This window comes from Scardinius erythrophthalmus (assembly GCF_964197995.2).
Source record: "Scardinius erythrophthalmus genome assembly, chromosome: 17".
Lineage (NCBI taxonomy): Eukaryota > Metazoa > Chordata > Actinopteri > Cypriniformes > Leuciscidae > Scardinius > Scardinius erythrophthalmus.
The window spans coordinates 35480635-35624813 of record NC_138237.1 but is presented as its reverse complement, the minus strand read 5'-3'; the positions used below and the strand labels follow the sequence as shown (position 1 = coordinate 35624813).

At 39.5% G+C, this 144179-nt stretch overlaps 5 protein-coding genes across 6 annotated transcripts in view; 3 read left to right on the top strand and 2 right to left on the bottom strand.

The window, feature by feature from the left end:
• Positions 1–17590, bottom strand: part of cct6a (chaperonin containing TCP1, subunit 6A (zeta 1)) — a 19212-nt gene extending 1622 nt beyond the window's left edge. The window contains exons 1-13 of the mRNA XM_081391867.1: positions 17258–17590; positions 11754–11817; positions 8870–9004; positions 8617–8790; positions 6877–6980; positions 5787–5897; positions 5525–5684; positions 4972–5054; positions 3818–3914; positions 3597–3744; positions 2374–2507; positions 2166–2268; positions 1144–1216 (exon numbers count right to left, since the gene is read on the bottom strand). Coding sequence (XP_081247993.1) covers positions 1144–1216; positions 2166–2268; positions 2374–2507; positions 3597–3744; positions 3818–3914; positions 4972–5054; positions 5525–5684; positions 5787–5897; positions 6877–6980; positions 8617–8790; positions 8870–9004; positions 11754–11817; positions 17258–17394 — 1523 coding nt within the window. The 5' untranslated portion in view covers positions 17395–17590. The remainder of the gene's footprint in view (positions 1–1143; positions 1217–2165; positions 2269–2373; positions 2508–3596; positions 3745–3817; positions 3915–4971; positions 5055–5524; positions 5685–5786; positions 5898–6876; positions 6981–8616; positions 8791–8869; positions 9005–11753; positions 11818–17257) is intronic.
• A 20718-nt stretch (positions 17591–38308) lies between these two features.
• On the top strand, positions 38309–50482 carry pcyox1l (prenylcysteine oxidase 1 like). Its single transcript, XM_081391901.1, has 6 exons — positions 38309–38840; positions 38938–39144; positions 40314–40488; positions 42462–42673; positions 44162–44302; positions 47739–50482. Exons 1-6 carry the CDS (start codon positions 38747–38749, stop codon positions 48398–48400), a joined length of 1491 nt encoding a protein of 496 aa, XP_081248027.1. The 5' UTR covers positions 38309–38746; the 3' UTR covers positions 48401–50482.
• A 13445-nt stretch (positions 50483–63927) lies between these two features.
• Positions 63928–97686, top strand: crebrf (creb3 regulatory factor). Of its 2 annotated transcripts, XR_014031913.1 has the most exons (10): positions 63934–64069; positions 78259–78467; positions 78570–78695; positions 79837–81037; positions 82986–83180; positions 83377–83566; positions 83831–83904; positions 84700–84822; positions 85790–86013; positions 97669–97686. XR_014031913.1 is itself a non-coding variant. In XM_081390396.1 (9 exons), the coding sequence occupies exons 2-9, from the start codon at positions 78459–78461 to the stop codon at positions 85906–85908; spliced, it is 2037 nt and encodes a 678-aa protein (XP_081246522.1). In that variant the 5' UTR covers positions 63928–64069; positions 78259–78458; the 3' UTR covers positions 85909–88016. The 2 variants fall into 2 exon arrangements, 1 of the variants encoding a protein (XP_081246522.1); XM_081390396.1 differs by lacking the exon at positions 97669–97686 and having other exon boundaries at positions 63928–64069; positions 85790–88016.
• Positions 97669–103161, top strand: bnip1b (BCL2 interacting protein 1b). The gene is made up of 6 exons (XM_081390397.1): positions 97669–97839; positions 97985–98077; positions 99421–99512; positions 99630–99731; positions 99863–99981; positions 101437–103161. The coding sequence occupies exons 1-6, from the start codon at positions 97756–97758 to the stop codon at positions 101631–101633; spliced, it is 687 nt and encodes a 228-aa protein (XP_081246523.1). The 5' UTR covers positions 97669–97755; the 3' UTR covers positions 101634–103161.
• A 7854-nt stretch (positions 103162–111015) lies between these two features.
• Positions 111016–126812, bottom strand: stc2b (stanniocalcin 2b; the record flags this gene model as incomplete). Its single annotated transcript, XM_081391496.1, has 5 exons — positions 111016–111481; positions 113318–113529; positions 113691–113833; positions 123560–123731; positions 126726–126812. The coding sequence occupies 5 exons, from the start codon at positions 126810–126812 to the stop codon at positions 111106–111108; spliced, it is 990 nt and encodes a 329-aa protein (XP_081247622.1). The 3' UTR covers positions 111016–111105.
• Positions 126813–144179: the final 17367 nt, after the last annotated feature.

Sequence of the window (144179 nt, the reverse complement as noted above, 5' to 3'; positions counted from 1 at the left end):
TGGGGTGACGTCACATAGGCGACAAGTAGTCTTTCTCGTTATGTCTTTTCCAAAACTGCTAGCCAAAGAATCATACAATATACTGTCAAACTCGTAACATGAAAAATTATATAAAACATTCACAGACAACATATGTTCACATTCATGGCACAATTCAAACGGGACCAGAAAATTATTAATTTCTCACATTCACTTGCATTGACGATTTTTCAACCTAGAGGTCCAGCGGGGTTTTACGGATGGGCGGGACTTACCAGCTCTATAGAGACCGAGCGCATATAGGCCACGCCCACACCCGGGGGGAAAACAATCAAAACGTCTCCATTGACTTTGCATTGCGAGAGGCTGCCTCCTTGTCATTTCTTGCTTCTAACAAAAGACAGAAAAATGGCTAAAAGCTGCTATGTGACAAGGTGTACAGCAAACAAGCTAACCAACCCAGAAATACGTTTTTATTAGCTATCGACCCCAAAAAACGAGTGTTTAGGACATAAAAGTGGATACAGGCAGTTGAGACAGAGCGTCACGTGTCTCATTACTCTGAGAACTAACGTACGTCCGCTGGAGGAGACCGTAATCGGCTACACAGGATAGTTTATCTTACAGAAATATAATATATAAAGCTGACATTTGGATATTTGACTCACCAGTGACCAAATGTTTAACTTACTGCACACGTAGTGTATTTTTAGTGCATACCGAGTGTCAGGATCCCACAATTTACCCATTTGTTCCAGCCTGTATCCACTTTTATGTCCTCAAACGCTCGTTTTTTGGGGTCGACAGCTTATGAAAACTTATTTCTGGGTTGTTTAGCTTGTTTGCTGTACACCTTGTCACATAGCAGCTTTTAGGCATTATTCTGTCTTTTGTTAGAAGCAAGAAATGACAAGGAGGCAGTCTCTCGCAATGCAAAGTCAATGGAGACCGCTGGACTGTTTTCCCCCCGGTGGGCGTGGTCTTCAGATTATGACACGTTGCGCTCTGTCTCTATATTTAAGGTGGGAGGAGTTGGATCTGGATCCAACTCCTCCCCCTGGATTTCGTGTTCTGCATCTTGCCAGCACAGGTCACAAATGTCTAGTGAAGTAAAAGAGTGCAGATGGGATCTGACAGCATTAACTATAGAGTAACGGGTCTCACCAGGAGTGGAGCAGTTGCTTCTTCACACAGTAGTTGTCCCACACACCGGCCTCTCCTGCAACCATAGGTTCACCTGCAACAAAGCAGCACACACACCACTGATATTAAACCAGACACACAAGGATGCAGATGTTCTCTTCCAAAATACATCCGAAATGAGCTCACAGGTGGAGAGAGTAGTTCACATTTAACACACACACACACATAGGAATGTGCACAAAAGCCAAATGTCTTATTTGGAAAGGAATGGATAATGGCTTTAAAAGCAATAACTAACTCTACTGGATAATAGGAAAAACGCTGGGCAGACACTTCAACTCGTGTTTGCTGGATAACAGGTCAGCCGGGGGTAGAGCTGGGCGATGAGGCCAAAAAAATGTATCACGATAAAAAAGTTCATATCAGTCGATTTTGATAATCAGAAAAAGAAAATTTGATTTTAATCATAAGTTTAAAGGCAAAAAGTTTGAAAGTTGTCGAACCAAACCATTAATTGTGGTGTTAAACTGCTCTTTATTGTCAGAACATGACAAACACTTCACGTTTCTGATTTACTCGTTCTTAGTAATTTTTCCTTAAAATAAATATCTAAATAGAAAAATGTATGTCTTAGTTGCTGCATGTGCTAACGGGTGATAGTGTTTCGTGTCATGAAACATGTTTGTGTTGCCTGACTCAGGCTGCACTATTAATAATATTACATGTTTCATCTCTTAGAAATGCTCGCTTGACAGTAGTAGCAGCAGCTTGAGTTTGGATGAAGAAAGACGTACATTTATGTTCATTAACAAAAACGGTTACATCTGTAAAAATGGTAACAACTCAAAAGTCAGAATTTTGTAATTTTAACATAAATTAGGTTATTAAAATTAACCATTGGTCTTCCGTAGCAGCGTACATTTAGATCATGATAAACAGTTAAAACCATCATATTGTGATAATTATCTTTATCGGCAGCCCTAGCCAGGGGAAAGTGTGATATAGCTGATATAGCTGAGAGAGAGAGATAGAGAGAGACATGCCTGTGTTCAGGTTCACTCCCACCAGTTGTCCGGTCTCTTTGAATTCACTCTGGAGCTTCACAAGAGTCTCTTGAGGGTCGTAGCCTGAGTTCTGAGCCAGAACCTTTGAAAAGGAGATAAGCTTCAGTCAAAGGCTCCTTTACACAAAAAGCTTGTTGATTCAAGTGCTTTACACAGCGCACACATTGTCCTGCAGTTTGTCCAGTACCTTGGGGATGACGAGGAGGGCATCAGCAAACGCCTGCACCCCCAGCTGGGCACGGCCCTTTACTTTGGGCTTATGATTGACCAAAGCGTTCGCTACAGCCACCTCAAACGCACCGGCCCCGGCCACAACAGATCCTGCAAACACACACACACCCCAGATGAGGAAAACACCACTATAGTCCACACAGGTCCTCTAGCTAGCATTACAATTAGCCGTTTTAGTGAGGTGATCGTGAAAAACACTTTCATTGCCACTCATTTAAGGAGTTTTAAAGGCATTTGGAATTGTTTTACATTTACGTGATTATGTTGTAATCAAACGGAGGGTAATTGAACAAGTGTATGCTAAAACTAGTCTATCTTATGACGTATTCCTCTACACAGGAAGTGATTAAAATAGGGATGCTCAGAAATAATGTGTTTAACCAAATCGACTGAAGAAAACGCCACCTGACTCAGACTGGACTGTCAACTTTACTAGGATTACTAAAACGGTTCTTCAATATGAAATGGGATATTATCTTTAATTTTCGGTAATAACCATAATGTTCTTTAAAGGGTCGGTTGATTATGATTTCACTTTTCTAACTTTAGTTAGTGTGTAATGTTGCTGTTTGAGCATAAACAACATCTGCAAAGTAACAACGCTCAAAGTTCTAAGCAAAGGGAGATATTTTCTTTTAAAGAAATCGCTTTTTAAGGACTACAACAAACGGCTGGTAGAGACTACACCACATTCCTCCCGGGTTAGTGACATCACCAACCCTAGAATTTACATAAACCCCGCCCCCGGAACACGATTTATAGATTATCAAGGCAGAATATGCTAATCAATGACTAGAAGATAACTACACATAAGCTACATAAACTCATCAACTAACCATTCAAAAATGTTGTCACTTCTTTAGTCTCTCCATCTTTGTCTGACTCCGGTTTGAACATAAGACTAAACGTTTTTGAAAGTTTCAGGACACGAGCTCTTGAAGCTCCGCCCTCTGCGCCGGGAGCATCAGCTCATTTGCATTTAATGGGACAGACACAAAAACGGTGCGTTTTTGCACACCCTCAAAAAGTGGCAACTTTAACATGCTATATAAAAATATCTGTGGGATATTTTGAGCTAAAACTTCACATTCACACTCTGGGGACATCAGAGACTTATTTTACATCTTGTGAAAAGGGCATCATACCACCCCTTTAAAGTTTGAAGGATTGTTTCCTTACCATCTTCAATGGCGTTTTTGACGGCCCGGAGCCCGTCTCGGACCGCATCTTTGATCTGTGTGAGCGTGTGCTTGTTGGGCCCTTTCACCAGCAGGGTCACGGAGCGAGGGTTTCCACACTTCTCAATGAACGTGTACTTCTCCTCTCCCTGATACAGAGAGCCAAACATAAGCGACTGTGAGCTGACATTCAGACTGTTGTTCAGAGTTTAGTTCACTCACCAGTGTGTGCTCATACACAAGCCCAGCATGTCCCAAACACTCCGGCGTGAGATCGTCCACCGAGTTCATAGCTATGCCGCCGCATGCCAGAGACAGCCTTATGGGAAGAGAACATGTTTGGAATAGTAAGATGGATTTTGGTTTTAAATTGACAAAAATGTTTAAACTTTACAATTTTTACATTGTTTTAATAAATAAAACAGTTACACTTGACATAAACCTATAAAATTGTATTGTGCTGGTTGTTTTTTGATAGTGTAAGTCATGGGCGCCTTATTGGGTGGAACATTTCCCCAAGAACCCTCTCATAATCATAACAGTGATTAAACCATGCATTATATAAGTCACTTTGGAATAAGTCACAGCACGTTTCAGATGTTGAAAAAAATGTGACGGATATTCTGTGAAATAATGTGCTAAACCTTATTTCACAGACTTTCGCACTGGGTAGTTACAGGAACTAGCCACTAGGGTGGTTCCCCGAGAACTAATGTTCCTCACATTTTCCACCAGTATATGAAAATTAAACTGTATATGAAAGAATATTAGCGTTTGCTGTGTGGTTGATGCCCAATGTCGCTAGCCGAGCTGAAATACGCCATCATGTTTCGATTGGTCCCCTCAAAGTTGCGTTGAATTTTCTCCTCAGCGTAAAGGTTAAGAGGTCCTTCTATCACTGTTGTCCGTGTTTATAGAGTTAGTCTGTAGAGTAAATAGATAGGCTGTACACAACTTTTTTTTTAAATGGCGAGTGCTGGTGTTTTGCGTGCGTTCGGCGATCAGCGCTTCACTTACATCACTGGCAGTTCCTATTGTGCTGGTTTTGACCCTGCTCTGAAGTAGGAGCTAATTAAGTTCCCCCTAAAGGCGTTCCTAGAACTAACATCGTTCCCATTTCCTACGGTGCGAACATGCCAAAAAACAGGTACTTCCTCCAATAGTTCTAGGAACTATGAAAAGGTTCCTCCGGTGCGAAAGCCCCTATTGTTTAACCTGAAAATATTATTCAAAGGTATGTGTTCTATATATATTCAAGTTGCATATTTAATGTTTATTTATACATGAGAAATACCAGTCAGTTAAGCAGAAAAGAAACTTTTGCATGAGAATTAAAAGGGGTATCGGTACACCCCTGCCTAACATCATTCTCATACCTTTCCATGTTCCTCCTCTTTGCTCGGCGCAGAGCCACAATCCCCTCTTTAGCCAAAGCATCCAGAGAAAATGGATCAATACCCTGTACAAAATACATTTATGTTAAAACTAAGTGATTAGCAAGCTGGAAAAGTTAAAGAACAGACACTCCACTTGTCTGATTAAAACATGTAATGTAATGAAGTGTAATTTTGCAATTCTGTTTTCAAAAATAAAAACTTTCTACATGTCATGAAAATGTGAGTAGTGCTTGTCTCAGCTTATCAGGTGGTCAAACAACCGTCTCAGTATTTTTTATACACTGTCAAAAGCAAATTACTCAAGCCAATTTAATTTCAATAATGACTCGTAATAATGACTGATAATAATGACTATGATTATGTGGCTGAACTTCACCTGTACAAAAGCCCTGCCTTTAATTCGGAGAGGCGGTTTACTAACCCCAAGTATGGCCAATACTAATAGTGATGCTTGCCTTAGAGAATATAATTAAGAAGGGTATATAAATCGATTCAAAATCATTTCTTCTACAAACTAAAATAATTACATTACCTTCTGATTGAGGACCACAAAGCCTTTCTTAGTGTCTCCACACACTTTATTCTTTAGATCAATTATTTTCTTCACACGATCTTCAATGAACTTCCTTTCAGCCTTGACCAGCTTGTCTCTCTCATCTGCACTCTTGTAGAAGAACCCAGAGTTCACTTCTCTGTGAAAACAGGCAATCGTTTCATTACAGATCTCCTAATTCATAGATAATTAGCAACACCCAGTATAACCTACTGTAAAAATGAACATTTGTAAAGCCTACGTTTTCTCATATTCCAAAGAAACGTTGCAAGTGAGAATAAAAGCGTCCTCCACCCTCTTCTTCATGTCAGGGTGTCTGGATCCATGGTCCAACACCAGTCCTCTGATCAGCCTGAGAATAAACAAACACAGACACAGTTGTAAATGTAAGTGCTGCAACCCCTGTTGATTCCACACCCGAGTTACTTTTATTACAGGGAAATCAAGGGGACTTTATAGATAAATATAAACCAGCAGAGGCCAGAAATTCAAGCTCAAGCAAAGACATTTCTTCTTTTTCCGTGAACCATGAAACTGGCATAGCACCAGGGGCGGCGTTTGCGTATGGCAGTCAGAGTTCAGATAAAACATCAGCTAATGATGATGCTCGTTAAAGATTTTAGGAGGGCTTTAACCCCCCTAAATATTTACTATTAACTGTACACTATACGTGATCGCCTCAGTCACCTTTAAAACATATGAAACCGGCTCCTCCCAGTGTTATCTCCGCAGCGTCAGAACAAAAGCAGAGGACAACGTGTGTATTCATTGATAGATCGTTATGATATATATGCATCCGTGTAGTTCTTTGTTTGTCATATATGCAGTTTACAGGAGCAATTCAACACGAATTATTGATTTATGAAATTCCTTTCTTCCCTGGATGTTTTTTTTTTTTTACGAAGAAATTAAATAGCAATCAGGAGAATGGAAGAAGCAATAAAGAAAAGAAAAAACCTTATCTGAGGACAACAATGGGAGATGAGAGACTAAGCCACTTAATGCTCATGTCTGTGGAGAAAGAGTTGGTGAAACGTTTTGATCTGGATGAGCTTGTCAATAAAAACTGCACTGCAACAAAAATGCAAGGCATGTTTTTCACATAGACTTGGAATATAGCCCACAAGCCAATCCCCCAATCATCATTCTCTTCTGTTATATGGAAAAAACTGCCCAGGATATTCATCTCAAATATTCTGTGCTACACACTACAGAAGTCCTTCTGTCATGTTCAAAACAATTTACCACTTTACACAATTTCATTTTTGAGAACGTTTTCTTTAAGGAAGCCTACAATCCACACAAGAGAGTAAAACGATTCTGAGTCTTACTGTGTATCGCTGTCGGTTTTGTGCCTCATCTCCATGATCTCCACCATGTAGAGGTCGATGGGCTCGTTGGGTTTCCTGATGGCCAGCACAGCGTCCACCACAGCCTGAAGTAAAAGCACATGTAAGTGTACAGGGGAAAGATGTCCTATCCAATTCATTTTTATCATATTAAAGGGGTCATGAAATGCATTTTCAGATCTTTATGTATCTTATGAAGTCAGTAAAGTTTTTGCACCAATCAAATTTGTGAAAATCATTATCCATACTCTGTTTCAGAGGCTGTTAGGTCTTTCAGAAAAGCAAATAAATGCCCAGTGCGGTGACTGATAAACTGCGTCGCACTATATTCACACCCTCCCCACAGTATGCATGATGTTTTGATGCTCGAGAGAGCCAGAGCTGTGATAGGACCGGATTTGGTATCAAACATATGCGAGACTTGAGGCGTGGAATGGTAAAACATGGTAAAAAATGTATCTGTATATAGTTCTAAAACTATTATTAAATCTGCAAGCAGTGGAAAAACATGTTTCTAGCATGTTTAACACTTGCTGGAATATTTTAAAATTATAATAGGAGTGCATGACAATATTAAACATGTAACTTCCTGTTGCCAGCAGGTGGCGCTACAACAATAACTGAATATTGGCATGTAGATGTCTTCAGGCCAGGACTCAAACATCCAATCATCTCCAAACTTCACGTTTGAGTAACAGCAGCCCAAACGTTCATGGAATTAATAGCATTCTTTAACACTTAGCTAAATGTAGCTAGCATGTTGCTACTATGTTTAGCACTTGATGACATTTTAAAGGAGAACTCCGGTCAATTTTAACATTGAGCTCATTTTTTTGTACATTTGGAGTGCTGTCAATACAGAGAAGTGAAGTCCAAAGTAGTCGATTGCAGAGTTCACGCGCGTGATCATAGGTAACTAAACCTATGCGCGTGAACTCGGCAATCGACTACTTTGGACTTCAACCGAAAAACAGGATGTAAACACAGGTATTTGAGCTGGCTTAAATAATTTTTATACATTTCTTTCACATCTACTGCAGTCAGATTCACTCGTGTTCACTCTGAAGGAATCACTCACATTTTCTGTGCACTTGTAATGCACAGAATGCAAAGCGCATGTGAACGCCATCAGCGTTTCTCACAGGTTCGCGTTTAAAGTCTGTGTAGAGAGAATTGTGTCGTCTTAGCGGCCCCAAATTTAATAACAAATGATTGTTGCGACGGAAGCGAATCAATCACAACTAACCTTAGCTGGAAAATAACTTTACTAAAGAACCACTGTAAAGCCAAAACAATCTCTGTTACCTTAAATGATACGTTTATCTCTGTAAAGCTGCTTTGAAACAATCTACATTGTTAAAAGCGCTATATAAATGAAGATGACTTGACTTAAAAATGCAGGGAATAATTCCTATTTACAAATTATTTAAATTTAAGAATGCATGTTTTAAGTGCACATGATAATATCTGGATATATTGTTTTACTGTCTCTCAGCACACGTCTAGTGGCAAAAAAAAAAAAAAAAATCATATTCTAAACTTAATCTAAGGACATTTAGATTTTATCATTTCATGTCCCCTTTGAAGACGATGCCATGGGCACAACTTGTGATCCAGTGACAAGCAACAAATCCTTTTTTTTTCCTCCCCATGTTAAAATGATTTTCTGTTCTATCATCATAACTGGTTGAAAACGTTAGATATTCAAACAATGTTTCTCACCTCTGTTAGTAAATCGGCCAACTCCACGTGGACCTTGGTTCTGAGTGAGGTCCTGGCTACATGGATGAGAGTCTCTCTGTCCATCTCCTTCACGACCTTTACCTCTTCCAGCACCTCAAGGGCTTTTTCCTTCGCAGCCTCAAACCCCTCGGCGATCACCCTGGGGTGAAGACCCTTCAGACAAGTACAAGACCGGTTTAAATGAGGAACAGGACTCGTCACAAAGACAAAAATATGAGAAGCGCATGTAAACCTCAGAAACATAGAGGTCCGCCTGCTTGAGGAGCTCTCCAATGATGAGCACGTTAGATGTTGTGCCATCTCCCGTGATGTCATCCTGGGCTGTGGCCACCTTGGCAATCAATGAAGCAGTGGGATGCTGGATTTGCTGGAAAAATAATAAAAGAAAAATAAATATCAAGAACATATGCAATTTCAGAGAGTGGCTTGAATAACAGGGAATTAATGATCCTTCACAGACCAAAAAACTAAATATAATGCACAGACAAATAGTGTCAGCAACTGTGACGAACACATCTGATGTGTTGCAGCACCTGAGGTTTCGCCACCCAGAGATTCACGCTCAGACTAATGTAATCATTTTATAAACATGGTATATAATAGGGCTGACTTCTAATAGTCGAGGATTCGATGATTCGATTCGGAGAGGTCTGATTCGACTACATGGGCGTCAGTTTGGTTTGAAATGTGCTGGGGACAGAGACGCATTCGCATTTTCAGAAGGGCTGGGTACCATTTTTATTTTATTTTTTCGCTTTCGCGCAGGTCATGTTTTGAAAGACGATGTCCTGTAGCTTACTAATGTAAATAAATAAAAATGTATTCAAAAATCTGCTTCACATTTTCAGCAGGGCTGCGGAGCGGCTGTGAGTTGACTCCACACGGTTCTCATGTGCGTTAAAAAGCTTTACGTGGTTTAATGTACCTAAACAATGATTACCAAATTTCCCTCTCATATTGCTCCTCATAACCACTGAAAATGGTCAAAAAAATCGAACCCAGAGTCCAATTATTATGGACGTTATCTGATATTAAGCGTTTCTGCTTCACATTTTCAGCAGGGCAGCGGAGCGGCTGTGAGTTGACTCCACACGGTTCTCATGTGCGTTAAAAAGCTTTACGTGGTTTAATGTACCTAAACAACTATCACCAAATTTCTCTCTCATATTGCTCCTCATGTTTATGAAATGTTATGATATATGTGTGATATATATGTGTTTTTTAGCTCTTTTGTTTGAAATGGAAAAAATCTAGCTGCTATCTAAAAAAAAAAAAGAAAAAGGTTAGACTATCAGTCGACTACGGCAAAATCTAACGAATCAGATTCGACTATGAAAATCCTTAGTCGAAAACAGCCCTAGTATATAATAATAATAATAATAATAAACATTAGGGGTGGGAATCTTTTACCATCTCACGATTCGATTCCGATTCTTGAGGCCACGATTCGATTCAAAATCGATTTTCGATTCAAAAAGATTTTCGATTCAAAACAATACGATTTTATTCATAATGATTTCTAATCAGGTTTCTGATCATGATCTACTCTCATCTGCTTTGCTATACAGAATGACAAACATAATGACAGACATTAAAGTGTCTTTTTCACATTTATTAAGTTCAATTCTCAGAGAAGTGCCTTTTATCAAAAACATTGAAAAAATGTTTTTACTTGGTACTTTTAAAGCAAAGTATTTATGATGACCCATAACGAACTTACTTCTAATACTTCCTATATTAATTTTATTAATAAAACAAATGGAAGTGATTTGGCAAGTCAACTGTATGGTTACATTTGCCAGCATATGTCCCAACATTGCTGAGAACCAACAGGAAAATAAATGTGTGCTTGTACTAGCAGCATACTTGTAGTAAATTAATACAAACTTCAGCATATTCTTTATTCTTCAGATATGTATTCTTCAGAATACATATCTGTATTCTTCAGCATACATTTTGCTGTAGCAAATTCACAAACAGTTTTCGTTCAAAAATATAGAATTATGTACCAGAAGCTATCATAACGTATAATGCTTGTGGACTTATGCATATTCTGAATAATTAGTAACATATAAAGTCGCTCTTGACTTATAGTACACAACTAAATAATAAAGAGTTATGACTTGAAATGTTTGCTGTATACCACAATCAAAAACAGCTTATACAAAGAAAGTGAATGAACATCTGCAGAGAGTAACTTACAGTCAAAATGTAACTTTTTGTGACTGGCATTGCACATTTGGCGCTCAGCCATCATGCGTCCGTTATGTGCGCGTCTCTGTTATGTGCACGCCACAGACTGTCCGCGCACGTGCACGTCCGCTTCAGAGTTCCGCCTTTTGCGTTCCATCAATGTTACGTTATTAGAATTTTTTTTTTTTTTTTCGAAAATCGATTTTTGACATTTGTGAATCGATTCAGAATCGTCCACGTCCCGAATCGCGATTCATCTAAGAATCGATTTTTCCCCCACCCCTAATAAACATGGTATATAATAATAATAATTCAACTAGTTCAAATCATGAAACTCTAGAGGGCTGATCCGTCCTTTACTGTCAATCTGCAAGCTCTCACATCAATACTGCATGGCACAAGCTGATCCTGCAGCCAATGAGATCGCTTAGTCATTATTCATGTAGTCTGGTTCAGCTTGCATCCGAATTCACATACTTCCCTACTATATAGTAGGCGAAAAATAGTATGACACAAAATAAGTCTTCGAATTCACAGTACTCATAAAAGAGTAGGTAAAATGTACCCGTATGACCGAATACTTCAAGTGAGATTGTATGCATACGATGGACACTACTATCCCATGAGGCCACAGGAGAGGATTTATGAATGACAGTGAAGTGATGCAACTGACACTGGTAGATCACACGATATTGACATTGACAACATGGCGAAGTCCAGATTGCAAGCACACACTCTAGAACTATATTATAGTTAAAAAAAATTTGTTAAAATTCTTATTCAGTCCCCAGTTTAAACAATGTTTCTCATGCTTGTTTAATGCGCCGTAAACAATTATTGCACTTGCACCTGTGGAACAATTAATAGACAGTTAATGTCATATGACACTAAAGTTCCTAAATCATTAGTAGTAAAGCTCTTACCATCTCATGCAGCAGAACATTCCCATCTTTGGTGAGCTTGATGTCTCCTGCACCGGACACAAGCCTGCGAAACCAACAGAACGTGTTTAATAGAGAAGAGGATTGAGTCAGTGCTGCAGGGAGCACATGTCCAAGATGCCACGTTTATTGTGTGTTAGGGGTGTAACGATACACGTATTCGTATTGAACCGTTCGGTACGAGGTTTTCGGTTTGGAACGCATTACAAACCAAATGGTTCATTGCACCATTTTTCATGCCGACCAAAATTTTTTTATTTCAAATGTTGGTGCTTGACAAGGGCGCTCATAATGTAAGAGACGCTGGCGCGACCACAACATTGCCCAACATCAAAATGACAAACGTAATGAAAGCGGAACGAAACTGCGCTATTCATTATTTTGTGCTTCACAGTTTGGACCAATGCAGCGCCAATCGATCTTGATCATGCGACACTGTTACTACACAGCGCTAATAAGAGATCCAGTAAAGAAAGCATTTGAATTCACCACAGAAGTAATAACATCGCTGCTAGATCTAGTGAGAAGCATTCACATTTCTCCGTTATTAACGGGTCAAACAGTGCGTGGAAACCAGGAAGAAACATTGTGCCATCAATGAACTATCAGGTGTGCACAGATCAGCAACATTTACCATGGATTTACTGTAGTAACACTAACCGCAACCATGGAAGTTTGGCAGGAATAGTAGGGTACAATGCTTTCAAGTAACGTTACCTCAGTTTTATTTCGAAATTATAAATAAAATTGCTTCCCTCAAATGTAAATCTGAAATAAAATAAACCTGTTTATAACTACTACAATATTACATTTCATTTTTTTCAAGGAGCTGTTTTTGTTTTATATGCTCCTAAGAAAGGTAAAGTATAGCTCCATCATTGCTCAAAGTAAAAATAAGATCATACTTTATGATGTTAGTTCAAAAAAAAAAAAAAAAAGAAAATTTCTCTGGCATTTCTTTCTTTTTGCTGTATCGAAAACATACCGAACCATGACACCAGTGTATCGTATCAAACCGAACCGTGAATTTTGTGAACCGTTACACCCCTATTGTGGGTGCATTCACTTTATATCCATTTACTGAGTTCCAGTCTTTGATTATGATTGGCTGAGCAGTGTTTGAAGCCATTGTAAAATACTCTATAAACGCACAACTTTGGACTCCTTACATCACTATTACCGCGCTTGACAACCATTCTGCTATACGCTGCTGAAGAACTTATCAAATTATTAAGAATTTGGTTGGTGTGTTTATAAAAGCTCGCTGATATATAGTTATAACAGTTCTTCAAAAGCAGTTAACGCATTGAAGCCGTGGTTCACACTGATTTTAGACCATGACACACCAAGCCGACGTCAACCAACTAGCAGCGATGAAAGGCAACCGTGTTAAACCGTGTTACCGCCAGGATCCGTGATAAAAGGATGCACTTGAACAGATTGCAAAGAGAACAGACAAAGGCCAACAAGAAAGTATGTTCTGTGTGAGATGAATAACAGTAGTCTGTGTTCATCATTTAAAGAGGGAAACGGGAACTATGACTGCTGATATAAAACCATTTTTAAAAAGAAGTGTTTCCCCATGTGAGAGTTTCAGCTTGTAAGGGCAGGCAAAGACGGCAATCATGCAATTCTTGACCTAACCTCATGCGAATATAATTACAACTAAATGCCCCTTATTTCACACCATTAAGAACCCTCATGTTAAATGATTTTTAAATGATTTTTTCCCCCCTTTCTTCAATAACTATTTGGATACCAGCCTGCTGAAAATTTCTTCCTTTACTTTAAAACTAACGTCTCATCATAAAACTATTATCCTGCGCACCTCGTGAGAAATGGAAGTAGTAAAACTGAAATGTGTGCATGACAACACAAATTGCTGAGGAGCTTAACAAAAGCAACACATCTAATGATACGTCGTAATCATCTGTCTTTAATAAAGTTGGAAATGCATACACAGATGAAGTTCACAGCGCTGACTGTGCCACTCTGAGATGATAAACACCAGATCATGAGCGACATGCATGTACACTAGGGGTGCGACCAAATCTCGATAAGGCGATGTATCGTTGTCCTTCTCCGTGGGAAACAAGAATAGACATGCTGGTGCCAAATATCGATATTATCATTAATAAAACAAGGCGCTCTAAATAGATTTCCTGCTCCCAGCGTCAGTTCTTCATGGCTCCTCGAGGCGGCGCTCAACACGTGGAAGAGGGAAACATGATCAAGTTAACTAGCCTAAGACAAAGAGGGTTTAAACAGGATTGCGGACAGAAGTGCGAGTAAAATAATAGACGCCGCAGCCACGTTTGAGTCTAAAGTCTGGACCCACTTCTGTTTTTATACCACTGATGGGACAAACATGTTGTAAATAGATGCTCCCATGTGTATCTGAGCAAGCGATCTGTGAAAAGCGTCAAAAATGCATATTGTTTTGGAAGAGTTGATCTTTGTAGCCAATCACAGACATTAGTGTTGAGCGCGTGAACACAATGGCCAATCAGAGGCGTTTAAGAATAAACGCTAGAGGGAAATGCTGGTATCGTCACATTTTTAAAAAGTTAAAATACCCAAGTCGGTACCTTTGACAACACTAATAAATAGGGCTGGGCAAAAAAAAAAAAAAAAAAGATTTTTCGATTAATCGTTTTGTAAAATGTGGTCGATTCAAAATTAATTCTCAAACGCCACAAATCGATTTTTTTCCATATTTATTTATCTATTACCCAAAAGCCAGTATTACTTTCCCTCCACTGTTCACAGGCTTGCAAACTCCATTTTATAGTTAATGCTGTGAGATTTTATGTTTGTTTTATCTTAATCATAAAATAACCTCAACTAGTGCTGCACGATTAATCATATCGCAATCGCGATGTCAAGCCTAGGCAATTATATGACGCAAAATGCTGTGATTTTTTTATGAAATAGGAAGGGCACAGGTAAATATGATTCTGTTTTAATGTACCTAAAAATAAAGAGTTATATACAGGTCTTAATTTCTTAACCACTTGTAAACTTGTTCACTTTTCTTTTTTCTTTTTTTTATAAATATAGGATTTGAATTAAATATAAATTCATTGAGTTGAATTGAAATCGAATTTAGAATCGATATCGAATTGAATTGGGACATCTGAATCGATACCCAGCCCTACTAATAAACCAGGTTTATTTTAAGGAAGCTGGTAAACACTCAGATTTTCCCAGGTTTAGATAAATGAGGTTGGTAAATTTTGAAATATATGCAGGTTTACATAAAACAAGTTGAGATAAGCAGTTAAATGTGTCAGTTTACACACAAAGAAAAGTTTAAGCTTTTAAAAAGAACAAGTATAAAATGTTTAATTTACTTAATGTTTCATTTAATTTACAGACTGAAACTTTTTGTGCTGTTTTCTATCAGTTTGGACTTTAAAGAAGAGAGAAATCCTGCACTTAACCTTTTCATGGGCATTTTGTTTTCATAGTTACACAGATATTGTGATTTATCATTATAGGATTGTCTAGCAATATATTGATTATCGCAGAATTGCTGTCTCGTGATGTTATCGGTATCGTGAGCCATGTATCGTGTATCGTGAGGTACCCTGTGATTCCCACAGTGCCTTGCTTTGAAACACACAGGCTATACACTATTTAAAAATCTGCATAATACATTTTCAATAAACATCTTTAAATATTAGTTTTCTCTTCAAACAGTGTATAAGAATGACAGATTAGCGTCGTGAATTTTGCCTCGGGGTCCTCATCATCCTGTCGGGGGTTATTTTGAGAGAACATTATCCTTTACTTATAATAGGCTTACCATAGGGAATCAGGCCAAGACAAAAACACGTTTTGAAAGAATAATTGATGATGTGTTGACATTTAGAGTGTTAATTTTGAACAAAAGCAAAAAAAAGTTACTTAGTGTACCTTTAACGTCGCAATGAAACACTTTCCTTCCCTAAACGGCTTGCCAAACCAAAACAATAACAAAAAAAAGTAGAGCTTGTCAAAGTGTTTGTTCACCCAACAATGAAAATTCTGTCATTAATTTCTCACCCTCATGTCGTTCCAAACCTGTAAGACTTTCCTTCATCTTCAGAACACAAATGAAGATATTTTTGATCAAATCTGAGAGATTTCTGTCCCTCCATTGACAGTCTACGCAACTACCACTTTGACGCTTCAAAAAGTGCATTTGTAAAACTAATCCATATGAATTTAGCGGCTTTAGTGGAGACACGATCACTTTTGTATGATAAACAGATTTAATTTAGTCTTTTATTCAGATATAAACATTGATCAGCGAACATAAACCGAACCTGCTTGACGTGCGAGAACAAACCTCTGACTGAAGCTCAAACCTGCTGCGTAACGAGAATGAACCTCACTGGTTTTAGCATGTTAAGCAAACACTTTTACTCATGACATGCTAGCTGGCAACAAAGGATTCCATTCATTATGCTAAGCTAAGCTAAGCTAGCGGTGGCGCTTCCAAACTAAAACAATGCATGCACTGAGACAAAAATGCATTTGCCCACCTATCTAAATGTAGGAAAGACGGTGAATAAGCCCTATTTAAAAAAACGGTGGAGTGTTGCTTTAATTCATGAACTTTTTGATGCGTCAAAGTGGTAGTTGCGTAGCTGTCAATGGAGGGACAGAAAGCTCTCAGTATTCATCAAAATGATCTTCATTTGTGTTACGAAGATAAACAAAAGTCTAAGGTGTTTGGAACAAGTAATTATTGACTCAATTTTTATTTTTGGGTGAACTAACCTTTTAATTTTGTCCATCAGTAATTGGCTGAATCATTGTTGTTAGCCATTACAGTGATGAGATGATTGACAGGTTGCCACACCCTCGCGCTAGTAAACATGTCATCAGTCGTTCAAAGGGAGATGGAGTTACTTTGATTAAACATTACAAGGGCACATTAATAAAAACGTACACGAATAATTAATATTAAATACTGCAACATTTCATAAATAAATGCATTTTTAATTTTGATTAACGTCACATGACTTAAATTACCAGGACAATTATTTTTTAAGACAACCATTCATTTTTTTAATTCATTTTATTTGTTTCATGCGTTCTTGAATTAAAATGGCTGGCCGCTGCATGCAATTAAAAACTTGATACCAAAGTACTGCAAACATGTATTAAACAAATAACTCATATCACACAGCATACAGAATCGAGCTCTAAGACCAGATTTGCTAATTATAAATGCAAGTTTACAGTCACGATGAGTGGATAGCACTGATGCTAACTTCTTGACAACCAATGGGTCCAAACTTGCCTCAAAAACACACACTTTCATTGACCAAACAGATTTTCCGAGCATTGCAACACACTGCATTTTGGCATGTCGCAGTGACGGGGGAAAACGTGCGTAAATCCCGGAGCACATGTTGGACTGAGCCGGCTAGCGGATGACTGGGTGACAAACACGTGCTAACACAAAGCGGTGCGCAACACGACACATAACTCACATTTTCATTGTTCCCTTCGGCCCCAGGTTACTCTTCAGCACGTCCTGGAGCCCCCGGGCCGCACTGATGTTCACGGCCAGGGCCGCGTGAGCCCGGGCCACCTCTGCTTTCGGGTTTAGTGCTTTAACCGCGGACATTCTGCTGGAAACCTGAACACAGAGTCACGGGGATAACGGAAGAGACGCGGCCGAGGTTCAGGCGTCTAGAAGCTTCCACTCCCTCTTCTTCTTCTTCTTCTTCGGTGGGGTTTGGCGGAGGTTGGCATCAGGAGTGTTGCGGTATCGCCCCCTACTGTCCTGCACTCCACTTACAAACTCGCTTAATGTCCAGTCCAGACTTTTCGAGAACATTCAGTACATCTTTATGGAAGCTTGTTTCCGCCACTGAATAATAAATAAATAAATAATAATTGCGACTTTTTATCTCACAAATCTGCCTTTTTTCTCACAATTGCGAGATATGAAGTCGCAATTGGGAGATATAAAGTCAGAATTGCATGACATAAAGTGGCAATTGCGTGTTATAAAGTCAGAATTGTGAGATATAAACTATTCTGAGGTAAAAAAAAAAAAAGTCCGTCTTTTTTATATCTCACAATTCTGAGAAAATATGTAAGAATTGCGAGATATAAAATCGCAATTATGTGTTATAAAGTCAGAATTGCGTGATATAAAGTCGCAATTGCGAGAAAAAAAAATCAGAATTCTGACTTTATATCTCGCAGTTCTGAGATGTAAACTCGCAATTGTGAGATAAAAAGTCGCAATTATCTTTTAAAATGTTTTATTCTGTGGCGGAAACAACAGAACAGAAAGAACAGAAGAACATTTAAATATGTCTAAGGGGAAAAATAATAATAATGTGGTGTACATCTGAAACAGAAGACTTTATGCACATATTTGTGCTTTATTTACAGCTGTATAAATACAATATGTATGTATTTACTCAATATAACTAACTAACTCAAGCTAAGACAGTCTTGATCGTTCACACAGAATGAATGTGATTTGTTGAATACTTAAAGAACACTAGATGGCAGTAAAGCCACGTTTAATGTAATAGGGCAGAAGAAGAGCTTTGACTATTTCCAGAGACTATAAAGCGCTGCAGTGATCATGACATTTGTTTAGGCTAACCCAGAAGTTAGCTTCACTTCACAAAAAAAAACATTTTTTCTCAATGTCTTAAAATAACATACTGAGTCCTCTTAGTCCGAGACAGAGACAAGACCGAGTACAAATGCGGTCAAGGCCAAGACCTTCAAAACTGAACTCTCAAGAAGACCAAGACCAGTCTTGAGTACTTCAAAACTACTTCAGCTTCACCATCACTGAGCTTCCGACGACTCACATGTTCAACGATTAACCAAACAATGAGCTTTCACAGACTCTTGAATCAGATTCTTGATTCTGCTAAGATTGCCCCCAATACTACAAAAATATACTGTATATTTCCAATAACAATACACTCTAATATCAGGGCGATGGAACTGGGAGTGCTAAAATGCAAACTAGTTTTGATGTGCTCCATGATGCACTCCATTAAGCAGAGATGGTCCAGTTGCACATATGTAAATAAGAGATCTTGTGGTTGAAAGCAACAAAGTGCCATTTTTGTCGACATTATTTTTTCCAGCTGCAAAAAAAAGCAGAAAAAAATGAGATTTGTTTTTAAAATCAACGACGTAGGGAGGCACATTCAATATTTTAATATATATATATATATATATTTTTTCATATATATATATATATATGGTAAACAGATCCCAGCTGCCGTCTGATTTTTACAGAATATGTGAAATATATGATATATATATATTCCATATATATATATATATATATTTATTTATTTATATATATATTTTTATATATATACAAAATATGAACAAAATATGAAAATATGACATTTATGTATATATATTTATATATATATAATATATTTCTGCCATCTGATTTTTACAGAATATGTGAAAAGTCCTAAATAAGAGCATAACCATTCAGCCTTGTAAGCACCGTGATGACTTGTTAGACCTCCTACATGTAAATATGACATTTATTATGGTTTTGTGTGAGGATTGTTTGAAGTTCACTTAAAAAAAGTTGTTGTATTGTTTGAAGCCTAATAAATGTTTTAAAAAAATGTATAGCTTTCAATTACACTGTAATGTTGAAGGGCTATAATTAATGTTTAAGATTGGGGTAAAAAATAATTGTCATCGAGACATCAGTAGCTGTATTAGTGTCAGTGATACTGGCCTTCATTCAGAAAAAGATGCCATTAAACAAGTATCTTAAATATACTGTCTTTATTTTGTTTCTACATAAATTTAGAGATTAACTGAAATTATTACATTATAAAATATATATAAAAAAAATTAAATGCGATTAATCACAGAAAAAAATGTGTGATTAATCTACAGTAGTTATTGTTTTTAAATCAATTGACAGCACTAGTTTTTTTGTTACAACAGATAATATAGTATGGGAAACAGATGTAGGGAGGCACAGAGCCTATTCAAAGCATTTTAACAAATAAATATGCCATTAGCCTTGTAAGCACAGTGATGACTTGTTACGAACTGCTCCGAGACTTGGGTTGAAGATCCAAATTCGGCTTTATTGGGACAATCCAGAATATATAACAGGCAAAAGGTCAAGCAATCCAAGTGAACAACAGGGCAGAAAACACAGGCAAAAGGGTAATCCAGAAAACCAAGACACAAGAAACCAGGATAATGCTCAGAAATGCAGTGTAACAACAACATACAAGATTACAAGATTTATTTAATAATAATAGATTAATCAGAATATGGTTAACCGTAGGTTTCAGAAGAGCATTTTTGAAGCCCAAAGTGGGCGGAGCCGGCCGTCGCCATCTTGGCCGCGCGTCACTCCCGGATAACCGAAAATGGTCAAAGAGGCGCATTAGCTGAGGTGACGTGACGCTAACAGACAGCAGACAGACGGCTAGTAGTGACATCAGCCGCAATCCACCTGTCACTCAAGTGGCCACGCCCTTAATTATGCAGAACTTTAAGACTTAATATAATTTAAACCGATGAGTTATAAAAAAATTCACCTCCCTCACAGTTGTCATGAAGGGCAAAATTAGCTATATAGACCAAAACCACGTTTTGCACCAGGCTGTAAACATGTTTTTTCTGCTGTAAAGTTGGGCATTTTAACATGGGGGTTTATGGGATTGACTCTCTATTGCAGCCTGTCTCTAGTGGCCAGTGGATGAATTGCAGTTTAAGTCACTTCCGTGTTGGATTCAAGAGAGAGACCGGACGGTCGCCACCATCAGAAAACCACCATCACTAATCAGGTGGAACTGGAACAAAGAGCATAGAGAGGTTATGGTTGGCCTCTAGGGCTGTGTCAAAACAGGCAGAGAGTTCAGATTAACCTCTGTGGCCATAACAGGACAAACTGAGAGTTCACAGGTGACCTCCGTGGTCATGTCGAGGCAAAGCGAGCCACACGAGTCCTGAAAAGTGAAGCCAAGCGTTCCGATCGCCCCCTGGTGGCTGGTCCCAGTATAGGTCATAAACCCCGCCCTGTCCATGTAACGTAATGGACGTGAGACAAACTAAACAATCAAATTACACATCAAATACATTTTTTCCAAAGATGGTTTCTCATTTTAGCCATTTTTTTTTTATCACGCTGATATAAGTTCAAGAGTTCGTTCTTTAAATAAGTTTGGTTTTAGTTAGTACCTTGATACCATTTCACGCTCACTCGACTCAAGACTCAAGATGTCAGCGCCATATTGGCTCACTGGCGGCTTCGCTTACTAAAATGGAAGAGAGGGAAGGTGCGTCGTCCATCTTTGTTTTACAGTCTGTGTTCAGGACAGGAGAAAGTTCACGGACGACCTCCGCGGGCGACTCAGGACAGGTTAGGTATTCAGGAACGACCTCTGCAATCGTGACTGTCACAGATCTGCATACCCATCACCCTCACCACCGCCACTATACATGCACTCGCTTCACCCCAGCTCATCGTCCCATCTCGTTTACTCAAAGTGGATTTCTCTCCCTGTCTCCAGTGTCTCGTCCTTCCACAGTGTCTCCATTCCCACCTATAATAATAATCATAATAATAATTAGTTTCATTTATATAGCACTTTTCTGGGTACTCAAAGCGCTTTAGGGGAATCTCCTCAACCATCTCCAATGTGCAGCTCCACCTGGATGATGATGCGACGGCAGCCATATTGTGGCTGAACGCCCACCACACACCAGCTTACTGGTGTAGAGGAGACAGTGATGAAGCCAATCAGTGTATATTTATGGGGATGATTAGGAGGCCAATGATGGCCAATGGGCAAATGTGTCCAGGATGCCAGGGTTACACCCCTACTTTCTTTCCGAAGGACATCCTGGGATTTTTACTGACCACAGAGAGTCAGGACCTCGGTTTAACATCTCATCCAAAGGACGGTGCTCTTTGACAGTATAGTGTCTCCATCACTGATGTTAGGACCCACACAGACCACAGGGTGAGCGCCCCCTACTGGCCTCAACCTGGTTTTCCCATCTTTGGAGTCTCCCATCCTGGTACTGGCATATTCAACCCTGCTCAGCTTCAGTGGGAAACCAGTTTTTGAGACTCTGGACTGGGAAGCACTGAGAGCACTAGACTAGTGATCACCAGACCTGAAAGTGCTTGAATCCTTATTGGATCACTCCCTTCATGTTTGGGGGGAAAAAAGTTAGTTCAGGCATTCATGACCTCTAGTCTAGATTACTGTAATGCATTACATCCTCAATAAACAAGCTGCAGTTAGTCCATAATGCAGCTATACTAGAGTCCTTATCAGGAAAATTTATCATATAACCCATTTTTATCATCTATATATAATATCTAAGTCCACTAAAGGAAGGAGAGCGTTTCCTAAACTCTGGAATAGCCTTCCTGATAATGTTCGGACTCAGACTCGCTCTCCTAGTTTAAATCTAGATGAAAGACACATCTCTTTAGCCTAGCATTCATATAATACATATCTTAACCTCTTTGTACTCCAGTATGTCAGATGACGTGCACATGATTATCTTTTGAAACAGCACGCCGTCTGGATCCCGCCTCATATGAAGACTTCAGACGCAGACATGATGGAAAACTGCCAACTTTTCTATATAATCATTATGATCCCAACTTGTAATAACTGTTTCAATGAGACCATTGTTTCTGCCTAAATGAGAACATGATTTTAGCTAACTACATGATTTGTATTATCTTAGTTTTCTGGACAAATGGACATTACTTTGACACAGTCGCCTCTGATAACAGATTGTAATGTAGAAACATGTATTTTTCTGTAAAGCTGCTTTATTGTGCAAAGTGCTGTACAAATAAATGTGAATTTAATTTAATTATCGTGCAAAGACCTAATTATCATCAAAAGATCAAGGCAAGTTTGATTTCTCATGTCATGACCCCTTTAAATTGTCTTTAAAACGCAAAAAATCAGCCGAAGCCTTCCGGATAATGTCAGTTTCAAGTGTCTTTTTTTGGCAGATTGGGGCGATGAAGACATTTTACTTTAAAATGTCAAGAACTAAGAGCGATTTAACAACTGGACATCAGATAAAGCATTTGAAAAAAAGTAAATGCTATATGTTGGTTATCATGGTTATCAAGTTTATTTGAAGGTGTCCTTGTGAGAGTGTATTAATACATCTAAAGCTGCAGTCCGTAGATGTATAAGCGAGAACATCATGAATCCATTTTCCAAAACGTGTTTTTGTACACCTATAATAAGTGTTTATATCTGGACTATAAGTTACGGACTGCAGCTTTGACTAAGTAAAATTAATTTCCATTTAGTTTTAGTTTTAGAGTTTTAGTTTAATTTACTGTTGTTATTAACTACATGTCTAACAAGGACACTGTAAAATAAAGTGCCAGATGTACAAAGTACACTTTTGCCGATGACTGGCTATAATACAACTTAAAATTAATTTTAGTAAACCAGTTTCAGCAAAGCAGTTAAAGGTTATATGCACTTTAAAAGGATAATGGCCTGTAATTTTCACTTTGAATTGCATAAAACAAAATATTTTTTTCATATTAAAATGAAAAAAAAATATTATTATCAAAATACTTTAGCAATAAAGTTCATCAAACGTATTGTGCTGCAAAAACAGTAAAGAAATATTGCCTTTCTTTAATAACAGACGTATTTCCCATTATTCACAACATACTATTCATCGTACTAATATTGTTTCATGTCAAAATATAATACAGAGCAAGTAATATATATATATATATATATATATATATATATATACACATATATATACATATATACTTGCTCTATATTATATTTTGACATGAAACAATATTAGTATGTATATTATATATACAGTATAAATTTGACATTATACATACATTATACAGTATAGAAATTAAATAAAAAAAAAACATTGCTGGTAAACAATTAATGACCCTTATCGTGTTTAACCAAGCAAGTCTTCACTTACAAGTGTAGGAAAAAAATAAAAGTGCTAATTAAAATAAAATAAAATCACCATACAAAACTACAGCAATAGTTTTCTAATTTACTTCTACGCAATAGAGAAATGATGACAGAATCCACTGAACTAGTGCATTAAGATCTCTAATCTGAAAGCCAGAAGAGGACTGAGGAGTTGTGCATGATAAACGGCATCAGTACCTTCTGGTCCAGTGTTTGTGCAGGTCGAGGGTCAGAGCCGATGCCGAGAGCATCCAAGCTTAAGAACTGAACTCCGTGGGCTGAACATAAAGAAGACACCCTTGGAATTCAGTTCTCAAAGCCAAGAGCTCAGTTTAACATCCAGAAGAGCTGCCCAGGGGGGGTTATGTGACCTGAGCAAAAAACAAAATGAAAGTCAATAAATATTCATTCAAAAATCATTTATCACCAAAAATAAAAACAGGTCAATTAAAGTATTATTTAGTTAGTAAAAATGCGTCGCACAACTTTGGTTTTTTTTGGTAGCAAATTTTTTTTTGTCTTGGATTTCCTCGTTCCTCTTCATGTTTCCAGCAATTCTGTATTTGTCCAAGAGCATTTTCTCGAAAGCACTTCGAACTAATATTTGTCATGTTCGGTTAACTTCCTTGCAAGAATCAAATAAAAACAAGATATGAATTAAAGTAAGATTCCTGTGATCAAGGATGATTTAAATTAGATTTAAATTTAAATGTTAGAACTTCGCAACAAATTAATTTCACCTACTACAAACAAAAACAAAGTAAATATAACAATAAATATAACATACACCGTGCCTTTCATTATAGTTTGGGGTCGATAAGATTTTGCTTTTGAAAAAAAAAGTTTATTTGATTAAAAAAAGTGGCTGTCTTAAAGTTTTAAGTACAATCAACTTGGATGTTTAAGTCATTTCAACTTATATTATATGACTTAAAAATGAGTTTTGAAATTTTTGTGAGTTAAAGCAATGTAAAAACATATGTTGTCACTTATTGACTTATATTTGTTTCCAGTGCAGTAATATTGTGAAATAAAGTTAAAAAAATGAATTCTATTTGAATACATTTTAAAATGTAAAGATGAAGACCTCCAGTCTTCAGTGTCGTATGATCCTTCAGAATTTTTTTTATCAATGTTGAAAACACTTTTTATTATTTAAAAAATTATTTTGGGGGAAACCGAGGCACTTTTTTTCTTCCAGGATTTTTCAATGAATAGAAATCGTCCGTAAATGTCTTTACCGCCACTTTTGATCAACGAATGCATAAATAAAATGAATAATTTCTTCCACAAAAAGTCTTGCTTACCCTAAACTTTTGAACAGTAGTGCATTTAAACGCACTGAGAGATGCGCATATTGCTTCCAGAATTACGTGCATGTTGTGTTATGATGAATCTGAACTGCCCTCATAAACTCCACATTGATATTAGTGTTTATATTAAGTGTGGGAACGCTCTTAAACATGAAATGCAACGATTGCATTTTGCAACTTTTTTTTTTATCTTCAACTCCACTGACTTCTTCAACCCACGTGTCGTCTATCTGCGTTTTATCACTCACCTCCTCAAACCTACCTTCAGTTTTGGCCTCTTTTCTCCACAGGTCCACATCATGTGTTGTTACTGAGTCATTTCGGTACCAGTACCAATATTGAGGATGCTGAATCACGTCTCTCATGAACCTGCCGTGAGCGATAAGCTCTTCTGCCGCCTACTCGCTCAGTGCAGCATCCCTATATAAACCCATCGATTAGACCTGTCATTTGCATGGGCGTTTGTTCCACACTACACACACACAGTCATGGGAAAGTCCCTCTGCTATCCATTTTGCTCAAAGTGCAAAGATAGCCGTAATTGCACAACACACACGTATGGCCCATGATAATAGACCCACGTCACACCACCAACAGCGCACCGTTGCAATCATGTTTAATGGATAAAGGTTGATCGAATAACATTGTTTTTCCGTCGGTGTAGCCTGTTATTGCAGACGAGGCGACGTGCAAGCGACGCTGGTGTTGAGAAAACCCCAACCGCCAGAGCAGGAGGAAATGTTGGTTAAGTATTTAATGCACCATTTCCGCTCTGTAAAGTCCGTGGGTTGAGACGGGGAAATCCTAACCCTGTTCGGTTTGCCCATCAAGAGTGGTATATCTCGTCCTGTCTAACTGTCACATGGCTTTTATTAGACCAACGTTTTCACGTTCCTGATTCATACGAGAGCTGCTGTTGGTGGTTTTTTCTCGTCCCAGTTTCCAAGAGTACCAAAACAATGCAAAATATCAGACTCCTGTTTTGAATATCACTCTGGTTTTCATGACGAGACACCCTGCGTTCAGCTCTCTACACTGTCAACAGTAGTAACCTGTTCACTTAAAGTGTGATTTCTAGCTGATTTAACCCCAAAAATGTTCATTTGTGGGTAGGCCGTAGCAATGAATGTTTGTAGGTTGGTTCAGATGTGTTAAATAATATCATTTACATGTTACCGTTTTTAGGTCACCGCTTTGTAAACATTTCCACTGACCATTTAACATTACAGCAGCACAAATATGTCTGTAAAGGTCATAAACAATGTGGGAATGTCCTGTTATGACCTTTTATGAGTTGTTTTTATGATATCGGTCATCATGACTTTTGGCCATCTTGCGCCACTGAGTTTTCTCTCTCTCTCTCTCTCTCCTCACATGACAGAGGAAATGAGTCAGAATCTCACAGGCTACAGATGACCTGAAGTCACAGGCCACTCTCATGACGAGAAAACGGCGTATAAATAAACGCCGACCTTTAAAAGTGCAAACGTGTGAAAGACAGCATCAGCACTGGTGAGGAAGATTAATGGCACAGTTTAGAAGATATAAACGCCCTGTCAATGTTTACAGTGTTCTTGATCAAATGAGAATTATTTCCTCATATAACACAAGACAAGTGAAGACACATGGCCTTGGTTTCACAGACAGGGTTTAGATTAAGCCAGGATTTAGACATTTTATAAATGTGCCTTAGAAAAAACATTACATATATGACATATTTAAAGATATATCAGCTTTCAGTTAAAACAACTCAAACATGCATTTTAGTATGGGACTATCTTAAGCCTTGTCTGTGAAACTGGGCACAGATGTTAACTATAACCAAATAAGCATATATATATATATATATATGAAAAGTTCAGATGCAAAAGCCTCTAAGTGCCATCTGAAATTTTCTAGAATGATCATTTTTATCAAGCTCGTTTATTTAAGTTCAATAATTTCACTTAAATGACAATTAATAGGTAATTCTCATTGCCATTTAAGTCAAATTAGTGAATTTAAATATATTCTTGAACAAATGAGAATTATTTGCTCAAGCCTCTAAGCGCCATCTGAAATTTTCTTCTAGAATGATAATTTTTATCAAGCTTGTATATTTAAATTCAGTAATTTCACTTAAATGGCAATGAAAATTACCTATTATTGTCATTAAAGTGAAATTACTGAAATTAAATATACGAGCTTGATAAAAATGATCATTATAGAAAATTTCAGATGGCACTTAGAGGCTTTTGCATCTGAACTCTTCATATATATATATTTTTTTTTTTTGGGGGGGGGGGGGGGGGGGGTGAAAATGTCAGTGACTGGAATGAGTGGTCTATATTTATTTCGACGATATTTCCTCTTTAGTTATTGTAGTATTTTAAGAAATCTTTGAAATGTCACAATAAACAGAGCATTTCATGTATTTTTAATCTATTGTAACCTTTCAGGTCAAGGGACATTTCCTGGACAGGCATCAAGTCAAATCATGTTTCAGGTTCCTGGCACTGGTCATTGTGATTTTGTAAGAAAATCCCTTTTAATCTTGAACATAATATTTGTTTGGGAAATCAGTCTCCAAACAAAACCAGTTGGCTAAAGGGGAATTTCTCCCTGACCATTAACTAATAACTCACATACGATCTGACTTGAACACTCTATTAACCTTAGAAAAAATGTAAAATATTAATATCAAAAGTAAAGTAAAACTACAACTCTAATTTCTCTAACAGATTTAAATGTGTTTAATTGAATCATTTAATGTTTTTAATATTATTTTTTATTTTGTCATTTTATTTATATTAATTGAATCTAATTTTATTTAATTATTTAATACTACTCTGTTTTTCTTGTGCTTTCCATTTTTAAGGAGTTATACATACATATTGCAGGGAAAATGTTCATTATTTTGTGACTATGTTGATATTTTGGAATTGCATAATTTATGTTAGGTCATTTTTTTATTTATTCGATCATGTGGTGCAAGTAGGAGCTCTCAGAAAATTCCCAGCTCACAAGTTGTAATTACGAGCTCTACGAGAACTTGAACACTTTTTCCAAGTTGAAATCCTGTAATTACGATAATTACGACGTGGCGTGAACGGAGCCGTGCCGAAATACTCCTTTAAATAGGACGCTAACGGCCATTTGCAGTGCTGTCCGAAACCATAGTGGACGTTATTGAGTGCACTCATTCAATCCCACAATGCACCGCAATAACGAGTGTGCAACGGCTAGAGAATACCCATAATGCACTGTGAGAGTCGTGTCGAAATGGATTCATCCATCCATCTTCCAAACTGCGTAATATCATGCAGGTATAAATTCCTCCTGAATTGTTTAAATAAGATTTATACATAGTTTCCATGACAGAGTTCAAGATACATTTTTTCATTACTACTGGAGCTGCTAGTTTGCTAAGTTTCAAATTATTATTAAACACCAAACACAAACTATGCACAGCGGTGGAAAATTATAAGTGATAGGAGTTTTAAATAGCGTTTGTTTTACAGTGGATGCCATTGAAAACACTGTAAGTCTATTCTTCACAGCCTCGCTTTCATGCCTGTCATGGCGCTGCTCTGAATAAGGTCTATTGACCCTTTCACAGACTGTGACCTGTTAACGGTCATCATCATCGTAAATCCTGCAAAGTTTTCTATATATATATATATATATATATATATATATATATATATATATATATATATATATATATACATAGGCGTAATTTGCGGGTGGGACGGGTGGGACATGTCCCCACCACTTTTTGCTAAGGTCGATATTTTCCCCACCACTTTTGAAACATCTCGCAGCACGAATGTACCAATACAAATAAATAAAACATCTCCAGTTAACTATCAGAGCATTCATTTAGTTCGTTTGTAAGAGGCGATCTACCGCTGAAATGTGTTGTTTTTGAAATCAAGTGGTCAAAGACAGTGCTCGTTGCCGCTGCGATCAGTGGCGCGGATACTGTGTTCTCTTGTGGCTCGCGCACAGTCTTCACTCGGACGCGCGCTTCAATCCGTTGTGGAGATCTCTATTCGTTCCGGTGAAATTACCAAACAAAATGCATACAAACGTATGCTTGCCTGATATACAACCACTGATAAACATAATCGGTTTTAATGAGAAGAGAAAAAAAAAACCTATACGAGTGTGGATTAGAACCCACAACCTCTGACACGCTTGGCAAAAATTCTACCACTGGACCATTTCAATATACACATTTATATTATGGATTTACTCACACCAACATATCAAACCTCATTAAACGACAAATTAAACCCATGCACTATTTCAATCGATTGCTGGACATCGTAATGTTATTGTACATACATCGATTTATGATTCAGCATTCATAACCCCCCCCCCCCCCCGTTAAAAAAAAAATAAACCGTCCCACCCACTTTTTAAAACAAAGTTACGCCACTGTATATATGTCAAGTTGTGATCTATTTTTTGTGCAATTCCCCACTTGAAAAGGACAGTCCCTCCACATGAAGATTTTAACTGGATTTCACTCAATAAACAGCCATGGAATCAGTTGTTTGTCTTTTATTTACCATGCTTTGGTTGGCACTAAACAGGTGAAAAACCGGCTGTCCTTCACTGTTTTGTGGAGGGCTTGGTTTTGCACAGTCACCTTGATTACAAAGAAAGTTTCCTTGGTCTAATGGTGCTACAAATGCTCCTTTCACTGTGTTTTAAAGAAAGTAACAGAGCCAGGTCCTGGCACACTCAGATTGCCTCAGATTTGTCCCACCTGGTTCTCCACTGATTGAAGGAGGAGGAGTTTCACCACTGAGGAGCTCCCAGGCAGTTTGTCAGCACACCTCCCACTCGATCTTCCCACGGGAACCGATGGAAAGATCGTAAATCAGCACCTGCTTACTGCCGGTCAGTTCCGAGTTTGGTCCTCAACTGGTAGCAAGACAACCAGGCGTCGAACATCTCTGTGCAGGACTGTGGTTTGGGTAGCGTCTTTCAGGACTTTGGCCGATTGCCGGTTTAGTGCGGGTTTTGTGACAGGAAGGCAGGAGCTTTGGACCACTTTGACGTTCACGTCTCGAACAATGCCCTTAGCATCTGGATTGACGCTCACCACCCGTCCTAGCTTAAACTGGCCCCTCACTGCATTTTGGTCGCACAACCAGACAATATCTCCGATAGCAACGTTGCGATGCAAAGTGTGCCATTTACTTCTCAGAAATAAGTTTGGGCCGGCAAGCTGGCTCCAAAACCTCCAGAACTTGTTGACCTGGTTCTGCATCTCTCTGAGTCTCCTGTAAGGGTAGTTCGCAAAGTCAAATGTTCTGATCTCACCGCTTGGAGAGGCTCGGCCCAGGAGAAGTGTGTTGGGTGACAAATACTGCACGCTTTCCTCATGGCTCTGCACCCTGGCATCTATTGGGCATTCGTTGGCAAGGTTTGCAGCAAGTTGTAGTGTTGTCTGAAACTCGCTGTAGCTGAGGCCAGTGTTGTTGCCCAGGCTCTGCAGTGCTTTCTTGAGAATGCGGACAGCGGCTTCAGCAGCCCCATTGCGGTGAGGTGAGTCAGCAGGGTGAATTGTCCACTCCCATTTGGTACCTTTTTGAGCCGACATCTCTTCTATTGAAGTTCTATTCTGAGAATCCAGGAACTGGTACAGCTCTCTTAGGACAGGTTTGGCGCCGATGAAGTTTGTCCCCGGGTCGGACCAGATCTTTCTTGGGTGCCCTCTAATTGCAGTAAAGCGTTGGTAAGCCATCAAGAAGCTCTCTGTCGACATTGTGTTGACCAGGTCTGCATGAATTGCCCTGCTGGCCATACAGCTGAAGACGACACCCCACACTTTCATTGAGACCCGTTTCTTGATGTCATCTTTGACAAGGTACGGTCCGAAGAGGTCGACTGTAGTGAACTCGAACGGGGCTGCAGGTGTGGCTCTTTCAGAAGGTAGGTCAGCCATTACCTGTTTGCACCTTCTTGCTCTGGACTTTTTGCAGAAAAGGCAGTTCTCCACTACTTTTTGGGCAATTTTTCTCCCTTGGATGACCCAGGCTTTCCTCCTCATTTTCAGCAGGGTTGCAGCCACACCTTCATGACCCTCATCGTGCGCCTCCCGTGCCAATAAAGTAGAGACCCATGCATTGAAAGGCAGAAGGGGAACTGCAGCGCCATCCTCCCTGAAGCCATGGATTCTCCCACCGCAGACTAGTAACCCAGATTCTGGCTCTCTGTACACAACCAAGCGGTCCATAGTGGTAACTGGGAACGTCACCCCCTCTTGAGCAGCAAGATAGATGTCTCTTATTGCCTCTTGACGTTCTGTAGCGGTGATAACTCCTTTTGTGGGAATTGCCTCCCACTTTGGGGTCTCGATGGACTTTATTGTAGATGTAAACTTTTTGGCGGCTCTCCAGATAAAAGCAACAGTCTTGATTAGACACTTTAGGCTACTAAAGCGCCTCTCATCCACCAAGTTTAGGACAGCTGCACCAGCAGGAAGTCGTCCCACAAGACTTGGCAGACTTCTTTTCGCTTGGGCTCTGGTGAGTGCTGCCACGAATGACTTCTTTTGCATATTGTTAATGCTTTCTCGAGCTGTCACAGACACATCTTTTGATGACATAATTGGCCACTCGCTCTCTGGAAGATGTAGAAACTCTGGCCCTTGCTGCCACTCTGAATGGGCATCAAGTTCCTTTGGCCCAGCTCCACGAGTGATAATGTCAGCTATGTTGAGTGGTCCAGGGATCCACCACCAGTCCTGTAGCCGTGTGCTCTCTTGGATCTCTCCAATTCTATTAGCGAAGAAAGTTTGAAATCCATAGCTTTCACGCTGGATAGCTCCAAGAACAGTCTGACTGTCTAACAAATGGTACCACCTTTTTATCTGGATCTGGGTATGCTGTTCAAAGTACTTTTTCAGGCGGCTTGCAAAGACTGCACCGCAAAGTTCTGCTTTGACCGCATCCCCCTTCTGGTCTAGAGGTGTCAGCTTTGCTTTTGACTCCACTAGTCGAATTGTTAATTGTTTGTTGCAGTTCCACCGCAGGTAGAGGACAGCACCATAGGAGCTTTCACTGCCATCTGAAAAAGTGACAGCGACTGGTTCAATTGTTGCCGTTGGTGGAGTAAGGGCTCTTGGGAACCTTACTTTGCTTAGCTGGACGTACTCCTCAAAAATTCCAATTGCATCTTTGCGGAGCTCATCCGACAGAGGAAGGTCCCATGTGTCCTTGACCATGCTGCACTTTGGTTTTGCCTCTTGGAATGCCTTTCGGACCAAGATAGCCCCTTTTTGCTTTGATGGTGTTGTCAGGCCAACTGGATCGTATAAACCAGCAACTTGACTCAGCAGTTCACGTCTTGTCAGCGGGTCTGGTGTCTGTGCTCGTACTTCTTCTAGCAGCAAGTCTTGCCCAAGTCTCATCTTTTTCTTCCGCCTGGAGAAGTTGACCCTTACCATGACATGCAACATGTCTTCATCCACAATGTAGCCGAGACCGAGCGCCTTGTTGTCTTCCTCCTTAAGCTGGTTCGGCAGGACAACAATATTTGGTGATGCCTTTTCTCTTTCTCCTTTACCTTGGCCTGAGAAGACCCAAGGCTTCAGTGCAAACCCTCCTGCTTTTAGAATCAGCTCCACATTTTTTGTGATGACTTCAAGTCTTTCACGGCAGTTGTGGGATGTCAAGATGTCATCGACGTAGCTGTGCTCATGTAATACTTGGCATTCATCTGTGAGGTGGCTGAATTGAGGCAGGTTAGCCGTCTCCCTCATGGCAAGTTGTGCTATGCAACCTGCTGGCTTGTCCCCGATATTCACTCTGGTTATGGCGTATTGTTCTAGTTCGTCGCCCTCTGAATCACGCCACAAGAACCGGTGTAGATGGACTTCCCTCTCCTCGAGCCACACAGAATTGTACATTTTTCTAATGTCTCCTAGAGCGGCAAAGGAGCCTTGGCGGAACTTGAGGAGGACAGCTCGAATCGGGTTGAGAACGTCAGGGCCTTTCATCAGAAGGTCATTGAGACTTTGGCCTTTGTACTTCTGACTGCTGTTCCAGACAAGTCTTACTGGAGTTGTAACAGAGTGGGGGTTGGGTGCGATAAGATGACTAATATACCAGACAGGTCCATTCCAGTTGGTTAGATCCTCTTTGGTCAGTTTTTTTGCAGCCCGACGGTCAACCATTTCGTGGACTTGAGCGCTATAGGCTTTTTTCCACTGTGGTTCTTTGGCGAGCTGTTTCTCTGTTCTAAGGAAGGTTGCTTCCACTGCTTTTCTGTTGTTTGGCAATGTAGATGGGTCCATGAACCATGGATATCTTGCATGCCAGTGTGGACTATCACTGTGGTCATCAGCACCAACATAAGTCAGGCCACCCTTTACAACTTCCAGCTCCCTTTCTTCAGCCAGAGTCATTTCTTTGCCACCAGGTTGACAACTGCCGCAGCGACAACCTCCACATTTTGGGGTGCAGGGGGCGCCAATGCTATCCCATCTCCACCACTCAATAAAATCCCGAGTGGTAACAGCAGAACAAGAAGACTTGATGGTAGGTTTGGCGCAGATATGTTCTTCATACATCAATGCTGCTGTTCTCATGGACCTGGCGAAGTGCGCTCTGGACTGGTGTGCTGTAACTGTAGCCTCTTCAAACAGACCAGGGTGTGTCCCTGCAATTGTCTTACCCAATGGCCCATCCCATAGTACAAGGTCCCCAACGGTGCGTATTTTCTGTGGGACCAGTTGCCCTTCCTTATGGCTTATCAAAAGCTGTATCTGTCTTGGTCTCACCAGTTCATTTTGGGGGACATCTGGAAAGAACTTTTGGAGTCTTTTGGCCGTCACATGTTTGTGGATCCTTGCAATGCTGTCCAAACCATAACAGAGGAGTTGGTGGGATCTGAAGTTGCCTTGCTCTGTGCGGACCCGGATCTTTAGGAGGTACCGTTTTGTGGTAACTTGAACTTTCATTCCTCCCACACCGTGGACAACAAGGGTTATGGCTTCACTTCTAAGGTTCAAACGATCAGCTGCATCATGAGTTATATAGTTTGTATCCGATGCCAGGTCGATCAAAGTCCCAACTTTTTGTCCTGCATTGGCCGTGACCTCTAAGAGCATCATGATGACTGGCCACTCCACTATTCCATTCTCTGCTAGAAGGCTGGGTTGGTTGGACACAAGAGAGGTTCTCGCTATAGTGTTGCAAAAGGCATTGCGACACTTCTCTGCAAGTTCAGGTGAAAGACTTTTAATGAACTCTTCTTGGGCTTGGGTGTAACGCTCTCTTGTGTCACCTCCCACTTTGCTGTTATTGTTGGACCTCTGGACGACATTCCCTTTGAACGTATCAGCTCTCGGGCAAAGGTAATAGTGGTGTTCTGCAGCACGCTGTTCTATGCAGTCTGGCCTTCTGCACAGAAACTCTGATTTACAGTAGTCACCTTCATTGTGAATCTCCAGGCATTTTTTGCAGGCCCCCAGCTTCCTGACAGCATCTCTTTTCTCTGACAGCTTAAGCGTGCGAAACTTTTGGCAGAAATATAGCCTTTTCTTATGCTTGCCATCTCCGCAGACCACACATCCTTGAGTCTGGTTGCTTAATTGGGTGGAGGTTCTGGTTCGAGCTTGACGAGGTTCAGATTTTGGTTTTGGTTCCTCTTCTCTCAGTTGGTCCAGCTTCTCATAGATGGCTTCTTGACCTTGAAGAAACTTGAGGAGGTAGTCAAATCGCTTATCTTCTTCAGCTTCATCACCTTTGCCAGCTACATGAAGAAGCCATTCCTTCTTCAGGCCATCAGGAAGTTTACTCTCTATTGTTTTTGTTACAAGAGGGTTCTTTATAGCACCGGTCTTGCCAAGCTCGTTCAGATCAACCAGGGCTTTTTCTACAGATTGAATGAGTTCAACAATCCTCCTGGGCTGGTTACCTTTAACTGCTTGGAGTCTTTGGAGCTCTTCTACTATCTCAAGGGCTATAGTTGTCTTATTTCCAAAGCGGTTCTCCAAGACCCGGAAAACCTCCTCAGCAGTTGTGTAAGTTGTAAGGCGGAGGTCTCGTATTGTCTTCTCATCCACACTGTCGAGAAGTTGGAACTTTTTAACCTCTTTGGATCCAGTAGGTTCTCCCTGCATCTGGAGTGCTTCCCAATCTTTTTTCCACCGGTGAAACTCTCGGCGGATGCCAGAAAACTTTGGGAGGGCAGCTGGCTTTAATTTAATCGTTGGTGTGGCCACACAACTGGTTGAAGTAGTACTCAATCTGCTGGTTCCTTCTCTGACATGTGCCCCTGTAAAGTCTGCTTGTCTTATTGTGAGTTTTGGCAGGATGGTTTCAAGGCCTTTGATACGACTCTGGAACTGTTGTTGCTCTGCTGGGGGGGCCCAGCACTTCCAATGTTTATGCACCTCCTTCGCAGCCTTCACAAGTTTCTCTAGTTGTCCAATCATGAAGAGATATGCATCTGGGTTTTTACTTGGGTCCACAGTTCCCACGTTTTCTGCTTGCGACTCTGCTGTTGTAATTGCTTGTGTCAGTTCATATTCCCCGAAATTGGCCCACAATGTCTTTTGTATGAGGTCCTTTAGCTCTTGCAGTTTTCTCTCACACTCATTGGCTGTTTTGACCAAGTCAGACTTTTGCTGCTCGCTCAACTCCTCTGCATCAGAGTTTTCTTCAATACATTGCCCCTCTACATCATCATTGGCTTCAAGGACTTTGCCAGCTTCTGCAGTGAGCTTCTTAAAAATGTCTCTGAGCTCCTCTTCTGACATCATTGTATGCATTCGTAGCACATTATTGGCCAGACGGGAAAACTGACGCTTCGCTGATGTCCTTGCGGTCTTTAGCTGCTCCAGCAGTAATGAATCAGCCATTTCAATCACAACAGCAGGGCAGGAACAGTCTTTATTTGTCTCTATGAACACGTGTGGTCACTTTTCTGGTCCTTCTCCAGTCTTCAGTGACGGTTTTTCACTGTCAAGTTGTGATCTATTTTTTGTGCAATTCCCCACTTGAAAAGGACAGTCCCTCCACATGAAGATTTTAACTGGATTTCACTCAATAAACAGCCATGGAATCAGTTGTTTGTCTTTTATTTACCATGCTTTGGTTGGCACTAAACAGGTGAAAAACCGGCTGTCCTTCACTGTTTTGTGGAGGGCTTGGTTTTGCACAGTCACCTTGATTACAAAGAAAGTTTCCTTGGTCTAATGGTGCTACAAATGCTCCTTTCACTGTGTTTTAAAGAAAGTAACAGAGCCAGGTCCTGGCACACTCAGATTGCCTCAGATTTGTCCCACCTGGTTCTCCACTGATTGAAGGAGGAGGAGTTTCACCACTGAGGAGCTCCCAGGCAGTTTGTCAGCACAATATATATATATATATATATATATATATATATATATATATATATATATATATATATATATATATGAAGAGTGCCATCTAGAATGATCATTTTTATAAAGCTTGTATATTTAAGTTAAGTAATTTCACTTAAATGACAATTAATAGGTAATTTGCATTGCCATTTAAGTGAAATTATTGAACTTAAATATAATACATATGTATATATGTATATATATATATATATATATATATATATATATATATATATATATATATATATATATATATATATATATATATATATACACACACTTTTTTTCTAGAATAACACTACACTTTTTATTATATAACCTTTACTTTAAATTAAAAAAAAAAAACTAATTAACGCTGCTGTTTCGAATACAGTGGCTATAAGGTCAACATGACATCTTTCTCTCTTCCGACTGCCGTTATCAATCTCTATATTATTATTTTTTTCTCTCTTTTTGAAAGTTGTGAAACACTATTGTGATGTTTTTCTTTTGCTATTTGAGAAAATGGGAACACAAACTATAACGACTTCCGCTTCTGAGAAACCTGGAAATGTAACATAATTTACCTGACAGATATCACCTGAGTCCTGACCGAGAAATCACACCTGTGAGAGCTCTCTTTACTGTAAATGGCAATTAAAAGTAATTTAGCGATATTTTAGGCAGAAACACTTTCTGTCTGTCAATCATACCTTAAAATGTCTTTGAAAGGCGGTGTTTTAAATATATGCCGTATGATTGAGGGGACTGGACGGTCTAAAACAGTCGCTGAAATCGCTTATGGCACCTTTTAACTTCCAACAAAAACAAATCTAACCAATAGGGATGTCCCGCGTGACGTCACGCCATTTGGAGCAGCCATTTTGACGGTATAGAAAATCCTTAACCGCTGGTCATAATACAGGTCGTCGTGAAATATTCACCAGAGAATGTCTATTATGGCTCTATATTCACCTATTTTTCTATCATGCCCGAGCGATGCTGTGATACCGATAGCCTGCTAAGCTTGTGTATGCTTTTAATGAAGCTCCAGTGTAGCGTGATGGGAAGTGAATAAGGTAACTTAGCTGTAAATGTCACCGAACTCAATGTCAGGAAGTTTTTCTACACATTTAATGTCTGTAAAAATAACTTGTGGTGCTTCATAAGGATCTATGATTACTAATTCCTTTATCTTCCTCTTGTATATTTCTTTTTGTGATGACATGACGTGAAGAGTTGCCCAGCTGACGGCCGCTGTGCTAATAATAGATAATGGTCAGTGTTCGTCTAAACCAGTGACCGTGACGCTGAAGTGTGTGAGAGAACAAATGAAAAACATCAGTGTGAACCACGAACATTTATTTATTTGAACTAAATATTTAAATTTCAATCATTCTGTGTCATTTTTCAATGTCAATCTTTTCATTATTTACATGTTTATGCCCAAAATGCTATAATATTCAAAGTAGTTGACTGTCATTCTCCTCTACCCTGTGTACATTATTGATTAAATAGCCTAACGTTAGCCTATTTAACATCGTTACTAGGCACGAGCGCGAGCATTCATTCAACTATTTTAAAAGACTGGAATAAACACCAGCAGCACACACAAGCAATCTTTATAGTCAATTTGATTAAAAAATGTAAACCCAACAGGTAAGAAATGTCAGAAAGAGAAGAAAAAAAAACTGTTAATGGGAAGACGAGCATATGACTGCTGCAGCTTAGTGGATAAATATATTTAGCCTATTTATTATTCAGAATGCACAGTTGGAAAGAAAATATATTTATAGGAACATTACAGCAGGCTCAAGATAATTAATACAGTGACCATTATATACTATTATATTATTTTAATCAATTCGCAGTCATAAAACATGTGATAATCCGCATTCTCATGTATGTAGGTGCGCTGAAGTATTCCGTCAAAATGGCTGACACGCGGCTAGAGGTCACGTGACTGGGAGATCCCTTAGCCCGTTTCATCTTTATGCTTCAAACCATCCCGGAAGAAAGAAGGTTTCTTCCTATTCCGATTGGTCAGACATTTATATCGCTCCGATTGGTCAGAAGAGAGTTTCTCTTGCTCTGATTGGCCAGAAGCGTGCGCATGAACGATCATGCGTTCTTGTTGCCGGTGGACAGTAGCAGACATTTATGCGAATAGCTTTTAAGCGACATTTATCAAAATCATCAGATATTTGCGTGTTAATTCCTTTTTTCCTTTCTATTACAATGATGAGAAGAAATGCATTAAGGCTCGTGCAACTGTTAGCTTGAATGCACGTGCATCCTCTGTTCATTGGAAGTAACGTTAGTCTCGGGTCATAAACAAACATGCACCCGTCTCTGCTTGTTCTTCTTTCTTTTGTGCATGTATTGGCGGATTCGGATTTTGCAAAGCAAGATGGCGCTCCGCCTTCTAAAATAGGTAGGCCAAAAAGTGAATGATATCACTAATAAAGGCTTTTCTGCTGCAGTCTGAACACTCGTGTCGTGTGTGTGTGTGTGTGTGTGTGTGTGTGTAGCTGTTGTTGGGGCCGGAATCGGAGGAACCGCCACAGCTCATTTCCTGAGGCAACATTTCGGGCCAGAAGTGAGAATTGATGTGTTTGAGAAAGGCTCAGTCGGTGGTCGACTGGCTACTGTGACCGTCAACCAGCAAGAGTACGAGTCCGGCGGATCCATCATCCATTCCCTCAACCTGCACATGCAAGACTTTGTCCAGCAACTGGGTTAGTTGTAGTCATGTTACTAACATGTTGAATTTAGTTATTTAGTGACTGAATTAGTCCTCCTCCTGAGAAAACACTTCTTCAGTTGCTCATACTTAGAGTAAGTGGTTTGTTTTTATTCATTCTGTTCTCAGCCCCACTTTATAGGCGTCTTTAACAACTATGCACTAACATTTAAATTAATAATTTGATGCAATGCAATTATTTTGTTCATACATGTTTTTACATTGTACTTATATTAAAAATAAAAATACCTGCATCTGTAATTTCACTGTTGACCCTTCCCTTACACCTTAACCCACCCTTAAACATGAAACCTAACATTACCCGTATCACACCTCAATCGCAGCACAAGTGTTTTGCAATACAATATGAACACAAAATAAATACACTGCAGTGAAACTTCTTGTGTCGTTCCAAACCTGTAAGACTTTCGTTCATCTTCGGAACACAAATGAAGATATTTTTAATAAAATCTGAGAGATTTCTGTCCCTCCATTGACAGCTACGCAACTACCACTTTGACGCTTCAAAAAGTTCATAAAGAAATCATAAAACATGAATTGAGTGGTTTAGTCCAAATTTTCTGAAGAGACTCGATCGCTTTATATGATGAACAGATTGAATTCAGGCTTTTATTCACATATTGATCAGCGAACATACATTAAAGCTCAACCGAACCTCTCGCTGAAGCTCAAACCTGCTGCGTAACACGAGAATGAACATCATTAGTTCTCGCACGTCAGGCGAACATGCTTGAGGTTCAGTTTACCACAACTGATGTGTGAGTTGATGAATGTTTAAATGTGAATAAAAGCCTAAATTCAATCTGTTCATCATAAAGTGATCAAGTCTCTTTAGGAAATTTGGACTAAACCACTCAATTCTTATGGATTAGTTTGGATTTAGTTACATTTTGAAGCGTCATAGTAGCTGTCAATGGAGGGACAGAAATCTCTCAGATTTAATTTAAAATGTCTTCATTTGTGTTCCTGAAGATGAACAAAAGTCATACGGGTTTGGAACGACACGAGGGTGAGAAATGAATGACAATTTTCATTTTTGGTTGAACTAATTCTTTAACTTTCTTTGCAAGTACAGTGAAAGACACATTATATAAAGCGTGAGGCTGTTCTCTTCAGTGCTCGTCTCATGTTACCCGTCCACAGGGCTGAAGTACCGTAAGAGCGTGGCTGGGAAAACAGCGGTGTTTAATGGAGAGGAGTTTATCCTGGAGGAGACGGACTGGTACCTGCTGGATCTGTTTCGCCTGTGGTGGCGCTACGGGATCAGCTTCATCCGCCTGCAGATGTGGGTGGAGGAGATCATGGAGAAGTTCATGAGGTGAGCGAAAGAGTAAGGACATTAGAACCGCTTACTGACCGTTTATAATCTTTAAATTTGCTCACGTTTATAATTAAGCACACAATTCACCCATTTACTCACCCACAAGTTGTTCCAAACCTGTATGAATTTCTCTCTTCTGCTGAACACAAAAGAAGATATTTTGAAGAATGTCGGTAACCATTTTAATGGTTAAATTACATTTCAGTAATCAAAAAACATAAGTAATTAAATCTAATTACTTGAAATCATGAAACGTATACAATTTAATAACAATTTATTAAAAGTTTAAGTTTAGGCCTTAAGAAATACGTTTTCTTTTATTAAATTCCGTTATAAATTCTGTGTTTTCTGTTTTAAGTTTTCTGGATTTCATTTTAATTGTTTTAAGTACATTTAATAATCAAAGTGCATGTCTAATTAATTAAATCCGTGAACTCATAATTCATAATGTTTAAAAAAAGAGGTCAAAGAACACTTTATTTTCTCATAATATACATTGCAGCAACATAACCGAAGTTATGCTAAAAGATATTGTCCAACTTACCGAAATCCGTTTCATGTCTCTCATGTAATCGTTCGATCAGTGTTTCAACCGCAGAAAGACGTCAGTAAAACAGCTTGTAAACAATGTCACGTAAAATCACATTTACCTCAGAAAAAAACATATTTAGTGACCATAATTCATTAGTCAGGTAGAAAAGTTAACTCTAGAGAGGAGCATTTTGATAAATATATGCACCACATTACATATTCATTATAATTTTTAATGTTCTTAATGAATGTTTGAATAAATCCGTGAAGTTTTTATGACAGCCACCATTTAAATGTTTATATTTTTAAAAAAACTAATTGGAGTAGACATATGATTATGTAATTGTAAAGTTTTTAACTTTAATATTATAAAAAAAAACATCCCTTAGTGTAATGTGTGTGTTTGTGTACAAATCAGTTAACAATTTTTATGGTTAAATTACATTTTAGTAATCAAAAAACATAATTAATTAAATTATAATTACTTGAAATCATGAAACTTATACAATTTAATAAGACTTTATTACAAGTTTAACACAAATTACATTTTTAGGCCTTATGAAATACGTTTTCTTTTCTCAAATTCCGTTTTATTTTTTATTTTTTACTAAATTCTGTGTTTTCTGGATTGCATTTTAATTACATTTTAACAATCAAAGTGCATGTCTAATTAATTAAATCCATGAACTCATAATTCATAATGTTTAAAAATATATATTTCAATATAGTTTTGTTTTGTTTTTTTGTTTTTTTTGAAATTCTGTGTTGTGTATTTTAATTTTTCTGGCAACAGCTTTCTCTGAGATCTTAGCAATAAAAGATAGATTTGAAATAGATCTAAAATAAGACGACAATTTTTTTTGGTCTTTTCAATATCTGTCTCACCATGGCATGTTTACACTGATCTGGAACAGAACCAGAGAGAAAGCGTTTGTTTACAATCGATAGGAAACATGTCCCAACACTATTAAATATCTGTTTAAAAAATTGTGCAAATGTATAATTAATTATGCAAATTTGTTACAAACCCACATCGGTTCATGCAGGAAGTAATGACTGACGACTCGTTTCAGGCAGTTCTTTCTTTTGGGACACAATAACTCTATTGTGCACTTTGTAGACCTTTTACAGTCACAAACAGCTTTATTACACACGGCATGAAAGATAATATTCGAAAAAGCATAAAAGGGACACTTAAAAAAAAAAAGCATTTTGATTATGTCCTCAATGGGTAATACTGAAAAAACGAAAAGAAAGAGGCACTTCTTGTCAAACCACTTCTTGTTGATGCATTCTCTGTTATCTGAGAAAAACACTACATACGCTGATTTAACTGTAGTGTTGGGGAACCTTAAAACCTGCAGTTCTGTTCAGCCGAGTGACGAGTTTTTGTGTTTGATTTTCATTTACCAAATGATCTGTCTCACCATTCCTGTCAGGATCTATAAATATCAGGCCCATGGCTACGCCTTCAGTTCAGTGGAAGAGCTGCTGCATTCTCTGGGCGGTTCGGGGTTCATCAACATGACCCGCCGCTCTCTCTCCGAGTCTCTGCTCGAACTGGGCGTCTCCCAGCGCTTCATTGATGAAGTCATCGCCCCCATCATGAGGGTCAACTACGGCCAGAACATCAGCATCCCTGCGTTTGTCGGTATGCACAGCCGGAAACTGTATTTCTACACTCTTATGAGAATTATACTCTACTTTTCACTTTCTTTTCATTCTTAAAGTGATTTAATATTAATCACATATTTGAAGCACAAAGTGTATGTATAGCTAGATATATAGAGTATATAATAAACCTCAAACATTAAAGGGCTACAAGATCTTCTTATTAAAAATCTAAAGGTGTCTTGTCATCATGTAAAATATTGTAAAGTTTTTGCACCAAAAACATAAGCATTAATTTAAAAATCTATCAAATATACACTACTATTCAAAAGTTTGGGTACAGTATTATTATTATTATTATTATTATTATTATTATTTGAAAATGTAACATTTGTGATGCATTAAATTGATCAAATGTGGCAGTAAAGACATTGTTACATTTCAAATGAACTAATATTAATATATTAAGCAACTGTTTTAACATTAACATGTTCATCTTTATCATCACAGGAATAAATTACATTTTAAAATGTACTCGAACACAAAACAGCCATTTTTAGCCCTTTGGGAACATAACTTTAAAATATATATATATATATATATATATATATATATATAATAAATATAATATAATATAAAAAAAATATATATATATATATTTTTTTTTACATTGTACATTTTTATATAATAGTTTAATTAATTTTGTGACCATGTACGTGAATTTTTAAATGTAAAAAAAAAAAGCTGATTTCTTGATGTTTTTTTTTTTTTTTTTTGCTTAGTTAAAGTGAATGGGTTTTGGACAGATTTCTAAAAGTTTATGTTATATGACATCAAACTGTTTTACATCAAAGTTTTCATTGGCACTTTTAATACCGGTAACACTTTATTTTAAGGTGCCATGGTTACGTTACTACTTGTACTTACTATTAGCCTGGATGCCAGCCGAACTTAGCCCCGCCCACAACATTTGAGGTCGGGAAGTTTGGTCTGGACCTGATCCGTTGCTCGAACCAGAGCTGTTCGGACCAATCAAATTGTCAGGGCGGGCTTGGGTTGAATTTGTTTACAACATTTGAAAAGAGGAACAGAGAACCGAGATCAAGGCATTTGTCGATCGGAAAGATGAATGAAGAACATGCGTCACTTACTCCGTTGCTCTGATTGGTTGAAGGTCTATCCAATTGAGTGCAGAGGCATTTTCTCTCCTGGTTCGGTTGAAACACGCCCCATAATCACAGCCCAATGGACCAGTATCAGACTCATACTCTGACTAGAATCTGAGTATGACGACGTCAGGCTAACTTACTATAGTAATAACAGCAAATGATGCATAGTTACAAGTAACTAACCCTAAACCAAACCTTAACTCAGCACTTATTTGAGCAAGTACAATGTAACCACATCACCTTAAAATAAAGTGTAACCTTAATATCTTATCAACAGTAGAAGAGAAAGTTGGTCATAAGATCACCTGTCCTGATGTCATAAGATCACCTGTCCTGATGTGTGTGTCTCTCTGTGACAGGTGCCGTGTCTCTCGCCGGTGCACAGGCCAATCTCTGGGCCGTGGAGGGAGGAAACAAGCTGGTTTGCTCAGGACTGCTTCAACTAGCTAAAGCTAATCTCATCCAGAGTCCAGTTACAACCATTAGCCTTCGATCAGCAGGTATTCCACATCTCTGAAAACATATGATCATGTTCATCTGGACCTCTAAAGGTGTGTTCACACTGACAGGCAAAAATACTGTTCTTGGATCTAAACTTGAATGTATGAAGGAAGCTTAGAAAATCACGTTTTTGTCAAAGACTTTGTCCGGATCGGATACAGAACGATAATCAAAACGTATATGGAGTAGATCGAGTCCATGAACACCCGTAAAGCTTCACAGTCCTGCACCTCTTCGTGGGTTTCGACGTTTCATTCAGATTGTTTTGCGGCACGATTCTGGATAAAACGGAGATCACGATTCTCCCACAATTCTGAACTGACAACTAAACAACATAACATGTCATTTACTAGCGGTTCTGACAACATGTTAATTGCTGCAGTCTGTTTAAAATGTTTAATTAATCTGAGTGAATTATTTAAAACAAAAAAGCAGTTTGAATGAATGATTCAATGACTCGCTCATAAATATGTCAGTTCTGGATGAATCAGCATTTTTTAACAAATCTCTTGAATGGATGATTCAATGACAAATACATTGGGCTGGATCCAAAATCGCCCTCCCTATTCCCTCAAATAGGGCGTTATTTGAGGAGACAGCCATTATAGTGGTGTCCCAAACCATAGTGGACGTTATTGAGTGCACTCATTCAATCCCACAATGCACCTCAATAACGAGCGTACAGCCGATCTACGCTCAACGACTGTCTGGAGTCGCTCACTCGTCACGTTACTTTTTAAAAGGTGATTTTGCTCTATTTTGATCTCTATCTTAGACATCAGTGTTTATATTCAAACTATAAACTTTTATCCTAGTACTTCTGTGAAAATATGAAGTATTGTAACTCGTGTTGTCAAAGTACTGTATTTTCAGTACCAAGTCGGTACTGAAAATGTGAGAGTCGCTTTAAGTCGCTTCCGTGTTTTTATCTAAGCGCGGGGCTCCAGACTCCAGAAACTCTGCGGTTTCATTTACCTCACACACACACACACACACACACACACACACACACACTGAAGCACGAGTGACGCTCGCGCTGTTTTCAGTCTCTGCTGCCTCACGATATGATGACATGATGAAATTCATCTCCAGAGCCACTTTGAGAGTCACTTCATGAGCATTTTACCGTTTAATTAGAGAAAAAAAACTATCGTCATGTCATACACACACAGAAACTCAAAGGTCTTCACGGCAACCCGTCAAAATAATAACAGAAATAATTAGGCTACTGTACAGTAGATTTAGCCACGTCTCCATGAGATTTTTTTTTTTTAGAAGCAATATTTACGTTTAAACAGCATGTAGCCTTTAATGCTTATATGTATTATTTACTTATGATTACCGTCATAAATAAAGTAATTGAATTGAATTTAGTATTTTTTTCAAATAGTTAAATAAAATAGAAAAATAGTTCCAACAGGTTTTGCTGTGGTACCGAAATTGGTACCGAGAACCGTAAAATTGTAATGGTATCGGTACCGACTACTGGAATTTTGGTACCATGACATCCCTAATTGTAACACAGAAATTGCGATTCTGTGTGGTTGAAAAGACTGTGTGTGTGAAGCCGTTTCATACCTATACATGACCACTGCTCTCTCTGGATCAGCAGCAGCGCAAACACTGATTGGTTAGATTTAATAGACACAGAAGAATCGTTTAACGACCAATCACGCAGCTCTATTTGGTGATCACGTTAGCTTACTTGTGCGTAAACAACTTCTATCCAGTGTTGCCAACTGTTTTCAGAGGAAAGTAGCTAAATCCTGCCCAAAATGTCGCTAGCACGAACTTTTAAGGGGCCAAAAAGTCACTCCTTCTGGGTTACGCAGATCTTCTTCGATTTGTTTGTGGATCAGACGATTCTGTACTATGGTCTAGGTCAATAACAACAGTGAAAACATGGATTGCCTGAAATGTCTGTCAATGGCGGGAAAGTGGTTCATAAATGATGAAAAATCTCGCCAATGGCAGGGGAAGCATTACGATTTTTTTCGGTGATTAACTTGTCTGTAGAATCAGCTGTTTAAAACAGTTTTGAGCATCCAGATGGTATAATGCCTGGATGGCTGCCAGTGTGAACGCACCTTAAAAATGTGGTGGTCTTATCCACCTTATTCCTGACGACCTCACTGCGTGTTGAATTATGAGTGGCACTTCCGGTTTGGGGAACTTCCATTCAAAAAGGCTGAAACGAATCATTTCAAATCATAAGGCTGCCCTACAAATAAAGCTGATCCGTCAGTTCGGCTGCATGAGCTGTCAATTTTATTTTCAGACATCAAGAATAACGTTATACTTGGTGTTTTAACGTGACGGCTCTTTTCAGTCACTGCTTTCTTTTCCTTGTGATTATTTTATTTTTTCCCCTTTGCAATCCGCAGTAAAAGTATGAAAAAGGACAACATATGCTGCACATTTGTGCTCTGTTCTCCCGAATTTAATTTACGATATACAGGTGAAACTCGAAAAATTTGAATATCGTGCAAAAGTTCATTTATTTCAGTAATTCAACTTAAAAGGTGAAACTAATAGACTCATTTCATGCAAAGTGAGACATTTCAAGCCTTTATTTGTTATAATTTTGATGATTATGGCTTACAGCTTATGAAAACCCCAAAATCAAAATCTCAGAAATTTTTTAAATGTTCATAAGCTGTAAATGTTCATCATCATTAGTCCTGATGTACTGGCCTGTCTCCTGGTAGCGCCTCCATGCTCTGGACACTACGCTGACAGACACAGCAAACCTTCTAGCCACAGCTCGCATTGATGTGCCATCCTGGATGAGCTGCACTACCTGAGCCACTTGTGTGGGTTGTAGACTCCGTCTCATGCTACCACTAGAGTGAAAGCACCGCCAGCATTCAAAAGTGACCAAAACATCAGCCAGGAAGCATAGGAACTGAGAAGTGGTCTGTGGTCACCACCTGCAGAACCACTCCTTTATTGGGGGTGTCTTGCTAATTGCCTATAATTTCCACCTGTTGTCTATTCCATTTGCACAACAGCATTTGAAATTGATTGTCAATCAGTGTTGCTTCCTAAGTGGACAGTTTGATTTCACAGAAGTGTGATTGACTTGGAGTTGCATTGTGTTGTTTAAGTGTTCCCTTTATTTTTTTGAGCAGTATAGTATATAAACCTAGCAACATCCGTTGCCATGGTTTTTGTAATTACTTTACTTATTACGAGAGGAAAAAATGAAGTTTTAGTCGCATAACATCGGTTAATGGAAATGCCGTCATTTCAAAATAGTTTTTTGTCGACATTTAGAAAAAAATCGCAAAAGTTTTGCGCAAATCTGTAATGGAAACGCGCCTATTGATTGTTTACAGCTTAACGGAAGTTACACCCATAATTCGGGCAAAGCGTCATGAGGCGTAGGAATAAGGTGGATTGAATAATAACTAAAACTGCAGTTTGTTTCCTCAGGAGATTACCACCAGTACGAGCTCACCTACGACTCTCAGAATGAAAAGACATCGGAGCTCTATGATATTGTAGTAGTAGCAACGCCTCTCCAACAAAACGTCAACTCCGGCATCTCATTCCAGGGATTCGAGCCACAACTCCCAGAAATGACGGGCTCCTACCACCAAACCGTGGCCTCCATCATCCACGGCTACCTAAACTGCTCCTACTTCGGCTTCCCCGACCCAAAGCTTTTCCCGTTTTCAAGCATCCTCACCACGGACACTCCCGGACTGGTCTTCAACAGCGCCGCCAGCGTGTGTCCCGTCAACATAAGCTCTGGCTTCCGCAGAAAACAGCCTCAGGAGGCCGGGGTTTACAAGGTCTTCTCCCCAGTTCCTCTCGGGAAGAGTGAGCTGAAGACCCTTTTTAAGTCCTATTACTCCGTGCAGGTCACGGATTGGTTGGCGTACCCTAGTTATGGAAGCACACAGGGTTTGCCACCGGTGGAGCTGCACGATAACCTTTACTTCCTCAATGGGATCGAGTGGGCTGGAAGTGCGATGGAAATGAGCTCGGTGGCGGCTAAGAACATAGCACTGTTAGCATACCACCGCTGGAACAGACAACTGGAAATGATTGACCAGAAAGACCTCATGCACAAAGTGAAGACAGAATTGTGACATGCCGTTGTAAAGACACTATAGAATTTAACAAGGAGGATTAAACTTCCACAACAGCCACACAACACGGCGTATGTCTTGGTTTTACTATTTTGATGCTAAAACGGTTGCATGTTTGGCGAACACGAACAGCAGTGCGGTCTGGGGCTAAACGCTTGATCTCTCATGTGTGGGACGTCTTCTCCATGACTGACCGACTTCATGGTCAGTCATAAAGAGGTTTGAAGAATGATTCTATATTTATGCATTTTTATGTTTGCTGAAGAAGTCTTATGCCCTATTCGGATGGGATTAGTTTTACAAGGGTTGATGGAGTAATAATGTAATTTTACCACAGGACTACTGTAATATTAATGGCCAATTCGTACGGGATAAGAAATCTCAGTAAAACCAGCAGAAGTGGGAGGGGTGACTCGATTTACACACCGCCGTCACCCTCCTGTCGCCATTTGCTTCCTAATATCATATGTGACCCCGGACCACAAAACTTTGGGTCACATGGGTCAATTTTTTTCAATCATCTGAAAGCTGAATAAATAAGCTTTCCATTAATGTATGGTTTGTTAGGATAGGACAATATTTGGTCGAGATGCAACTATTGAAAATCTGGAATCTGAGGGTGCAAAAAAATCGAAATATTGAGAAAATCTCCTTTAAAGTTGTCCATTTATGTTGGCGATTGTGCCGCATTCACTCACAAAAATAAATGTTTTATATATTTACAGTAGGAAATTTACAAAATATCTTCATGGATCATGATCTTTACTTAATATCCTAATGATTTTTGGCATAAAAGAAAAATCGATCATTTTGACCCATAAAATGTATTGTCGGCTATTGCCACAGATATACCCGTGCGACTCGTGACAGGTTTTGTGATCCAGGGTCACATATATCATGTGTGCAAACACATCTAATTTATATATATATAACCTTTATATAACAGTTAGGTCCAGTCGAATGATGTATTAATTAAATTCTGATTGGATTCTGTTGGTAATAGGCACTACCTAAAGCTAAAAGAAGTTCAAATGCTTTCGACATTCTTTCTGATCTGAATAGTGTGTGTGGAAAACACTTGAGTTTTGCCACAGATTTGTCCCAGCGTCTAGAACGCAACTGAATGCTTTTTCCAGCGTCTCCATACTTGAAAAACTACTTTTAGACAGGAAATGATGGAATATTTACGTACATATTTACAGCGGGTCTATTTGCACAGGATTAGCATTACCTGAGGACCTTTTTCCAGAAGGTAAAAGTCGCTGTAATCTTTACTGGCTTGTCCGTAATGATCACTAAGATGGCACATTCGGACGGGACTAAAATCACTGAGAAGCTCTTAAGGGGCCGGTTTCACAAAGATAGACTTTGACTATGGCTTAGATATAGTAGATAGTCAGATACCGGTAGACATCTAAATCAGACCATTGCACAAAGCACTTAAGACTGACTATCTTAAGTAGGACTACACTGCAGTGCATTCTGGGTAAAATAAAACACTTTTCAAAACAAGAAACATGGCGGATCGAGTAAGCGCCTTCAACCGCTCAGTGCAGTTTACCCCAGCGGAAAATATGTGTTTGTTGGAGGAGTATAACAGTTACAAGGACATTTTACTTGGGAAATTTAGTGGAGAATGTAGTAACGTTAACAAGAATAATTGTTTAAATTATGAGCCATTTTCTCTTTTCTTTTGGCTGTTTGTAATGTAACTGATTGTTACTGCTGGTTGCCAAGGTAACAGAGTCTTTGACCTAAGTTAGCCTGGGGGTAAGAGGGGTCTAATTTTTTTGGTTTAAAGTCAGTCTTTATTTTTGTGAAACAGTCTAACTTGCATTAAACTAGTCTATGAGCAAATTTTAGACTTGTCTAACACTATAGACCGATCTAAAATAGCTTTGTGAAACCGGCCCTTACCCCACCTCTCCATGTTAAACTAGTCCAGTCCGAATACGGCTTTAGTTTCACAATTTTGTGTTTTACATGCTATGTATGTGTAAAGTCTTAGCAGGAATTAATCTTTAAAATCGATTTATAATGATAGCTTGACTTTCTCATTTCAATAAATGTTGGCTTGTGGTCATCTCATGTCCAGTGTGTTGAATAATAAGCATTCTGCGACTGCGTTTGGTATCTCCATGTTGCTGTAATATAAGTCAACTAAAGGAGAGTTTAATGCGAAGTTTATTGAGACAGAATACAAAACAAACCTTGATTTAGACCTGACGAAGACAAATCTCACCAACAGTGTTTACATGAACAAAGCTAGACAAAAGACGATGGGCTGCTTATGCACAAAGACTAATGACTAATAAGGAACATCTGAACACAATAAACCAATGAGAAAACAGAACTTAGAAACACATGACTAGAACATCCAATCAGAACATGGCATGGGAAGCAGACAAACAGGAAATATAACTACAAAATAAAAGACATGAAAACAAACTAAACAAAACATGACAGTTGCAAAACTGGTCTTGTAATGTATTTAATTATTTTTAAAAAAAGTTTCAAAGAAGTCTCTTCTGTTCACCAAGGTTTCATTTAGTTTTTTTTTTTTTTAAGATATAGTAAAAACAGTACGTTTTTGAAATATTATTATTTTAAAATAACTTTTCTATTATATTAAATTAAATTAAAATACAATTCATTCCTCTGATGCAAAGCTGAATTTTCAGTGTCACATGATCCTTCAGAAATCATTCTAATATAAAAAGACGTTTTGTTTCAACGTCTGTTCTTTTGTTTTTGAGTCTCAAAAACTTTATAAAATAATCCCATACTGTATTGATCAGATTAGTAATTATAATCAAGAAACTAACATTTCTTTAAAAAATAAATTATAGACGATATCTTTCTTTTTTTTTACCGTTTAATATCAGAAATGACAGAGGAGGGCGCTGTTTCAAGAGATGAGGATTTTTCCCAAGATTGTCTAGTTTCTCCTCTCTAAGCTTGTGGAAAACATAAAGGCCTAGTGTGTTAAATGCTGTGGGAAACTACAGTAATTATGAGGAGCATTCACAATGCAAGCTTTGTCTGCAGATGTGGGATTTTTAATAAACACACTGAGCAATGCCTCTACGTTTGGATGCCACAGTGCTTGTTCTTTGGTGGAAAAAAGGTATAAATGTATGGAGTTACTAGTTTAGTAAAGGAAAGGGGTATTAGTATTATGATATTAATAACCTAAATGTATGTTGTAAAATGCATGCAAATTGTGTCTAAATTAGTTAAACAACCTCTCAAAATACTTGCACAAACAAAGCTGTGAAAGCACACTATCATGGCGGCAGTGACGCAAGGCAAAATGTAGCCTAACAATTACTTAATTCTTAAATACTCTAATAATATTCTCTAATACTCGAATCAATGATTCTGTTGTTTTCTGATGTTCAGTGCACTGATATACACACCCAGGCATCTAACATCTAGTGCGAGCAGAAATCTTGATAGCTGAACTGATTAGAGAACAGTCCATCCAGCACAAGCCGACCCAGACAAACACTAAACCCTTCTTTCCTCTTCATTTATTTGCTGAATCTATTTACATAGTAACCCGCTCATAAATACTGAGCGCATTTCAAAACCATATTCTGCTTGTCACTGTGCTATTGTGTCCACAGAGCTGCAGTTTCAGGCCTTCGGGAGACGAAAGACAGAGGAAGGATGGTTCTGCTTGCAGGAGCAAAAATCTGAATATAAATGCAAACATTTTGTTTATAAAATTAAAATGTTGGGGTGTGTGTGTGTGTGTGTGTGTGTGTGTGTGTGTGTGTGTGTGTGTACCTACTTAACCATATTTCACCTTTTGACAAACCTGACAAAAACTTTCAGTTGCACTTTCAGTTTTCAGTTTCACAAAGTCTCTTAAAACTGCAGTGAAACAGACAGTCTCAAAAACACGGATTGAAATCGCTGGTGTTTCTGACGTTACAAACTACCTTTCAATCAGATCATCAACGAGTGGATCTCTGAGCGAGTGAGTGGAGGCGGGGCTCATTTGCATATTCATAGAACCGCATATACTAAATGAGGCAAGGGTGTCGAGTTACATTCAAGATATTTTAAGGCATGAAGACAAAAATTCAAGGAAAAAACGTTTAAATATGTAATTTTAGTGATCAAAGATGAGTTTTAAGGGATCAAATTATTGATTACAGGCAGGGCCGGATTAATCATTAGGGCAACTGGGCACTTGCCCAGGGGCCCATGACATCTAGGGGGCCCTGACAGGTAGGAAATACACAGAAATTTAATAAAGTTATCAAACTCTTTACGATCTTCTTCACTGCATAAAGTGCATCTACGCGGGTTCACGCAGACTTTCCTCCCTCCCCGCTGAACGCCAGCGATTACTAATTCGTGAAATGCACTCCCACTGGTTGAGCGCGGTGAAATTCGTTTCAGTTTCAATATTAGCCGGACATTTGTTCTATAGGGTCGGTAGTCTAGCAAAGATATCAATAGCAAGATTAGTTTTAACATTATGTGACCATTGTATATCGGCATGATGAAATATTCGTTCAAAATCATTCGTGCATTAATGCTGCATAATTATACCTGAGAATGCTTTGACGCGTTTCCACAGCGCACGATGCTTAAGGGAACGTCTGCCAATTCCACCAACTGCGGTAAACGTAGTCTATAATTTGTATTATTTAAAATTACTTTTAAGATTTAAAAACAGACGTTTTCAAATCCCAAAGCTTGCAGAAGGTTCCTAATGTCAATACTGACTTTACAGATACAGCTTTCCTGGTAGCCTTGAGTAAATTAACATGTCTATGAAAATGATTCATAAAACGTATAAATATCAGTTGAGCCTATGTTTATTTTCGTCACTGACACAGACGAAAATGAAAAGACTATCAGTCAAAGTTCAGCTTTAGGAGAGGTAGAAATAGGCCAGTATATATAAGAATACTGAGAGAATAAGAAATATGAAGATGAGGAGAGAGCAGACAAATAATCTAATGACAAGGTTTTAAAGCTGCCTATTTCTTATAATTTTTTGGCCTTCAAAAGTCCTAAATTGCACATATGTAGGTCAGAGAAATCCAAATTTTCTCGGGGGAGCATGCCCCCGAACCCCCCTAACTACGGGGGGCCTTGAGTCTTGTTGCCCAGGGCACAAGAAATTTATAATCCGGCCCTGATTACAGGAGGACTTTAATTGTAAAAATGGAGAAAGTTTTCTGGTAGGGTTAGGTTATACAATGTCCCCATTTAGATAGCTAAGTGTGTGTGTGTGTGTGTGTGTGTGTGTGTGTGTGGTTCATGTAAATAGACCAAATAATTTTTTTAGTCGGCCCCTTAATCATTCAGAATTATGTTGTTTAAAAATGTAAAAATACAGAAAGTTTTCTGTGATGTTTAGGGGTTATGGTTAGTGTAAGGGGAGAGAATGTACAGTCTGTACAGTATAAAAACCATTATGTCAATGGAAAGTTCCCATAAAACATAAAAACAAATGTCTGTGTGTGTATAAATGAGAGATAAATAAATACAATTCTTTGAAAATTATATATATATATATATATATATATAGAATTTGAATATTTATAGTAGCAGTAAATTTACTGCTGATTTAGAGGTATTTTTAGTGAGAGGCATGACTTAATGAGAATTATCATTATAGGAAAAAGCATTACAAAAACACGTCAGATGCATTATGCTAATGACAGCTGACAATGAGAAAATAATGTCACAATGCTAAAACTATTAATAGTTCTTAATGCAAAAATATAATTTCTTTATTTTGTTTTTCTTTTTGATTTTGGGGTGAAATAACACACTATGAACATTCCTAAAAAAATAAAATATACAAATAGTTCTATATATTTGGAACTTTCTTGAAGTTATTTCAGTTTATTAGCAGTTTACACCTGAATGTTTATTAATTTTTATGTGCTCTCTCTGTGAATGTCTAAAATGACCTGAAGGATCGCTTTTAGTTTATGCATTGAAACTCGATACTAATCACATTGTACGTCCTGTCCTTTCATTTCTGTTTGTGTATGTGTGTTACCATGGCGAAGTGGACCATTCACTCTCTCGGAATCCTGAAGAATGCAGAGTTCTGCACACACAAAAGCAAGAAAGCTTTTGGTTTTATTCTGACACCACTGTTCTTGTTCTTTCACAGCTGGCCCAGCTGATCCCCTTATTTGGAGCGGCACAGAGCAACGGCACCATTACATACCTGCAGTTTATGACACTAGAAGCACAAAACCACCTTGCTTAGACATTAAATACAGCTTCTGCACGTTTCAGAACATTTTGAGGTCAGGTGATGTCCTATTATACACGATGGCCCATAAAACATCCTGTTTCTTTTGATGGATATGGTTACACTGGCAGCAAGCACAAGCAACACAAAGCCTCTTTCATCTTCGTGTAAGTTTAAGTTTTGTTTCCTTCTTGGGAGTAATAGATGCTATTATTTACTAAAAGGTTTGGCGTGCATCCCAGAGCCTTGGAAACGTTCCTGCTGCCGGACCCAAGGCTGTGCACAAGCAAACCGGCCCTTCCCTGTCATGGAATCTTGTGCTCGTTCCACTTGAAATCACTGAACCTCCTTAAACATATTATATATTGAAATGCATCCTCAGTTTTAACCTTTTAGGGTACGTTTACACGACAACAATGTACTAAAAACGCAACGTTGTCAAAACAATCCCCGTAAAAATGCTGTATGATTCATGCCAGGCCAGTAGTTGGCGATGTGACTTTGCGAAGAAACACTACGTGCCTATAGACTGAACACGTAATACACATGCGCCACCACCGTTTTCACAAATTAGCATTTTTGTAGTTTACACGGAGATAATATCAATTTTATTTTCAAAAACCTTAAAATCAGTATTCAAAAGTGTGTTTTCAGGCCCCCAAAACGCCTCGGTTTCAGTAGCCGCATGGTTAGTTAAAGCAAACCTTACCACATCTACTAGAGTTAAGCCCCGTTCACACTACAAGCGACAAAGCGACACCATACCATTCATTTCAATGGGCAATTTCCGGCAACAGCGACCGTTGGCGACCGGATGGGGTGTGTCTGGCGACACGACAAAGTTGAGATCTGTTTAACTTTATGCAAATGAAGAGCGACTTTTCTGGAGCGACAACCAATAGGAGTGAAGTCAGTGGGGCGCGCGATCTGTCACTCTTCAGTGCCGAGTCCGAAGAATGAGAAGCTCATTTTAGTAGTCAGAAACTGTCCTATAATGTATGATATGTCTCCGTGTACATACGGTGGTACTTGCCATACTGACTCCGAGTCTGAATGCTTTCGTGAACCCAGATAGACTGGAATTTGCCCGTTTGCTGCAGTTACATAGCCCTGATGGCAAAGAGCACTCGCTGTTTCTCGTTCATCTGTAATATTATGCATTTTATGTACTGATTCCATTTATATTTAGACTTCTCCTTCCAAAATGTTAGTTTGTAGCGGCAAGAAAACAGATGTTCTACAGATGTTCTAACATCTTCAGATGTTGTAGATGTTCTACAAGTAAGGGTTAATGCCCGACGAGGTGTCCATTATCAAGTATTAATGGACGACGGCGAGGCGGTTGCCTCCGCCGAAGTCCATTAATACCTGACAATGGACACCTCGAAGGGCATTAACCCGCTTATACCATGGTCACTTGCCAAATAACACATTTTTAAAACATTAGTTTATATTTTAATTAGTTTTACAATCGAAATCTAAAGTTACAAGTTACAAACAATAACTTGGTTTCCTTGGTTACGCCTGACGGTTTATTTAGGTGTACATTATCACTTTTTAACGGACACCCTGCAGCCAATCAGAATCGAGTATTCACCCAGACCATGGTATAACATGGAGTAACATCCGTGAATGTCACTCACAAACATTACTAGGCAACCAGTAGTGGGAACGCCTACTAGCGACCGCACCGCCAGCCACTGGCGACATGCAGCGACAAAGTCGCTTGTAGTGTGAACGCAGCTTTATCACTGATCTATTCAAGAACATCTGGAATTAAGACATCATCCCTGAAGATTGGTCCAAATGCCTCATTATCAAGCTTTCCAAGAAGGGCAACCTTCAAAATTGTGACAACTGGCAGGACATCACACTACTTTCAATAACTGCAGAATCCTTCTGTCCAGAATTGAAGTAGCCATTAGCCCCGTTTCACACTGGATAGTTCTACGAACTCGGTTATAGGAACTAGTTCCCTGAGAACTAAAAGTCCCCTATAGGGTCATCTTCCTAATTGCATTTGCACCGCTAGTAGGAACTCTGAAGTGACGTAAGCCGCGCCTGTTGTTGTGACTTTTATTTTGACGGCGCGGCAGACATTTATTTTGATGCCACTTACAATCTGTTTAACAGTCCTGTCTAATACGTTATCAGATAGAGCTGTTATACAAAGAAAGTAGACAGTATATGAAAAAGTATTAGCGTTTGGCGTGTGGTTGATGCTCAATGTCGCTAGCTGAGCAGAAATACATAATCATGTTTCGATTGATCCCCTCAAAGTTGCATTGGATTTTCTCCTCAGCGTAAAGGTTGAGAAGTCCATCTATCACTGGTTTTCATGTTTGTAGAGTGGAGAAATGGAGAAAGCGTTCTGGTAGGGTTATATAGTCTATGCAATGTCCCCATTTAGATAACTAAAGCCGCGTTTCCACCGAAATTACCCAGAACAATTTGTCCCAGGAACTTTTTTCCGCCCAGACCTGTTGCTTTCTGCATTTCACCGAGGTCTAAAGTACCGTGAAGATTAGACAAATTAGTCCGGAGATGTAGGACTTGCGCACACCACAACAGATTTTTTAAAATGGTGGTTGAAATTAAATTATGTGTTAACTCAACCAATCAACCGCAACAGATGGTGGTTAAAATAAAATGCTGCGTGGAGTCAACCAATCAAAACTTAACCAGTCAGCATGTTCAGCGCCCACGTCCCACCCCTGAAAGTTCCTGAACTTTTGAAAAATTACTACCTCACGAGCAGGGACTTTCTGAGGGGGAAATCTTTACTCTGAAATTAATTTAAACTCTGCATGGTTCCTCCAGTCAAAACACACAGACCCCAAAGTCCCTAGTTCCTGCTGTGTAAGTGTGTGTGTGCATGTGTGTGTCTGTGTGTGGTGTTCAGGTAAACCTTACGTTATTAGGACAAAATACCCCATTAGGATGGCAATATCCGAAATCCTCGTGCTTGTAGGGATATTTTTTGGTCCCCATGAGAAAAACGTGCAGAATTATGTTTTTTTTTCAAAATGTAAAAATGCAGAAAGTTTTCTGTATAGGTTTAGGGGTAGGGTTAGTGTAAGGGCTGAGAATATACAGTCTAAAAATCATTATGTCTATGGAAAGTCCCCATAAAACATGAAAACGCAACATATGTGTGTGTGTGTGTGTGTGTGTGTGTGTGTGTGTGTGTGTGTGTGTGTGTGTGTGTAAATGTACTGCTGATTTAGTTTTTAAAATATTGTATTAAAGTATTTTTAGTGAGAGGCATGACATAATGAGAATTATTATAGGAAAAAAGAATTACAAAAACACATCCAAATGCATTATGGTATAATATATAGGCTATAATCTGTGTGTGTACACGGATTTTTCGTGTTCTGGCGTTTCACGTGTGTTCAGCTAACAACCACCGGTAGTTCCTGTTGTGCTGGGTTAGACCCCCAAAAGTCATTCCTAGAACTAAAATCGTTCCCAGTTCCTGCGGTGCAAACACACTAAAAAGTGGGTACTTTCACCATTAGTTCCAGGAACATAAATAGGTTCCTTCAGTGCGAAAGCCCCTACTGACCTCAGGCTGAGACAAGAGCTGGTTTCAGGAAGAGGAGAGGTTGTGTAGGCCAGATTTTTGCTCTAAGAAACATCATCGAGTAGTGTCTGGAGTGTAATGTTAACATTGACTCAGTGCCACTGCTAGCCATTTTGGTTCCCTTAGCATAATTCCTTTATGATGCCCCCCACCCCGACCCCGAGAAAAAAAATCGTTTGTTTTTGCCAGTTTAACTTTTTATTACGAAACATATAACTCAATACCAATAACACGATAGCAGCATCACAGTATAAAACTTAAGAACACTAAAAAGAGAAAGTAAAATCTTCGCAGCTTTGCTGACTTTGTAAACATATGTAGAATAGCCAACACACACTACACATTTGAAAGTGCAAACTTTTCTTCAGTAAACAGAATAGCAAAATAAAAAAATTCTCAAAATAATCCAGACATGTTTTCCCCAAATTCAATGTCACTTTGAATAAATTACATTTATTAGACAAAATATTCAAACAAAGAATCTCATACTGGAAAAAATTATAAACATTTAAAACTGAAAGCATGGCAGCCAAGGAGTTCTCCCCCTTTATTCCTTATGTATCAACTATTTGATAAATCTAATCTAATATGATATAATATAATATAATATAATATAATATAATATAATATAATATAATATAATATAATATAATATAATATAATATAAAAGCATAATAGAATGAGGTGCAATAATGCACACAATTAAACAGTATTGTTTGCTTTATATCATTCATAATGACATTTTATATTTTTTATATAGGCTATTTAACAGGAATTGTTAGCCTACCATGTGCACTGCACTGACTGCTAACGTTAACTGTTACTGAGAAAGTATTAACCACCGTCATGTCAAAATAAACCATAAACTACTGCTCAATATCTAAAGAAAGATAGTAAAGAAAGTAACAGCTAGCTGGCGTCAGTTATTTGTATTGCTTAATACAAATATGTATTGCTTTGTATTAGGTAATGTTTAACAGTAAAATCTCAATTTAGCTTGCACCGAAGTTATAAGTTATAATAACATAGTTTGCTAACATTAACGTCAGCAAGTTCGAGCAGTACTTTCTAGCAATTAAATTATCTTGTCCCCCCTTTTTTGTTACATATACATGGCTAAAATGTGCCTAATAATATTTCTATAGGCTAATGAAATAATATTTTTTTTCATTAGGCTATTTTTGGTGCCCCCTCAGCACTTGGTGCCCTACGCACAGCGCGTGGTGGGAGCGGCGGCGCTGCATTGACTTCAGAAAGGCTTTTGACAGCCTCCACCGTGACACCTTGTGGAAGATATTGCATGCCTATGGATGGTTACACTGTGACTGAGCTATTCTATCTGCAGTTTGGGTTTTTTGTATCCCTAACTTTTCAGTGAAGTCAGGGGTACAGCAAGGATGCGTCATCTCACCAATCCTGTTCCTGGTAGCCATTGATTGGCTCAAGAGACAGACAACATCAGACAAGCTTTGAGCCAAATCCACAGTCGTAATCCACACACCAGGCAAATGGTCAAAACACAAGGCAACCAAATCCAGGAAACCAGCAAAAGCGCTCAGAAATGCAGTGTAACACAAACAAGACTTTGCAAAGTCTGAATGAAAACCCAGGGCTTATACAAGGCAGATCTTAAGAGGATAATGACACAACTGGAAGTAATCAAGCATAATGAGTCCAGGCAATGTTCATGTTCAGATAGCAAAGGAGACCTTAAGGAGTGTATTCCAGACGCTCCTCAAACTGTTGCGGGAGGAGCTGGAGCGGTCGCCGCCACCTCAGGAGAAGCAGGAGAAGTGTATACGGCCCACACACACAAAATGGCGGTTGTCATCACAGGAAGCACAGCCGACAGTGGAAGGACCTCTTGGACCATAGACAGTAAAAGAAATGGACACAGCGACCCCATTGGATTCAACGGAGAAAAGTGAAGTCAATTAGATGCACTCACTTCCTGATGGCTGAGCGTACTGCGCCGACTCAAACTGAGCTTGACGACGTAGATGTGACGTGAGCAACCCATCTGTCTTCTAGTAGCTGTGCCAAGAGAAATCTGAATCATTCCCTTCTGAAACTTGCAGAGACGGAGAGTGTGAGTAGGAGCTGTCCATGAGCTTGGAGCAGGAGCAACTTTTGCTAAGTATTCTGATGAATTATTTTGTCATTTTGCCTCCACGTCCCCCCGATTGCCCGCGAGCTTCTCCTCCTGTGCATACGGTAATCTCTCTACTGTGCGACAGAGAGTCGCGTGGTTATGACGCAATCGTTAGCCTATTTTTATAAAAACTTCATCGACGGGCCATAACGTAAGATACAAGGTAATGGAGCCTTTTATACAATGTCGTGTTTCTTTAGAAATAAATAATGGACAAATACAGTCTTCAAATGCCTCAGATGTAAAGTTATTCGCTGTCAAAGTGACGCCAAAATGAATGGGAGTCAATGGAATGCTAACAGCAGGTGATGGTCCGCTAATCAATGGCGGCGCCCGGGGAAGCTTCAGTTTCGGCTGAAAGATTACCCCCTTGTCTTAGACCCCCAGATACGGGACCACTGAACTTGGGTGCCCATGGAAACCACCAGAGTGCCAGCCGCTCACACCGACATCATTGGTGGGTCTGCCGTGGGACAGCCGTAGTTGCTTCAGGTACAGTGGCCAAGACAACTGGGGACTCTGGCCCACCGGATTCGGACGCACGCAGAGCACTGGACTTGAGGACAAAAAATATTTAGGGGAAGGGTCCTCCTCTAGTGAAAGGGGAACCACTTAATAAAAGTGCATAGTCCAGGAACTCACTAAGGGTGTATTCACACCTGTCTTGTTTGGTTCGATTGAATCGAACTCAAGTTCGTTTCCCCCCTTGGTGCAGATCTTCTGGGCTGGTGTGAATACATCAATCGCACTCGTGTGTGGACCAAACAACCGTACCGTGACACAGCTGAAGAGGTGGTCTCTGTCTGGTTCCAAACAAACTTTGGTACCTGATTGCCTAATCCTATCCCCACCCCTAATCCTAACCCCTCCCCCACAACTAATCCTAAACCTACCAATACTAGGGGGGTAATAATTTGGCAGGGGTCGAAATTCGGCACAACACTGGAACACATTATCCGAGTTCAATTCATTCATAAAGCAGCTCTGCAGAAAACAGCCATGTCATCGTCCAGCTCAGTTCAGTTCTCATCCAAGTGTCAGTGCAGTCAAATCAATAATGCTGAATATTAAGTGTCCCCAATTTAGCAAGTCAGAGGCGACACAGTGGCAAGGAAGGATCCCAGGATGACTGGCTCAGGCTGAGGTCAGGTCTCCAATGAACACGCTGTGATGTGATTATGATTCCAGGCTGCAACACAAGTCAGATTGTGGATTGGTATCAGTCAGAATATTTCATCCAGCTCCGTCTTCTTGAAGATCGGGATATGTCACGCTGGCATGTGGTGGGGAGTTGAACCTGGCCATAGGGTCTGTGCAGAGGACTGAAAGCCTAAATGAGCTTTTAATCTAATGTTGTCTCTGTTGTACAGTTCAAAAATACGTAAACATCCCCCCAATAAAATATGAGAATATGAAATATGAGATTACTCATTTGTATTTTTCCGTACCACATAGAGAAACCGCTGTGATCCATAAAGCGCAAGCCTCCACTATATGGGCTTGGGTATATTGATGAATGCTTGTAATCATTTTTTTTTTTTTTTTAGATTGTGCAAATCACCTGGCAAACAGGCCTTCATACTCCACTTTTGTGATTATTGCAATATGTGTGTGTATATGGTGTGTATCATATACATAATCTGCCTGCATTGACACCATTATATGAGAACTGGACTGAGCTGGGCAATAACATCAAGGTTTTCTCCAGAGCGGCTGTATATATATATATATATGAACTAAATTAATAACTTTTTACTACAAAAATGAAACATCACTGAACTTACATAAGCTGGACTGTGACGCTATTTTCTTCTGGAAACAAACTTTGTTTCATTATTTTCCTGTTCTCTCTGTAACGCTGCTTTGAAACAATCTGTATTGTAAAAAGCACTGTATAAATAAAGATGACTTGACTTGACTTGCATACAAATATTGATTTAAAAAGTCGATGACAAAAAAAGTTCACTTCTAACCTAGATTCCTGTTCTGAACACTCCGGGCTTTCACTCAAACTACTCGAGGTACATCCTGAGATACTGGTCCAACATTCCTGAAGGAGTTCCCATGTGTGCCGAACACGTCTTGACTGCTTTTCCTTCACCATCGGGTCAGAAAAAGGTAGGTTTTGTAAAGAAATTCATACAATGGCACAACAAAGCCAACAAAACTTTATTATATTATATTATATTATATTATATTATATTATATTATATTATATTATATTATATTATATTATAAATTATCCCTATGGTTTTTATATTATGGGGGATACAAACATTAGAGAGGTTGTGGGGAAAGGCAGTCATTTCTTGGTTTCATGGTGAAAATTGTGTTTTTTGTGAGTATTTTGATCTGGTGACTTTGTTCATTCTTTGTTTAGCTCGCGGGCAGCATTTAAAAACAACATGACCCCCTGTTGTGGGAGATCTACCCAGCTTCAGATGAAAGATACATTTCACATATTTACAATATTTGAACGGGGCTTACAGGTTTAAAAAGTTGTTGTATGTTTATGTTGAAATTTGTCTATAAATGTTTTTATCTCAGGGGATATGTTGCCCTTTTAGGGGTATAAAATGGCTCATATATGCATTGCAAAACAATGATAAATAAAAGTTCCCCAAAAACCTTTCGTGTCTTATATTTAACATAAACATGAAATATTTTTAAAAGAATTTTAAAAATGATGTATGAATAATCAAATAAACCCGAGTTGATTCAGTCCAGTAAAGGTTAACAGTAAAATCTTACATTTACTTTATAAAAATACTTTATTTTATATAAAAAAAGTATGAACTATCAATGAGATGACGGGAGTCATGAAGTAGATTGTGTACAACAGGTTTTTTTTCAGCAAAGTTTTGGTCATATTGATAAGTTATAGGCCCTAGAAATTTGCATATTAAATATTATACAGTAGGCTAATATATTCATAAATAGGCATTATACTTATTGTTCAACAGAATTTTAAAAAGAATGTTTAGTTTAAGTTATGAGAAAATAAATGTTTTACAAATGTTGCTACACGTTACATTCTGTTTTCAGTGAATTTCTACCCCCAAAGGGGCGATACAAACATTAATATAAAAAATAAAAGAAAATCATGAAATTGTATAATTTGTGTCCTAATAAGATATAAGATAAGATAAAATATCAAGATAAAAGATAAATTAAGATAAAGATAAAATAGTTGTTCTCTATATGGTCTTGCCCTTTTTGGGGTTATAACATAACATAACATAACATAACATAACATAACATAACATAACATAACATAACATAACATAACATAACGTAACGTAACGTAGCGTAACGTAACGTAACGTAACGATAATATAATATAATATAATATAATATAATATAATATAATATAATATAATATAATATAATATAATTAATATAATTTCATATCATATAATTTCATATCATATAATTGTATGAAACCCCATTTTTCAGGCTTAAGTATTTAAATAACTTGTTTTGGGGCAGGAACGAGCGCTCGCCTTGATTGGTCGGTGCAGAACCACGTGACTAGGCAGTCACGCGCTTTCCAGGAACCCGTCAGGAAGAAGATAAACAAAACAAACCAGAGAGAGGAAGACGGCGTGGATTGAGAAGAAATGACATTAAGTTTTCCTAGAGACGATTAAAATTTGGAGCTACAACCATTTTTTCTAATAAATGGGTTGCTTAAAGGTGAGTCATCTTTTTTAACTATGCCAACGCAGTGAAGTGTGCAAGAATAGTTGTTTAATAATGATAAAAACAGTGTGTCTTGTAGTTAGCTCTCTGGCTAAGTTATGCTAGCAGAGGGGAGGGACGCGGAGGCCATAGTGTTGAAGCAGCGCTAGTTCCTCTAACCCGTTCTCGTCTGTTTATCTCTCTGGATTCAGAGCGATATTTTATCGTGTTTCGCAGCTTGAGGTGGCCGTTTGTCCTTTCAGATCAATATTTTTCCCGTGTTTGCTTAGCTGGCCAGTCATTGGTGCTGAGTAAGGGCAGGAGGTGTTGGTTCGCTTTCAGTTACACAAGAACTTCTAGAACATTGCAGGACCCCAGAGTTTTCTTTTAGTGTACAAACCCAGTCCAGATATCGACTAATACGCTAATAATATAAATTAGATGCATTAAATAAAGCTTATTAGAATTGGAAAATCAGTGATTTATAGATTTTTTGTATTTTTTTTGTATTCATAGATTCTTTTACGGTGTCTTACTATAAGTCTGCAAGGGTACACGCCCCCATCACGCACGATGCAAAGTGAAATGACAAAACACGATAGTTTTCGCGTTATCTAGAATGTCTTTGGGACATGGACACCCATCCCAACTGATTTTAATGTTTTTTGATCGTGCTCCAAAAAAAAAAACCCGCATGCAAAATAAAATGCAATTTCTGGTCAGTTTGAACGAGTCTATTAATCTCAAGTTAATTTGCCTGCTGTCTTGCAAATGATTCAGAATTGAGCGTTTGTCTGCAAACTAAAAGTTTGCGGAAATAATGTTTTGCATTCCATCTGTTTACGTAACGTGTGGAGGCCTGCGATATTGTTTGTTGCTCGTCGAGTCAACCGAGCTTAGTGGGGCGGGTCTTGATTGACTGCGAACTGGTGCAATCATTAATATGCGGAGGCGGGTCGTGAGTTTGCTCGCAGCCAATCAGAAAGCGCCATTGCGTGGGCGTTGGCGCAGTATCGCAGCGTGTTAGGTTGACGCTATTTGTTTTTGAAGGGTGCCATGTTGAGTTCAGGGTGTTGTTGTGAAGTGTTAGTAGGTCAGAGTAAAGTAGGATCTCGCCCACAACGCTAATCATTAAAGCAACATTCCTTTGGTTTAATGCAGTTTTTGCGGATGTGTTTAATCTGTGAGGGCTCAGGAGTGTAGAAATGTGAGCAGTGTCAAGAGATGTTTAGTAGGTCATTCTGTCTCCATGTAAACATTGCAGGGGTGGGCACCTATAGTATAAGAGGGATAGCATTACATCTGCGTGCTATATATTCAGGCTTTTATAAGAACCCATGTGTAGCCTGATGAGCAGACTAAAAAAGGGAGCAAGCACTGAATTTTGAGGTTTGATTGGGACTTCACCCAGAGGCCTGTACTGATAGTAGGATTTGACTTTTCTTTGCCATGAAATAAGTGCTAAAAGTCAAACAATCAGCTGTGAAACTGAGCTTATATTTCCTCTAAAGAGTGTTCTCGTCCTGGTTTGAATAAGTAAACGATTATGTGCTTTACCCAACCTAAGGTTTGAGTTTCTCAAATGCATGTTGTAAAATCAAAAGATTAGTTCACTTCAAAAGTTTAACTCACTTATTTTTTACTCACCGTTTGTGCAATTGTGACCTTCTTAAAAAAAAGAAGGATTCAAATATAAAATAATCCCATGCAACTCATCCCATATTCCAAGTGTCCCGAAGGCATACAGTAGTTATTTAATTAATTATCAAACAAACATTATATTCAATTTCAGTGTTGCTGTAAAACAATAATTTAGATGCTTCACTAATGTTGATTATTCAAAAATTATCCTTTTGTATTGCATCTGAAATTTATATGTTTAGTATGACGTGATGGAGTAAATTATATATATATTTGTATAATTATACAGTCAGTCAGTCAGTAGTTTAAAGCAATAATCCACAATTGAAATGTTCAGAGAGCTTCAGTTGTCCTTGAGTGCATGTGCCCGTGTGTAAGGAGTGTGTGCTGTTGCTGTCTCGGCGAGCAGAGACCTCTGACATTTGCAGAATAGTCTGTGCATTTGAAGCCTGGACTGCAAAATGCAAGCTTGTTTGTAATTAGACTGTCATTTTCAGGTGCAAACAGACATCGGAGCTATAAGACACGTCTAAACATCAGCCTAAGCAAGACTGTCTACAGTCATACTTCCTGAGCATTAGCCACAGTGTGTCTGTACTCTGTAGATTTAGCGCAAAGGCCACCAGTTTGATCACAGCACGCCTACGCATAAGATTCCTCAGATTGTGCACAACAAAGTGACGACCTGCAAGTGCAAACTGCACAAAACTAGTGTGTAACAAAGTGTTTTAGTTTATGGACATTAGGGGCGTGTGATGATGTGACCAAAATCTGATAGCACGAGTAATTTATTGCACGATAATGGTATCACAATATTGCTTAGGGTATTTTTGCTTTAAATAAGGTTTTTATGATACTGAAATGTTGGATACCATGTGAAGTTTCATAATTCTTGTCACAAAAAAAACTAATACGAGCCTAAAAAAAACCTAACAAGCATACTGAAGATAAGTAAACTGTGAAAAAGAAAGAAGAAACTAATTACAATAATATTGTAATATATTTTAATTGGGGAGGGGGAGGGGGAGGGGGGGGGGGCAAATGAAATACTCCTACAACTTCAAGCACTAGAAATAAATATTTCATAAATTAGTAATCAAAGGTAAGGTATTAAAAACACTGCATTGCCTTCATGGTGTAATACATTTTATAAAGTTACAAAAGTGAATCAGTCAATCAAGAGCAGTACAAGATTTTCTCTTTTTGTCTAAAACTGTAGTAAAGACTGTAAAGACATGGACCAGTGAAACAGATCGGGCATTACAAGCCTGTTTTCTCTAACATTAATAACACAGACAGCCGCAGGTATATTAGGCTGCTGTCACTTTAATAGTGATGCTGAAAAGAAGCTTTGTGAGGCACTGATGCTTTCCCCTCAACTGTATCATAAAATGGCTCATTACTCAAAGCTTTTCAACATGGTGCACACACTAGCGACATCTTGTGGTCAAAAGGTGGAAATCTTGCCTTTTTGCGTCCCAGACGACCCAGCCATTCTTCAAAGGCTGCGTTTACACTTGGCATTAACATGCGATCACCGTGATCCGATCAAGCAGATCGGATCGTAAGCCGGGGGACATTTTACAAATCTTGCAAAATGAGGAGGATGAAGAAGCTGCTAGTTCTAATAATGTGGATAGACGCCGTAATGGAAACGGTACAGAGAAACGTATCCGAGAACATTGCCAGCTGTGATGGGAACATCCACCTGTGAATGCAGACACGATGGCTGGATTGCGTTCACATTACACTGAGATCCGATCACAATGCATCCTCGACTACCTCCGAACCTGGACACGCTGATTGGATAGCATTCCCATCAGAAGCGCGTTTACACTTGTCTTTTCAATGTGTATGTGGACAATCCGGATACAGGTCTCATGTTAATGTCAAGTGTAAACGCAGCCATAGTTTCAAATAATAATTCAGTTTGTGTTGTGAAAACCATATAAGGCAATACAAATATTGAATCTATATAAATAATAGTCTTTCAGGGGTCTTTACTTGCATAATGTATCAATAAATGTATGGAAAATAATACATTTACAAATCAATAAATTAACTAATTTTGTCGGCTACTTTAGCCTCATTCACATAAACTTTTGCCAAAGTCCTAAACATGAGTCCATAGACGAGGCTCATGTAGGAATATATGATCAAAACAAATGAAGATTTTTGTGGATTGGTCAGTTGAAGTACTTGTGAGCTGGGGATTAATACTAAAATTGAAAATGCATGAAACTACACATGCAAATATTCATGTTATGATTTATTCTTATCAAAGAAGTGAATGACACTCAAGCTGCGCAAGGTGTTCGCGCTATTTCTGAATCCGAATATGAAGCAGTCACATGGTTGTGTGCGAAAACGAAGCTTTGGATGTCACAGATCACGTGATTGTGGCAAAACGAATCAAGCTCCGGTGCAGTGCTTCAATGTGAGATGTCAAGTGCGCATATCTCTCAGACAGCACTGAGAAACAGTCTCGGACAGTGTGCGCATATGGCAAAATGAGTTGTCTTAGGCTGCTTACTGCGCTTCAAAAGTTTAAAATGGTTTTTAAATCGCAATACTTAAACTCAAGGATCAATGCATCAAGCCGCCTCGGTGTGTAGCTCCACAGTTGTTTTACTGTTTTTGTTAGTTTGTCCCGTCTTTAGTTATTCCTCTCAGTTTCTCCAGGGACGAACTGCTGAACATTCGGCAGGACACGCCACACAATCTTTCACCGGTTTTCATTATCTGGACTTTGGCCAGCGGGGCGGGGCTGAGAGCCATGAGAACGGAGCGAGTGCTAATTAGCGTCACCTGCGCGCCACACCGTCTCGAGTCTTACGGAGGAGCTCTAGAAGGATAAAAGGTGGAGTGACGACAGTGCAAGATATGAGAGGTCCAGGCCTGGACTTTACTTTGTATTTTGTTTATGTTTGTGCGGCAGTGGTCCCTGAGGGGCTGCCGCTTTACTTCAGTTTTATTGTTTATTTTTGGATTATAGTTTTATGTTAAATGTTTGCCGGTTCTCTCCTCCTTCTTCCCTGAACTATGTACATTGTTACATTGGTACCGAAACCTGGGAGGAAGGAGGGAAGCGCTGTCATAGAGCCCTCGCCGCTGTGGGGAAGTCGAGGTGCCATTGAGTTGGATTGAGCAGAATCTGCCAAGGATGCTTGAGGCGGTGGAGCTGGAGGGATCGGTGAGGGGACTGAGATACTCGCACCAAAGCATGGAGGGGTGGCTGCCGTTGGGTCAGAGGAGATGTCACCGTTTGCCGACATCTGGGTCTGCATCCAGCCGCCAGCATGTGGAGGAGAAGGTGCCGCGGGAACTGGGCCTCACTGGCGGACTCCCACGAGGAGGAGCCGTTGCCGGCCATCAGGGGAAGTCCGCCCACCTGGGGCATCCAGTGCGAAGAAATTCTCTCGACTGGTTGGGGACCGAGCGGCAGTGCATTTTGGGAACCGGACCAAGAATTTTTTAATCCCTCTCTCTCCTCACTCATCTCTGTCTCTCCTCATCCTTCCATCTCCTTTTTTTTTTTTTTTTTCACCTCGTCTGTCCTTACCCCCAGGTGTAGTGCGGGGCTGAGAGCCGTGGGAACAGAGCAAGGCCGGTGGCTCAAGTGCTTCCCGCTGAGATTTTAAAACAGTGGGTAGCACAATTCAACTGTGAAAAAATGCTACCAGCATCATTTTCATGTGGTTTGAGGATTTATTAACATCCATATCAACCCTACCCTTAAAACAGTGCAAAAAATAGTTGGTAGCACAATCTGATAGGTAGCATTACTCGTCAGAACACAAGCGTGCTAGTGCAGCTCTGCGGCGTTGCCTAGCATCCATCTGGCAAACCTCCGCAACAAACGGACAAACTTCTTCTCCTGTCCTGAACAAGTAAGGACTTTTTAAAAATCTGATGCTCTGTGTTTCACGGAAACCTGCCTGAATGTAGCCATCCCGGACAGCGTGTTAAATCTGGGCTTCCAGCTGTTCCAATGCAGAATCCGCAGAGAAATCATGAGGCGGTGGGACATGTTTCTACATCAATGAATGTACAGATGTAAAAGCATTGAAGAAGATGTGCTGTCCCGATCTAGAAGTAGTCTTCATCAACTGTAAGCCTTTCCACTCACCGTGGGAGTTTTCCTTGTTCATTCTCGCCAGTGTTTACATTCCTCCGCGAGCGTGTTTGAACGCAGCGCTGCAACAGCTGGCTGATCAGATCATAGACATGGAGCAACAAAACCCGGACTCTATTATAATTCTTCTCTGGGACTTTAGTAATGCAAATCTCTCCCGTGAATTGCCAAAATACAGACGGCACGTTACATATCCCAGTAGAGACAGTAATATACTGGACCCCTGCTACACCACAATAAAGGATGCATATCACTCCGTCCCACATGCAGCTTTGGGGCTCTCTGATCACTATCTGGTTCATCTTATACCTACCTACAATCAAAAACTTCATCTAAATCATCTAAAACTGTAGTAAAGACTGTAAAGACATGGACCAGTGAAACAGATCGGGCATTACAAGCCTGTTTCGAGTGCACAGATTGAGTGTTTTTGAAGCTGCTGCTGCCACCGATCTGGACAAGCTCACTGAAAGTGTTACATCATATCAGTTTCTGTGAGGATATGTGCATTCCTACCAGGACTTAATTAACACAACAATGACAAACCATGGTTCACAGCAAGACTCAGACAGCTTAGTCAGACCAAAGAAGATGCCCCTACAAAGGTTGGGACAGAGTCTTGTTTAATCAGGCTGAAAAGACACTGACAAAGGAGATCAGAGTGGCTAAGAGAAACTACTCTAAAACTACTCTACAGTTTTCAGCATCAGTGTGGAAAGTCTTGAAAGACATCACCTCCCCACACTGTGTCTAATCAACAACTGGCTGATGACCTGAATGAGTTTTATTGCAGGTTTGAAAAATCCGGTCTCACGCCCCTCATCCGTTCTAGCCTCCTCTCCACGCATTCATTAACACCTTCAGCAACCCCCTCTCCCAACAATCTGTGTAGAGGATATGTGCCAGGTCTTCCCGAAACAGTAGACAAAGAGTGCACCAGGCCCATGCCGTTTCACTGACTATCTGGCCCCAGATCACTGTTGCTGTGCGAAGGACGTTCCTGCTTCAAATGCTCCACTTTCTTCCCCATTCCAAAGAAACCCAAAGTCACAGGACTAAATGACTTCAGACATGTTGCGTCGTCATGAAGTCATTTGAAAGACCCGAAGGACATCACTGGACCTTTGCTGGACCCCCTGCAGTTTGCTTGGATGTCAACGTGGGACTGCACTACATCCCGCAACATCTCTCCAGACCTGGGACTTATGGGAGGATCCTGGGCTACAGCTCGGCTTTCAACACTATCATCCCGGATATCCTCCTGACTAAGCGTACCCAGTTCTCGGTACCCACCCAATCTGTCAGTGGAGCATCAACTTCCTTACAGACAGGCAGCAGCCAGCGAGACTGGGACAATTCACATCCAAACCATGCACCATCAACACCAGCGCCCCTCAGCAGGGTTGTGTTCACTCCCCACTGCTCTTCTTCATGTATACCAATGACAGCACTGCAAAAAGACCCCTCTGTCAAGCTCCTGAAGTTTGCGGACAACACTACACTCATTGGCCTCATCCGGGACGGTGACGAGTCTGCTCACAGAAAGGAGATTAAAGAACTGGTTATCTGTTGCAGTCATGACCTGGAGCTGAACACGCTCAAAACAGTGGAGATGATTGTGGACTTCAGGAGGAACATCCCCAGAGTGAGCAAAAGGGTTGGTGAAATCATTCTGGAACATTCTGGATCATTCACATCCAGGCCACTTTCTCTTTGAACTGTTGCCGTCTGGTTGGCGCCACAGAGCACCATAATCAGCCATTCATACTGTGTTTTTTTTTTTTTTTTTATATGTATTTTTAATTACTTATTAAATTTTATTATCTGTGTTATCACTGTCATTCTGTTTGTGCACTGGAAGCTTCTTCCACCAAGACAAATTCCTTGTATGTGAAAGCATACTTGGCAATAAAGCTCTTTATAGATCGCCTACCTAGACTTTTATACAGGCAAAGTTTGAATATTGCAGATAAAGTAGATTATTTTTTAATATTGATTATTTTCAAGGTTTCATTCTTTGGCCGTTTTATACATTGTTTAATACATTTCATACTATTTCATTTCACATGACAGGACTGTAGTTTATTTTTTTAACAGTTCATTACTGCATTTCTGGTAACAGCATTTAGTGACTTACAGAGAGCTATTTCTTTGTATGGCTTCTAGCTGATTAAAATAATAAAAGAAAAACAATTATTAAAATGATTCAGTGTTAATGTGACTAAAAATATTGATTTAGCTGAAATATGCCTAATGATAAAAGTAATTTTTTGCATGCACGCACTTATTATACGATAATTTTTTTGGGTGCACAAACGTTTGAGCTTCTGACCGTATTTGATGTGCACAATGTATGTGCTGCGTAAATCAATGTTTATATGTGAATAAAATAAATAAAATCTGTTCATCATATAAAGTGATTGTGTCTTTTCTGAAGACTTGGATTAAACCACTTGCTTCATATGGATTAGTTTTATGATGTCTTCATGAACTTTTTTCAATCTTGAAAATGTTGATTACCTAGACTTTTAATGAATAGACAGAAATGAGATTAGCACAATCAGGGAAGGCTCTTTAGGCTGTGTCGTCAAACATTCATTCGTTTACACGACACCACGATACCATTATCGTTTCCGTGTAAAATACAAAAAAACGCGAATTTGTGAGAACGGTGACATCACGCGCATGTATATCACGAGTTCAGTCTATAGACGGCATAGGGTTTCTTTACAAAGTGACAGCGCCAACTACTGGCCTGGCAGCAGAATACAGCGTTTTCATGGAATAATGTTTTCGTACGCGAATGATGCAAAGGAAAAACCTTACAGTTATTAGTACCTTGTTGTCGTGTAAATGTACCCTAACTGTTGTAATTGGAAATTAGAGGAAATGAATTATTGAATTTGGTCTGAGACAGTAAAAGGAGCTTTAATGGGTATGAAAGTAACATTCTTTTCACCTTTTGTTCACTTCACTAGTACAAATGTGCTTTGAATCAGATCCCTGTGTAGTTCTCAGCTCATTATAATCCATAACCAGGGTCATTACCTGTTGGACGTGTTTGTATTCAGTTTGAATCATGAACAAGTCATTCAGACCGGTTTTGTGAACCTGTCCAAATCATTTCAAACATTGCTGCTAATTCACCACCTATAAAACATTTTGGGACAGTAAGATTTTTTTCTGAAAGAAATATAATATTTTTATTTAGTAAGCAGGTATTAAATTGATTAAAAGGGAAAGTAAAGATTTGTTACATTTATTAGATTGTATTTTTATTTTAAATATATTTTAAATAAAATTTCTATTCATCAAATAATCATGAAAAAATTTATCACGGTCACATGTCTCATGTTTTCATCATTGATAATAATTTGAAAAGTTTCTTGAGCAGCAAATCAGCATATTAGAATCATTTCTGAAGGATCATGTGATATTTTACAATGTATTTAAATAGAAATATATTACTGGTTTTACTGTATTTATTTTATTTTTTAAATGCAGCTTTGGTGAGCATAACAGGCTTCTTTCAAAACATTAAAAAATTGTGAACCATAATTTAAAACTCCATCAAGTAACATTTTGAAAGGACGCTTTTCAGCAAGAGTAGTCAATCCAACACCATAATTTCTAAAGCCGAAATCATGTTTCCTCTGGTCTACAGTCTGTCACTCCCAGATCATATTTCCTTTCCCATAGATAGACCTTTCATTACAGCCGCTCAGGGACGTGTATTCATGAGAACAATGCTTGTTTACTACACAAGATAATCAGTATCAGCTGCTGTCGTTTCATCCGTCCTTCTATATTTTCACATCATCCAACGTGTTGCTAGTAGTCTTTGGTAAAGCTAGCCTCGTTTTGATGAATAACATGAAGGCTGATTTCTTCAGTGAGACTGTACTTTTGATGTAAGTCTGCCGGGTAGACGTTCCTCCGCATTGCCTTCCTTCCCGTGATCTTGCTGAGATTTTATGAGATATATCACAACAGGTGGATAACATATTACTGGAGGATTGCTCATACAGAGAGCCTGTGTCTCGTCCTCATTTCAGATTTCCAAGGCAGGTGTTTCATCACTTGACTAAATTGCCTTTTTCCACTATAAAGAACCTTTTGTTTTTAAGAGTGTTTTAAAGAGTGTACTTGTACCCCATTCACACCGACAGAAGTTTTGTCTCTGGAAGTTGCCAGGTCTCTGTACTCGTAGTTAGTATGTCTACATTCTTACCAGTGGATGTCCTGATGTTATTGGTGGGCTGCGTTCGGTGTCTGATTATTAGTATTAATTTGTAATCATGAAAATATACTAGCCTAACGTTTTTTAAGTGTCAAATATATTACCGAAGCTGAAAAGCCAAATGTTTCCTGTTCTTTGTTTTGTCAGTTAGCGAGCTAGCAGCTTAGCCCAGTAAGGCTGCTACGTCATGCACCGCTACGTCAAGCGTCGCTGAAGGCCATCTCAGTTTGAGTTAGCCTTTGAATGCAGCCTTTGTTTCGTGTCCTTCATTCAGCTCATTTTGAATGATACATTAAGTCTATTCCTCACTTCCTTATATCACCCACAATACTTTGCACACATTCCAATTCACGAAAAAGAAAAAGAACTAACGGAGAACGAGTTGGCCTTGAGCTTGTCTGAGTTCATTATGAAATGCAAGACACCATCATGTTCAAAACATGTTATCTTTTTGTTTTGGTGTAAATTAATCACTTAACACTAAATTGCTAATAATGTAGGCCACTGGAAGACCTCAGACGGCTGTCATTCACTGCCATTCAGTTAATAGAAAGCCAGTTAATTTAAAGATTTTTAATTTTTTTAGTATGAAATACTAAATGCCGTGATGAATGTGTGACGCAGCCATGCGCACTTACTAGGCCGTCTCATTTAAGCGTTTAATGCTGAGGACATAGATAGATAGATGGATACACAAACACACATAACGTTAAATTATCTACATATCATAATACAATCAAAAATAATCACGGACATCACAAAAAAACAAACAAAAAAAAACCCAAAAACAAAACAACAACAAAGAGAGCGAAGTGACGTATCAATGGCCGATTTCCTATGTATTAAGAGCTCGTATAGATACAGGAACAAAACTCTTACTATACCTGGCCTTTCTACACATCGGTAACCTATACCTGCGGCCAGAAGGCAGGGGGATACAATATAGTGGGTGGTCTGGGTCATTCAAGATTTGTTGTGCCTTTCATAACGTGAATGTAGAGACACTATCCGATAAATTAGGGGAAGGGATACCAATAATTTAACTTGTTAAATAAGATATCTTTAAGAATTTGTTCTTGTTGGTAACTGTTAGCATATGTTAGCACCATAAATAGGAGGACTCGAGGCTACTGGACTAGGAAGGACACAACCTCGACAGGAGCCAGCTTTCCGTTTGAGAAGTTTTTGCACCCTTGAAAGGCACTTCAGGAAGGTGACGCCATTTCTAGGAACGTTCCAAGCGAAAAGTGAACACCTGAATCCCTCAATGAAGGGCCCTCACAGGTCTGTTAGTGAAGGGAACATGTAGTGAGTCACTTCAAGGAAGCAATTTAATCATTTATGGCCATGTTCTGCCCTTCGGAGTGGATAGGGCATAGGGATGCTCATTTCCGATTGGAATTTCGTCATAGTCTTTCGTAGCCAGACCTTCAGACTGGCGGCAGACAGTGTTAACTCATTAGCAGCTTTCATTGGCCAAGGACCACGCAAGAGGCCGTCTGAATGACATGTAAGGCAACCAATCACAGTTCAGCGTTGTGTTTAGGGGTGTGAAAATATAAAGCCGGTGTTCCTACAATAACAGACCGGTGTGTAAAACTCTTGGACGTCTTTTAAAGAGTCTATGTATGCTGTGAACTTCACATACTTTTGAAAATCTAGAGTTAAGTTGATCATGATAAGCGCTTTTTGTTACAGTTGTAAACACTACTGCTTCCTTCTTCCAAGATGTGGACCGTTAAAGAACGTGACACACACGTCCTGTAGAATTCAACCAATTAGATGACGACCTCAAAACTCCCAAAGTGTTTCCCATTTTGCCTTACGCTGCATTCACACGAGGCATTGGCATCAACACTCGACGGATGGCGTGTCTGAAACTTGGTGCTGACGCGACCGTCATAGTGACAACAGCCAATCACATAACTTTTCCGGTGTTGTATGAATGCATTTGGCTAACGTCTGCGCTAGGGAATTTGCATAGGCGATCTGATTGGCTGACGCCTGCGTAGCGCTTAAAAGCTGCCACAAGCAACACCGGTGACGCGACTAACAATTCAGTTCAACTCTCCAACTTTCCAACTCTTCTCCCCTGGCCTCAATTTTGTTTTGTTTTTTTTTATAAAAAAAATGGACTTTGTCCTTACTTGTGATTTTTCCCTGTTTCTTTGGTAACCCAAAGTAGCGCCACACGTTGCTTTTCAATTTGTCAGTGATTTCGAACTCCTCGTCAGGCGTGGTTGTTAGGCGTTGGCGCAGCCATTGTTTTGGTATACAAAATAGTCCCTAACCAGGACGCTAACGTCACCTACAGGAGCCCAGATGACCAAAAATAGCCTTGCTAATGAGCTCGCGATTCACAACTTCACCAGACGTGAAAAAGCCTCGGAATCTGAATTGAAAACAACGTTTACAAGCAAACACATTTAACAAAAAATAATGCTAATAACAGGTTCGAATATTAAAGGATGCCTAATATTCGTTCGAATATCATTATTTTTTTTAAATATTTGAATAACGAAGTTCGGAGTCAGAGCCCTAACAAGTTGGGAAGTCGTAATTACGGCATCAGGTGCGTTCAAGTCAGAGCAAGATGGCGATGTACCTTTTCTAAAAAAAAAATATTTTCTCACTGACCACCACCACCTTGGAGACTCTGGGTTCAAAGAAAATTCACAGTTTCCCGCTCATAATTAAGACATCATGATGGCTTTTCCGTTTATATGGATTCAGTGCGTATACACGATCTTTCTGACATGACTTGAACACACCATTTGTATTCGGAGATACTACTCCCTTCATGTACGGTTTTTGCTTACTATATATTAGGGAAGTAGGTATTTTCGAAAGGAGGGACAGCTTTCTTTTAGCTAAAAGTGAGCTATACGAAGAAACGCTTTTGTATTTAAATACAATGGTGTGTAATCTCATATCATGAACAAGATTGAACAATTATCAATGGTTGAATCAAACTTTATACGTTTTTTCATGCTTATTTTTTTTTATTCTGTGTATAGAACAGTAAAATCACAGTAACATGAACTTGCCTCAAATACAGTATCTCGTTGGAGACATGGGCATGTGAGCTCTACTGACGTCACTTCATTTGGTAGTTCACAGTTCGTTTGCATGAAGTTAAATTTAAAAGGTAAATTCCAACACCATGTTGTCAGTGGTTACACTCACTCATGCCGTTGAAAATCAATGACTGCAGGTTGCTTTGTCGCTGCAGATCGCTGACATTGTGAACACTCATTTTGGGCTAACAAAAAGAATGATACCTCAAATTGTGTGGCTTGTTTAGGCCAGTGAGTAACTACCCTAGTAATGGTGTGCACACTAGCAACCTCCTAGCAACGTGCAAAAAAACCCCCAACCAGAACACCCTACAAATCAGTCAAAACAAACCACATTTTCGTCAGAAAGTGTAAATCAGTGAGTATGCAGTGGAATAGTGAAGCACTAAAGGGAATTTGTTTCTTTTTTTTCTTCTCACTCTGCTTATGTGGGCTGTATGCAAACGCTGCCGTGCACAACGCCAAAGGGTGATAAGACGCTTATTTGACTTGCTCGGTTCACCAGGAGGAAATGATGTCATCAAGCACAAGAGAGACAGGATTGTTTTGCTCAGCGTTGGAGCTGGCCAGCACAAGCCTCACATGCTCTGGCATATTTCTGTTGATTTGTTATGCAAAGAGTGTCCAGCGTTTCGGGTCTCACTGCCAATGGCTGTCTGCGAGTCTAGGGGAAAGGGTGCCGGTGACGTCGTTTTAAAAATAGCCACGGTGTTCGATGCTCTTGCACTATTGCTGCCCATCAGACTGATACGATTTAGGGCTCCCTTCTCTTCCTCCATGGATCTCAGGCAACCTCCCTAACTTTTTCGACCATGACCATACAAAAACCACAATGTTTCTGTGGATGTTTGCAGATGCAAAAAGCATTGATGCCTATGAAACGTACCTGTCCGCTGCTGTTCTACTGTCAACACACAGTTGTTTTTGTGTTAGTGTTTCATAGCCTGTGCCATTTCGCAGCTTCTAAGTGACATTTTGTTTATAGACTTGCGTTACCAGACTGCGCAGGCTTAGTGTCCTGTATTGTACACTGGTGTTTGTACAGATAATGCTGTGTTATTGTAATATTTGTGATAGCTAACCTCTCTCCTGTTCTGTTTTCTTTCCACAGACAACCGTCAACCAAGGAGGACAACTCAGCCATACTTAAACGTGCTGATAAATCCTTCATATTCAAAACAAGAACTGTTTTTTTTTTTTTTATGCTTAAAATCTAATTTTCATCCAGAGATTGACGAAAAGTGAGGAAGATTAAGACAGGGTTGGTCGGATAAAAGTTTCCTTCAAGGAACTGAAGATCTGTGCTTGGCAATGCCTCAGGTACAGGCCCTGTTGATCAAATTTGGTATCAAAATTGAAATTCAAATGTGTTTTTGAAATAGGTCTCATGGTATGCTTCTGCTTTTTCCTTTCATCTTATAGCCCAGCATTAGCGGTATGGAACCTCCCTTTGGGGATGCATTTCAAAACTGCTCTTTTGCTGACCAGGCACTGACCAGTACAGACCTGTTGGCCAACAATTCTGACCCAGATTTCATGTATGAACTGGTGAGTAACCCACAGTGCCCTCAATACCCACAGTTGTATTAATTTTTTTTCACATTACAGGCCCTGCACATAACTTGCAGCAAAAAAACAACAAAAAAAAAACAGAAAAATTCTATTGTGGCGTTGTATTGATTTGTTCCCTTGCTTTAGTTAAATCATGGCCACAATTTCACTTAATTAAAAAGAGGAAACGAACTAGTACAACATGGCTGCGCTTTGTCTAAATCGTTGAAATCAATTCTGTGGCCACGCCAGCTAATTTACATGACTTCTAAAAAAAAATCACATTTTTAAAATTATGCTACCTAAAGATATTCAAGTTGGGAACCCTAGTTCTTCAAAGAAATAAGGTAGTGAATTAAAATAAGTAATACCTTGATTGTTTAGTTACTTTTGCTTATTTTAAAGCTTGCTTTATTTTATTTTTAAGTCATCTTGGGGCCCTTTTGGAAGATTGATGGGCCATGTGAACTGTGTATTTAACAAAATATTTTTTATTCAATTTGAAGATTTGATTACTCATTGTTCAGTTACATTTTTCATGTTTATTTGCATAGCGCTTTTCCCAATACAAATAATTTCAAACCAGCTTTACAGAAAATGCGAAACTAGTACAGTCAACTAGCCAGAGGTGACCGTGTCAAGAAAAAAATAAAAAGGTATTGGAGAAAAACCTCGAGAAGCTCCAAAATCATCAGGGGGAGCTCATTCTCTGGCAAAAAGTAATGTCCTTAATATGGCTGTAATATACAGTTCATGCAACGGAAGTCATGAATTTATGAACATTGAGTGACAAATTGACTGCATTACTTTTGTATAGAGTTTCAGAAAACTTCCAGAAGTAGTTGTGGTGACATTTCCACAAAGGGATAAGCAGTTATTAAACCAGGTTGCATCGTGTACTTGTGTGCTAAAAGTTACTAACCTCAAGAATGTTAACCCAGGGCTTACAAAAGAACAGTGTGAAAAGTTGAAACCTGACAGCCCAGCATTAATTACAAACCCAAGGTGAAGTTTAGACATGCAACAAGATTTCCAAAGGGTTATGTAAATGACACTGGGTTATTCATTTCACGTGTTAAAAGCCCGTCAGTGTCTTCAGTGTGCCGTATAAAAGAAGTGACATTTTTAATGTTCGCAGGATCGGGACATGACTTGCCGCCAGAGCCCTAGAGGAGACATTTTCACAGTAGGGGACTGCAAGGACATGGACAGCATGGATCATCTACCTGAGCTGGCAGACAACGACCCCGCTTATAGCTCAAACTTTGAGCAGTGGGACACGTACTGGGAGGACTTGACGAAGTACACCCGCCTCACCAGTTGTGATATCTGGGGCACCAAAGAAGTTGATTTCTTGGGCCTTGATGACTTTTCCAGCCCTTACCAGGACGAGGAAGTGATAGGTCGGACGCCTACCCTTGCCCAGCTCAACAGTGAAGACTCACAGCCAGTTTGCGACACTCTTTACCATCCGGACTTGTTGGTGGGTCAAAAGCAGCTTTTGTTTCCACCTTCCACCATGGCAAAGAACGCCAACAGACTCAGCAACTCTGCAACCAGCGCCACATTGAGTCGCAACCCTCTGCCGGACTTCGCCGAGGGATCCCAGAAAGCGACCTGGCCTGTTGCCTCCAGCACTGACACAATGGCCAAGGCCCTGTTTCAGGGCCCTTGCAAAGCCCCACCTGGGACTCTAGACAACATGGATTACGTTCGCAAAGCCAAGGTGCGCATCAGCCTACCACGCAAACCTTTAGTTGAGAGCTCTACCCAGCAGGTTAGTGTTTCCACCGTTCCTCAAATCGAGGAGCAGGAGTCGACAGCTTCAATGGTCTGTGAGGATACAGCCATTGCCGCTAACATGGCATCCTCCATTATCTGTGAGAAGAGCGTTGAGACTCCTAAACGAGAGGTACCACGCAGTCCTGGTCCTGAAGTAGCGAGTCTGAGGACAGTGCCACACAAAGTCCACTTCCCTGCCGCCGCCGGAGGTGAAACCAGCGCCCTCGGATCCGACACTTCCGCCGCGGACAAAAAGAAGGAGGAAGAGCACAACTACTCGTTATTCTTAACCAGGGCCAGACTGGCAGCGAAGGCCACTGCTGACATGGAAGAAGAAGAGGAAGAGGAGGAGGAGGAGGAGGAGGAGGAGGAAGAAGGTGAAGAAGAGGAAGAGGCAGAAGAGGCAGAGGGACTGGACCTAGATGATGAAGACCATGATGAAGGGTTCGGCAGTGAACACGAGCTCTCAGAGAATGAAGAGGAAGAGGAGGAGGAGGAGGATGAGGACTATGAAGGCGACAAAGATGACTACGTTAGTGATGCATTCTCAGAGCCAGGTGCGAAACTACATGTTTTTTTTTTTTTGATGCTGTTATAACCAAATGCATAAAAACATACTGGTATTGATACAGATCTGATGCTGTTGCTCATGTGCTGTATGTTCTGTACATACAATGTCCTGTACATTCAGAACCCTAAGCGTCATACTTCCGAAGGTACACTATTCAGTGCCACCAAGCGAGTACACAGTTCTTTCAGCACACAGACCTAAAACTAAGTGAGCAGGAAGAGCGAGATCTGAATCAGGGTAGCGTCATATTTGAGTTTTGACAGGAATGTAAACGAGGCTGTGAGGTTGAAGTACAGTGCGTTCAATGGATTGCACTGTTGTTTAACAGCTGACAATTGTCTTTTCAACAACAAAAAACTACAACTTTCAATGGACAAAACTCCATAAAACCATTCTGAAAGTTGTTAATGTGAAAATTAATTGATCCAGGACTTTTATACGGTGCTTGACATTGTAAAGACTGTAAGTCTATCCCTCACTTCCTCGTTTGCATCCGCGTTAAATTTAATATGGCATCTAATCCGACTAAGTCTGTATCACGTTCGTTCTCCTAGAATGTCATCGCTCTCAACTAGAATTGGGAAGTTCGTTTTAGGACCTAGATACTTGGAAAGTGCATTGTAAGGTTGTGTGAAGATAATAACCCAAGGGAAGTGAAAGTAACAGTTGATCTTACCCAATACATTTACAATGTATGCATTTGGCAGATGCTTTTATTCAAAGTGACTTACATTTCTTTCAAGGTACACATTTTATCAGTTCTTGCTTTCCCTGGGAATCGAACTCATGATCTTGGTGTCACGCGTTTTTTTGTAAGCGGCATTATGGAGCTAATAATTTAAGCATTTTGCAATAATGTGTATGTCTGTTTGTGTACCTACTTAAAGGGATAGTTCACCCAAAAATGAAAATTCTGTCCTCAGTTGTTCACCCACATGTTGTTCCAAACCCATAGGACTTTGGTTTATGTGTTGCAATACCATCTTTTAAAATTGAACCTGAGTGATTTCTGTCCCTCGATCGAAAGTCCACTCCACCAAAACGTTTCAAGAAGTTCGCAAAAGTAATCCATCGGATTTGATCGGTTTAATCCAAGTCTTCTGAAGGGATGTGATCGCTTTATGATGAACAGATTTAATATAGTTCAATGGCTCTTGTGTGTCACGCAAGCACATTTCAGTGTCTGTTTACCATATTTGATGTCTATGGAAAGTCTCCATTTAGATAGCTAAGTGCACATGTGTCTGTAATTATTTATTTATTATAATTTGTTGTTTTAAAATGATACGTATGGGTTACTTACACTTTTGACCACATTATATGATTACTTACAGCAGTTTATTAGGGTTTGGATGATGCTTTGCCGAAAACCTAGTGACTCTTGTTAAATCTTTCAGATAGGGATTGTTGGAGTGTCATAATTTGTGTCAAACCCTAAATGTGTCCTCATCCACCAATCCTGTTGGAAACTGAAGAGACCCAAATTTCCACCTGTCAGAAAACATAGTTTGAAACGCCACTCACTGGAACTTTTTTCCCAAAGTTTTGTAGCTTGTCACCTCAAATTGAATGAAGCTTCTTTTCAGGTTGCTCTCTACAACACAGAGGTGTTGCAAACATTTTGTTTGTAAACATTGTAATTCCACCTATTGCATAATGATACTGCAGTCTCCTGTATTTGCTGTTGAAGTTGATATTTAATGAAAATATCAATCATCAGTCTCGCTGGACTGTCCTCGAAATTTGTAGCATTACTGAAATACAGGTATACGTAACAGCAAATGCCAAACCAGAAGTATCAGTACTCGTATTTTTCTTAGAAATTTTAAATTATGACTTTTCATTTGCTAGATTAAAGTGATTCTATAAATGCATGTTAGGAAAATATCCTTGTTGGTTTCTTTCTTCCTCTCATTACCATCTCTTTTAAACAGGATGTGACACAGATATGGTTGATGATGTCAAAGGCCTGACAGCTGGGATTTCCAGGAAGAGGGGAAAGCGTCGATACTTCTGGGAGTATAGTGAGCAGCTCATCCCATCCAAACAGGAGCGCATGCTGAAACCCTCCGAATGGGACAGAGAAACTCTTCCCAGCAACATGTACCAAAAGAATGGCCTGCACCATGGTGAGATATTTACTGTCCTTCTCATAGGTTCCCTCTTTACATTTATGGACCAAAGAAGTGGCTATTCAGTTCATGCTACAGATTATAATCACTGAAGATCACGCTAGCAATTATACTAGCAATTATTTTGAACATCTTCCAGTATCTCCCATCAAGCCTGATATATTGATTGCCATTGCTTGACTGACTTGTTTAGGAAAATACGCATTGAAGAAATCACGCCGGACGGATGTGGAAGATCTCACTCCAAACCCACGAAAGCTGCTTCAGATTGGCAATGAACTCCGGAAGCTCAATAAAGTTATTAGTGACCTGACGCCCGTTAGTGAATTACCACTAACCGCTCGGCCTCGATCTCGCAAGGAGAAGAACAAGCTCGCATCCAGGTAAAGCCTTGCTATTTGAACTACTACTGCTGCTTTCATTCTCAAAGCCAACACCCCAATGACTTCTCTTAGATTTATTCTTATGCAACACAATACCAGCATAGATAGACTGGTCAAACTGTATAGTGGATGGATGGTTTGTGAATAAAATGCTTAATTACAGTGCACCATAAAAAAAACTCTAATAGAAGATGGAAATTTTGTTTGAGTATGCAGATGAAACTGCACTTCTTGATTCTTCTTTTTGGTTGTTTTCTCCACCAGGGCCTGCAGGCTGAAGAAAAAAGCTCAGTATGAAGCCAACAAAGTCAAGTTATGGGGCCTTGGGACTGAATACGGTACGTTTTGACATCGCAATCAAATATTAAAGGAAGTGCCTGAGATTGTTTATTATAGAATCTCTCTAGATTATGTTTTGCTAACCACAGGGGTGCGTTTCCCAAAAGCATCGTTAGCCAACTCTGGTCGCAAGTTCCGTCCTTATCAGCATAGTTCAACAAGTCGTTCACCCATAGTTCCAACGAACATTTGCAAACAGCATCGCAAAGTTGTGTGTTTGGAACGACAGCTCTCGACCTGTGGTTAGAAGCAGAGTTTCTAGTTTGCATGACATGTGGACTCAATAAATCCTTATCTTGAGCAAAATAAGCAAGCTGACATACAGTACAACCTGTGTCTTTCACTTCGAATATATACAAATCTTACTTTCTCAAGAGAAACAAAGCACCGTTTTTGAAGAATGCGCATGTGCGTACGTGCTCTAGTTCGTAAGAACGAGCCTATGACTGAATCTGGAAATAAACCAAGATAAGTGAAAAAAATTAGAAGTAGTCCTCAGATGACATGTCTGCAACTTATAGCATTAATTCAATCTCAAATGGATCAATTAAAAGCAGTTGTTGCTTCACCACATGCGTGACATTATTAACGAACGTGGTTGAACAACAAATTTGCGACAATACGTTTTCGGGAAACGTCGTTGTACGGGAAACGCACCCCTGTCCCAGATTGAGTGTAACCTCCTTGCTTTCCTTTGAAATGGGGCTGTTAATTTTTTGTGCATTCTTACAACCAAGCAAATGCATCCATGTATGCCAAGAATGAACCAAAGATATGATTATCTACTTTTTCAGATCGTTTGCTGTTTGTGATCAACGCAATCAAAGAAGAGATAGTCAGCAGAGTTCAGGATATCTCAAATGACAAAGAAACAAGCATGACGGAGAAGTTGGATAAACTCATCGATGATACTCTAGGTAAGAAAATGTGCTGCATTCTTCACTCGTAAAAGTGCATTTAGCATTGACTTGGCATATGCTAATTATGTGTGATCTTGCACAAGCTGTCTTCAAGTTTTCCTCATGCACACTAGTAACAACTTAGATCTGCATGCGTTACAAACGTGATGAAGCTGCATCCTCTCAAACAGCTGCTATCCTTCAAGAATTTTAAGAGCCTCCACTTTGCTTTGCTCTGTTTGCTTTTCGTTAGGGACAATGAGCAAATCGCGACACCACAAAATGTACCCTCATCCGACTAGTGTCGCAGTTATCAAAACAGCTTTAAATGAATGTTTTAAACCTCTTCTTGTCATCATCACTGAAATATTTTCTCTTAATCGGGCCAAACTTAAAGCATACAACAAAACAGGGTGGAAGCTCATGAACTTGTCGCCAAAGTCTGGGAAATAAACTCTTCGGCAATGTTGGTAAAGTTTTTAGAAATGGCAATCTTGTGAGTTCCATTACTTTGCTGAAACTGTATACAACCTCAATTGAAAATTGCAATTTCACGGGGCAAAAACAAAGGTCAGTTGTCCATTACTAAGTGTAGCGATGTATGAAGCACAGCTCACACATAAGCCACTTTCAAACCAAGCATCTTTCTGTTTATCAACGTGGCGAATTCGCGTGAACAACTTGAACGAAATCTGTGTGGGGAAATCTTCCGCCCTCACGTGACATTCCGATGGATTTCACGTGGATTCCTATTGAAATGGCTGGATTTCACCCATGAAAATTTGCTGAAAAACGGTAAATGTGACCGCAACTTTAATTCCTGGTTTGAGAACGTAGACTCATCACTAAGGTGGCAATATCAGTGTCTTTTCTGTGCTCTCGTCTTAATGAAACTGTTCAATATTAGATCATATGTTTACAAACTCTTATTGAGAAAAAAAAAAAAAGGAAAAAAAGAAGTAATAGCTTTTCTTTGTTCATGCAGTGAAGCCACCAGTGGCCGGCCAGACTTCAGACTTCGTGAATCAGATCCTGGAGAACACTGGGAAAGGAGATCCCACCGGAGGGCTGGTGGGGTTGCGTGTGCCCACATCGAAAGTGTAAACCTCGGAGCACACATGAAGCCATCCGCGCCATTCTTGTCCCACACTGTATCGGCCCAACACTCTGCATGTCCATTTCACTTGGAGACGCACCCTCACATTTAAAGTGAATACATGCATACGGTACCCGCCTGTCTGTGCATACGTATGTATATATTCACCACTTGCACACCAATGGAAATGAAACTATAGTAGTTAAACTTTGCACTCAGTAGTCTGTTTCCTACCATGTGTGCATGTGGCTGGTATCAATCAACAGGCCGCCATGTTGCAAATATTAAAAGCCAATATATGAGATACCTCCTACAATCGAGAAAAAGAGAGAAAAAAAGCTAAATTAGCACTAGTCTTTGCTGTAGCCATTTTCCTCTTGCATCCAGCTAAATCTGTCAAATGCCCATAACGAGTTTTGAAAAGCGGAGGCGCGCTCTGCAGAGAAACTACGAAGGCATTAGCTCCTTTGATTTAGCGGTCGAAAAAAAAGGTGTAAATGCAGACTTCCCGAGCTTTTGAACACGGCATGTGCGATTTCACCTTCGAGATACACCTTTATACACAAACTACAACATTGCCGAGGGAAGTACTGAGGAACGCGAAAACTGACGTTCAACAAAGAGTAGTGCAACGTCACTGAAGTTCGGTGTATATATGTAGGATAGGGATGCGTCAAACGAGTAGGAGGTGAGGAAGCGGGCCTCAGACGCCCATTTCCGCACACTTGCGATCGTCTCAGGTTGGAGAGAAAGAGAAAGGAGAGAAGGAGTGTGTGTTTTTTCTTTCCGTTTTTTTTTTTCTTTTCTTTCTTTGACTTGAGAAGATGGTCAGTTAAACCCCTTATTGTAAATAGGCGGGATGATTATTATCCACTGGTGAAACCTTTTCCTTTCTACACTTTGGTTGAAGTGCCCTCGCGTCAGACCACCCTTGATGTTGTGTTGCGAATTCTCAGCGAAAGGGGCTTAAAAAGTTGATTCCCAGACTGGGTTTTGTTTATATTTGTACTTTATATATAAGTAAGATTCATTGTGCCTTGTAATCGCGGAGTTGAGGAAAAATAAAACTCAATGGAGAGCGCAAATGGACCATTTTGCAGAGCGCAAGTAGTCGAGGCGAGGTTTGTAATGTAATTCAGCTCTTTAAAGATACTCTGAATGTACATAGGAACATGGAAAATATATATGCCACAGAGTCTGTGCTTTGTATCAAAAAGATGGCTCTGGCAAATGTCTTTTTTCGGTACTTCGTTTAAGAGGGGACGGGGGGTGGGCGGTGTCGTACTATAAGAAATATTCACATATAAAATACAAAAATGATGTTTGCACACTATATTTTGATTGTTTTGTTTTTTGTACCAAAGACACATGCAACTTAAAATGGCAACTAGCCAGTCTAAGTAAGGTTTTGCACAGCTTACCTGACAACGTATTGAATGTAGGAAAAATGGTAGGGTCAGGGATTTCTAATGAACTGTGAAATTTGCTTGGGTCCAATTCTCTGCAGAAAGAAGCGTTCATTTGCATCCTCGTTTTGTACAATTTTGTACTGTTCTTTTTTGTTCTCTTTGAAATGTTCGGTTTCCCTCCACGAAGTTTTGTTGCGTATTTAAAAGAGGAGCTGTAAAGTTAATCGAGATGATGTTTCTATTGTGCCCATAGGAAGACACGATCACGAAACCGAAAGGTTTGCTGTTCTTCCTATAGTTGTAGAGAAGAGTGCACACACACAAATAATACACAAAAGTCCTTGTCTTGTTTATAGTTTGTATACGCATTAATCAATATTAAGATGCCTCCTTATGAACTGATTAGTTACTCAGCACGAAACATTTTTATGCTTGTGTCTTCTTACTCTTATTGTTGAAATATTGAAAGAAAGAGAAAATTGCGTATATTTTTGTAGAGATTGCCTTTATCTTTCCTCTCCTTGTTGCCCACATTCTCGAATGTTTTTGAAAGCACTTATCTTGCTAAGGAAAATCAGATGATCCTGTGCAAATTGTTATTTAAAATCTTTTTTTTTTGTATTTAACACAATCAGTTACTTAAATGTACTTTTCCGGCTGAATCTCATGATGAAAAAAAAGTCCAGGTTATTTTTAACCCCAGTATCAAAAAAATAAATAAATAACCGTGACCGTTTACGTCGAATAAATGAGAATTACTTTAATGAGAACCGAAGTGGAAAATTCCCTGCCACCATGATCTCAAGCTGCTGCAAATTTGTTCATTCTGAAAAATCTCTTCCAAAGGCCTTTTAAAAGTGACTTTATGCTGAAGCTTGCGGAGAAGGTTGTAGCTCAAATATCATTTTGATCAAAGAAGGGAGAATATTTTTTCCTTTTAAAAATCTAAACTGGTAGAAAGAGTTTTGTAAAAGCTATTTTTCTGTATTTACTTTTGGTAGCATAGCAAAAATATTCTATATACCGTCCATGATGTGTTGTACCTTTTTTTAATTTTCCTTTTTTTTGTACATAGAAAGGAATTTAGATTTAATCTAAATGTGGAATATATATATTATATTATATATCTATAAATCTATAAATGTATAATAAGTTCTATATTACATGTAAGAAAGCAAAAGCACTTTGTCTAGACAAAAAAGAAAAAACAAAACAAGACAAAAAAAAATAAAAGCTTTCCCCCTCCAATTTGCTGCTAAAACCGACCTCGTTTGAATGCTGCGGTGCGTACTTGACTTTTGCCATCTTGACCAGAGCAGTGTGACAGAGAGGTCTTGAGCGGAGACGGACATCGGTGTGCGTCTCGTTGAGCGGTGCGGTCTCTGACGTCACAATCCTCATTTGCCTTCAGTAGACATTTCCTATGGAAAAATACAAATTCTGCTTTGAATTTTTCTTCAGGTATATGTACAGTGTTGACACATTCTCTCTGGCCAGAGATAGGTATTGTTGTCATTGATTTTTTTTTAAAAAGTAATTTTTTACGTACTGAGGGAAATCTGAGGTATCTGAGGAAGGAGCTCAGAAAAATATATATATATATATATATATATATATATATATATATATATATATATATATATATATATATATATATATAATATCGCTGTACTGTAAGGCAGTTCCATTTGCCATGGGGAATCAATTGGACTAGTCTTTATTTTGTTTTAGTTTATATATTTTGTTTGACTTTTTCTTTAAGAACCCATCTATTCTCAAAAGACAGAAAAGCCTGAAAAGAAATAAGACTGGCCTTTCTTGTGCCAGGTCATTAGCTCTAAATGATAACGATTGTCCTGTAAAATAAGCTTGATGGCAAGTGACAATGAGCAAACGGAGATGGAAATGCATGTTGTCCTTCTGTCGACGGCCTGCTGTACGGAGAGCGTTTGGTGGTTATCGTAGTTTGCTGTCGCAAGCTCTCGCATTCGTGTTGTGAGCTGTGCCGTGTTTAGTGTTTTAACCAGGGGACTCTGTGGCATTCAAACAGGAAAAGGTTGCTATTTAAAGCCAGTATTTTATATTTCTTTCTTTTTTTGTTTGTTTCCTTTTTTTTTTTTTTTTTTTTTGCTAATAAGCTTTTTATATAAAGAAAGATATTTAAGGAACACATACACATATACACGCACACATTTGTATATGTGTGTTTGTTTTGTTTCATAGCGTGATTAACATTCATATGAATTAATTGTTTATTTTATAATCTTGGGGAAATTACTTCTGCCTTCAAAAACACATATATGCATTGAATACATTTAAAAAATAAATAAAAAAAAACTTCACAAAAAGTACAAATAATTCACTGTTTATACAGCATTTAATATATTGCGCAGTTTAATATGTTTCTTGCGTATTCGGACATTTAGCATCATATTCTTTTTTTTTTAAAGGGAAATAATGTAGCTTTCTGTTTCTGAACGATTTGCGTGGTTTGCTTTATTTTGCTTGTATTTTTTTGCGGAATTTTATTAGAAATCGACCGTACCGTGATATTCTAATGTATCCTACAAAAAAAAAATACAAAAAAAAAAAAAAGAGTAAGCTGGCTATTTTTAATTTTGATTGATTGTTTTCATTGTCTGCATATTGTTGACGATTTAATAATTTTGGACGCAAAGCTGCTAAATCACGTTGTGAAATTGTATAGTGAATCATTCCCTGTTACATTCAAGCTACGATGAAATGAGTTTTATGTGATAAACAATTCTTTATCAAGCGATGGATCTCACGCCACTATCTTTATACCGCGGATTCATCAAACGCATTTGGGTAATTCACATTGGATTCTTCTAAAATGGCTACAGTATATACTCAAGAGCATTCAAACAAGCATCTACACCTTTCCTTTTCAATGGTTTGTGTAGATGTGTTCGCTATATATATATATATATATATAAGAAAGATTACTCCTATTGGTGCACTATGCAGGTTTTCCTCTGTAGAAAGACAGGATGATGCTTTCGTTTACAGCACTTGTATTTTTTTTAACAATTGTATCTGATTCATGGGTATTGTAAAATTAGTTATCGATGGTAAACAACATGGTGACTAAGCTGAGAACGAGCATTTCACGGAAGGCGGCCTGTCTTATTGTTGCTAAATAAACATGCTCTTTCCAATGTATTTAACCTATTGAATGTTGTAGTTTTGTTTTGCTTTTTATTTTTATTTTTTGGCTTTCCTTTTGTGCTGTTGTTTAATGGACCTTGATGAATCGTTTTACCATTCTGTGCATTTTGTTACTCTGTATCTTGTGTTCTCGTTTCAACTTGAGTGTTCTTCTAAAGTAGAAAGACCTTCAGGCTTGCATTATAGCGCTTGAAGGTTTAGCAGCAGAACTCGAGCATGCATTCCTACATATCATGACTCCGGCTGCTCGTAAATGTTCCATTCACAATTCTGTATGATCCCTTTACTTATGATATTTGAAACCATGGGTATGTTTGTTTGCGCATGCTAACCTTGCTAAATTGATATTCATGGAGCTTTTGCGACCGACAGTCTTTGTTCTAACCAATGAGCACAAATGGGAAAAGAAACTCTGAAACTTTGATGTAAATCACCTCCTTCACACTCAGCTCGCGAGCTGACAAAAGACCCGCATTGCACTTGGTTTTACAGAATTTACAATGTTATTTTTGAAATGTTGCCTGCAAAATCAGGTGCCTTATCCAGACATGAAAATCCAAACTTGATCTATTGACTTTTTTTTACGAAAATGAGATTTTGCCCATTATGCCAAGAATTAAATCACAAGAATTCCTCTGAAATTCTCTCTCTCTCTCTCTTTTTTTTTTTTTCTCTTTTGTTTGTTTTCCTGCTGCGTCTAGCAGTGAGCTTGCTTCAGATGAGAACTGTTGCTGCTTTGCCCTCTTACAGTTTTCATTGAAAGATGAATGTAGTCTTCCTTCAGTGGAGTCCAATATGATTAAGCGTAAAGACTCTGTCCCGTATGTTTTGGTTGAGAGACTATCCAAAGAGTGCTGCAATCATAGACTCATTGTTTTGTTTTGTTTTTCTAAATGTTTATATCATCGATTATATATATATATATATAAAAAACATATATATATATATATATATGGTTTATATATATATATATGTATATATAAAAACCATGTTTAGGTTCTGGTGCAAGTTTCAATTGTCTCTGCCTTTGTTTTGACCTTGTCTTGACTTGGTAGAAGTAGGTTAATCCATTCGTACATGATACATTGTAACTTTTATACGTTCGACGTGCGTAGTGGGAAGCCCTCGGAGTGGAAGAAGCTTTGCAAAGACAATGTAAAACCTTATTATTGTGTCCCCTCACCAATGCTCAAGATTATTGTGCCTCCCGATTCTTCTGGATCTTCTGTTCCTCAGATTGCCGACTATGACCTGGAGCAGAGTCATTCACCAACCAACAGATATGGCCTTCAGCAGTTGTTCTCCATTGAACAGAATCAAGGTTTTCCTCAAACGCAAAGACGACACAAGCAGAGGTGCGCATTGCTCGGCCTAGATCGACCTGTGGTGGAATTCAAAGACGTGGAGGCCGGTGGATATCCTCTATCGTACGGTCGGGACGCTTTCCTTGCACTCAGTCACTCCCTCAGAGAAAAGTTGAGTCTTCTTTTGGTGGTTTCTGCTGCATGGCTCCCTTCACGGCAAAAGGGGGAAAGAAGCTCTTCGTTTTATTGGGTTCAAAAAAACGTGGACATTGGGTAGGAGTCCTGTCTCGCCACCCATGGTGCTGAATTTCAAAATATGTACTTGAACACCCTCGGAGCTATGACTTGGCATGTGTGGTCAGGTCCGTGAACTCTTCTCCCTCCCCGATCTTACGCTAGAAACCGTTCCGAAATAAAGTTGCTCTTACGACATCTGCTCAAGCCACTGCAACAGCTGTGCCAAGACCTGACCCCATACCGGGCGCTCATATTGGACTTGGACCGAACCAGTGGTCGAGCGGGAAAAGGGCCGTGATAATGTAGCGGTGATAGCTAATTTTGATTGTCTGTCTGTTTGTTTGTTTGTTTGTTTGTTTGTTTGTTTGTTTGTTTCTGTTGAGGAAGACATGGAGAGCTAGTAGGGTCACTTGGACTGTATGGCCCAGATTTCTTGCACTGACGTGCACCGGACACACTCGAATCACTAATGGACTCAACATTACCAAAAAGGTCGATGACGAATGCTCGCACCTGTCTGATCGCATACTTTTCTACACAATTAAGCTGCAGTGATTTACATTCCCTTCCAACCTTTGCCAAATTTGCATCGAAGTACTAAATTGACCTTCAACATTGGAAGCGGGTTTGCGAAAACTTAGCCAGGGCCACCAAAAGCTTTTTATTTCGATTCCTTTCGTTTCCTTAGTTCTGAAAATCCATACAACATTCAATTTAACAACGACTGACATGAAGTGTCAGTTCTTTGAAAAAGAACGAAAAACGAAGAAAAAAAATACACAATACGTGAACTTGTGCTTCTAATGTTGTATGGTATTCTACTTGATAATTTAGCATGGGATCTTTAAGTAGCTAGTATTGTGTGTGTACTCCCCAAGTGTAAAATCTCTCTTTTTATTTTCTTTTTTTTTTCTTTCTTTTGTTAGTTTGATCCAGTCATAGTAGGAAGGCTGTATTTCATTGCTAAGTGCTCTGTCATAGATCTCTTGGTGATATTCTTAAGCAAAACTTTGCAGAAGTGTATCCTACTGAAACTAACAGTTACTTGATCCTATTAGCAATGTCTATATTTGTAGTTCACATATATGCCTGTTCAAATTCAATATCTTGACAGTTGTTCTATTTATGTTTCAGTGTTGTGCTGGGTTTTGACTTTTTCTTTCACTTTTGTTTCTTTGTTTTTTTTTCGGCACAACTAGTTGGAGAACAGCTTGGTTCATCGAGCCTTGTTAGTGTACAGATGTGAAGTAGGCTTATAAGCAGTTGTGATTGATCTTCAAAATGTGTCTGTCTGTGTTATTGTGCCTCTTATTATTTGATTTAAATTTTTTGTATTATCCTTAATTGTCACTGCATTGTATCAGCCCGGAGTTGGTACCACAATTCTGCTTGTAACCATGATAGTCTAATTCTATTACTGATTTTACTATCAAAATAAACATTAGAAACTGCAGCACTTCATCTGTCGTGTGTTTTTACTGCATTACCTTAAAAGGGATACTTCACCCAAAACTGAAAATTCAGTTTTATATTTTGATTCTGATTATTTACTCACCCTCATGTCGTTCCAAACCCCCAAGACTTTCGTTTATCTTCAGAACACAAATTAAGATCTTTTGATGAAATCTGAGCTACGCAACTACCACTTTGACATTTCAAAAAGTTCATAAAGACATGGTAAAACTAATCCATATGAATTGAGAGGTTTGCAGAAGCTCAAACGTGCTGCGTAACACGAGAATGAACCTCATTGGTTCTTGCTGAAGCTCAAACATGCAGCGTAACACAAGAATGAACCTCATTGGTTCTTGCAGAAGCTCAAACGTGCCGCGTAACACTAGAATGAACCTCATTGGTTCTTGCAGAAGCTCAAACGTGCTGCGTAACACGAGGATGAACCTCATTGGTTCTTGCAGAAGCTCAAACGTGCTGCGTAACACTAGAATGAACCTCATTGGTTCTTGCAGAAGCTCAAACGTGCCGCGTAACACTAGAATGAACCTCATTGGTTCTTACAGAAGCTCAAACGTGCTGCGTAACACTAGAATGAACCTCATTGGCTCTTGCAGAAGCTCAAACGTACCGCGTAACACAAGAATGAACCTCATTGGTTATTGCTAAAGCTCAAACGTGCCGCGTAACACGAGGATGAACCTCATTGGTTCTTGCTAAAGCTCAAACGTGCCGCGTAACACGAGAATGAACCTCATTGGTTCTTGCAGAAGCTCAAACGTGCCGCGTAACACAAGAATGAACCTCATTGGTTCTTGCTGAAGCTCAAACGTGCCGCGTAACACGAGGATGAACCTCATTGGTTCTTGCAGAAGCTCAAACGTGCCGCGTAACACTAGAATGAACCTCATTGGTTCTTGCAGAAGCTCAAACGTGCCGCGTAACACTAGAATGAACCTCATTGGTTCTTACAGAAGCTCAAACGTGCTGCGTAACACTAGAATGAACCTCATTGGTTCTTGCAGAAGCTCAAACATGCAGCGTAACACAAGAATGAACCTCATTGGTTCTTGCAGAAGCTCAAACGTGCTGCGTAACACTAGAATGAACCTCATTGGCTCTTGCAGAAGCTCAAACGTACCGCGTAACACAAGAATGAACCTCATTGGTTATTGCTAAAGCTCAAACGTGCCGCGTAACACGAGGATGAACCTCATTGGTTCTTGCTAAAGCTCAAACGTGCCGCGTAACACGAGAATGAACCTCATTGGTTATTGCTAAAGCTCAAACGTGCCGCGTAACACGAGGATGAACCTCATTGGTTCTTGCTAAAGCTCAAACGTGCCGCGTAACACGAGAATGAACCTCATTGGTTCTTGCTAAAGCTCAAACGTGCCGCGTAACACGAGAATGAACCTCATTGGTTCTTGCTGAAGCTCAAACGTGCCGCGTAACACGAGGATGAACCTCATTGGTTCTTGCTAAAGCTCAAACGTGCCGCGTAACACGAGGATGAACCTTATTGGTTCTCGGACATCAAGCGAACGTGCTTGAGCTTCCATTTACACAAGCTTTTCTGTTACTGATGTGTGCACTGATAAATGTTTAGGTGAATAAAAGCCTAAATTAAATATGTTCATCATATAAAGCTATCGAGTCTCTTTAGAAAATGCATATGGATTACTTTTATGATTTCTGTATGAACTTTTTGAAACATCAAAGTGGTTGCGTAGCTGTCAATGGAGGGACAGAAATCCCTCAGGTTTCATCAAAAAAGATCTTCATTTGTGTTCCGAAGATGAACGAACGTTTTATGGGTTTGGAACGACATGAGAGTGAGTAATTAATAGGGTTGGGTACCGAGACCCGGTTCCAATAGGGAACCGGTTCCGACGTAAACGGTAGTAACCAGACCGATAAAGAACGAAACTTTCGGTGCCTGATTTCGGTGCCTGACGTTTTTTACCGCCCCCTATAAAACATCTCGCGGCACGAATGATCCAATAACATCTCCAGTTAACCAGCAGAGCGAGCATTAATTTAGTTCGTTTGTTAAATAAGAGGCGATTTTGCGCTGAAATGCGTTTTTTAAATCAAGTGATCAAAGTGCTCGTTGCCGCTGCGATCAGTGGCGCGGATACAGTGTTTTCTCTTGTGGCTCGCGCACTGTCACTCGGACGCGCGCTTCGTTGCGGAGATCGATCTATTTATGAGGCGCCGTCTATATGATTATGTGCGCGGAGAGTTTGTGTGTGTGTGTGTGTGTGTGTGTGTGTGTGTGTGCTCGCGTCTCAGATGAGTATGCGCGGATATTTCCGCGCGTCTCGTGTGTGTAGAGTTTGCGTGTTTGTGCGTGAGCGACTTTAGATGTGATGTTGAGCATTTCATATTAGTTTGAGCATTCAGCAGTATACATGTATGACTACTTAGTAGGCCTATGTGTATGCAAGGGTTTCATATGTGCGTGAATGAAGTTTGATTTAAAGAGATACTCCACTTTAAAATGAAAATTCTGTCATCATATACTCACCCTCATGTTGTTTCAATTCTTTATGAATTTCTTTCTTCTGCTGAACAGAAAGGAAGATATTTAGAATAATATCAGTAACCAGACAGTTTCTGGTCTCATTTACTTACATAGTATTTTTTTTCCTACTAGCCTATGGAAGTCAATGAGACCAGAAACTGTCTGGTTACTGATATTATTCTAAATATATTCCTTTCTGTTCAGCAGAAGAAAGAAATTCATACAGGTTTGAAACAACATGAGGGTGAGTATATGATGACAGAATTTTCATTTTAAAGTGGAGTATCCCTTTAAGCCCTAGACGACGCCTATCTATTCATTCTGGTGAAATCACAAATTATAATGGACACAAAGTGTCCCTGCTTGATATACAACCACTGATGAGCATAATCGTAAAAAAAAAAAAAAAAACTACGAATGCGGATTAGAACCCAAAACCTCTGACACGCCTGACTAAAGTTCAAGTTCAGCTGCCAGTGTTCCTCTTCGGATAAGTCTAATATTTTAATGCCAACTGCAAATCTTGCATATCAAGTATGAAGTATATCAATATCAAGTATATTTATATGAGGCTATACTGTGTGTGTTAAATATTTCTGCTCAGTGTCAGATATTTCTCTGTTTTGTAAAAGTCATAATATGAGAAGACAAAATTTTGATGTTAACTCAAGTGTTATCGGCTACATCAGTAGCCTTTTAAACAGCACAATTTTTCATTTAATCAGAAATCAGAAAATCTTTTTCAGAAAATCACACACACACACACACACACACACACACACACACACACACACACACACACACACACACACACACACACACACACACACACACACACACACACACACACACACACACACACACACACAGAGGTATTATTTTTTTGATAAAGTGTGTGCGGTTTAGTTTTGTTAAGTACCGTTTCAAGAACCGTTTAAGCACCGGAACCGTTTGAAAAATACCGAGTAGGTACTGGTATCGGATAAAACCCAACCGATACCCAACCCTAGTAATTAATGACAGATTTTTCAGTTTGGGGTGAACTATCCATTTAATAAATGCTAAGCATTTTCTCTTAACCGCAATAAATTTCTTAACTCAGTGACATACATTTAAATTGTGCAAGCTTTAGATTTATACTTTCTTCATAAATGTCACGTTGACAACATTATGACTGTCCCAAGACCCAATTGTCTCATTCTGTTCTTCCTTTCTTCTCTTCCTCCAATTCTTTCTCTCTTCCTCACTCTGTTTTTGGATGCCTGTCACTTCTGGCAACAGTCATGCATTTCTCAGTCAAAACGAAACCACAAACTTTCCCCTGCTATTCTGTCAGTAGTTATGTGGGGTTTGGCCATCTTACACTGTATGTTTGAATTTTAAGAACTGTGCAAAACAATCCCAACTAGCTCATTTTAAATAAATAATATACAATACATTCGGCAGTTTGGCACAGTATTATACAGTTGGCTATGGTATTCTATCTTAAAATGCAATTTATTATTGTATTCTTGTGAGCCATTACAACAGTAGCCTAGAAAGTAGAAAAGTCGATTTTTTTTTTTCAATGTAATAAATACACAAGGCATTTTTTTAGGAAAATCGTATTATAAAGTATCATGTATGCACCACATTGCTCTCTGTTCCCAGGACAGTTTTGCAGGGCTCATCAAGAAAAAAGGCGTTATGAAAATGCGTTAACGCCTGGACCTTCTGACGTACCGTATAACAACAAAGATGGCGTCCTCTTCTGATGTACACGTCCGAATATGTGGACAAGAGATTGTTAAATATGATCTGGAAATTAAAGCTCTTGTTCAGGTAGACTTCATTCTTCCTATTATCATATCAGCCAGGGTTTTGCGGTCAAGTTCGTCCGACAAAAACAAAGATGTGGCCGTAATTGCCATGGCTTTGTCAGTCAGCATGAATGGAAACAGTAAATTGTGTGTTTTTCTCGTGTCAGGATATAAGGGAGTGCTGTGGGCCACAGGCGGTGCTGCTGGATCTGAACTCCACTGTCAAGGAAAAGTTCAATCAGTTAAGACTGAGGATTCAGGTAACTTACATTCAACCAGTCAGATATACATGCCAGGGCAACAGTAACAGAGGACCAAGCTACGATAATAATGATATAGGAACGAATTCAAAATACAAGAAACTTCCAGAATCAACGTTACTTTCGTCTTTCTGTCAGGTTTTTTATTTATTTATTTAAATAATCAACTTTTTTTCCCATAATGTATCTATTATACAGGTTTTTGTATATCTGCCTTTATTTTATTTAGTTTTTGTTATTGTTTTAATGACGGTGGATAATGCCAAGTTACTGTGGTTTTATTGTTACTGTTATGGCTGAAACTATTGTTATTATGGTAAAAAAAAATTGTGATGAGCAGCTGGATAATATCCATCGTAATTGTATAATGATTATAATGAGATTATTGGCATTTTGCAGGTATTTTCAGTACCAGTCAAAAGTTTGGAAACATCACTTTTTTTCATGTTTTTGAAAGAAGTCTCTTCTGCTCACCAAGGCTGCATTTACTATGACCAAAAATAACAGAAATAAAGTAACATTGTGAAATATTAATACAATTTAAAATATTGGTTTTCTATTTGAATATACTTTAAAATATAATTTATTTCTGTGATGTAAAGCTGAATTTTCAGCATCATTACTCCAGTCTTCAGTGTCACATGATCCTTCAGAAATCATTCTAATATGATGATTTGATTCTCAGTTATTATCAATGTTGGAAACAGTTTAATGATGTGATACTTTTTTTTTCCAGGTTTCTTTAATTCCTAACCCAAAATAGAAATCTTTACTAACAATATAAATCTTTGCTATCACTTTTTATTACACATCCTTGTTGAAAGAATTTAATACTTTTTATTCAGCAACAACAAAAAAAAGAAGGAAAAAATTACTGACCCCAAACTTTTGAATGGTAGTGTATATTGTTACAAAATATTTTTATTTTGAATAAATGCTGTTCTTTTTCTTTCTTTCTTTTTTTCATCAAGGAATCCTGAAAAAGTATCACAGGTTCCAAAAAAATATTAAGCAGCAAAACTGTTTCCAACATTGATAATAAATCATCATATTAGAATGATTTCTGAAGGATCATGTGAAGACTGGAGTAATGAGGCTGAAAATTCAGCTCTGATCACAGGAATAAATAATATTTTAAAGTATATTCAAATAGAAAACCATCACGAAAGAGAGATGAGGTGAGAGAAAAGGAGACGGAAGGATGAGGAGAGAAACTTTCTCTTTTTAAATTCTATTATATTTTGTTTAAAAGTTCAGTAAACTTCCATTTAAAAAGAAAAGAAAATCTGAGTAATACTGAATTTGTTACCAGCTGATTTTAGCAAAACAACCTTTTTTGATAGGACATGGAACAGATGGCAAAAGAACAAGACCGAGAGACTGATAAGCAAGCCATCTTGAGTGAAACGCAAAGCCATCGGAAGCAGATGTTAAGGTTAGAGAAGCAACTATCTTCTTGATCTATCTTCAACTATCTTCAACATAATCTTCTGATTATGTATTGAATGTCAGATTTAATCTCAGCATTATCACTCCTCTCATCATGTCTCAGTAACCAGATGGCGTGGAGGAAGGCAAATCTGGCCTGTAAGATGGCCATTGATAATCTGGAGAAGGATGAACTGCTTCAAGGAGGCGACTCAGTGAGACAAAGGTTAATCATGCTGCTGTTTTCAGCCAATCAGAATCAAGTCATTGTGTTTGGAAAAAAAAAAAAAAAAAAAAAAATGGCTCTATGGCTCTTTTATCCATATTCCCTCAATCCACGTGTTGTTCTGGGTTCAGGAAGGCCACTAAAGAGAGTTTGGTGCAGACGTCAAGTGACATCACCGAGAGCCTGATGAGCATCAGTCGTATGATGTCACAGCAGGTGAAGCAGAGCGAGGAGACCATCGGGACTCTGGGTAAAAAAAGGAAAAATCCTATCACCATCATATCAAAATGTCCATCTGTTAAAGGAATAGTTCACGCACAAATGAGTAGAAATTTTGCAAATTGTCATGTGATTTATTGCTATCGCTAATTAACAAGGATTTACACCTAAAGAGATGAACAACACGTCTGAGAAATATCATTAGTCGTTGGGGAGGTTTACACGACAATGTTTTCAACTAAAAGCGGAAGACATTTTATGCGCTTTGGCCATAAATTTACACGACAATGCCGTTTTGGGGGCCTAAAAACGCAAACTTTTGAAAACGGGTTTCAAAGTGCAAGTTTTTGAAAACGACACCCTTATCAAAAACATGAATCTGTGAAAACTGTGACATCATGCAGATGCGTATTATTCATTTAGTCTATAAGCTTTTCTTTTTTTTCTTTTTTTGCAAACGAAAGGATACAGATATTAGCAATAAGAAATAAGAGGGGGATACGGACATCATCTTCACAAGTGGCTATAAGAATTACTCAAATCACAATATAACATTTTGTCATCATGAAAAATGAACGGTGAAGGATGATACATGTTTTCGAAGCTTTTGTGTTCAAAGGTTTTGACATTTTCTTAAAGGAAGTAAAACGGGACTTTACATCAGAGGAGGACATTCAATTTGGACAGTTGGGGTTACAGTGAATAATTCTGGCTTTGTGAAGATGAAATTACACTGAACAAAATTATAAACGCAACAGTGAGATACTGACTGGTTTTCGGACCCCCCCCCCCCCCCCCCCCCAATACAGTAAACCTGCACATTTTAGAGTGGCCTTTTATTGTGGCCAGCCTAAGGCACACCTGTGCAATAATCATGCTGTCTAATCAGCATCTTGATATGCCACACCTGTGAGGTGGATGGATTATCTCGGCAAAGGAGAAGTGCTCACTAACACAGATTTAGACAGATTTGTGAACAATATTTGAGAGAAATAGGCCTTTTGTGCACATAGAAAAAGTAGATCTTTGAGTTCAGCTCATGAAAAATGGGGGCAAAAACAAAAGCGTTGCGTTGATAATTTTGGTCAGTGTATATAAATATATAATTTTACACATTTTTTTTTTAAATATCTATTTTAAACTTTCAGATAAAATTTTGATACTTGAGTAAAAGAATCTGAGATACATGATCTTCTTGAGATTTGAGATGTGAATCTGGCCTGGTGTTTTGGTATGAAGTATTAATTTTACTCAAGTTAAATGTAAATCGTTACATTTGATTATAAAAACTTTAAAGACATGGAAGACATTGCTTCTCAACAGCCATCTGTCTACATCTGCTATTCTGTAAAGTCTCCAAATGACCCAGAAAAGCTGATGATTGATGGTGTCACGTGATCCACCAGTCCAAACTGAACAAGTATGAGTGGAAAAGTGTCCTTAAATGTACGTTTTATTTATTTATTAAATTTCTCTCTCTTTCCAGCAACATCATCAAGGACTGTACTAGAGACGAATGAAGAGTTTAAGGCCATGACGGGAACCATTCATTCGGGCCGAAAACTTATCCTGAAATATAATCGTCGTGAACTGACCGACAAACTGCTGATCTTTCTCGCTCTCGCCCTGTTTCTGGCTACGGTGCTCTACATCCTGAAGAAGAGACTCTTCCCCTTCATTTAGTGGACACGTTCATTCTGTGAATGTTACTAGCCGAACTGGCCCAACAGTTCTTCAACCGATACACTTAAGTGTGAGTAAATGATGACAGAAGCTTCAAACATTTTCTAGGGACACAATTACTGCAGTGAGAATGAGGTTTTCAGGAGAAAATGAATGCACTGTCTTATGCTTTTTGCTACATTAGTACATTACTGATTACATCATCATATTATTCAGTAGCATATTTAGTAATCATTGCATTTGTTTGTACAGTAATGAAATGTTTTGAGTTCAGGCTAGGAACTATTTCATAACCCTGACACACAATGTGGATGAAGTTCAGAACAACCTTAGATGTTCATGCCGTGTATAATGAATATTAATATAATGAAAATGTACATAATAGTATCTGACATCTTTCATATTGTTTACAGCATCAGCAATGTCTTGCTAAATGATTGTGATTGTGTGGAAAACACCTGATTTAGCTGCTTTATTCTCCATGAAGGATCTCAGAGCATGGTTTCAGTCATCCGTCATGTTTAGGGGTGTGAGAGTCTCAGTGGAATGAACCACTAGAGGGCGTCGGATCTCTATTACTGTAATGTGTGTCTGGATTTGACTTACCAAGTAGATTTACTTGATTTAGAAACTGATTCGTTTTGTCCCTTATTCAGATCAAAAGTTTTAAATAATTAGGATTTTTTTAAGTCTCTCCAACTTATTGTCACTTATTGCGTTACTTTTATGGAAAGTAATTTTACATTACTTTTGTGGTGTTTTTTACACCTGCTTGTTTGACTTTTATAACAGAAAACCAAACAACCAAAAGTTCTGTTTTAGGCAAATGTAAAGGCTCTTTCACACCTTAAAGGGATAGTTCACCCAAAAATGAAAATTCTGTCAGTAATTACTCACCCTCATGTTATTCCAACCCCGCAAGACCTTCGTTCATCTTCGGAACACAAATTAAGATATTTTTGATTAAATCTGAGAGTTGTCTCACTCCTCCATAGGCTTCTAAGGGACTGAAACTTGCTGGCCCAGAAAATGTATTAAAGAGATTGTTAATATAGTCCAAGTGACTCCAGTGGCTCAATCTTAAGTTTATAAAGCGACGAGAATACTTTTGTGCGCAAAAACAAACAAAAATAACGAATTTATTCCACTTTTCATTTCCTTCTCTCTGGGCCTCGGGTCTTTTCACGTAGTGTTTAAGCGTAGTGCGTCTGTGTTGTACGTCACACGTAGGCTCACTATTGGCCACCGCTGGTCATGTGTGTGATGCGTGGTGATGTGCAACACAGACGCGCTACGCTTAAACACTACGTGAAAAGACCCGAGGCTTGACCTGAGTAATTACTGACAGAATTTTCATTTTTGGGTGAACTATCCCTTTAAGTGAATTGTTTAAAGTCCCCCTGTGGTGAAAATCAAGTTTTAATGTTGTTTATGTGTCTATGTGGTGTTTTTAATATGCTTTAAGACAAACCATGTGTAAACCATGAGTGTTTTCTCCTTAAAACTGCAGTGAACCAAAGACAGTCTCAAAAACACACTTTGAAATCGTTTCTGATGTCACAAACTACCTTGTAACCAAACAGATCAACGTGTGATCGTCAACGAGTGGATCTCTGAGCTGAGTGAGTGAGTGGAGGTGGGGCTTAGGGGTGGGCGATATGACCTAAAATTAATATCACGGTATTTTTCATCTTTTGAACGGTGACGGTATAATATCACGGTATAACTTTTTTTTGGTACATTTTGGGAGGAGTAGCCTGTCCTGTCTCTCTTTAGTATGTGAATAAAGTTAATATTTTTATAATATAATAAGTAAATGGTAGGTATCCTTATCAAAAAGAGACATGGGAGAGTATTATGCATTCTCAACATTTATTTTGCAAAAAACCTAAAGATCTTACTTAACAGTGTACAACAAAACAAAAATTAGCAGTGTAATAACTAGGGCTGTTTTCGACTAAGGATTTTCATAGTCGAATCTGATTCGTTAGATTTTGCCGTAGTCGACTGATAGTCGAACCTTTTTTTTTTCTTTTTTTTTAGATAGCAGCTAGATTTTTTCCATTTCAAACAAAAGAGCTAAAACACATATATCACACATATATTATAATATTTCATAAACATGGGGAGCAATATGAGAGAGAAATTTGGTGATCGTTGTTTAGGTACATTAAACCACGTAAAGCTTTTTAACGCACATGAGAACCGCGTGGAGTCAACTCGCACATGAGAACCGCGTGGAGTCAACTCGCACATGAGAACCGCGTGGAGTCAACTCTCAGCCGCTCCGCAGCCCTGCTGAAAATGTGAAGCAGAAACGCTTAATATCAGATAACGTCCATAATAATTGGACTCCGGGTTCGATTTTTTTTACCATTTTCAGTGGTTATGAGGAGCAATATGAGAGGGAAATTTGGTAATCGTTGTTTACATTAAACCACGTAAAGCTTTTTAACGCACATGAGAACCGTGTGGAGTCAACCCACAGCCGCTCCGCAGCCCTGCTGAAAAAGTGAAGCAGATTTTTGAATACATTTTTATTTATTTACATTAGTAAGCTACAGGACATCGTCTTTCAAAACATGACCTGCGCGAAAGCGAAAAAATAAATAAAAATGTACCCAGCCCTTCTGAAAATGCGAATGCGTCTCTGTCCCCAGCACATTTCAAACCAAACTGACGCCCATGTATTCGACATGTATTTTGGTTCATAGTCGAATCAGACCTCTCCGAATCGAATCGTCGAATCCATTAGAAGTCAGCCCTATTATTTAGAATTAGATATTATTGATGTAAATGCAGCCGTTCAAGGAACATAATTGATTTATTACGGTATTGACGGTATTAGAAAATCCATGACACCGGTGTACCGCCCACCCCTAGTGGGGCTCATTTGCATATTCATAGAACCACGTATATTAAATGAGGCAAGGGTGTCGAGTTACATTCAAGATACAAAATGAAGGAAAACATGCTTAAATATGTAGTTTTGGTGATCAAAGATGAGTTTTAAGGAATAAAATGATTGACGACCGGGACTTTACAAACTCAAACAAACCTTCAGCTGTGCTGCCATTCTGGATCGCAGAAGAGGACAGTTCAACACTTCAGATAAACATCACATTTTTGTTTTTTATTGCTGAAGTAATTTTTGCTTATAGTTGGGGGCCTTAAGCACATTTTCGCGCAAATTCATCTAAAAGCGCCAAATTTGGCACAGATGTAGCTCAGGTCATACCGAAATGATTTAGCTAGGGCGCCGGAGCCAGCGACCCTCGGGGCCAAGATGGCGGCCAAATCCAATATGGCCGCCGCCCGAAAAGGGTTCCGGCTTTAACTTTTGAACCACATGAGATACAAATACAAACTTGATATGTTTTTCAGCTTAATTGATCATGAGAAACACATAGGAATGTTTATATTTATGACCCACTTTTATAAGGAAATGAATCAACATTGAGAATAACCTTCAAAGTTGTGGTAAAAAAAAAGGATTTTCAACCACAGTCTTGAAAAGAATACAGGTTCCAGACTTACACAAGCATAAATATAAATATGCCAATGGACTTCCTGTGGTCAATAAACATAAAATAGACACCACATCCTCATTTGTAGCGCATTTGGTTCAAAATTTGTAGCCAAAACCGTTTTTCGGACAGCAGCCATATTGAATTTAGGGTTATTGGGGGGTCCTGATATACCCAATCATAAATGTAAGTATTCCTATGGGTTTCCCATGGTCAAAGAAGGTAAAATAGACATCAAGTTTGTATTTGTATCTCATCTGGCTCAAAAGCTATAGCCGAAACCCTTTTAGGCGGCGGCCATATTGGATTTGGCCGCCATCTTGATCTCAGGGACCATTGGCTCGGGCGCCCTGGCTAAATCATTTCAGTATCCCCTCAGCTACATCTGTGCCAAATTTGGTGCTTGTAGATGCATTTGCGCGAACAATGGTGTGTAAGGCCCCATACTACAGCCCAAACTGCTTTTTTGGACAGCGGCCATATTGGAATTGGAGGATCAAGGGGTCCAGATATACTGGGTCATAAATATAAACATTCCTATGTGTTTCTCATGATCAATTAAGCTGAAAAACATATCAAGTTTGTATTTGTAACTCATGTGGTTCAAAAGTTAAAGCCGGAACCCTTTTCGGGCGGCGGCCATATTGGATTTGGCCGCCATCTTGGCCCCGAGGGTCGCTGGCTCCGGCGCCCTAGCTAAATCATTTCGGTATGACCTGAGCTACATCTGTGCCAAATTTGGCGCTTTTAGATGAATTTGCGCGAAATTACCCATTTATGTGCTTAAGGCCCCCAACTATTATTAGTATGGCTAAATATAGTCGAGTGTGATCAAAGGTCAGCAGCAAAGACATCGGTTAATAAAGTGAGATTAAATACTTAAACCCCTGGTTTCACAGACAAGTCTTAAGACTAGTCCAGACTAAACTGGATGTTTGCGCTGTCTTAACTGAAAGCACTGATATATCTTAAACTATGTCAGTGTCAAGTTTGTGCAAGTGAGATGAGTAAATACACACATTTAGTCTAGAACTACAATAAGCATCATGTTCACACAGCGTGCACACACACACACACACGACGCCTCTGAGCCTTTACTTCTGATTTCTCTCAACATGAGGACAGGAGAGATGGCAGTCAATAAATGTGAAAAAGTTACTTGCGTTACTTATTTGAAAAAGTAACTCCAATATTTTGATGTAATGCATTACTTTACTAGTCAATTGGAAAAATTAATCTGATCATTAATCATAATTTAAAATTATCAAATAAATGTAGCCTTGGTGAGCATAAGATACTTCTTCAAAAGCATTAAAAATCCTTATTATTCCAAACATTTTTATTTTGCTGTGATGCTGCAGTGTGTGTGTGTGTGTGTGTGTGTGTTGCACAAAACAAATGTCTCTCTTGCTCTAGGTTTCTGATGGTAGAAAGTTACCCAAGTGCCAGATGGTCATTTTGTTTTATTGCTTTATCTTCATAACTCATTCTGTCAGTGGCAGAGATGTTTTGAAGGCACTGAAGGCCAAAAAGTGATTATGAGGTTCATTTATTATGGGAAATTCTTTTTTTTTTTTTCTATGAATACATTTGATTACTTTGATACAGATCCCAAATTATTATAATTTTTTAATATTTGCTAAACAACATAACAGTAAAATAAAAATAAATAGCTCAAGCATGTGTATAAAATGACTTACCAGCACTCTATAGTGGCTGCAATAAAACAGACCTCAAAATAGCAATCCACAAGATTCACTTCATGCATAACTTTGGGGAAATTAATTTAAATTAAAAAAAGGAAATATCTACAAGATACACATTGAAACAGAGGGGAGTGAGTTTGCATTGACCAAGTTGCCTTATGAAAACATGGCGATACATTCTAACAAGTTTTATGCAATACATTAAACAGTTTATCAGTACAGGTGCGTGTTACAGAGATGAGGTAGGTCCAAAATATATGTTCTGCATATTATATCACATTTCAAAATGTTTGCGAATGTGACTAATCTATCCGAGAAGGCATAGGTTTTTATCACGTATGAAAAATGTCCATTCTGAATCCCGAGCAAGAAAAATATGAAATCTGATCTTGCGTATTAGATGCGTCACATTGCCTTGACAACAGCAAGACTGCAGTGGACACGTGTGTGTGTGTGTGTGTGTGTGTGTAAGAGCTTATATCTGTGTGTCTGTGCTCAAACGCAGATCCATGTCACCCCAAAATAAAACTATTAAATAAAAAGATGACGTGGAAAAGACTGTATTATTTCAAGTATTTAAAGCATGGCAGTGTTTGATAAACTGAAATTAATGCTAATTTGAATGTTGAAGATCCACATTTTAATGGTCCTAAACATAGCTTAATTTTAATTCCAAATACACTACCAATCAAAAGTTTGGGGTCGGTGATTTTATTTTAATGTTTATGAAAGGAGGGTGCATTTATTTGATGAAAACTATTGTGAAATATTACTACAATTTAAAATAACTTTTCTCTTTTAGTACATTTAAAAATGTCACCTATTCCTGTGATCAAAGCTGTATTTTCAGCATCATTACTCCAGTCTTCAGTGTCACATGATCCTTCAGAAATCATTCTGATATGATGATTTGATGCTCAAGAAACATTTCTGTAATTGTTAGATTTCTTAATATTCCTCCCCAATGGGAGTCTATGGCAGCCCTATGAACCGTAGTAGGAAAATCATAAAAATTGGCACACTTGTAGTGATGGTAATGAATAGTAATCTGACCAAATTTGAAGTATCTAGGACCAATTCTATAGCGCCACCATCAGTTAAACGGTTGAACTGTTGAACGCTTCGATCTAGAAAAATGAAACTTCGTTCACCTGATTCCTCTCATCATGCTGATCACATTCAACATCAGACATTAAGACTCCGCCTATTACGGTAGTGGCCATTTTGAAAAGTACAATATTCAATTTTTACGCTGCTACTCCAAAACTTGTCCAAATCTTAAAAAAAATTGGCTCAGACGATCTTTAGACTGAGCCGCACAGAAATGGCTGAACAGATTTTTTTATTCATCTTTGTTCAAAAGTTATGATGTTGTGAACTTAACGAAATTGGCTTAGAGGCTGTATCTCAGCCAAACTTTGATCTATCGAAAGGAAATGTTCATCGGAACCATGATCTGAGGGTCAGTGCCAAATTTGGGAACAGTGACACCTGCAGGTCATGAGATCTGGAAAATGGGTATTTTTGCACATGACTTTTTAACAGTTTCTCATTATTGTGAGTAGGGCTGCACGATATTGAAGAAACGTGCTATATATACGATAACTCATTAAATAATGTGATATTCGATACTGCTAAAAGTGTCTAAAATGAACTTAAATTATCTTTAAAATATATTTAAAATTAAATAACCTACATACTTGTTTCACATTCTTTTTGCTGAAGTGTTTTACTGTAGCGTAAGAAGTGTTATTTTAACATCAGTGTAAACCACGGGGTTCAGGTTAATCCTACATTAGGTTTATTTAACAACAGAAACTGAATAATCAAATGTAAAAATAAAACACTGCTTAGTTTTCTCTGTGTGAATTAAAGATATACTGATTCTTATGAAAGCTACAAAAGTCAATCAGACAAGAGCAGTGAGTGATTTTCTCTCTGTCTTTTGATCATGACCCTAATTATTGCAAGCCGTTGCGATATGCATATCACGATATATACATTTGCGATATTTTGATATATTGTGCAGCCCTAATTTTGAGCTTGATGTCTGTCTGTGGATTCCTTGTGTCATGTCGAACCCGTGGATACCTATTTTGCCAGGATCGGATGAACCATCGGTCCGCCATTTTAGATTTTTTTTATAAATTGACGTCTTTTAAACAATTTGACATATTGACATAAAATTTGGTAGAGTTAATTGACAGCATGTCCTGAAGGTACCTGATAAGTCTGAACACAGCGCCACCTAGTGTTCCAGAGATATACGTTGTTTTCAACATTGATAATAATAAATATTTATTGAGCAGCAAATCAGCATATTAGAGTGATTTATGGAGTAATGATGCTGAAAATTGTTTTTACTGTATTTTTGATTAAATAAATGCAGCCTTGCTGAGCAGAAGAGTTTTTTTTATATAGATATATTTAAAAAAGAATTACGTTTCCAAACTTTTGACAGCTACTGTAAACGTGCCCTTTCTGAATAAATGTACTTAAAAAAAAACTTTTTGAACAGTAATGTAATAAATAATTTTTCATTATTTTAAATGTTATGTTTTTAAATGAACATACGGAGCCCCTCACATGACATGCAGGGTAAAAATGTACATGTCGTGGCCACGAATTAACATTTAGTTACCAAGACTTACTAATACGTCAGCACGTTTACTAATTCATTCCCTTGTTTTAAGTTAATCATGCGTATAATAATTAGTTCCATCGTTTTATTAAATTGTGTCCACCGTTGTAATAATTTAGTCACTTGTTTTAGATAAATTAAAACAAATTAGTACAACGTGGACACAATTTACCAGATCAAGAGAACGAATTCTTAATTCGTGGCAACAATATGTGCGGGGCTCCAATATATATATATATATATAAATTATTCCTTTTTTTTTTATTTTGGGGTGACATGTGACCCAGACATGTTTCTGTGAGCTTCACCCAAACGGCCAGGCTTCAAAGCAGACACACACGGAGCTTATGGAATGATGTCATCACAAAAACACAAGGCCCGGTTTCTGTAATAATACTCTTCAGGACTGCAGGCTAAGCATTCTGGAGAGTCTGCCGTCTGAGGAATGCACTTAGTCCACAATCTACAAATGGTGAAACGCCTCTGAAATATTTGAGAGTCCTATCGAATACTGTACCAGTCCATGTTCTGATTGAAATACCCTGTGATCGCTGAATCACTGGAGACTGCAGCGGATCTGTCCTTGAGTGAGGCAGTGAGCAAGCCTTTCTCTGCACTACAGGGCAATCATTCACAATCATTACATTGTTCTGTTAAAAGTCCCTCACCGACGCTGCATGCATTCGAGAAAAAATACAGAAAAAACAGTAATATTATGAAATATTATTTACCCAATTATTACAATTTAAAATAGTTTTCTATTTTAATAAATATACAAATGTAGTTTATTTCTGTGATAAAAGCTGTATTTTCAGTATCATTACTCCAGTCTTCAGTGTCACATGATCCTTCAGAAATCATTCTAATATGATGATTTGCTGCTCAAGAAACATTTATTATTATCATCAATGTTTTTGTTGCCTAATATTTTTGAAGAAACTCTGGTATGCCTACCAATCAAAGATTTGTAAAGAAAGATTTTTTTTTTTAAATAAACACCTTAATTCAGTAGACGCATTAAATTGATCAAAAGTGACAGTAGAGAAATTTATAATTTTACTATTTGAAATAAATTATGCTCTTTTGAACTTGCTATTCATTGAAGAATCCTGAAAAAAATGTAGTATAGTTTCAAATCCATTTAACCAAAACCAAATCATCATATTAGAGTAGAGCAGTTTAACTGATGGTGGCGCTATAGAGTTGGTCCTAGATACTTCAAATTTGGTCAGATTACTATTCATTACCATCACTACAAGTGTGCCAATTTTCATGGTTTTCCTACTTACGGTTCATAGGGCTGCCATAGACTCCCATTGGGGAGGAATAATAAAAAATCTAACAATTACAGTAATGTTTCTTGAGCATCAAATCATCATAGCAGAATGATTTCTGAAGGATCATGTGACATTAAAGACTGGAGTAATGATGCTGAAAAAGTTCTATTTTAAAATATATTCAAATAGAAAACAGTTCTTTCACAATATTACTGTTTTTACTGTATTTTTGTGTGCATATGAGACTTCTTTCAAAAACATGAAATGAATTCTTCCAAACGTTTGACCTGTAGTGTGGGCTAAAGGCACGAGGTGTTCCCTTCACCTCCTCTTGGTGGCGTTCAGAGCCCTCTTCAGCTCTGTGTCCACCTCAGAGGCGTTGTCTTGAGGACCTGAGGACTGGCGTTCGTCTTCATCTCCTCCTGTGAGCGTCCAGACCGGTTCCCCATCAGGCTCGGGGAGGAGCAGGCTGGCAGGAGGGAGGGAGTTGCTGTTGGCTCCCGGTGGGGTGGTGATGTCTGGGACGGGGGCGAGTGTGGGACTGGCCTGGTTCTCCACCTTCCCAAGGGCACAGAGACTCAGACTCCCGCACAGAGCTCCCCAGTTCTGCTCGCACTGAGTTCGTATTCGCCGGCCGATGGCGACGCGCACCTCCTCGCCGCACCCCAGCAGGACGTTCACCAACTCCACGTGGGGCCTTTCGGTGGAGGAGAGAAGACAGTAAAACACTGTTACCCACGTCTGATGTTGAAGTAGGGGTGCGCGAAATGTAGTGACTATCATAATGTTTTAAAATTGTCGTAAAAAAGTCCTGCTGTGGTGAAAATCAAGTTTTTAATGTTGTTTATGTGTCTATGTGGTGTTTTTAATATGCTTTAAGACAAACCATGTGTAAATTCATGAGTCGACAGCATTGCTGAGTATTTTCTCCTTAAAACTGCAGTGAAACAAAGACAGTCTCAAAAACACGCTTTGAAATCGCTGGTGTTTCTGACGTCACAAACGAGCTTGTAACCAATCAGATCAACGTGTGATCGTCAACGAGTGGATCTCTGAGCTGAGTGAGTGAGTGGAGGCGGGGCTCATTTGCATATATTCAAAGAACCGCATATAAATGAGGCAAGGGTGTAGAGTTACATTCAAGCTATTTTAAGGCATGAAGAATTTTTTTTTTCATGGAAATTTTTTTTACAATATGTCATTTTGGCGATCAAAGATGAGTTTTTAAGAGATAAAATGATTGACTACAGGGGAACTTTAAACAATTAGCTGGCATTATCAAGTTCACTGAATCAGCCATTTGAATGAATTGGTTGAATGAATGAATCAAGTCGGCATGAAACGGAAGTTGTGATTTTTTCTTATTGTGACATACATCTGAGTGAAGCGGCTACTAGAACAATAAGAAATGTAGGAAAGAGAATAAATTGGATGGCTGTGGTTTGCTATTGGTTGATCACATGTGAGTGACAGGTTTCCCCGCCCTCGTCATCAGAGAAGAGAAGAGATGTCGCTGCAAGTTATTTTGATAAATCATTTATAGATTTCATGGTGACTTAAAAATATAATTTCGTTTTTAATATGAAATAAATACAATATTATCTCATTTATACAATTGTAATTTCAGTGTAAATACATCTAAATGCTACTTTAAATGCAGCTTCTCTTCCACTTCTGCATTGCAGAATGGATTTACTTGCTAGTGAATTTATTTGATTGGCAACAGCATATAGTGTCTTATTAATCTAATTGAATGTATTGATTAAATGTAAGAATTTGACAAAGATGATGCATACCTCTAATAAAGTTAGAAAACAATGTCCTTATGTTTCAGTGACCAGTTCTTAAAATAACTTTTTTTTTCTTAGTGTGAAGAACATTTTAAAACTTTAAAGAACCCTTTGTGGAATGGAAAAGTTCCATGGGTGTTAAAGGTTTCTTCATGGAACCATCGATGCCAATAAATAACCTTTATTTTTAAGCAGGCAAAAATGCCCCAGGAAATCAATTTAAGGTGCCAAATATGCTGTGAACTAACAGCACATAGAATATGAAAGACCTAAACCAGTAAAGACACCAGCACAAAAACATACTCAGCAAAATATTTATTGTTATCAACAAAGTACCAGAAAATCTTATCTTTTTATGTCAACAGCCGCGTTTCCACCGCAGGAACTTTCCCCAGGAACTCGGTGTGTTTCCACTGCAGGAACCAGTGTCTAAATTAAGTTCTGGGTAAAGATTTCCCCCTCAGAAAGTCTTTCAGAGGTGTATATGACAAAAAATATGACCGATGACGAGGTTCAGGCTTTATTAAGCTTAAATTCAGAGGATGAAACCCAGCAGGAACATGAAAAGTAGCGAGCACTCCTATGTCACCAGACTTTTTGCCTAATCTTCACGGGACTTTAGACTGTGCTAGAAATGCAGACAGCAACAGGTCTCTGGGGAAAAAAATCCTGGGACAAATGGTTCCGGGTAATTTAGGTGGAAACGCGGCTATTATTGCACAACCCTGTATTGAAGAACTCACCCTTTAGGAAACAGGTCCTTGAAATGGATCATCTCCACCATGACGTTGACGTTCTCCGTCACGGCCGAGCAGAGGTTGTGTTTGACGTAACACTCGCGCTGCAGCTGGAACACCATCTCTTTCACGGCCATACACTTGCGGCTGACGCAGCTGAACCTGTGGCGCAGTCCGTGGGCCATACACTTCAGCGCGTCTTTGATGAACGACTTTCCCTGCGGTGATGCATAAGTCCTTCATCAACCCGGAGCCGTTAATGCAGTTAATGACAAAATGCTGACCAAGATGATTAGTAATGAGGTGCTGTAGGTTTTTTTAGCATTACTGTGTGTACATACCGCATATTGGGATTTGAGTGAATGAGTCAGGATCATACCTGGGAGTCAAATTTGCCTGCGTTGTGGAGGAATGTCATGCAGATGTCATGTAGTCCGCGGATCTCGCAGGAGTTGTTGTTAAAGCACTCGAACATCCCGCAGCCCACATCGCCTGCGTTCAGCAGACACTGCTGAATCTCCGCTGGACAACGTTTGAGGGACAGAGAACATCACGGTTTTTAGAGTTACACATTACTCCTGCCATAGTAGCTCATTACATTTACAGTAAATAAAAAATTTCTGCCATTTCTGTCCCCATGTACAAACATGCATGAGAATGAACTCTAAGATACATTTTATTATTAGGCAAAGTGTCCTGCACATTAATCTAACTGCAAATGTAAAATATATTATTTAAAACATTAAAAAAATGACCTAAAACACTGAAAAATAGCATTTGTCACCTGTCCTCACTCTCTAACACTACATTTTAAAATGAAATGTTTTTCCTTTTGCATTGTTGTGTACCTCCATATCCCATGCTTTAAACCCTTTTCCGTTTTGTTTTTAGAAATCTATAATATTTTAGATAAAATACACATTTTAGTTGTGTCTTCAGGTTTTTCAGTTTTCACTCATCCCTGTTACCACACATTCCCCCCTTTGAAAAAGTGGGAGAATTCCACAGGACACATTTTCAACAGGATATTGCATCATCTGGATTTTCTGAAGGCCATTTGAAGACCTAAAGTGTACAGAAGACCTGTATATTTGATGATATTGTAACTGCGACTGGGAAGGTCAATCTTAATGTTCTGTCCTGTTACTTAAATTATTTCTTACATGTTTGTTCATTTCAAAAATACTAATTTATGGTAGTCCACTCGAATTTGCTCAGTGTCCTCATTCACATGTACGCCATGAGGGTATATTAAATGTACTTGATAATTCTATCCGAAAAACTCAGTCCTGTTACTTTCAGTCCTGTTACCCATATAAAAAGTAACAGGGCTGGGTAACTGTAAAAGGAGTGAGTAGTGTCCTGTGGTGTATTGATTTATTAATGTGATTATTAGACTATATCCACATAAATCCAAATAAATTTAAAAACATCTTTTTCTCTGTTTTAGCCTTACATTGACATCGAAACAAAGTTTTTGTCCAGCTAAAACTGGGCTTTGTAAAGACTCTCTCCCAAGTGGATACATTTGAAAATGCTGTTTTCACGAGTTTGTGTGCCCATATAATCTTAGCATAAGTGGTAAACAGGTTTGGCTTGCTGTCTGCTATAGAGGGGCTCAGAGAGGTTATTCTACCAATTGCCCTCCTATTACAAAGGCAAAAACATACAAAAAAAGGAGAAGGGTTGGCGGAAAGATGCTAAAAGAACTAACAACTGGAAGTGGCTGATTTTTATACCTTGGTATTAATTAGAAGATTAGATGGGCGTCCTCCTCCTGAAATTACGTTTTATAACTTCACTTCATGAGTTTTGTGAGTTATTCCTGTGTGTATGGTTAAACCTAGTTCTTGTCGTGATATTGATCTTTCTAGCTCTAGAGTAGCCTTTTGCTTTTTTCCATCCAGTCTTGTTCTAGTTAGTTTTAGTCTTTTGTTTTTTCTCTTTCGATCTTATTTCTACTCTAGATTATCATCTCCAGTATCTAGTTCCCTGTCAGTTTGTTCTAGGGATGGGGAAATGAAGCCTCATGAATCACTGAGGCTTCCCCCTGACTGTTCCGGGAAAAGATTCAAAGGCTCGAGAGTGTTGAGAACAGCACCATCTGGTGCTTATTTAAAATAAAGCAGCCAGAAGCCTGTGTTGAAGCCTGAAGCTCTGGCAGATGAAGCAACCACAACACACTCCATAGTTTCAATGTTATGTGTACAAATAAAAGCCTTACATGTTTGTTTGATTTGTTCATTAAATAAATTAATTTTCTCTCCTCACAAACCCATCAACCAGACTGAGCCAACAATGACTCGTTAAATAAGATCTGGGGTTCGAGCCTTCTGACACCCAAAGCAAAACGCGCACGTGATTGGACAGAAAGTGAGGCTTCATTTGTCGTCGATCACGTGACTAGTAAACCAATACAAACCCAGATACGGGGCTTCACTAGAAATTGTGTCGCATGTGCGATACGCACATCGAAACTTCAGTGTCATACGTAACATCACTAGTTTGTTCTTTTGTTTTATTTTTTGATTGCAAGTTTCAGTCATTTTATTCCTAGTTTTCTTTTGTTTTGCTTCACGTCATTGTTCTGTTTCAGAATGTTGTTGTTCTATTTAATTACTCTCGTGCCTTGCCTGTTTATCTTGTCTTGTTCATTGTGAGTCTTGTCTTTGCCCTGCATCCTGAGATTTCCTGGCCACTGACCCTCACTGCCTAGCAGCTAGACTGTGGGAGCAGACTGATACTCAAGTGTCAAGCCTCTGGTTCTGGGAGCCTCTGCCTGGCAGCAAGACTGGTGCTACATCGGTCTTCCTCACCATCGTCCCACCTGGTGCTGCCTCTTCCTCTACAGTCCTCAAGCTCGTGGTCACCCCAGGACTGGTCTCAGTGGTCATCCTCCCTGCCTGTCATTGTGTTGTCTGCCCTGCCCTACTGTTTGAACTGTTTCACGCCTCACTCTCCTTGTTGTGCCTTATCTACAGTCTGGTTAATAAAACATCACTGCTCATTCTGAGCCTGGGTCCTCTCTCTAACTCTTGCAGAACCTGACACAGAGAGGTTATTGTACTCAAGCTACGACTGCTTGCCAAAAACATGACTGTAAAAATCAGACAGCAAGCGTTACTGGATAGAAAAGCTTATTGCTATCTAAGGAATCAGCATGTATAATTATTTCAACAGTCTGGAAGACCCCACAACAATTGGAGAAAGAAGAAATGGAAGACGACACCGCATCGGCAGTATCAAGTTAAGCAGGGCACTACATTGGCCGTATCAAATTGGGCGGGCACTGGTTGGATTGGGTTTCGTGGGGCAGCTATCTTGAGAAGATTGTAACCAGATTAAAAAGAAGCGAGAGTTGGATGGTCTTTTGTTTGAGGCTGAGGTTGGAACAAATGAAAGGGGGTCTGAGGACCAACGACCCAGTAATTTAATTGGATAATCAGGCAGATCTTTTTGGGTTGCGGTGGTAGCTGCTCCAATGCCTAGTGACTGAAAGATTGTTTTTGTCAATGAAAAGGGGGTTGAGCAGGGAGGAATTCTGAATCTTCCAGTGTGCAAGAATGAAGAGATTGATATGGCTGGATGGGGGTCGGTAGATTGAAAATATGGATGGGAACATTAATTAAACAGTTTTGCTACGTTTGATGAGAAAACGGATGGTGTCATTATCCCGTACTTGGAGGTCGGAGAAGGTTAGGTGGATGGGTGGGTTGAGATCAATGGTTAAAGGTTGCCGGGAATCAGGGAAAGTGGGGTTGTTTTTTTGTATTCCTTTGATTAGGAGTTAATCTGGGGGTTTGTTATAGAGGGACATGGATAGCCGTCGATAAATTTAAAGAAAATCTGAATGCCGCTAAAATAGTCTTTGATGGTACTGGATTGGATGGACTTAACTTGGTTGAGATTTGTGATAAATGAAGAAATTGAAAGGAGGGAAAAGTTGGGAAAAGGCTGGTTGTAGGAGGAATGGAATTGTTTAAAAGCTCCCCATGCTGCTCAGTGTTCTAGGTGAGACGGCGTGGAATACTGAGTCCAGAGATAAGGTGGGGAGTAGTTTAAGTGGGTGAGTTATAGGAATATCAAGTCTGAATATGGAGATATTGGGGTTGGGTCCGGGTCCACTTCCGGGGCTAATGCTCTGAATTTTTTTAATAGAAAACGAGACGCAGGTGCGTCAGCAGTTTGGTTTTGGTGACCTGGAATATGAATGACTTTTAAGATTAACTGTTTACAGGTGGATAACCAGGTGAGGTGTCTTAAGAGGGGCATGATTTCAGGGGAATTTGAACAGCCTTTGTTTAACAGTGAACAGTTGCCAGATTATCACAGTGAAATTCTGTTTTTAAAAGACCATTTATGACCCCGCAAAAAGGTAGCTATTTCGATCGGATATAACTTAAAGGGTCATGAAACCCTAAACCAATTTTTCTGAGATTTTAACAGAGGTAGGTGTGTTGAACACCACAGAAGACAATGTTATAATCTGTAAAATTTAATAATAGGATATAAATGGTTAAATTTGAGTTTGTATCGGCTATTTTCGTCTTCCGGGTTTGAAATCTTCATCGAGTCCACGTCACAGGATGTGACGTTTTTCTGTACGGATCGTCCGGTGATGACTCATTGTTCTCTCATAATTATTAATGAGGCTGAGCCTTCATATCCAATGAGAAGACACTTCACTGAATTAATCATGATACCACGTGGATCTTTCCAAAGACAGACATGTCAAACTGTGATATCGCGTAGTAGATGAGAGAGGCAATGATGGGACGCGCGTTTGTTTCATGGTGCAAAAGTTCCAGTGCATCTTTCCCCGCGATGCTGCCAGGGCTGGACTCTGACTGCGGGCGGTTGGTTGGCCATCAACCACGGGCACATCTAAACTATGTGTGTGTAGCAACCATTCAACTGGAGAATGGTGGACTTCAGCCTTGTACACCAATGCAGGTTTCGTCTTGCTAGTGATGCGGTCCCGAGGACTTTTCTATCGCTTCAGAGGTGTGTGTGTGTGTGTGTGTTTGTGTCTAAATGTAACCCTGACCGTTTTTACTTGCCTTTTGTTAAATAATCACTCGTTATTAAAATGTAGATATTTCGATAATACATCAACGCATGCTTAGTTTGTGCAAATTTATGTCACATTCATTGTCCATCTTTAGTGGGTTTAGGGGGCGCGTAGTCTAACGTTAGGCTATTTACGGAACGTTTTTTTTTTTTTTTTTTTTTAAGCGGAAAATTTATTATTTTCAAATATATGCATTTATAGTGTTAGTGTATATAAACAAATATATATTTTATAATTGCCGATATGCATGTACATGTATATATTTTAAATAGAATGATTACTGTAGTAGGCTAATATGTGTAGCAGGGCATTCAGTTACTTTTTAAGGACAAAAATAAGGTGTCAGTGTATTTCATTAGACTTTAACTTTGCCAGCTATAAAAAATCTAGCATTTCCTCACGTTTTACCACTGACAGTGACGGTCGATATGCATTGGCCACTGGCTTTGACCACACCAACTCCCCCTCCCTTCTTCTCACAGCCACCACGCCCATTTAAGTAGCATTTTTCAAAAAGATTTTGAGCTAGACTTGAGCTGAAAGAGGGGGGTTTCATGACCCTTTAAAAAGAGCTGAGGATGCGGCACACTGATTTGACATAGAGAGCTAAGGAGGCCATGTTGAAGCGAACCAATGACTCTTGTAATAACCTCCGAAGCCTACGGAGGGAGCATTGTCTGTAAGCAGAGGGAGATCACTAGGATGAGATTGGATGTCATCGTAAAAGAAGGTCAGGCTATTTCACTGATTTAGAAACATGATCGATAGATTCAGATCCGCGAGGCAAGAATGGTTATAGAGATATGATATTGTCTGGTGCCAGAATGGAAGATGCAAGAGACAGCAAGTGGGAGATGAAAGGACGTCATTGGGGTACAATACGCATGGTATAGTTTAAACGGCCTAGCTGGGATAGCAAATCATATTTGCTGCACTGAGGTGCTTCGAGCAGATTGGAGGAGATAATGATTATCTATTTTGTCTTTGGGAAGGGAAGCTTGGAATTTAACGGTCAATTCCAAGGAACTCTAGGGATGTGGTAGGGCCAGATGTTTTCTCTGGGGACAGTGGAACTCCTAATTCAGAAAAACTTCCTGAATGGTAGAAAGAGGAATGGCTGGAGGATAATGACTTGAGGTAATGGCGAGAAGGTCATCCAGAAGATGAACCAAGTAAGGGACAGCGTAGTTGGTTTGCAAGATCCAGCAGAGCACTTCTGACACTGCAACCAAAAGTTAAGCATTCTTCAAAGTAGAATTTCCCCTTCCAGCAAATGCCAAAAATCTGTATGTATGGGCATGACTTTGAATGCTGAAGTAACGTCTACTTGTGCTAACCAGGCTCCGAAACCAGCATTTTTAATTAGATGGATGGCTTGGTCTATGTTATGGTAGCACAAGGAGAATTCATCTAGCGGGATGAGACTATTTATGCTTGGATGAGTGCTGTTGTGGGGAGCAGAAAGATCGATGATCAATAGTTTTTTCCCAGAAAATTTTCTTGTAGCTACACCGATGGGGCTTATACGGAATATACGGAAAGGTGGGGAGTCAAAGGGGGATCGATCATGAATCCGGACTAGATATCAAGGTGTTGACTGCTTTGGGTTTGTCTATTGAAGACTGTAGATTTTTGCAAATAAGGCTAGTAGTAGGTAAGCTTTCCAGACCTGGATTAATACCTTTCTTAAGACCTGTAAGTAGATATTCTGTAAAGTTTTGGTTGGGGTGATTTGCAAATTTGTGCGCTAAAGAGGACAAGACAATGATAGAAGACAGATACTTTCTCAATTGTTTTATTGGAGTTGCTAAAGAGCAATAAGACAGGGCATACAGAGCAAGCATGAGCTCCACCACAGAAATTACATACATGTAGATATTTACAGCATTAGTGCCTGGATTAGTGCCCGGATTGCTCGGATTGCTTTAACTTTCTTTCCAGTGCAAAACAATAATACATAAAAAAACAGCTAATAAAGAAAATATAAAATATTGCACTCAAATACTGCATTCAAGCAATACAACACCGTAGTATATTTTTGTGCTCTTTTCTTTTTCGCCGGCTGCTCGGAGGTAGTCATTTTTACATTTCCCGCTGTTGTCACTTGTCGTCATCGTTGCTACGATACGTGACTCACAATGCCTGATTAATGATTAAAAGGGCATTCTCTGATGATGTTCCAAGATGTTTAAAAACGCTACGCTGATCATAGACAAACGGAGAGAAATTAGTATCTACCGCATCGTCTGTTTTTTTTTTCTTATCATAGCCTAAATGTCTTCGTTCATAGACTGACTTAGAAGCTGTGTCTGTCATGGATTTGCACTGAAATGATTCTCAAATATACGGAACAAAGTGCGTTCCGTATCAGTTCAATACGGAACAAGACTTTTATGTGTCAAATACGGGACGATTCCGTATTATACGGAACGGTTGGCAACCCTCCATACATGGAATGGCGTTTGAGTGCGACCTGCACTGTAAGAAAAAATATCCACAGAAAAACTGAAGTTTACGCGCATTTCCTGTAACCACACAAGAGCACAATAAAAATACACGTAAAACGCCTGTGAAAAATCAGTACAGAAAATTCTGTCATATTAAAGGGTTAGTTCACCCAAAAATGAAAATTCTGTCAGTAATTACTCACCCTCATGTTGTTCCAACCGCGTAAGACCTTCGTTCATCTTCGGAACACAAATTTAGATATTTTTGATGAAATCTGAGCTATGTCTCACTCCTCCATAGGCTGCTATGTGACCGAAAATTGCTGGCCCAGAAAAGTCATTAAAGAGATCATTAATATAGTCCAAGTGACTCCAGTGGCTCAATCTTAAGTATATCAAGCGACGAGAATACTTTTTGTGCGCAAAAACAAACAAAAATAACGACTTTATTCCACTTTTCATTTCCTTCTCTCTGGGCCTCTAGTTGGTTCGCGTAGTCTTTTTGCGCAGCGCGTCTGTGTTACACGTCACCACGTAGGCTCACTATTGGCCGACGCCGGTCATGTGTGTGATGCGTGATGACGTGCAACACAGACGCGGCCCAGAGAGAAGGAAATGAAAAGTGGAATAAAGTCGTTATTTTTGTTTGTTTTTGCGCACAAAAAGTATTCTCGTCGCTTGATATACTTAAGATTGAGCCACTGGAGTCACTTGGACTATATTAACGATCTCTTTAATAACTTTTCTGGGCCAGCAAGTTTCGGTCACATAGCAGCCTATGGAGGAGTGAGACATAGCTCTGATTTCATCAAAAATATCTTAATTTGTGTTCCGAAGATGAACGAAGGTCTTACGCGGTTGGAACAACACGAGGGTGAGTAATTACTGACATAATTTTCATTTTTGGGTGAACTAACCCTTTAACATTGCCCAATTCCTATTTGTACAAGTTTTTCTTTGAGTGTGGAAGTACCAGTGAGTGGTGGGATATTTTGCTAATAAAATAATTGTGCCAGAAGGTATGACGTGAGAACGTTATGTCTGGTCTCTTTGTATCATCTCAGTGAGCTTTTATTACATTTTATGCATGCACAGTAAGGTGATTTAAAAGAATAGTTGACCCAAAAATTCTAATTATCCCATAATTTACTCAGCCTCAAGCCATCCTAGGTGTATATGACGCCCACAATCAAAGTTAAGTTATATTAAATCCTGGCTCTTCCCAGCTTTGTAATGGTATTGAATAGTGCCCGAGTTTTTAAAGCTTCAAAAAGCGCATCCATCCATCATTAAACTAAATCCATACGAATCCAGTGGGTTAATAAAGGCCTTCTGAAGCGAAGCGATGGGTTTTTGTATAAAAAAAATATCCTTATTTAAAACTTTATAAACTATAATCACTGGCTTCCGGCAACAGCCGTATCGTTCATGAGATAATCGAGGGTGACCTCTGACCCAGGAGACTTTTTACTGTTTTTTCACCATAAATTATAAGATAATTCATAGTTTTTACTTGCAAAGAAAATACAAATAATAATAATAATTTGGCAGTATGTAACAGTAAAATTTCATATAATGTGATTTTAAACATTTAGTGTTTTTCACTGTGTATATATATATATGATAAGGTTTTTACTGTAGCATTTTATTTTTTACAGTATTTTTCTGTAATTTATTTTAAGTGTAAATGATGTTACAATTTTTATATAGGCTATATTGTTTTTTAAAAAAAATAAAAAAATATTTAATTCAACAACTATGCCACAATGGGTGACGAGGACATTTTCTGAAAGATTGCGATTGAGAATATTCAAAATAAATTAAATAATCATACTGTTCCATGTCCGTTATGTTTGCCGCATAAGTCTTTGTTTGTGACACTTGTCCCTATGTGGACTTTGGTAAGGTTCGAAATGGAGTGTTCTAAATGTATGTTCACCATGTGTAAATTGTCATTGAAGCTTTATGGCAGTAAATATGTTTTATAACAATTGAAAAAAAATTCTAAAAATTAAAAAAACAATTCTAGAAACCATGCCACAATTGCAATAAAATAATAATGATGTAGCCCACCCTATATATAGACTATATATATATATATATATAATATTTAAAAAGGTACTATACCTACCTGTTTTTACTACCACAACAAAAAGCCAGATCAAACGTTTCAGGGCCGTTTTATTATATGTACAACATACATTTGAATGAAACGTTACAGAAACAGAAAATACAACCATGCCGCATTAAAACATTTTGAATGTTATTTATCTACTTTTAGACACCATTAGTGGAAAACCTGTGTCATGTTGGCCTATTATATAAGAAAAAACAGAAGCAGAACTATGGTATGCCGGTTATTCAAATTGCATATAACCAGTCAGAAATATAAGAAGACAACACTAAAGTGTTATATTCCTAAAGATATAGAGGCGCCACTCGAGGTGACGTGCTAATAACGTCATAACAACGTTTCCGCAACGGTGTGAAATTGCATATTTATTACATTGAAAAAACCTTATGCCATATTAAGAAGGCTACATGGGATAAAAACGTATTAGGAAAAAAAAAAACCTTTTTAATCCAGTTGTGGTATGACATAATCTCTGGAGATAAGTTGTTTGATACAACATAAAAGTTTGATAGGGCTTTAAGACCAAGAGTTCAAACAACCACGCGCATATATGAGCTGTCGTTGGTTTTCTGTGCATGCACTGCGCAAAAGCTTACCTGTGTTCTGCAGAGAGAGTCTTCTCTTCTGGATGTTCACTGATCTCTCTTGTGAGGTGTCATGAGCACTGCTGGAATCAGTCGCGTGTGTTTGCCGCACCGCCAAAAGCAATATAAACACTCCTATAGTCGGTGGCACACGCATGTCTCGCGAGGATGATGAGGACGCTGTCTAAAACTGCGAATATCTTCAGATCACTGTGGCATTACCATGGAGAACGAAGCCCATGCGGTGGAGGGAGCAGAGCCGACGCGAAGTGAGGATCGGGGGTGTGTGGATGCTGACTATATTTCCTCTAACTAATGTCAGTTTGGATGAAGGAGGTGAGCAGGTGCTGACCAATCACAGACACCGGCTAGAGGTCCATTCGAAGTTCATACATACACACCGTATAGGGGAAACCGGGGCTAGTTGTCACAGGCTGTTATAGTTGTATTTCACTAGTTATAAGGTTTGAGTCAAAAGCCCGATTATATTTGTACAATTACATTTTGAATTATATAAAAAAATAAAATAAAAAAGCACCTAAGATAAAATTTTATTAATGTGATGTAGTTAGAAATAGTTTTTCTTAGGGATGCACCGAATATTCGGCCACCGAAAATTTTCGGCCGAAAATGGCCCAAAAGTGCATTTTCGGTTTTCGGCCGAAAGACTTTTATCACCGAAACAATACGGCCGAAATGTTGTGATGACGCAAACAGCAGACACCGCGACCTGCACGTGCTTGTCTGAAGCAACATTACATCTGCGGGGTGGACGTATTTAAATATAATATCTAAGAGTGACCCACGGACAGCGATTTTCAAAACACAGACATCCCAAGTCTTCCGGAAGTTCCGGGAGTCTCCCGCGTATTGATACCGGCTCCCTAATGCCCGCAAATTAGTTTAAATCTCCCGGAATCGCGAGCGAGCATGAGCGCGCATACGTAGCGCGCGCGGCAGAGAGAGGGAGCGAGAGACCTTTGCGTGTGTGTGCAGAGCAGCCGTCATTTCTCAGAGGTTTACCTGAGCTGTTTATGGTTTTTGCAACTCACGTCCATGAGCATATAACTGCTGATATTATTTTGGGCTATGGCAGTATTGACCTAAATGCACTTTGTTTTTATGAGAGAACATTTCATTTTTAAACCTTTCTCCAGGCCAGTAGGCTTTTACATTATTATTTAATGTACACATGAGTGGGGTCAAGTTAAACATTTAATTTTATACTTTGCAAATGCTAAATAAATATTTGCATAAAATTTTAATGGATTTATTCTTTGAAACTTTAATATTAATTTATGCAATTGCAATGCCTTGATTTTAGTAAACTTAGTACACAGTCATAGCCATAAATGCAATGGTACTAACAATAATTGGCATAATTTCTTTCGGTGTTTCGGTTTTCGGCCTTGGTTTCCTCTTTTTCGGTTTTCGGTTTCGGCCAAGAATTTTCATTTCGGTGCATCCCTAGTTTTTCTTGTATGTTAAGTCGGGGCATGTTGTCACATGATCCATAGGCTATATGTTGTAATTTTATACTACACTACACTATACTATACTATACTATACTATACTATACTATACTATACTATAATTAATTAAATGCAAATTCTGCTGACCAAACCATTGCTTTTGCGGCTTTACTGTTTTGATTATTTGTGCTGTGGTAATTGTTTGTGCTGTTGTTTGTGCAGTTGTAATTGTTTGAGCTATTGTAATTGTTTTGTGTTTCCCTTTTTTAGTGTTAAAATTTTCCTGAAAAGCTATTGAATAGTCTATAACATGGGTTTTCAAACTGGGGTCCGGGGACCTTAAGGGGGCTAGGGGTCCGTGAAAATGTTCAACAAAAAAAGTAAAACATTTAATTATGCAAATGAGTTAGTAAAACCACATTTTTATTATTATGATTATTATTATTAATATTAATAATAATAATACATTTACAGAATTTGACAATTCCATTTTATTCTGTTTTCTAAATACTGGTCTGTAATAATTACATTAATTGACAGTTACTTTTTTTTTTGTGGTTGTCTTCAGGTTTGTACATCTTAGTGTGTAGAAAAAAAGTATACAGATATGTTACTATATTTTCCAGATAATATTGTACACACTTACAATTTGTTACTGTATATGGGTCTTTAAACATTCTTATATTATTATCATTACTACAGTATATTATTAGTTTTTAAAGGGGTCCCATGCAAAGGGAACATCATATTTAGGTGTCGTGGCATCAAAATTTTTGAAAACCCAATGATCTATAATACATTTTCTAGGCAAGGAATCAAAAGAATGAAAACTAGCCTCGGTCTCCACTAATGCCAGGGTTATGGTAAGAATTAATTTAGTTTTGGTTCCGTTTTCATTGTTCCCATTCACTGTTTTCCTGAGTTCTTGTTGCTAGTTTGTATGCATGGTTTCTGATTGAGTTACGCACCTGTTTCTTGTTACATTAATCATCCCTTTGCAGACATCCCAAGTCTCCCGGAAGCTCCGGGAGTCTCCCGCATATTGATAGCGGCTCCCTGATGCCCGCAAATCAGTTAAAATCTTCCGGAAGCAAGAGCGCGCAAGCGTTGCGCGCACACGGCAAAGAGACGAGGGAGCGAGAGACCTTGCGTGTGTGTGCTAGTGTGGGATTTTCCTCGGGATTTTATCTCTACTCTCGAACCGAATTAATCAGAACCCCCCCTCGCTGGAGATTTGTCGAACCGAATTAATCAGGAGATTTCGTGACTCCCGGAAATGACTTTGTGCAGGTTGGGATGTCTGCCTTTGTGTATTTAAGCCTTCAGTTCTTTCTGTTCATTTTAGGGTGTCATCTTTTGTTTGCAACCGGAAAGGTTTGTCTAGTTAAATTAAGACTAAAATGTTACTTTGTATCTTCTGTGTTGTGCATTTTGGAAAGCCATACCATCGCTTTGACAGAACACCGAACCTCAAGAAAGGATTATAATATGGATATACCTGCAGTGCGCCTGCTCTTCTTGAACAGGGGGGTCGCTCCCTCGAGGATCACACAAGAGATTGTCTTGATCTGGCATGCCTCAACCACTATCTCTGCCGCTCGTCGTTATGCGTCTTCTTCAACAGTCAATGGCACGCCTGCACGTGGAAGGTCCTCAAAGGAGCTTCGCCGAATATGTGGAGTTGGTGCTGGTGACTCGCAATTCACCATCTGCCTCATGGAGGACAACACCAGCCCTACTCCGAAACCAGAGCCCAGCCAGATGTCAGCCAATGCACCATCGCCTAAGCCCATCGCAAGCACACCTGAAATTACTTAGCCATTTTCGTTCCGGAGCATGGTCTCAATACAGTTAATTGATGGATTGAAAAAAATATCATTCCCCAAGGTCTCCCATCTCCGCTGGTTCCGCCCAGCTACAAGTCTCCTTTGTCGCTGATGGTTTCGTCTAGTTCCAAGTCTCCTTCGTCAAAGATGTTCTCTCCCAGCCTCCCTCTCCTGCCTCCTCTGCCAAAGCCATCAAGTCGTCTCTCGGCCCGAACTCCGCTGGCTCTTTTCAATCCCTTAGCTCTTACTTTGGTGGCTCAACTGCAGTCCAAATTCAAAATATCAGGATCGTTGTCCCCCCCGCCCCCTCCTCCTCAGACTCGACGCTCACGCGGGTTTCCAGTTTGAGGACACACAACGCAATTGGCAATGGAAGGCGAGGAGATACACACACTGTAAGCTGATGAGATGATTGATCTCCGTTTTAATATGCTCTCGTTCATAGAGATTTTTAGATGGAAACTGAGGCTAGGTTGTGTGGAATCTGCAATCTCTGACCCAGTTTGTTTGCTTGTTTCCAAGGATGCAATACGCTGTGTTTACTGGCATCCTGGGTGTCGAAATACTATTGGGTGAACTGGCAGTGGGTGGAGTCACACAGATCAAAACAAAAACCAACTGACAACATGGAACATGTAAAAGTAAAATAGCTGTAGAAGTGTTTTTCAGAGAAACGAGTATGTAACTTAGCTTGTTTCCTAAATATCTGCAAACATTTTATTGGTATTTTTAATGCTTTAGTAGAGTAAAAAAGAGACATACAGCACCTTTAAGGGTCCGTCCGGACCATCGGTGAAGGCTCCACCCTGGCTCCTCCCTCCGTCGAGTTCTCTTACGAGAGTACTCTCGTGTTGCGTAAGTTTAGCTTACGCTACGGGAAAACTCCTTTTCTCGAGAATACTGAAGCAAAAAATTATCCTTTAATTTTTAGAATGTAAAACGCATTTGCTGCAGCAGGCAGACATAGGCGAGACAGCTCGCGCGCATATTGGCTGCTCTGCGGCAACTGCTGCAACCTATCAGTGCATCTTGGCATGACTCCAGCGCCAATGGGAAGCCTTTCCGCGCTGCGTCATAGCCCGCCAAAACAGGGTGTGGCTTCGCCTATAAAACCCCCCTGCACAGGTTGCACAAGTGATTTCGTCTCCTTCAGCGAAGAACTTCGCTGGATCTAGAGAGAGAAGCAACGCCGTCGAACAGCATCTCAGCAGGACGAGCTCGAGTCAAGGACCCGGCTGGATATTCGCCACCTTCGCTCATCATACCTGCTGCGCTATCCGGCGCTCATATCCTTTTTCTATACTTCACCGTGTGTGTTCGCCGCTGCGACACGCACGTTTTTTCTCTAAAAGAGCTAGGCATTTTTCAATGCCCATCATGTCCTGCGGCTCGTGCCGAGCCGTTCTCAGCGACGGGGACCGCCACAAGCTGTGCGCTTCCTGCCTGGGAAAGGACCATGCGGATCACGCGCTCGCCGAAGGAGGCTGCCGTGAATGCGAGCCTCTTTCTCTGAATCTCCCGTCTCTTTTCTCGACGGCCAACGCCCCGCTGTCGTGGCGCCCGACGAGATGGAGCGGGACATCGTGGAGGACGACAGCTGCTCGATTCTGGCGTCCGAGAGTGAGGGCTGGTCAGGCTCCTTTCCTGACCCCGCCCCGGCGACGCAGGAATCCAGCGTGAGGGCTTCCGTCGACGCTGAGCTTCTCCGTCTTATCACTAAGGCCGTAGAAGACCTCGGCCTCGAGTGGCCTACGCCCAAGGAGCCCGCCTAACAGGTTGGATGGCTGCTTTCTGCCTGGACGCCGCTCTGTACCTGTTTCGAGGCCTGCTCCCTTCCTCCCCGAGCTGCACGATGAGCTCTCCAAGTCATGGGGAGCTCCGTACTCAGCCAGACTAAAATCCTCTGTCTCTTCGACGCTCTCCGCGGTTGACGGCGTGAAAGACAGGGGATATCTTTGTGTTCCTCCCGTTGAGGAAGCGGTAGCGACTCACTTGTGCCCGCTCTCTGCGGGATGGCGGTCCAAGCTGAGCCTGCCCACTAAAGCTTGCCGGAAGACTTCGACGCTGATCGGTCGCGCCTACGCCGCCGCCGGTCAAGCTGCCTCCGCTCTGCATACCATGGCCGTTTTGCAGATTCACCAGGCCAACCTTCTCCGGTCGCTGGACGAGGCTGGCCCATCTGCGGAGAGCGTGACGGACTTGAGAAGCGCAACAGATTTAGCTCTCAGAGATACCAAGACCGCTGCTCAAGCTATTGGCCACAACATGGCCGCTCTCACAGTCACTGAGCGTCACCTGTGGCTAACGCTGTCCGACATGTCTGAGTCTGACCGCGCCACTTTCCTCGACGCCCCGTGTCACCAATGGGTTTGTTCGGTCCCTCGGTGAAGGGCTTCACGGAGCGATATACTGAGGTGCAGCAAACGTCTCAGGCTATGAGTTCCGCAACAGGCCGCGCTAGGAAGCAGCCGCCTGCTCTGAAAACAGCGCCCCCACCGCCTCCTCCTCCCACCTCACAACACCAGGCTCGGGATGCACGTCAGCGTTCGCGCTCCACCAGCCGCCGCAGACCGCCTCCCACCCGGGGACCCAGGCACAAGCTTGCGCCGAGCTTTGAGCCTCCCAAGTCTTCCTAGCCACTCTAGGAAAACGCCGATGGTCAAGTCCCGCTGTGGCCCGGACCGCCATCGAAGTACGCACGAACCGCTCTCTCAGTTCCCTCAGCAGAGGCGACTCGAAGAGTGTATTCAGCAGCCAACGAGTCAGTTCCACAACCCGCTTGCCTGCACACATATCTCTCAAAAGAGCATTGTTTCAGGTCATATTCCGGCTCAGGCCGAAGATGTCTTAAATGTAGGACAGGTGCCCACTGCCCAGTGCCCACCCCTACACGAAGACACTACCCTCACTGTGTGTCACATTCATCCAAGGTCGAAAACAATAAAGCTGGCTCAAGCCGCCCGACCTCTAAGTGTAAGAATTGTGCCCACTCCCCAGTGTTCACTCTTACACACAAGCACTACCTATGCAGTGTCCCACACCACCACAGGGTCCATATCAGTCAAACCGGCTCACGCCGTTCATATTCTGAGTGTAGGAAATGTGCCCGCTGTACAGCGCTCACCCCCGCTTGTGAACATGACTGTATCTGCGCCGCGCACACACATAGAGCCTCAATGTGTGAGCGCGGGCGCTGGCAGTGTGGTGAGTGCAGGTCACGTGTCTGCCTCTCAACGCACACACTTTGTGAACAACCTCGCAGCGCCACGCGCCGCAAGCTCACAGAGCCTTACAGCTCACAGAGCCTTACAGAAATACTGCACGAAGCACTGTATGCCCCACCCGAAATGAACATGATGAACGAAGTACGTCATCATGGCTGGGTCTCCGGGTCCCCGAATATGAGCGACCACAACCCAGATTTCATTCTACCCCTGTCCATTCACGCGAGAGCGTGGGAAAGCATTCCAGGGGCTTCGAAATAGGTGCTAAATACAGTGAAACGGGGATACTCGCTACAGTTTGCTCGCAGACCACCGCGCTTCATAGCCCGGGTCGAAACCTCGGTGAATCAGGAAGTAGCACACCTACTTCGCACCGAAATAGCGAATTTGCTGAGAAAAGGGGCTGTGGAAACAGTCCCCTCGGCAGAGAGCGAGTCTGGGTTTTACAGCCGTTACTTCTTAGTACCAAAGAAGGATGGCGGGCTCCGCCCTATACTAGATCTCAGACACTTGAACAAAGCGCTGATGAAGCGCTCGTTCAAAATGATTACAACCAGACAAATTCTCGCTCGAATTCGACCCGGGGACTGGTTTATATCTGTGGATCTGAAGGATGCTTATTTTCAGATCCAAATAGCAGCCCGTCACAGGCCCTTCTTGAGGTTCGCCTTCGAGGGTCAGGCTTATCAGTACACCGTTCTTTCCTTCGGCCTGTCTTTGGCACTTCGTACATTTACGAAGTGCATGGACACGGCCCTCGCGCCCCTCAGACGAAGGGGCGTGAGAGTCCTGAACTATCTGGACGACTGGCTAATTATAGCACAGTCAAAAGAAGAATTGGTGTTACACAGAACACTACTGCTGACCCATCTCGAGCAGTTGGGTCTCAGAGTCAACTGGACCAAAAGCATTCTACTCCCCAGCCAGAAAATTTCCTTTCTGGGGATAGAACTGGACTCCAGCTGTATGGGGGCGCGCCTTACACAGGAACGCGCGGCAGTGATACAGCGCCTGGCAGCGACATTCACTGTGGGGAAAAATCTCCCCCTCAGAGTGTTCCAGAGGATGATTGGTCTCATGGCCTCAGCCTCGTCGGTACTGCAACTGGGTTTGATGAATATGCGCCCTTTTCAACTATGGTTGAGACGGCGAGTACCAGCGCGAGCATGGACCTAAGGTCTGCTCCGTCTCACGGTGAATCAGACGTGTTTCCGCCCTGAAACCGTGGACGAGACCCGGCTGGTACCAGTCAGGCGTGAACCTGGGCATCGCTTCACAAATCAAAGTGGTCTCGACAGACGCGTCCAACACGGGTTGGGGCGCCCTTTACGAAGGGAGACCTTCTATGGGCCTGTGGTCAGACACAGAGAAGCGTCTCCACATAAACTGTCTAGAGATGAAAGCGGTTGAGAATGCCCTTCAGTTCTTCCTCCCTACACTGAAGAACTACCACGTCTAGTCAGAACAGACAACACGTCAGTGGTGTCCTACATAAATCGCCAGGGCGGCCTCAAATCCCGGAGCCTGTTTGCAATAGCGAAGCGCCTCATATGGAGCCAGCACAATCTGCGCTCGCTGAGAGCGGCGCACGTGCCGGGCGTCCTGAACGTGGGCCCAGATATGCTATCCAGGGCAAAGCTCTCCCCAGGAGAGTGGTCCCCTCACCCCCTCACGGTGCGAAATATCTGGGACGTTTTCGGCAGAGCAGAGGTAGACCTGTTCGCGTCGCAAGCCAATGCTCACTGCCCAATGTTCTTCTCGAAAGAGATGGACGCGCTGGCCCAAATCTGGCCCAGACGCCCTCTGTATGCTTTTCCCCCGGTCGCTTTGTTACCACAGGTAATCAAACGACTCAGGGAGAGCAAATGCTCGATACTTCTCATAGCTCCGCTATGGGAGAATCAGGTCTGGTTCCCAGAACTGATAGAACTGGAGAGCGCGGCTCCATGGCCGATTCCGCTGAGGAAAGACCTGTTGTCTCAGGCCCAGGGGGCAATTTGGCACCCATACCCCGAGCTGTGGGCTCTGCATGTGTGGGCGATCAACTACCACCACTGCTCCTCCCAGGAAAGAACGACCTCATAATTCGTTTCCTCAGGGGTGCTAGGAGGATGAATCCTCCTCGGCCACCCTCGGTTTCGGCTTGGGACCTTTCCACGGTCCTTGAGGCCATGAAAGGCGAACCGTTTGAACCACTGCACACGGTAGAGTTAAAATACCTATCGTTTAAAACCGCTTTTCTGCTGGCGCTAGCCTCAGTAAAACGGGTGGGCGACCTGCACGCACTTTCAGTAAGCGCCACGTGCTTGGAATTTGGGCCTAATGACTCTAAGGTCATCCTCAAACCAAGACACGGGTATGTCCCTAAAGTGCTTACGACTCCCTTCAGAGCGCAAGTTATCTCCCTCTCGGCCCTCCCTATGTCTGATAGTGAGGCAGGGGTTAACCTTCTCTGCCCAGTGAGGGCATTAAGGATTTATGTAGAGACGCTCTGCCGCTTTCAGGCAATCGGAGCAGCTTTTCGTTTCGTTCGGTGGCCGCATTAAAGGGCTAGCCATCTCGAAACAGACCCTGTCCAGATGGATATCGCTATCACATCAGCTTATGCATCCAAGGGTCTAAACTGCCCTTTGGGGGTGAGGGCCCACTCGAGGAGAGGCATGGCCTCGTCGTGGGCATGGTCAAGTGGGGTTTCTATCCATGACATTTGTATGGCAGCAGGCTGGGCCTCGCTGTCTACATTTGTAAGGTTTTATAACCTGGAAGTACCCGCATTACAGGCCAGACTGCTCTCAGTCTGATAATGCTATATTAACGTTGTCTACCCAACTCGGTTTGACTAGACTGTTAATATACTGCAAGTTCTGTGGCCCACGCAGTTTAAGGTGGTCATACTGCCTTAACTGTATAGATATACGCTAATGCACCTATCTCATAACACCGAGTCGTCCCGCCCTGTTATGCCGTTGTGATTGCTTCACTTTACATGAGCCCCCGGGCACTGCCCTTGGGACATAAGTGTTTGAAATTCAGCACACACGGCGTTTTACATAGGGTTCACGTAGCGTAAGCTAAACTTACGCAACACAAGAGTACTCTCGTAAGAGAACGACACTCGGTTATTAACGTAACCTCGGTTCTCTCTAGAGAGGGAACGAGTGTTGCGTAGCCTGCCGTGCTTGTGCTGCACTTTGGTTTCGCTTCTAGTCGACTGAAATCACTTGTGCAACCTGTGCAGGGGGGTTTTATAGGCGAAGCCACACCCTGTTTTGGCGGGCTATGACGACAGCGCGGGAAGGCTTCCCATTGGCGCTGGAGTCATGCCAAGATGCACTGATAGGTTGCAGCAGTTGCCGCAGAGCAGCCAATAGGCGCGTGAGCTGTCTCGCCTATGTCTGCCTGCTGCAGCAAATGCGTTTTACATTCTAAAAATTAAAGGATAATTTTTTGCTTCAGTATTCTCGAGAAAAGGAGTTTTCCCGTAGCGTAAGCTAAACTTACAGAACACTCGTTCCCTCTCTAGAGAGAACCGAGATTATGTTAGTAACCGAGTGACGTTTTCCTCGACCACCTCCTCCAGGATCCTGTACGTCATCAGCTCTAAGCCCTCCTCCAACGGCGGTCTGACGTCAGGGTTATGTTAAGTTTCATTAGGGGCCAAGCCCCGAAGGGGCTGAAGCACCTATTGTATCTGTTAGTTTTCTTATTATTATTTTTCCCGAATGGGAGTCAATGGCAGCCCTATGACCCGTAAGTAGGAAAATTATGAAATTTGGCACATTTGTAGTGATTGTAATGAATAGAAATTGTACCAATTTTTGAGTCTCTAGGACCAACTCTATAGCGCCACCACGTTCAAAAATTCAACATTGAAATGGTTATAACTTTTGAACCCTTTGATCTACAGAAATGAAACTTAGTACACCTGATTCCTCTCATCATGGTGATCTTACATTAAGACTCCACCCATTACAGTAGTAGCCATTTTGAAAAGTACAGTATTCAGTTTTTTCGCTACTCCTCCTTCAAATTTTGTCCAATTTAGTCCAAACATGTGCTCAAATGATCTTCGGACTGAGCTGCATAGAAATGACTGAACAGAATTTTTTGTTATACTGAAAAAAAAAAAATTAAGATGTTGCAAAGTTAACGAGGTCGACCCAAAATTGTTTTAGAAGCTGTATCTCGACCAAAAATTGATCAATCAAAACGAAAATTGGTACGCTTCATCGGAAGTATGCTCTGAGGTTCCATGCCAAAGTTGGGAACAGCGCCACCTACGGGTCATGAGATATGGAAAATGGCTATGTTGGCCAATAACTTTTGAACAATTTGTCAGAAAATCAGAAATTTGGTATATATGGATTCCTTGGGTCATGCTGAATCCGTGGATAGCCAGGATTGGATGAACCACTTGTCCGCCATTTTTGATTTTTGTCATAAATTGCAATATCTTATAAAGTATTTGACATATCGGCACAAAAATTGGTAAGGATCATCATTAGCATGGCCTGAAGGTACCTGAGAACTTTGAACACAGCGCGACCTAGTGTTCCAGAGTTATAAGGCATTTTGCAAATATGCTTATAACTTTTGAAAACATAGGTTAAAATTTGATTTCTTTATGTCATTATGTTCCTTGGATTATGCCGATTCTGACGATATCTCATTTGTCATTTTCTAACAATGTGACTGTCTGCCATATTGAAGCAAATGGTAAACAGTTTTTTCACTACCCCTCCTTCAAATCTTGCTCAATTTTGCCCAAAGTTTGCTCAGATGATCTTTGGACCAAGTCGCACATAAATGACTGAATAGATTTTTGATATTCGCTACCGTTCCCGAGATATTCATCTGCAAAGTTGACCTAGCCTGTGTTTGTTGCCTTATGCTAGTTAGCTTAACCATTTCGATCGTGGGTTCGAATCCTGTGTGGAACATGCCCAGACTGCAAGAGGTACTGTGGCCTTAAGTGGTGGAAAAGTTGTTTTAGTTCCACAAATGATGTGTATCTGAGAAACTCATTTGTTCTGTGAGGTAAGAAGTTAAGAAGTAAGAATACTTTGGTTTCTTATAAAGTTTTGAAAGCAAAGTATTTTTAGCTACTTTTTGAACCCAGGGAACCATTGGAAGGCTTGGCCGCTTTGAGGCTGCTAGCAGCTTTAATTGTGTTTTGGTTTCATTTTCATTGTAATACATAATACATTTTCTAGGCAAGGAATCAAAAGAATGAAAACTAGCCTCGGTCTCCACTAATGTCAGGGTTATGGTAAGAATTAATTTAGTTTTGGTTCCGTTTTCATTGTTCCCATTCACTGTTTTCCTGAGTTCTTGTTGCTAGTTTGAATGCATGGTTTCTGATTGAGTTACGCACCTGTTTCTTGTTACATGAATTATCACTGTGTATTTAAGCCTTCAGTTCTTTTTGTTCATTGTTCAGTGTCATCTTTTGTTTGCGTGTGGAAAGCCGTGTTATTCTATTGTAGTTCTCCTGAGTGTTTGTCTAGTTAAAAATAAAGACTGTTACTCTGTATCTCCTACATTGAGCATTTTGGAAAATCACACCATCACCTGACAACTATTATAAATTTATAATTTAATTATAAAATCCATAGTTCCTGTCTTGTCTTCTGATTGGTCAATACAATGTTCCAGCCATGCTAAAACGCCATGATATAGTAACAGTAACACAAAACACCTGTTCAACATATTACTGTGCAGCTTATCATCTCCTATTATGTAAGATTTAACAACATTCAAAGTAAACTTTGTTACTGTATACATTTCAAGAAAAGGTTTATTAATATGTTTCATTCTGTATTCTCCTTATGAATGAATGCACTTAGTCTGGCACACTCAGGCAATATGACCCATTTTTTATGGTGCTTGAAATGATATGTTAATGATAAGTTTCATTCAGACAGAGCTGGACACTTAACCAGGTATACATGAGTTATACATGTTTATGCACTTCCAAACATGTATTATCTTGACTTACTCTGGAGGGTGTCACAATCCCCAATCCCCCTCGTAATTTGTACCCTAGTCATATGATCACACAGTAATGCAGCCTCCAGCTATCAAATGGCGAGTACACATGTTAAATCTATTAGATGGACCTAATGGGATTTTCACATCCAGCCTCAATTAGTCAGATATATAACCCAACAGTGGACCAGGCCTGGACTTCTCTCGTCCTTCACTGGCATCGCTCCCCCTTTTATGCTCCCGTAGCTCCTCCGTGAGCAACCCGATCTCATGAAATGCGTCTCTATAGCACTCATTGTATTTATCGTGCAATTTATTTGCGAAAATTAGTATTTACGTGCAAATGATACGGTAAACCTTTTGGGTACGATTAGGCGTGGACTACGTGCGTATTACACGCCATAAAGTGCGTATCATATGCATGTAAAAACTCATTTTCATATAAAAATTAGCAATCACGCCTGCTTGCCACAATCAGGGGCGTGTCTAGAGGAGGGGCACCGGCCCCCCCGGAATATGATTGGCCCCCCTGGCATGGCATGGTAAACATTAAAATGTGAGAACATTAACCAACACCTTTGCTACATGCAACTCTGTGTAATTTTGAGAATGAAAAGAGGACAGAGTCTTTTTTTGTTTTTTATTTATTAGAACACAACTGGCTTTATGCCCAGCTGCACTACTTCCTGAACTTCAGCCAGCTCCTTTGTTTCCTGTCTGCCATTATTGGACAAAATGATTAATCCAGGTGTGTCTGATTATTGTTACTGAGGTCAGGCACACCTGGATTAATCAGTTTGTCCAATAATGGCAGACAGGAAACAAAGGAGCTGGCTGAAGTTCAGGAAGTAGTGCAGCTGGGCATAAAGCCAACTGTGTGGTCCAATAAATGCAGTGCCACATTTAATACCATCTACATTAGGGCACTGGGCATTGCAAAGATTTTTGAAATCGTGCTTAATATTTTCTAAACAAGTATTTATTTCCAGTGAAATTTTCTGATTTCCCATGGGCCCCCCTCACTGGTTCTTGGCCCCCCAGTCCCCCTTGGTCCCCCCATAAATAAAATACTACATAATAGTAGGCCTATATTTAAGTCCTATATTTATAACCTTATCATATCACAAATTAGTTATATACGACTTATTAATATTATCATTGGCCACACAACCATTCAGTCAAGCACCCCATGTTCTGGCAAGTTTTTAGACAGACCATTCCCGGATATAAAAAAAATATACGACCATTATTGTGGAGAAAAAAAAAGTTAAAAGGTACTGTCTTGTGGAAATTCAGCACAGAATACAATGAAAATCAATCAATTTACCATCCCATCCTTCTGTTTAGTTACTTTCTGCTGAGACCATATCAAAAAATCAGAATAATTTGTGCAAATATAATTTTTTTGAGGTCTCAATATTACTTAGGGGAGAGAAAAATGGTTTCGAGTATTCAATTCAATTCAAGGTTATTTGTATAGCGTTTTCTGTTTCATTGCAGCTTCACAGAAAATGTATGTTTCAGTGTTGCAATCAATGTGTCAAAGTATGTCCATATTGCAGTTATATAGGCTATATAAGAAGTGTGGTTAGTAAATGTCATGTATTCAGTTAAGCAGACACAATGAACATGTTAGGCAGTGATTACAGCTTGTGATCGCATGGGATTATTGCTCATTGCATACATTTTCTCAAAGAGAAAACTTCTGAGAGAGCAGTTGTGAACCGAATGCAGTTGTGGGCCGTGAATCAAACTTATTTACACCATCAATGGAAGTCATCGCACTGTTTTGCTTGAGGTGTATAACGGATGATCTGTTTACCAAGATCTATTTATTCATTCTGCTGGAGCAGTGGAGGAACACGAGGTGAGAGGCAGATGAATGCTTTCGCTGGGGCCTCTCGCCAAACCAAACATATCGCCTTGGCATACTTACATTAGTGTCAGTGGCTTACATTCATAATGCAGCAGCTCCAGAAATGAGACCCCAGCTGAGGAGGAATGGCAAGCTTATTATGGGCTAAATTTGACACAGAAATGTGCTCCTTGCAGGCTGAAATTATAATAATTGTAACCACATATGATTGACTTAATATCAGTTATTTTAATCACAATATTTAGCACTGTGGTTGACTGTTGCATCAGCCCTGGGTGACATGAACACAACTAATGGCCTATAATTATCTGATATTAAATATACATTTATAAGAACTGTAAAACAAGATTGCATGTTTCCAGAAAAACGACACTGGAATGACACGTTATAGTCGACACGAAACCCATTTTACTTCTGTAATTGTGTTTCCAAGTGCAAGAGGATACTTGAAATATGAGGGAGAACTCAAATGGGAATTGAATGGACTGTGAAAGTGGGCATTGTATACCAGAATAAAGAGAGGTGGTTGAAAAATAAGAGCGATCTGTGATAACAATCATGAGTTACAAGTTCCAGTTGGATAAAAGACTGGTGAATCGTGCACAATAACACCTGTTGACTTCAAAGGTGATACCAGGTTTGACAAATTTTGGTATAATGTGCTGAGAACATTGTATTGGATCTGTTTAATACCCGCTGAGTGTTTTTGTAGAATCCCTTGATGACTACCTATGACGACAACAGTTGTGAAATATGAATAATACAGTTTAAAAGAAAATATGTAATGAAAGGTTACAGCACATTGTTGACTCAATGCTATTAAGTCACCATGATATCAAAATGCGTGTAACCTCATAATCTTTAATTAAAATAATTTTCCCTCCCTCCTCTTCTCTGATGATGTGTTTACTGGCGTGAGGGCGGGGCAACCTGTCACTCACATGAGATCGACCAATAGCAAACCACAACCATCCAATCAATTCCCCATGGATAGTTCACCCAAAAATGAAAATTTGACCATGATCTACTCACCCTGAAGCCATCCTAGGTGTATATGACATTCTAATTTCAGAAGAATACAATCGGAGTTATATTAAAAATTGAATGTGTTAAAAATAACACTGGCTTCCGAGAGACGGCCGTATGCATCGATTTACGGTGAAAGACTACCCCTTGACATGATGCACGACGTAATGACGAACATGCAAGCGCAGAGGATAGAGCAAAACAAAACACCGGTCGCGAATCAGCCATTTTGAAGAGAAATGTTGGAGGATTTCTATATGTGACCCTGGATCACAAAACCAGTCACATGTCGCACGGGTATATTTGTGGCAATAGCCAACAATACATTGTATGGGTCAAAATTATTGATTTTTCTTTTATGCCAAAAATCATTAGGATATTAACTAAAGATCATGTTCCATGAAGATATTTTGTACATTTCCTACCGTAAACATATAAAACATCTATTTTTGTGAGTGAATGCAGCACAATCGTGAACATAAATGGACAACTTTGAAGGAGATTTTTTCAATGTTTAGATGTTTGCCACCCTCAGATTCCAGATTTTCAAATAGTTGTATCTCGACCAAATAGTGTCCTATCCTAACAAACTTACATCAATGGAAAGCTTATTTATTCAGTTTTCATATGATGTATACATCTCAATTTCAAAACATTTACCCATGTGACTGGTTTTGTGGTCCAGGGTCACATATAATAGAAGAGGATTTGTTTAAACCGCGAGAGGCGTCAAAGCTTACGATACTCCTACATCCTACATCATATATATGCGCCACGGGTTACTCTTTGTCACGCAAGTCGATTTGCATAGTATGCACACGGTCATCTGCCGGAAGCTAGTTATTTAAGATTATAAAGTTATAAATATGGGTATTTTTCTTACAAAAACTCATGGCTTCGCTTCAGAAGGCCTTTATTAAGATCTGTGGAAACAGATCTTAATCTAAGTTAAAAAGATGATGTAACTTTCTCCTATTCCAGATTAATATGCTGCTTTATTTTCAGTTTTATAGCTGATTGTCTTATTTTGTTTACATCTTACTTTACACACTTCAGGGCAGGCTGTTGCAGCTAGCTCAGGGGAGAGACTGTATGACACTAGGTGGTACAGCCTGAGACATGTACAATACAAAAAAATTGCCTTCTGCATTTTTGTTTTGCTTTTCCCTCCATTGTACCGAACTCGTACCGAACCGTGATGTCTGAACCGAGGTATGAACCGAACCGTGACATCTGTGTACCGTTCCACCCCTATCGTTAAAATAGTCCATGTGACTACAGTGGTTAAACCTTAATCTTATGAAGCGACGAGAATACTTTGTGTGCACCAAAACAAAAATAACGACTTTATTCAACAATTTCTTCTCTTCCCTATCATTCTCCTACTCTGTTGACGTTGTAGACACAGTGCAGCGCTTTGGCTGACGCTGGTCACGGGATCACAATATTGACTCACTATTGCATGCATGAGGAAGTCATTTTCAGACAAAGCATTATGAAATCATTTACTCTGGGTTTATAATGCCGCTGCTGTCAGATTCAACACTGCCGACTGCTTCACCTGTCATCAAAAGTGCCTTTGTGAACTCTCCATTACACTGTGCCTCGATTACTAAACAAAATGCTCTGAACAAACATATAATCCTCTGACGCGATCCGGGACACCATTAGAATCAAGCATCCAGCTGTTTCCGGCACTGGGGATCACTAAAACATGGTAAAACAAACATGCTTGGAGTTTAAATACACATTTCATATACAGGCCCTTCTTTATCATCATCGTTACATCAGGTCAGCAGAATAGTCTGTATGATAACAGATTTACCATAACTGCCATAGTACATTTTTCAAACACTGTCCATGATTTCATGTTTATTTCTCAAAGTGCTTCCACTCATAAATCAGAATAAGAGGAAATGAACGCTGACCTTTTTCCAGCCTCACAGAGACTCATGACAGTCATTCCAGACCAGGAATTCCATTTATTTTCCCTATAGGGATTTTTTTTTAAAACTTTTTTAAAGGCTTTGTTCAAGCATTATAAACCATGAAAGTCGACAAACTACAAGGTGAATCACAACATTACACAACTTTTATTTACAGCCAGAAAAAAAAAAGGCATTTGAAAATCAGACAAGGTATAAGACTGCATACTTAACAGCTTTAATGAGACAAATAACTAAAATCCCATGAAACATTGCGAATGACATAATCTAATTCAATGGAGTGCTTCATGGGAGTGGGCGTTCCCTCCAGAACTCTTTTGCTCGCCGTGACTCTCTGATTGGTGGAATTTTCTATACAGCATCATTGGTAATGTACATTTTTTCACCACGAAATCAACATGATTATTTCAAAAATGAGTTGAAATAATGTGAATGGATGGCTACAACAAAAGCATATACCATGCCATCGATTAACAACCTATTAGCTTAAATTTATAAGTGACCATTAAAGGATAACTGTCGCCAAAATGCAACCTAGGGTCCTTACTTGTTAATCCACCTGAGGCAAACTTTTGTTTAAAAGCATAATTAGAATGGAAACGCCACTTTTAAGTTTGACTTTATTTCCGTTTTCGGTCAAATTGACTTTTGAATGGGAGTGCTTGGGGCACTTCTATGATAGCATCAAAAATCACTATTTTTAAAACACTAAGAAGTCTCGACACAACATGAAACTTTGCGCGAAGTATCACCAGGGGCTCTACACATGAACTCCAGCATTGAGAACACTGTTTGTGTACACAGAGTTTACTAAAAAGAAAGGTTTTGTATGACTCACAGAAGCCGTGTCCGCTGGCATTTTTGACAGTCAAAAATAGTCGATCTCCGAATGCGAATGAACTGACTCTGAATTTTAGTATTGCTTCTTATATGACGATCCTTTTTCAAATACAAGGTCAATATTGATTTTCACTAACGACAAAACAACAAATTATCTGTGAATTTATATGGAACTAAGCTTTAGGAGCTTTCCATCTTTACTCTCCACCCTGTTACACTGCATTCGGAGATCGACTATTTTTGACTGACAAAATGCCGGCGAACACAGAGACAGTGAGTTGTTCAAAATCTTTCTTTTTAGAAAAACTCTGTGTACACAAACAATGTTCTCAATGCTGGAGTTCATGTGTAGAGCCTCTGGTGATACTTCCAGCTAAGTTTCATGTTGTGTCGAGCCTTCTTAGTGTTTTAAAAGAAGGCAATTTGACTGAAAATTAAAATACATTCAAACTTAAAAGTGGCGTTTCCATTCTAATTATGCTTTTACACGAAAGGTAGATTAACAAAAAGACCCTAGGTTGCATTTTGGTGACATTTTGCATTTTGATTTAAAAATAATTTCCCCTGTGGAGAAAATAACTTTTTTTAAATTACGGAAGCGGACTGTTGGAATCACTTTCTGATCAGAGTCCATTGCATTTAAAGAGCATGAGCAGTTAAAGTGCCAGATGACATAACTGCAGCACACGCATATAATAAACGAGTGGATCTCTGAGCTGGTGTGAGTGAGTAGAAGCGGGGCTCATTTGCATATTCATAGAACCACATATACTAAATGAGGCAAGGGTGTAGACTAGAGTTATTACTAGAGCTATTTTAAGGGCATTTTTTGGTGATCAGAGATGAGTTTTAAGGAATAAAATTATTGACTACAGGGGGACTTTAGCACCATTGTATCATGTTTCACATTCAAACATGATTGCATCCCGTTAAACTGACTTGAAACGATTACTATAAGTGACTATTTAACTCAATGTTTTCATGTTGAAAAAAACATGTTTCAATTATCATGTTTCAGCTCGATCAAATATAGAAAATAGGATTTCCATTTCCCATCATACTTTGCATGGGGCTGGATAGAGAGAGTAAATGTTGATATCAAACACTGCGTCCATAATCGAATACTTTCTTATTGTATAGTTGCCTATTCAAAAAACAGTATCCGAAAAGTCCCTGGAGGACCTACTGCTTCTGCCGAGATCCTGAGGTGTGCATTCAATGGACACTTTACTATCCCATGTCCGAATTTCATTCAGATAGAACGTACTTTTGTAACAGCCGCAAAGTACATTCAAATGTAGTACCTACTCGATTGCAGACGCAACAAACTATATTCAAATTAGTTTCTGTTACGTTGGTGTTTTTGGGGGGTTGCCATACAGCACCTAACATAGAGGATGAACTAAACTCAAATAACTCGATTCAATCAGGTTCATCATTCATGAAGTATTTGAGTAGCGATGACATGTTTACATGTCCATGATTGAATCAAGTTTAGCCAAAGATTTATTTTTTTGAGTGTAAATTGAATAAAGACTAACATTTTGGTCTCTTCTTCACTCAAAGGTTTCTTATGGCTATTGAAAACTTTAAAAAAAGACTCGGCCGCATTCATTGTAATTGCGTGGAAAAGAGCATACTTTGATTCAAAACGTTTTCTTCATGTTCCGTGAAGATAAAGGTCAGACAGGCTTGGAATGACACGAGGGTCCATAAATAATGACAGAACTTTCATTTTTGGGAGAACTATCCCATTCTAGGCTCGTGACCACAGCCAAGGTCAGTATCCAAATGGAGTATCCCATTCTACGCTCCCCCCCCCGTCAGGTGACATTATGGGAGAAGTCGTGTTTATGCGTTTAGTTTGCGCTGCTCAGTGTCTGATCTCTTGCCCACACACTGTTTTCAGAAGATTTACACAACTTGTTGGCGTTAACCTCGGTTAACCCCACTGTTGATCGCAAAATGACCCCTGTCCCACAAACACATTCTTACAAATACATGTACCCATGAACTCTTGTACTCTACTATGTTATGACCAGAGCAGCTGTGGCAAACATGCAGCACGTACATCACGGCTTTGAAGACCACTACACACAAGCAAATTATTGTATTTTAGCATGATTGTTGAAAGAACAGAATTTGTGTTTGATAGGAATACATTTAGGCTTTTAAAAGGCTTACACTGAAAGAGATATGATTCAACTGGATATAATTATTACAATTTTCAAATTCTTCAGTGTGGAAAAGACCATATTCAGGAAAAAATGTGATTTTTTTTCTTATACCAGGTGTTGGGTAGGAACACAAACTACCATGTGCACGTACATATACAGATGACACAAAGTATTCTGTTGGTCACGCCATTCAAACGTCATTTTGCTGCCATGACAACAGCTTGTATATTGTACAAACATTACGATAAGTTACGATG

What these genes read in the sequence shown, in the direction of transcription:
- pcyox1l (XM_081391901.1), top strand. Translation starts at nt 38,747, where the DNA reads ATGCACCCGTCTCTGCTTGTTCTTCTTTCTTTTGTGCATGTATTGGCG. An exon ending in CGCTCCGCCTTCTAAAATAG is followed by an intron (nt 38,841 to 38,937) that starts GTAGGCCAAAAA and finishes GTGTGTGTGTAG; the next exon opens with CTGTTGTTGGGGCCGGAATC. An exon ending in AGACTTTGTCCAGCAACTGG is followed by an intron (nt 39,145 to 40,313) that starts GTTAGTTGTAGT and finishes ACCCGTCCACAG; the next exon opens with GGCTGAAGTACCGTAAGAGC.
- crebrf (XM_081390396.1), top strand. An exon ending in AAGAACAAGCTCGCATCCAG is followed by an intron (nt 83,567 to 83,830) that starts GTAAAGCCTTGC and finishes TTTCTCCACCAG; the next exon opens with GGCCTGCAGGCTGAAGAAAA. An exon ending in ACTCATCGATGATACTCTAG is followed by an intron (nt 84,823 to 85,789) that starts GTAAGAAAATGT and finishes TTGTTCATGCAG; the next exon opens with TGAAGCCACCAGTGGCCGGC.
- bnip1b (XM_081390397.1), top strand. Translation starts at nt 97,756, where the DNA reads ATGGCGTCCTCTTCTGATGTACACGTCCGAATATGTGGACAAGAGATT. An exon ending in AAATTAAAGCTCTTGTTCAG is followed by an intron (nt 97,840 to 97,984) that starts GTAGACTTCATT and finishes TTCTCGTGTCAG; the next exon opens with GATATAAGGGAGTGCTGTGG. An exon ending in CATCGGAAGCAGATGTTAAG is followed by an intron (nt 99,513 to 99,629) that starts GTTAGAGAAGCA and finishes ATCATGTCTCAG; the next exon opens with TAACCAGATGGCGTGGAGGA.